Source organism: Aulonocara sp. 'chitande type north' Nkhata Bay, linkage group LG18, assembly GCF_057382095.1.
Source record: "Aulonocara sp. 'chitande type north' Nkhata Bay isolate Kocher_YH1m ecotype deep benthic linkage group LG18, A_spYH_male_GT1.1, whole genome shotgun sequence".
Classification (NCBI taxonomy): domain Eukaryota; kingdom Metazoa; phylum Chordata; class Actinopteri; order Cichliformes; family Cichlidae; genus Aulonocara; species Aulonocara sp. 'chitande type north' Nkhata Bay.
In genome coordinates, this window is record NC_141361.1 from 14926610 (window position 1) to 15069970 (window position 143361).

Below are 143361 nucleotides of genomic sequence, written 5' to 3' on the forward strand. Positions count from 1 at the left end.
CAACGGGAAGTGTTTTCAGGAGGGTATTCTTTTCCTTTTTGGATACCAACAAAGCTGAAAGGAAATAAAAAAGACAGCGATGGAGAATGACATGTCACCAAGGTCCCCAGCTGGAGTCAGACTATGAATGCTGCTGTGTATATGACCTGTGCTAACCCTCCCTGGCCTCCAGGATGCACATTTGGCTCCATAGTCAATATACAAATATTGATAAGTGCAACACCCTGACATTTGAAACTGCCATTGGTTGGCATATGTCTTCTCCCTCATGAATAAACTGACAAAATAGTGCATATTTGACCACATTAACCACATACCCTCTTCAGGCTGAGATATAGGCCACAAAACCAAATTAGTAGCAGGAGCACATTAAATATTACAAAGCATATTCTTAGACAGCACGATTCTGCCTTCACTTGTAAAGTTTTGCGACTGACGCACGTTAGGCTGTGATGCTGTAGTGCTGACAAAATCTGTCTACAGACAGACATAGAATATAAAGACCTGCCTAAACGCTCAAATCTGCCTTTGAAGAACTTCCCCTCTAGAGGAGGGATCGTTGGGATGGCGTTTAACCACGACGGCATTCACAGACACGCACGACACAGATAGGCTCACTCACAGGGTGACAACAATATCAGCCAGCTCTCGCATTAGGCAGCATATTTACCTACACAAATATAACCTCTGCCAAAACCTTTATATTAACAGATGTATAATACTATGCAAATATGTATTAAATGATTAATCACTGAAGAAGAATTGACAGGAATTACTGAAAACTGAAAAATATAAAATATTGTAAAAAAAAATATATATATATATATATTTTTTTTTTTTGGTAAATGTAGTAAATAAAAACAGTATTTTACGAATTACTTTACTTTTTTTAAAATTATATTTTTATTACATTTGCATTTGTTTCTTTAGTACCAGTACACATGCAGTGGAATATGTAAAGAATCTCTCTGTGTTTCTGTCTAACACAGACACACACACACACACACTGATACAGTACATACATACAAACACAAATAGCAAACTGGCAAACCTCTGGGGAGCGGAGCCTAGCCAGAGATGGGATGCAGAGGACCAGGGAAATGGAAAGACCGGAAGAATGGAGGAAATAATTATCTCTATACCTTTCAGTCCCTCATTTCCTTCGGGTAATGCAACACTATCATTCACAGCCTTTATTCTACATGTTCACATCACATAAGAAGGCTTTCAGCAGCGGCCTTGTTAAAAAAAAACATCTTTTTCTCCTTTCTGAAATTTAGGATTTTAAATTTTTTTAAAAACTGCACCTGAGGAAAGTTTCAGTTGTGCATCTGACTTCAGTGGCTTGCATCCTGCTTGGTGTAGTCTCCTCTGATGGTGTACTATACTCCAGTGGTTACCTTGGTAACAGGAGGTTGCGCCGGAGTGCAGAGAAAGTAAGAACTGAGTTTGTTAATGCAGTCATTGCAACATTTATTAATGAGATGCACGGTGGGTGAGTTTCCTCGTCACAGATCTTCAGCCTTGACATGTCACTGTGGCATCCAGTGCATCATATTCATATTATTCAAGTATTTTATGAATAACTTTAGTTTGGTCGTGTCATTTAATCAGTTGTTTAAATTCATCAAGCAGAATTAACATACGAAGTGGTTACATTTAGTAGCACTGTTAACTAAGGGCTTATACTCTATTTAAAGCCTCAAACCTGTAGTGTATCTCATCATGCATTTGATCTTCTTAACACCATAGGCTGCACATAAAGTAAAAGCCCACTTGTGGCTCGATTTGCCTTTCCCTCATTTGATTCATGTTTATATAGCTAGACAATGTCCTTCCATCTCTGGCACACATTTATGATCTAACTGTCACGGTCGATGCTGGCCGACCGTGGAGATGTGAGGAAGGAGGACCCAGGCGCGGAGCTCTGAATGCAAGCAGTGCGTTTATTTACAGTGAATGGAAAACATAACAATAAATCCTCCATGCGTTCCCGACTTCCGTGACATGTCCTCTTCCCAGTGCTAGTGTTCCTTGTCTCCGCTCCTCAGTGTCTGAGCACCCCATGCTCACTGCCCTCTCCTCTCCACGCTTCTCCTGGGGAAATAACAGAGAGACAGCCATAAGACACACACAATGCAGCAGACTAACCGTACTGACTGGCCGAGAGACTAATGTGAAGTCACGCAATGACCTAGCATCGGAGAGAGCTCCACCGCACCGTAGCTCCTCCGACGAGGCTTGATCAGCTGTGTGATGGTCTTCAGGTGTGGTCAACCACCTGGCAGGGCCACACCCACCAGGCCTTTGACTGTACACCTGTAACAGGTGCTTTCAGTCTTCAGTCTCATTCTTTAATGAAGAGGGTACAGCACAATGTTGGATTCTATTATGAACTTTAATTAAAAGTTACATTCTGTTTACAATTGTACTTTTAATTTTTCACCTGTATGACTGTACATCAGTTTCACATAAATCAAGAGACTTAATGGAGCAGGAAGCACACTCTTAAGGGCTTGTGACCAAATTCTCCTTGATTCTATGCCACTTAAGACCTGATTATTTTATTATTATCTTATATGATACTTATACCTGAGTGTCTTATTCTTATTGTATTCCAGTGTTCTCTAACTTTTGCTATATAACTTTGCACTGTCCACTTTCTGCTATGACAAAACAAATTTCCCACATGTGGGACTAATAAAGGTTATCTCATCTCATCTCATCTCATCTCATCTCATCTTAGTAGGGTTTGCCTCAGTCAAAGTAACATAAATTTCACTATCAAACAGTAAGTATGAAGGTTGTCCAATAGTTTTTTGAGACCGCTATGGAAAATGTTTACAATGCACCAAATACAGATGCTCCCCTGGCAGCAAACATCAAAGAAGTATAACAGGAATAACTATACTGACTGTCCATGTCTGTGTCTACAATCAGTCTAATCTGTAATTAAGTATGAACGATGGATGACAAACTGAATTAGGAGTATGGTTAACTTTCTGTGACAGACGACTGAAATATGAATGAGTTTGGGATAAAAAGACAATTAAAATGGTAATGGGATGTAGACACTGCTCATGGAATCCTTTTCTTTCTCTCCATCTCCTCATTTCCATCCTGTTTCTACTGTAAGCCATCTAGATTAAAACACAAATCCCAGCAACAAGACTTGATATACAAATCAATAACTAAGGTGGCGTTCAAATTGTTGCCTAAAACACTAAAAAAAAAACACCAGCAGTGGTTAAAGTGTAGCAGCACATCCTTTTTTTCTACTGTTATTTTGTTTCTGGGGTCTCCAGTCACCCCAGCCAATAGCCTTTGTACATTTAATACCTGAGTGGGATGACGGTTAAACGTAGATCACTCATGGATTGATCTTTGCTTTTATCTGAGAAGACCACAGCTGCTTTTAATGAGCATTTTAAAGAACTTTCTTCCTTTTAGTACAATTTTCAAAGTGGACTGATACTGCCTCCACAGCGTGTTTTACATGGTTTAGACCTCAGGAGGATAGAGTGCCCATTTACTTCCAAAAAAAGCCAACTTGCAAACGTGACAAAAATTCGCACGAATCCCTCCATCCCACCGACGCTGTAATATGGAAACTTTTTCAGTCCTCCGTGTGAATCATACAGTTTGAAGAGCTGCCATCGCTCAGTAAAACAAAGCAACTTTTTGAATAAGGAATAACTTATTTCACACGTGTCTCACTGAATTAAAGGATTGTGGCTTACAATGCTGCTATGAACTCCAGAAAGATTACAGCTCCAAGAAAGCATAAGTGAAGTTCTGCACTGTGTGTTGTTGACGAGCCATTTCCTGTAAACAGAGGTAAAGTCATGACATGGTCTTATTTACTTGGGAAAGATTTGCTCATGTTAACCTTTCCCACATTTCATTTTAACAGCAACTTAGAGGAAGCAACATAATATACATGAAATTCACCACAAAACTATTTCTAAAGATCTGGGTTTAACTTTTACACTAAAACTGTCTGAATCAAGGGATTTCATCAGTGTTGTTACTCTGCCTGGGAGTGAGCTAACTGCAAAGATCTTACCAAGAACTTTCAAAGTGGTGTAAAGGAACCCAAGAGAAACACCTGAAGCAGTCAAATCCATTACCTATTGTTCCAAAAACTCCAACGTGTCCAGAATAAGAGAAACACTGAGTTAAAATACCATTTGTGGAAGTTCCACTTCATTACTTGATTTGTCTTTTGAGGCAGTTGTTTTTTGCTGCAGTGGGATGCTGAGACATGAAAATCATAAAGATTACAAAAGGAAAAGAAATACAAAAGTTTAGATGAAAAAATAGAAACCAATTAGCATCCTTAAAAATATAGAAAACAGATTAGTTAAATTTTAAAACTTAACAACTATTTATTTAGGAAAGAAATGCCATGAAACTAGGAAGAAATGACTGAACATATTGGTTTTAGTTAGTGGAACTCTTTGGAGGGTAGCAGTTGTAAAGAATAGGAACAATCTGGATGGATATTGCTTTCTTATATAACTGTTTGTTGTAAAGATCCTGCAGGGATTCTTCTGTTGAACCAATTGTTTTGCTGCAGATATCGACCGCTTCATCGAGTACATTTGTGTTTGACCTTGAGATACTAATGCCAGCAGATAAAGGTGAAAGTGAGAACAGACTCAATAAAAGATTGATAAAACATTGTCCGGAGGGTCTGATCAAACAGGAACTTGGAGAGTTTTCTGAGACAAACTGTAAGAGACACCGCTGACTTTTTTTGAAAACCTTATCAATATTACAGTCAGATCTCAGGTTATTATCCAGCATGATTCCCACATACCATTATTTCTATATTTTGGCCATCTATCACTGTCAGGATAGGCGTGAGAAAATTTAATCTTGGTGTGCACGGCCTTAGTCTTTGACACATTCAGTACTAAAAATTACTTTTGACACTATCTGAAAAAAAGAAAGCACCCCATAACAAAAACTACTGCTCTCTTAAAGAAAATCATGACGCCACATCTTTTGATAGCAAAAGAACGACTGCATAAACTTCAGGATACAATACTTGGGTATTTTAAGCAAAAATACTATATGATATTCACTGGGAACAATTATACTATTCTTCAGGATCCAACCCCACTCTGCTCTCCAATGACTGGGTGCGTTTGAGACCCCGGGACTTCCAGGTTATACTCAGCACAGATGTTTCTGTATACTATGCCGGCCACTTGGTTATGGTTAAGATCCTAGCAGGCCGGGCATACATGGAACGTATGCCCTGCCTGCTAGGATCTTGCACCCTGCTGTTATGTGCTGGATTGTTTCAGGGGCATCTTTACACAGCCTGCATCTGGTGTGATAGACCCCAGCCTCTATGGATCTTGTGTCAGAACTTGTTCCTGTGCTGCGATAATTATTGAATCTGTGCTGTCTTTCAGTCCAGTCCAGATAGATAGATAGATAGACAGACAGATAGGCAGCAGGAGGTATGATTGATGTTTAAGTACAGACAATATGTAAGTATCCCAAGTGTTTATCAGAATCACTGGAAATAAAATTAAATGTAAACAATGCTCACTTTATACTATGGGACCCAAAGTGTATCCCCAACATTACACTACCAAATTCTGATCCATCTGAATTTTGCAGTTGAAATTGACTCATAAATCCAAGCAACATTTTTCCAATCTTTTGCTGTCCAATTTTGCTGTTCCCATTTTAACTGTAGCCTTAGTTTTCTGTCCTTAGCTAACAGAAGTTGAACCCAGTGTACTATTCTGCTGCTGTAGCCCATCTGCTTCCAAATTAAACGTGTTGTGCACTCAGAGATGCTCCGCTGCATACGTTGGTTGTATCTGGTGGTTCTTCCATGCAGACACTGAATTTGACTTTTGTGTATATTGGAGTAATGCATTAACACAGCCATTATTCAGGGTGAGCTGCATCTTCTAATGCATCTATGCCTGGAGGGGGGAAAGAGTCTATACATCACAAAATTTGTAATTACAAAATCTGGAAGATTTTTCAGATGGTTTGGATAAATCTAATTACGCTTATAATGAATTTGTGGTAAAGCATCCTTGGTTAAATTCTAAAGTTGAGATAGGAGTGAAAATTATTGCTCTAATGCTTAAAATTAATATTTAAAATGCAGAATTTGAATAGTTAAAAATCTGTTATCATTTGCACATTCACACATAACTGTATTTGATGAATTCCCGCTCAATCTGGATGCACCTGGGGTTAAATACATCATAACAGTAAACATATCCGATTTCATCTTGTGTGTTATTGCTGTTTGTTTTACTAAGAATTATAGATCTGTTCGAAAAATGCTAAGATTATAGGACTAATTGTCATTTTTCCCCAGTTTCCAATGACACTTTCTTTACAAGTAGCAATATTTTGGGTTTATATTGAGTATTGAAGTTCTTGGTAATAGCAGGTCACAACACATCTATCAGCATGCAGGTGATTGTTTTTTTAGTTTTTTTACCATTTTTACCCTTTTCACTGTAAAAATTAATAAATAAATGTTAGCTCAGGAAAGCAATTTCCCACTCAAGTGTTTGATCACAAGCTAAACAGCCAATTCAATAACAGATTTTGCCACAGCTGGAGTCTTGCCAGACTTTTATATTAAAATACAATCCCTCTCAGTCAGAGGTATTGTTGTCATAGTTGCTCCAATACTTTGCCATTCACATCTTTACAGTCTATACAGTTAAACCAAGTCTGTCGGAAGATATGAAACTATTGTTGGCAGCAAGGCAAAAAGACATCACTGATCACTAAGAGAAGTCAGCAGAAAATCTATTCTACATTAACATTTACCAGCCTTATTGAATAGATCGTCACTCATCAGAAGGAAGGCAAACACAAAAGTAATTGGCTAGGTTGCTTTAATAAAGTTTCTAAAAGTACAGCTTGGATCTGCTTTCACACTCTGGGGAAATATTCTCTCATTACGCTGGGTGTGGGGGAGGAGGGAGGCAGCAATAAGGTAGATTTCATTCGCGGCTCAGGAGAAAATGAAACCTTCCGATGACAGTAGAGCATGTAATGTTTTCATCTTGTTCCACCCATGGAGGAAAATTAAATGAAAGTTACCATTGCATGGTTTTTTTTTATCCTTTATCCTATTCTTTTTTACTCACACTGTAACTGATTGTTTGCTTCACAGTACTGAAAATGGAGTATGATTTCTGCCTTAATAGTTTTTAACGGTACGACCACTGACGTGCTTTGAAATAACTGCTGCCTTTTGTGCTGAATGTATGAGAATAATCATTTAGCTTATTTCAGTAATCATCGTCCACAAAACTGAATGAGTGGTTCATGCATATATTAATAATCTATGATTTTTGGATTCACAACTGACAGGCTATCAGCTAGGTATTAGCTAAATAATTATATATTTTTTAAAAACAACTGTGGCATTTGAATCAACTAATGGACTAATATATTCATTGCTGTTTATTGTCTTTATTTATTAATTTATAAATAAATTTGTCTGTAAAATATCTGGCATCAAGCAGACTATCAAAGCTACATTTTCAGAAAAGCTTAGGAAAACAAGGAAAACTCTGAAGAGTTTTTCTGCTTTGTGAGGAGGAAAAAGCTGCATCTTTGCCTCGTGTTGTAGTTTCATCTGATGATGTCTACACAGACATAAAATGTGAACTGATCAAGGTAGTACTACAGAGCTTTTGGCTGCTGTTTTCAAAAACTGCCTCACTGGGGCAAAGTCCTGAGGGCAAAACATTTGAACTTTTAACAAGAAACACCTAACACATTTAGGGGAAAAGAGATTTGGGTTTAACAAGCCAAGATGGTACATCGACTGCTGGAACAAAAACATTTTAAGACATTTTTAACACAAACTATTTACGCTTTAAGATGCAGAAATAAAACACAGTGTGCGCTAATTATTGATCAAGCGGTTTTCTGTCTTTTATTCTAGTGCAGGGGATATACCTGCAGTTGTTTATTAAGAATCCTGCAGGGTAATCCTGATCAGCCAGATCTGACTATAAAAAATTGTTCTAAAATAGAATTTTTAGAAAATTCATTTAAATTTTCTGTTAATTTTCTGAATTTTGGATTGGATTGGTGAACTGCACTAGTAAACCGGTCTGCTATTTTTTTCTTTCTACTCAAGCTGAACACCCAACATACTTTTTACAACAAGCTACATTCATCCATTCACACAGAGACAGACAGATAAATAAAAATGCAATACACTCACTGCAATAGATGCATCATGGCCAATTTAGAGTCCAGCGTCTAACACAAGGACTCTTTGACTACAGGGAGGCAGGGATCAAACCCCTAAACTTTTGACTATGTTTTTGTACAATAACAATATCTCAGTCAAGATCCAAGTTTGATGAGATTTATTATCATTCCAAGAAAGGAGGTAGTATGAGATAGAATTAAAGTAAGCAATATTATCCAAGCTTAACTACTAAGAACTATTTTAACAGGTACAAACCTCCAGCAAACCCATGCTCAGGGAGGGGCAGTAATCTGCCACGACTGGCTGGGGGTGAGGGGAATTTGTACCTTTCTAAAATACAATTTAGAAAGGTACAAATGAATAAATGACATACAAAAATTATCTAATTCTATATTTCAAATTTGATGTTATCCATCTATCTATCTATACAAGTGAGCCGGTGAGGAACAATACAACAACATCAACTGAGTAGAAGTTGAGAAGCAAAAAAATCTTTGGCAGAATTGATAGTGTCAAACTTCATGTACTTTTGGAGAGTTCTTAGGTCAGCCCTTTCAAACTCTTTCTTTACCCAGTCTGACAATGCGATACGCATAACGTGTTCCTTTTATATTTGTTGATATGAAAACCTGTGTTAATACATAATAAAAACATTTAGAAAAATCTCATCTCAGTTGAATCACAGTTGCAAAATAGCCCTTATACCAAGAGATTTCTTCTTCTAACACCTCTTTACCCTAAACAGGTTTATGGAGCTGAAGCTGCACTGGGGCTTTTTATGCACCAATATTTGGACACATATATAACCAGTTTTGAAACACACTTGGGGAGTGAAATCTATTTCATACATGTTTTCAATACACCTGAATGTCAGATTAATGTTTTTTCTCATTTTCAAGAGTTCCTCTCTAAGTCCATACCCATTAGCATAATGTTATTCTGCTAAACACTGAACAAACCAATCCTGCGCATCTTCACATGGCTTCCATTGGCTCCTCATGTATCTAACTCATCTAACTCAAAGGCTTTTTTAACATATTTAGCATATCAATATAAGCGTCCTCGAATTGAAACCCCTTTCTATTTTAGGAGATTGCTTTCTGATGGATTCTCATTACAGGAATGTTGCCTGTGGGTCAAAGGAAAATGTCATCATGGGCTAAGCAGAGGCCCTTCAGGAGGAGTCCTCTTGGATACAAATGTCTCTTTGCAGTTAAGCCACCTTCCTGTGGGAGATGAATCATGGTAGGCAGCACAGAGGGCACATGGTGAAGGGAGGGTGACAAGAGGGTGAACGAGCATTTGACAAGGTGCCACTCAGCCAGTTTGTGACAACCTGACATGCTTCCTATGGTGTTACTCACAAGCCGTAATCACTTTAGGTTTAAGAGTGTTATGTTCAGACTGTGTCAGATTTGCTTCTTGACAAGTTGTCACTAATACAAAAAAAAGAAAAAGAAACCAGAAATACCAACATGCCAAATTTCTAACTTGAAAACCCATCACATCTAAAATATGCAATCTCCTAAAAACATATTCAGCTGTGGTGGCCAGGGTTGAAGAAAAGGAAAGACTTGCCAAAACTTTGAAATGTTCGAGGATTCTCTAAAAAATCAAAAAGGAAAGGAAAGGAAAAAAGTAAAGTATTAACCCTCTCAGGCTCAAATTAAACTTTTTGTTGCTAATGCACAACCAAGTCCTGCAGTGGTACTTCTGAGTAAAAAAAACTCATAAAATATGTATGTGGGGTAATCAGGTTGGAGCCAATCCCAGCTGTCATAGGGCCAGAGGTGGGGTATACACTGGAGGTGTCGCCAGTCTATGGCAGGGCTAACACGTTTGTGTTTTTGCTTGTTAACCTAACATGCAAAAAACCAAATCCAGTTATTTCTCATTAACTCTTTTTCTGTTACTCGGTCTCTATTTGCAAATCTTTAATTAGAGTTGTTTTTTTTCTTTTTTTCTTTTTATTTTTGCATTTGGTAGCATTACACTATTCCTTTCTGTGTTAACATTGTCCTTGCATTTTTTGGCTATTTTTCTCATTATAACCAAACTAAATGCTGTCATGCTTCCATAAATAATGATAATGTCACTTATGTCCCATTATATGACTCAGACGTGTGTGCTTTCAAGCACAAAACCAATATATGACCTTTAAAAAAAAATCACGATTTACTTAAATTAACCATTATTTTTCAGTATACACAGGAAAAAAGGAAAGCTAGCTTTAAAGGCAGGTCTTTCTAGCTGACAACAACTGGTGCACTACCAAACTGTTTTAGCAAAATGTTACAAAATTATATAACATATATATATGGTGTAACAGAGGAGGTTTCATATAGATCCAAATGTCCTGTACCAACTAGAAATGAGTTTCCAGGTATATCTAATGTGGGGCTAACGTTTAAAATGATGAATGGGACACCAACAGTGTTGCATTGTTAAAAACTGAAATTGACTGACCTAGATGGTTCATTAATCTTCTAACTGATGGACGGAGAATAAATGACTAACTACACTAAAGTGTTTAAGCAAAGGAAATTCAATCTATGTACTAGGTTCTAAATATTGGTCAAACAAATTGATTGGCCCAACACACTCACTCTGATCAATATTGATGGACAGTTTTTGCCACTGACTGCCAGAATACATGATCAATCAACTGGAAGGATTATGAACAGCCTAGCTGCTAATGAAAACAATGATCTCCTGACATTTTTGCTTTAAATAGCTTCAGCAATGAGCTTTAATAATATTATAAAGAATGTAGTGAGAGAGAAATATAAAAGCCACTTTTTTTCAACAATTAAGATAATAAGAGTGATTAAATCACTGATCGCATATATAAGCTACGCTGTTTGGTTCAGTTCAATTCATGTTTATATCAAGCAATCCACCTAGGAGAAAATGAAAACTTGTGCCAGTATTTAACATAAACAACAGCTGCTACAGAGTAAAGATTTGCACCTGTTTTCAGTTTTGTAAAATTAAAGGTTATAGTTAAAGTTTTGGACTTTCAGTCAGGCTGCAAAACTTTGGGCTTCAGGTAAAAGTGATGGCCATGTTGCACTTAATGAAAAAAAATTGTAGCTGCTCAACAATAAAGCAGCTTAAACCTTTATGATGTAGTACCTTTCTCTTTGTTCTATATTATATACTATATTATAGCTCAGGTCTTTTAAACTCCCTCCCCTCTTGGTGGCATTGAGCATTTGAATAGCGTGAACTCACCGAATCATCTTTTTATGCCTCTTGAGCTGCACATTAGCGTTATCAGAGTCAAGGTTAGGAGCCAAAACATTTCAGTAACTTCACCTGAGTCTCCGTGGCAACGCTTTTACTGTTAACGCAACATACAGAGCTGCTGCCTCCAGACCTTTCACATTCCACAGCCGAATGCTGGCTTCAGGTATGCAAAATATGAGAAATAAAATGTATATCTGCTTGAATAGCCATTGCTCTGTCATATATCTGGCATGATGAGGAGTTATGATAAAAGGGGGGAGCCAACTGCCGATGGAGGGGTTCAAGCCGCAAAGAGAAAGTCAAGCAATAACGAGCTACCTGTCGCGTCGTGCCGCACGAGTCTGCTTCTGGAGTGTCAATTCAGTAATGAGCTTTTATTGTGGCAGAAACCGTTTCAGGACATCAGCCCCTTGTGTGTGTACCAGTGTCTTTGTTTGGAACTATGAACTCTGTGTATTTGTGTTTGCGGCCTAATGATGAGCAGTGCTAGAAATGAGACAGAGAAGTGGGGGCGTAATGAAAAGGGAGAGAGGTGGGGGCAGCAGTACCGCACACAGTTGTTCCAATCACTCATTAATTAGATCATTATTCTCTCATAGCTGTAATGTTCATCTTTGTGCGTGCGTGCGTGCGTGCGTGCGTGCGTGTGTGTGTGTGTGTGTGTGTGAGGGGGGGTCATCTAGTGTTTCTGGAGCTGAGGTCAGATGGCCGATGTGGAGCTAGCGTGCTAATGCAGAGAGACATTAACCCCAATCCCTCTGAACGAGAGACCGCTTGGCGAGCATCCGTCCCCAGAGACTGGTGGCATGCTTCTGTCTGTCTGCCAATCTTATTTCCCGGATAGCTTGCACACTTATTTCATTTTGGCCTGTTTCACAGCCCCATATTGATTTTTGAAACATCATGTCAGTGTGAGAAGGGAGGGCAATCTTTCAAACGCAAGATTCTCTAATACGTTTGTTGTGTCTGGTGTTTCTGTGGTGTTTCCTACTCTGCTGCTGATAAAAAAACAAGTATTTTCCATAATGTTACTTGATAAACTGCGGAAAATTAATTTAAATATAGCCGTTTAAATTTCTTTTCCACTTTTATTTTGCTGCACTCCTACAGCAGCTTTCTCTGCACTTTAAAGCTCTTTTATATCTATTTGTCTAACCTTTCTCTTTCCCAGATTTTATTTCCCCTGCTGATTTTCATACCTCGTGTGCTTGCTTTGGCTGTGTCGAAAACCAGCGGATATGAGACAGCGGGCTGGGTATCAGACACGTCACTGTCTGTTAGTCCCTGTGGTACATTAGCCATCCCTTACCATGTATTATTGATTCCTTCTCTCTAATCACTGTCTCCAGTGTTGAAGATTAGCCTTTACTGCCAACAGCGTCTGCACTCTATAGAGTTTATGGCAACCCGGCTGAGGCGCGTCTCTGCAAAATAACAACAACAACAACAATAATAGGTGAGGGATTCTGAATTCATGACAACACCTAACAGTTAAGCAAAATTCAAGCATTTTCTGCCTGGACTTACTCATAACTCTGGCGCTTTGATTTATGAGTTCATGCTCATTTGCACTTGCCACCTCTGATATAGAGAACTCTGGAAAAACACTGTGTGTGGTGCCAACCAGAGTGAGCTTCCTAGAGGTTTCAAAACAATAATAATTTCAACAAAACTCTTTTCAAATGCTGGCCCGAGTCAGGCAAAATGAAAAGCACAAAAATCAGGTTCATGGGGAAGTTACTCTACCTAAAGCATACAGATCAACTCTAAGGGTAACATACAGGTTAACCAGTTTTTCCTTCCTTTTGTCTCCAAATGCTTACTCATGGCAGGTGGTCTGATTGTTAGTGTTTTCTTTTATATTATTGTAGGGTCTTTGCCTTACGACATAAAGCACCTTGAGCTGACTGTTGTTGTGATTTGGTGCCACATAAACAAAACTGAACTTGTTGGTTTGTTTTTGGCTAGGTTCCCATCTCCCTTATTAGTGTTTTATCTTCATAAGTAATTGTTTAAAGCTTTAATAAGATGCAGCAATGCAGCCCATGTTTTGGTCTCCTTTAAGCATTGGGTTTAGGAACCTTAACGCATAGGCGCCATGGCATGATTTATTGATTAAATCACTTCTTCACCAGATTGGCTAAGCTGCTTAAAATATGATGGGTAGTTCCAAGGATTGAAATAACAGTTTATCTTTTCTCAGAGCTAAACCTTAAAATATTTCTTTCTTGCAGATCTCCAAACATTTTTCTGAAAACAGTGATTTTCGTTCTGACAAGCATCACGATCAACTGTGAGATCTTATATAAACTAATATCTTACCTGGGCCTGGGTCGTGGGGGGTGACAGTCTAAGTGAGGGGAACCAGAGACTCTTTCAAGCTCTAGGACATAACCGAAACACCTAATTTAGGAGCCACCCAGGAGACATCCTGGTCAGATGTCCAAAAAACATCAGCTAGCTCCATCAGGGTTACCGGGACTCCGACCATGAACCCAGGCTTTAGGGAGGGTGCCTGGTTGCCAGGGCTTAGTCCACGAAGCTGGCCAGATACAGACCAACAAGTGGTCTGTATCTTGTTGGTCTGTATCTGGCCAGAGAGTCCACAGGAGGTGGTCGAGAGTCCACCTCCTGTGGAGTCCACAGGAGAGTCCACAGGAGGTGTGTAGGAGTTTAGTGCCTTGTGAACTGAGCGGTGGTCAGAGCAAAGCGAAGACTCTGGCTTTCCAATCTATGATTGCTGATGAGTGTCTGCCTTTTTAATTATTTCTGGTTAGTTTGAGTATTTCCTGCAGACTTGCTTGAAGCAAACATAACCCATTTCTAAATTAGTCTGAAAAATAAAGTATGGAAAACATGAAAGGGTCTCAGGGTTTGCAAAATATACTGCAAACCTTAAGTAAACACACAAGGCAAACCAGCACATCCTGCATCTTAACTTTGACTTCTGTGAGCTTGTAATACTGTTTAAGAATGCTATGTTTGAATTGCTCTGGTTGTTACTTCGGTAATATAGAAATGCACAGTAGGTGGGAGATGAGATTTGTTGTCAGTGTAAGATTCAAAGTGTGAGGCTGTCACAATTTCCTGAAAACAAGGAGAAACGGTGCAAATGCAGAACGTCTCTGATTTGTTTTTCTTATTCAGTATTTTTATTGTAGCAGTGTTTTTATTGCTCCATGCATCTTTTCCTACTGAGCTCTATATTTTTATATATATTTTTAAGACCCATCTGTTCCTATAAAAATAGACCTTAAATAAGCATAATTTGCATACAGCTTTATCAGAGAGCGATGTAATGACGCTAAGATGTCTACCCAAAGGCCATGTGTGATATACTTTGCTTGAGAGTTTGACAAGGATATGCAAACAGAGCTTTGCGATAAAGCCCAGATTTTCTCTGCCCTTTCAACTATTCAGCCAGCGTTTGTTCTGTGATTCTGACAGATTCCTCACAGCGGGAAATCAATTACATTCACACCAATATGGATCAGAGACCACTGGTTATCTGCATTTTCTTTTTGAAAAAGATGACTACTTTTGTGTAAATCTCTGCTGGGTGCTTTGGCACAGAGTGAGACACTGCACACAACGGGGGATGTGCTGCAGGGGAGGAAGAGTGGGGACACTGATGGAATATGTACGGTAAAAGGAGTGGTGATACGCAAAGTGGGTCATAGCATTACGGGACCATTCTGACATCATCACTTCCATCTCTCCTATTTACAGAACAAACATTTACTTTGAGTCATCGCGCAGCATAAGATCAATACTCTACTTAAGTCATTAGAAAGACTGACAAGCATAATTTTTAACTCTCTCAGTCTACCTCAAACTTCATGTCCAAACAGGGGTGTCTGCACCAAAAAGAGTCACGCTCTGCTTCAAGTCTGAGGTGCAACCAAACTTAAGAGAATGTGTCAGATTTTTTGGAAGCCTGTATGCCTTTTTCAAGAAATGCTGCGGCATTCAAGCCAAAGCTCAGGGTTACTTCTTTTCTCACACGTTTGCACAAAGCACAGATGGAGAAGTGTTTGTTCCCTCTGAATAACAAAAGGACAAACTCTCAAATAGGGTTGCATCACTTAGATCTGATTCAGTCCAGTCCTTGAATACGTGACATTAAGATGGAGCGTGTGTCTGCCTGACAAAGCAGTGAATAGAAAAATAAAGAATTTAAAACATGAAATGAAAACATTTAAAAGGATGAAAGGTAAAAAACAGAGATGGACTTTTTGCTTTGATTAAAACTCCTTGAGAAGTTTAAGAGATGTCAGAAAGACAAATTTCTCAGTGTGAAAAGATGAACTTCATCAACTCGGATAAAGAAAACTAGTTGGCTTCGCTGGAATTGACTGCTTTTTCTTCCCTATGTGAAGTTCAGCCCTATGGTTTTTACAATCAAAGCTGCTACAGTAATCTCCTGTGCATTTGTCTAATATAGTTACTGAATCCTGGACTTCAGTACAGGTTTGTGAGTAACAGCCCAGTTAGACCACTGTAGTATTCTTTTACTATGATCAACAAAATCAAATATTACTCTTCCTTGCTCAGTCTAGTATTATATTTCTTGTTTGAAGTTTCCAAACAGGGCAAAAGGAGTGTAAAAAAAGAAAACCCTGTATAAATTTATTTCATCTACTAATATATTTTAATGTATGAAATGCAAAGAAAACATCTAAATGGATGAAAGGTAAAAGGTCGAGATAGACTTCTCTCATTGATTAAAACTCCTTGACAAGTTTGAGAGATGTCAAAAAGACAAGTCGCTCTATGTCGTATTTGTTCTAAACATAAAACACACAATACATGAGGAAGCTTTACAAGAAAGGGCCCCCAAAGTTACTTAATGGAAAACAGAGTACAGCGCAATCCTGTGAAAATGAACTACATTCTTATTGCTGTGTGGGAATTAAGAGGGTAATCACCACCATCGAGTGCATGTGATGATGATGCTAATCAGTTGCACTTCATTAATTGATCATCAGCAAGTGTGAGCACCACTGTAAAAGCAGAGGCTTTGGCAGTTGGTGGTTTGCAGCATTGTGTGAAAAGTAATTGTTGCTGTCCATCAATCAGTGAAGAGCCATGTTGAAACAATCCGAGCTCCATTATTCTACACTGTGAAACATTATTCACAAGTCATAAACATTCACAACAGTTGCCAATCTTCCTAGGAGTGGATATCCAAGTAAATTCCCTATGACATGATGCTGTTCTCCTGGGCTTTTTTCAGTTTCTCTGAGCATTGCATGATCTGACTGCCAAACTGCCAAACATAGTGATGAAGGGGTGATTTGGGTTTGAATCTAGGCTTGCCCTGCAACAGTCGACTTCAAACTCCTCTGTATTATCAAAATATTTGAGACTCAAATGTGGGGCCATCTGTCTGACAGCTAAAGCCAAGCCAAAATTGGGTCATACAACAAATAAGCAACAAATCAATACAACAGAATGGCTAAAAAAAGAAAAAATAATAAAGGTGTTGTTTAACAATGACCATCTTAAAGCGAGGCAATATTAAAGTCTGAATATATTGTTCTGGTATTCATTATACAATGTCTATGTGTATAGCACTCCTGCGTGATATGGTCCAAATCAATTACAAGCACAGACAGTAATATTATGGCAGAATTATTCATTATTCACTTTACATCCCTCAGGGAGAAGTTGTCAGTCAAATTCATTCGGCAGTATAAGACAGCAGCCCCACAAATAGAGTCAGGAGGAGTCCTACAGCAAATGGTGTGAGACCCAGAGATGCCTGATCACAGCATCATTGAGTCAGTCTGCAATTACATGAAAAGACTTGAGCAAATGAGACAGCCTGTACCCACATATGGGTACAGGCTGTGGTTACCAAGTTACCTCCCTACCTTGAAAAAACTGCATGGGAGTATATCAGGAGGAAGTGGAAGTGATTTATTTATTTTTCTCTCGGTATTGTATGACCTTAGCTGAAAGAAAACTGATTTAAACTGTTAAATGAAAACAGTTAGTCTTGAAAGGCCAAAATGTACTTTGATCACAAAACCAAATAAAAAGACTTGTGAAAAGAAACAGACTCCGAGCTGGTGTTTCACCTCCAGGCTCTCAACTCATCCCTCCACCACGAGCTCTGTGCAGTTCACTAAAGATTACCAACCCTACCCAAAGTCACATTATAGTCAAAGCTTAATGCCAGCCAGTGTGTGGAATTCACCTTGTCCTAGTTTAACACAGGAGTGTGGGGGACACTACTGCGCATCTCAGACCACAGTGTGACTAGTATTTAATGAACACTTTCTATGAGTGGGCAGAAGCCAAACAGACCGTACAGAATAAACAACCAAGGAACTTTTACATGTGCTGGAACAAAAGAAATAAATATTTTAAAAAGACAAATTACAACAGCAAGAATTTTCCTTTATAGATAGATTTGCATAGCCCTCCCAGAGGACTGAACAGAGGAGTGAACAAGAGGCTTGGAGGTTTAGATGTAACTGGGACACAAAGCAGCAAGCAGCCACCGTAATCCCATTATTGAGTGGAAAAAAGTTCCTTCATTGTCAAACTAAATGTCAAGTGTATGCAAAAAAAATGTGATTGTCATAGTTCATCTTGAAAATGACAAAGCTTGGTATAACCATATACTCACAATACACTTACAGATGAAGAAAGCAAAAGAGACTAAAAACACCCTAAAAACAACAACAGCTAATTTTTCATGAAGCATATTCACACGAGTGTCTGCATTAATCTGCCAGCTAGCTGTAACTAACATCCATTACAGCAGTTAAGCCAATTTCATATCCTAAAACTGTCTTAGAGAGATGTTGTAGAGTATTACAGCTTCTAATATTTGTCAACCATTTAAATAAGGAGATGTGTGGACTCTGAAATGTCTTTGTGAAGCCATCACTTATGCAAAACTGCTGAATACGACTGCTCTTATTTGAACAAGTCATGCTTAATAAACTGGCAACTGAGTCTGGATTTCACCACAGGAATAAACCTTGTCAGAGTCAAGCAACAACTGAAAGAAAGATGACCTCAGACAATCCAAATTAGGTTTTCAGAATAAGCCAATAGTTGAAAGGCAATAATTAGCCACTAACACATATTAAAACCTTTAGGATGAGCTAAAGACCATGGCTCATGTCTCTATTCACTAACTTGTTGTATAAACAGCAAAAACTTGGATCAGCAACACAGGAAATCTCTGCTCTGATATTATTCCACATGCTCGCTCTTCCACAGAGCCCTCCCTAAGCATCATGAATGAACTTTTAACAGGTTACCTTAGGCAAACCAGAGGTGAGTGTTCATAAATGATAGGCCTGAGTTGGCTAACAGGAGCAGACAGACAGTGTGTTTAAGAAATACACTCACCTGCCACTTTATTAGGTACACTTTTTTGTCATTCGAGTACAAAAATGGATTAGGGATTTAATATTTTATTGCTTTGCTTTCTTTTTCTAAGAAGAACCATGATTTTTTTTTTCTTTCTTCTAATCCTAAATCCAAAAACAAAAACAAGCGTATTGTAAATATTAATCGGCTATACTGTAGGCTATACACGTAGCTATATTATGAGACTGGCCCCATGGCGCAGACATGAAAGCACACCCCCAAACTCATACAGAAAGACTCAAAGAGACAGAAAGTCGTTCTGTGTCTCTGTGTAGTGGAGCTGGTATCTGTTTTTATTCAGTCTTTGATATTCCGTGTAGCTGTTTGATCTACCTTTGCAACAAAACAAGCTGACTGTCACTCTTCACTGTACAAAGACTCTGGCCAAGGAGGCCTCCTGTGACTTTTGTCCCCTGAGAGTCTGTCCATTGCAGGCCCAATTAGTAATCAATCCATGTGTATACAATTAGCGTTTATTTAATTCAGAGGCAGACCAAGTCTCATTTGCAGTGGGACTCAAGTAGTGTCTAAACAAGCTTGCAAGTTTATTTCTGCTTGTTATAGCAGAGCGGAGCAAAAGATTTAGTCAAGAACTGCTTTAACCGTGTTGTGTTTTGTTTTTAAAAGCGCAACTGAAATTTGACAGGACTCTGTCAGTAAGGCTTGTTGTTGGATTTCACGTTTCACTTTGACACAACAGATTTTTATGACAAGCTGATTTTTAAATATCATTGATTAACCCGGCCTCTCCTATAGCTGGCATTTCAACTAATCAAACACAGATGCAGTGAATTAATAATTAACTGATTGGCTCACCGCTGCCCCATTCTCAGCCTTGGTGTTGGTGTTTGACATCAAATTTTAAAGTTGAACTCAAAGTGGATTAATCAGGATGGAGCCTGTTTAAGGTACTGCTGAAGGCGCTGGAATTGCCTTACAACAGTGACATATAGCAGTTGCCTTCATTCCGGACTATTTTAGAGTAGAGTGAAACTGTTTTATCACTCACTATTATCACAGATCATCTCATTTTTACATTCTCCTAAGTAGTAAATAAACACTAAATACTCCTTCCAGTCAGTCAACTAGTACAGGTCACTGTATATACAGGCTGGTGGTGGATAAAAATAGATCATATTTATCATTTTCTCTCACTATTGCAGCATTTAATTCTCACATTACTATTCATTAATTTAATTACTCTATAACCAAATGGGCACGACCCATCTCAGGTGCTGTCGGCCTTTCCTATTATAGTGTGCGTGGAGGGAGGATGGTGGCTGATGGTGGCGGTGGGGGTGCTCGTGAATTCGGCTCATCTGTTGTCTTTGCTCAGTAGCTCACAGAGACCTCTTGGCCCTGACGCAATCTCACCTCATTAACATTTTAGGTGACGAGCATGTCAAGGCCTTAATTAACAATTCATGAGCACGGCTGATGGCTATATTAACATTTTACAACCAATAAATCAGCTTTTCTAATCTGCTGTGTGTGTTTGCGTGCACGGGCCCATGTCTGTGTGCATGTGTGTGAGAGATTGCCTTGGGGGGGGATTCTGCGTGTGTGTGTGTGTGTGTGTGTGTGTGTGTGTGTGTGTGTGTGTGTGTTTGTGTTTCTGTGTAGGGGAGGCCAGTGAGTGGGTGGGTGGTTGCATTATTTGTGTACATCCACAACAGGCAGCTTTGTCTCTCTCCCTTTGTCTCCGCGCCTGTCTCCCCGTCTGTCTCAGACCATGACATTTGTTTGAACTTTCTCTTAATCTTATGTTCTCATCATGGCTCTGTAGTGAATCATTATGCTTTTCCTCAAAACAAGAAAAATCCAACAACCTCCAACCTGATCCGGAGGAGGTCATTCACAGTGTTATGCCAATTAATAACCTAAAAAGATCAATCGGGCTAAGCGCCCACAAATGTAAGTGTCACACATAATGGAAAGGTTGACTAATTAGGGTGCTATTTTCGTTTAGTCAACCATTACAAAGTGACAGTGATACAAGTTGGTTTCTGTCAAGTCTCCCTGTCTCTCTCTGTTTCTCTCTCTCTCTCTCTCTCTCTAGGAGGTGGAATGGAAGAGAAGGAAACGGAGAGATGAGGAGACTGGAGGGGTAATTCTGAAACAATGGGGGAGGAAGATCAGCCAGAGCTGAATCGCCAAGGTTTCATAACTTCTATGTTCCTTACAACGAATCCACATTGAAAAAGCCTTGGAGAGTGGGAGAGAGTAATCATCTGCTTCACTGTGCCAAAAAATACATTTATGTGTGTTCACGTGCCTTCTAAAGGGACAACTCCCGAAGCATCTCTTCTTTTTCAAATTCTCTTCAGCACAAAACCACCCAGGAGTGAGAGAATCTAGTAAACTGTGTGATCTGAAACACTGCATGTCTTTCTCTCTGTTTCACTGTGTGGAGCGCAAGGGAGAAAAAGGAAATTTGAAGCAGCAATCCCACTACAGCACCTTTGGGCAGCCCCTTGACCCCACTTTGAAAAACACCTGCGTAGGCAGTGTTTGCAGGCCTCGGCTCTCCCACTGAGTCACCCACTGGTGTAATACGCGTGGTACATAGCTGCTGCTTGCTAAATGAAAGTGATCTCTGCACCACTGCTCACTCTCCCTTGGTGACACAAAAAGCCAATGTTGTTGTTTTTATTTATTCTTTATTACTTATTTTTACAAAGATATTTTAGTGTAAAGACAAAAAAAAAAGAAATCCACAGGGTGCCTACATGAACAATAGCGCTGTCTGAATTTAATCTGACCCACGTGCTTTGAAGCAGAGTGTTTCAGGACACGAGTCTGCAGTGGAGCACGCATCTGATCCTTCCAGTGAGAGATCTGCTTTGTGTTGCCTCTGCAGCGGCAGCCCCGCCCACAGGTGCACCGCCGCATTTATTATAGGTAAAGGAAAAGATCAAGGTCGCATCTTCGGTGAATTTAGGAGGATTCAAAAGGGGTCACGTGATGGGTTGGGCCTGCAAAATGCATGTCTCCGTGACAAATGCATCGGCTGTAAATGATCCTCCCCGGATTCAGTGGCGGCTGTTCCATTTCCAATCAGTCCTCCAACTTCGACAAAGTCAAAAAATAAGAAATTGATCCCGAAGAGGTGCAACGAGGAAATATCCCAGGATTTATGGGTCTTCTTCTTCTTCTTTTTCTTCTTTCTAATGAAAAATGTGGCTTGGTATTCTCCATCAGTCATGACCCTTCATACTTCCTGTTCTGTATGAATGTCAGGGCGTATATGAAGTTAATGACTATGAAGTTGTAAGCCTTGATAATGTCATCATGGAAAATGACAATAAGCACATGCTCTAATCCGCATACAATTAAAGCAGTGAAAACAGATTGGGCGATGTTCTGAACTCGTGAAACTGAAACCTGTTGGCAGCACGCTGTAAATGTCAGTCGTTATTAGTTATAAATAAAGAGAAAGAGTATGATGGCGGTAAAGCTGCTCACGGTAAAGAGTTGATGGTTAATTCAGAGCCCATGACGAGGATGACTGACATGAAGGCAACCCGGCAAGGTGATGAAACTGGACATTTTACACTCATGCTGCCTCAGTAATGAAATGTCCTTTTCTCACTCTCGACACTTTCGGATAAGAATTGCCATGACTACAAGGAGCGCCTGCTGTTTTTATCGCTGCTGTGCTGCCCTCTTCTGGACACTAAAGAAACAACAGTGCCTCTTCACAGCATCTTTTTTTCCTCCCCTCTATCTGAGAAGCCCTAACGTTGAAGTTTGCTGACTTTATAGTGTAAGTTATTTTATTTTTTATTTGTGAAGTGCAAAGATGTTAGCACAGGAAAAGGAGGAAACTCTCAGTAACCCCATTAAAGGGATCTTTCCCGTGAGGGTGGTTGTTAATGTCAGGCTTACCTGACATTTGTTGTTTATTAAACCATTTGAAAATCAAATCCTCAAGAGACTTTTTTTTCACTTATGTAACACACTCCGGCATCTTTCAGTTGGCCGACCTGGTGCAGGCTGTCTGATGAAACACTGCAGTCTTTATTTTTAGGAAATGGCTATCTGTGGTCTGAGAGACCAGACGGAGAAGGGTTAGATCTGTGCGTGTAGATCCATTTGCGTTGTTATTCGTTTCCCGTTCCCACGATGCTTTAAAGAATCCCTCTGTATCCTCACAGGCGACCACATATTGCTTTGTATTCTCACCCTGTCTTTATTTAAGTCTCAGTCTTCCCTGGTCGCTGCCACCACCACCACCACCCTCCCCACCCCATTAATCAGTATTGCGTTAAATGACAGCATCTGTCTGATCAGGGAGAAGAAGTTATACAGTATTCCCTGCACCACGGCAACATGGGCAACAGGGTATCTGCAAGCCATTTCACACAAAGAATCATTTTCACAGCAGCACCATGTTGAGCACGGAAACTCTCGCACTTTTCGCACAGTGCAAAAGCACCGACAATGAATTTCTGCCTCGAGTGCTGTGAATTGAAGCTCTAGTGCAGGCCTATTTAGTGCTGTACATTTTGTCTCTATTCACGTTAATAAATCAGCAAATTGCTCAGTTGGGCTTTAAAAATACAATTTGCCCAACAAGCTGATGCAGAAAGGAACAGACTGCACACCAGAATATATATCCTCCCCTTATTCCCATTATCCAACGGAATGTAAATTACTACTGTTATCCCAAGTCATGAATATCATCAACTCCACCACTTCACACGCGTCTTTCAACTCTGGTGGTTGCATTCAAATGACATTACCCTATTATCAGTGAGGTGTGACTTATTGGCTGTTGACTGACTTGACTTGATGCCCGCGTCCCCCCTCGTCCCTCGCATTAATTAATCATCGAGTCTTAACCACCAAAACTTAAAAGAATAATTTAATTAAAACTAACCTCTGGGGCTACAGACTGTTTTTTGAATAATAGACTTTGCCCCCCTGGTGTTTTTGGGGGGTGGAGGAGGAGGGGGTGGGCCTTCAACGTCATTCCAAGGGAGTTGCAGTGATTGCGGACTTCCCTCAAAGTTCAGTTGCCGGAGTCAAATCAGCCACAGGGGGAATGTAACTTTGGAGTTCGGGAAATTTGCGGATGGTAATAACAGGGTAGTTTTTTTTTTCTGTGGTAGAAATATTTATTTTAATGCGTTTGTTAAGTATGAAGCACAGGCGTGGAGAGATGGACCGGCGGTGGGCAGTTTTCACACTGATTTTAAACTTTCAGCTCACTTACGGGACCCCCTCCTCTTACGGCTTGTTCCACGGGTCTGCAAACACTGGACCGGTACACAGACACAGGACTGGGTAAGCAATGACTTTTGTACAGTTTAGACGAGCTCTTTAAAACTGTCTGTCTTTCAGAAACTAATAAGTGCTTCATGACGGGTGTTTCTGCTTAAAGGTAACGCTGCGCTTTTTTTCTGCCAAACAAAAAAAAAAAAAAATCAATCCAGGCTTCTCAGTTACCTGAATGACCTGAGGATTTAGCCTCTTATGGTCATATGTAGTTTGATAGCATTCCCCGTTGTTCTATCAGCCTGTGACTAAATTTGGCTCGAGTTCGCCAGTGTTGCCAAAAGTTGGCGATAAGGTGCAGATAAACCCTGGAACGTCGCTGATTACCTCCAGTCTCTTATGTACAGCAGACCACTGCATTTCCACGTTTTCTGATAAATGAAAATAGACTGGGAATGGACGCCTGACAAAGATCACTGCAACGACGCCTTTAGGGAAAGCTCATAAACCATATGGAGCTTGTTATGAAACTTTTATAGTCCAGCTGCGTTCTTTGGTATATTGCTCTAAATTAATTGCCACTTCTTGCTATACATGCTTAAGTCTTTGTTTATCTCCCTCCTCAGGAACTGGTGCGCCTATATGGTGCAAAAGAACGTGAGCTGCGCCGTGCAGGGGAGTGTGGAGAGCTTCGAGGAGCCCGTGGTGGCCCCCTGCCCAGCCTACCAACCCGACTGCCAGCAACAAGTGGCGTGAGCATCCGGGGAGAAGGGGTTGAGGGTTCATGTTTAGATGCATGTGGCAGAATAGATACAAAATGTTTATTTGGGAGAGAGCTGGAGGCAGAAATGTTCACAGTGGCTGCAAAGCTTCATGGGAAGAAGCAGAAAAAGTACAGCTTTTACAGCAAGTTAAAAAGCCCACTGAAAATAGGCAAAGGGAGGAATCTGTGGGTAAAGCTAGTAAAGAGGAGAACATTACCCATAGTTTACTCATTTCTGTCTGTTGTTGGACTAAATGACAAGCCAGGCTGAAGCAAGTGTTACCAGAAAATCCCCAAAAAGTTCAAAACGTGATGCAACCATTAAATGAGACAACAAAGCTGCGCTTCTTCCAACAAAAAAACTTATGGTGACATATACTACGTAGAAATTTATGTTATGTTGCCATTTTCCATAAGAAGCTATTGTTCAGGTTCACAATAGTGCACACATGGGCAAAATAGGGCTTTACGGCCACAACTGGACTGCAGAGCATCTAAATCCAGCCTGCAAATTGGCAACCTGTCCAGGGTGTACCCAGCCTCTCGGTCTCACCCAGTCCCCTGAATTCAATAACTGAAAGAAAATGGATACATGGATGGATGGATGGATATTTTCCTTGTAATGTGTAACCATGCTATTTGCAATTATAGGCCCTTCTCTTGTCTTAAAAACTCAAACTCAGTATCGGCCTGAAAAAAAAAAGTTGTCCAGCTCTGCTACAGTAGCTGGACACTGCCATCAGGTCTGCACACACCCTGGTTAGTTTGTCAGTATAAGTACTGAAACTAGGCCCAGAGGTTTTCCCAAGCACAGGTGTATAAATGGGATTAACTGTAACTGCCAGCTGTCCAAAATAAAGACTAATATGATGAGAATAAGTAAAATAAAAAAAAGGCTTATAACAGGCAAGTGCTAATATTAATATATATTTGAGCCAGTTCACATTTACTTTTTGATCTATTCCTTTTTTAATTTTCTGCATGTTAAGGTTTGACTTTGTGTTTAACATTTCACCTATAGAGGACATCTTTATGTATCTGCATGTTTGTCCATCTAGTCCTTTGTTCAAATGAGTTATGAGACTCTAACAGATGGTTCACAGTTGCTAATTTGTTAGCATTAGAAAGAATTTAGCCCTGATTAAAACATAACTCAATGAGTTGCTGTAGCTTTCATAACTATTATGGACAAAATAGACTTTGCTATGAGTTTATCTGACAGGCAATTAATCTGGAATCGCATTAGGGTGGCATATATAGGTTATATATATGTATAGGTTATACATTTATATATAAGTGTATAACCGAAATACCCATGAACCTTTGACAATATGAACATATCACAATAAAAATAAAACTTTTCCCTAACCCATTTAAAGTTAAAAGACTTTGATTACCACATCCAATCCCCAAACTTCTGCACTAAACAAATCATTAACTGATCATTGTAAATGGGAATGTCGGCACCAGTGACTGGAATACTTTTAATTTTGTACTGGAAGATGCTGTGTTGCAATTTAATTCATTTTTCTTAGTGAATCATTGTTAGTCCTTAAACACATGCTATCTGTGGTTCTGCTTTGTGATCCTCTTGCACAAACACATGGATGAGAGCCCCTGCTCTGTGGAAAAGATTCCTGGAAGCTGATCATACTTAGGTCACCAGATTTCCAGGCAAGAAGAGCTGGTCATGAGAGGAGACGCCTCACCTTATGATACACAGCACTGACTTCATGTTGCCACATGTTAGGATTAGATTTACTTTGTAGATCACAAGCAGACCTTAAAGTGTTGTTGTCACTTGCTTTCTTCTTTTGTTCCTGCTTATTGAGAGTGAACAGTTTTACCAGTGACAGTTGGGAAATGTGTAAAGATGATTGTTTCAGATAGTAACTTTCCAGATGTTTTGCATGACATGACCCCTGGCTTCAGGGAAGTGATATCATCCATTGTTTCTTGGGGAAATGCTTTCTTTGGCTGGAAAGTTGGAATTTTGACGTAGTGAAGATTGAAGGAGAAGCTCTAAAATATCTATGTTAAAAAAAATCCCCCAAAACAGATGTTTTGGTGATTGCAAGAGTGAACCAATTAACAGGTTCTTTTTTTTTTTTTAAGTAGTGGAGCAGTTTAGCACGGAACATAATAACACTGATAACACTTTCCAAAAGGTCTGGATGTGATTTTGAGAAAGTCTAGTGTTTCCCATTTATATTTATATATGCTCAAGACTTTGAGACTACATCCATATGTGTTTGAACAACAAAACTCATTTATTTCTCTGCTTTTTGTTTACAGGTACAAAACTCGATTTCGACCCACATACAAGATTGCTTATAAGACGGTCACAGAGTTAGAGTGGAGATGCTGTCCTAATTACCAAGGTCCAAACTGTAAAGACTCAAAACCAACCCCTAACTGGCAAACAGTTCAGGGAACGCAGCCTTACCGCCCACCAAATCCTGGACATACAACCAGACACATACAGAGTGAGAAATCAACTTTATACTAACAGTATTTTACTAAACATTAGTATGTGCCACTAACAAAGTAACTCTTACTTATTTATGTTATAATTCATAAGTTATTTCATTACTCCAGGGCCGGAGCGAAGAGAGACCCCGCAGCATGTGACAAGGCCTGGTGGGACAGATAAAGTGCATCTTCTGGAAGGTGAAGTTCAGCGTCTGTCTCAGACAGTCCTGGATCTCCAGTCTGCTTTGACAGGGTTAACTGCAAACCTGCAAGAGGACACAAAGAAGATGCTCATGACACTTCTAAACAACATGCGCCCACCAGACAGTCCCACAGATGCAGCTACGGAGGAGAACCCGGCCGTTTTGGATGGTCATCAGGCCACCAGAGGTGGGATGCCAGGACAGAAGGACATAGAAAAAATAGTCGCTCGTTTGGATGATATCAATAACGCGCTGCAAAGCAAGGATGAAGCTTTGGAAGACCTAAGAGGAATCACAACAAGTCATGAGGGCCAGATACGTGTCCTCATGGATGCCTCTCAGTCTCAAGCTTCACCCATACCGGATTTTGATGTTATACAGACTTACATTGATGGAAAATTTGAAAGCCTAAAGAAAGAGATTGACCAGAATTTGGAGGAGCAAATGGCCAAAGCTCAGAGCTCATGTAATGACAAGCTCCAGAAGCTGCAGAAGACCTGTGAAGATAGCCATGATGAAGTTTTGGACAGGTTTACCAAGTTGATCAATTCCAAGGAGGCTGATCTGCGAAAGGAGATCCGATCGCTGCGTCTAGACTTGGCTGCTGCAGATGGACCTGTGCGAACCCAAAGGCAGACGGATCCATCCAAAGAGGAAAAAGAACACGGTGACCATAAAGACCTGTGGCGTGAGATTGATCGCATTGCAGAGGCTCACCGCATCCTGAATGTCCGCATTGACAATGAGCTGGAAAATCTGTCTGCTCCACAAGAAAGCATCAGCGATTTTTCTTTATTGATTGAGGAGCTGGAGGCACGTATAAATATCACAGAACTAAATGCAGAGACTCACTGCTTCTACATCGAGGAAAAGCTAACCCGTACAATCACAGAGGAAGTGGCAGCTCTTCGGACGCTTCTGGATGGACGTCTGAACGGCATGGAGGACCAGTTTACGAACATGCTGGTGGAAATGAGCCAAAACAATTTCCCTGGGGAGTTTAGTGACTCTATTAATGCCATCCAGTCAGAAGTTAACAACAACAAGCTCCTCCTCCAAGGTTTGGATGACAAGGTTAACACTGTTGGAGAGTTGTGCTCTGCAGGATGTTCAGGCTCACAAAATACCGCAGGACAGGTAACTTCTGCACCTAAACTTAATGGTCTAGAAAACATTTTGAAGGACCTGTATCGGTACAGAAATGACCTGGACGTCCTTCACACAGATGTGAGTTCCAACACAGCCAAGCTCAGCCAACTTGAGAATTTTGTTCAGAGGTACTCAGGAGCAGCAGAGAGAAGTGTGCAGACAATGGATGACTTCAAGAAGGGACTGAATAATCTTGAAAACAACGTACTCGGTCTGTCTGGCGCTGTTACTGGTTTAAGTGATTCCTTAGGCAAATACAACCAAGATATGCAGAAAATAAACTCAACATGCTGCTATGCTGAGCAGAGAGGCGAAGGCAGTACAGCACAGGACAGCTGGAGTACATCTGAATCCACTCAACGTAAGGTGGGGGAGCTGGAGGACAGACTCGATACGCTTAGCAGACAGGTGTCATCTGAACTGGGTGAATGTAAACAGAACACACAGGGTGTTTCTGATGGCATCTCCGCTGTGGATGGACGTGTAACCCGACTCGAAAAGGTGTGTGGAAAGTTAGACGGAGTTTCTGCTAACATCAAAGACCTGAAAGATGGGTTAGAGAGACATGTTGCCGGCCTGCGGGACTGCGTCGACAGAATGAACATCACATGTGGAAATCACGGAGCAGAAATCAATGCTCTGCAAAAATCCTTGCAGAAGTTTCAGGGACAGCTATCCGCCATGGCCAAAAGTGTTTTGAAGGACGGCGGTGACAAAGAGCCAGGTGAGTTGATAGCAATAAAACAGTTCAGTCTTTATTTTTTTAAAAATCGCAAACAAACCTTTAATGGACAGCTGTGACATTCCTGTCCACACATTAATATGGTCACACCCAAAATGAAGCTTAAAAGAGCATAGTAACAAGCACTCTGCTCATCGCATCAACCAAACACAACAAAAGATGAAAGTGTTCACAGCTTTTTAAAGCGTAAACACGCAAAGGCTTTAAAAAAAAATGGCCTGACAGAGTCAATCACTTAAACATGAATCCAGATGCATTCTTCTGGAAGTCTTTCCTGGAAGACATTCAGTGTTGCACTCATTTTCCCAAAAATAATGGAAATAGCTGTCTAAAGAATGCAAAGTCAAAAAAAGATGAAGTTCAGACACTGATTACTTTAATCTCTGCACACCAGTAGAGTGCTGCTAACATGGACTAAATGTCAAAATATGAGTTCCAAAAGTTGCCTGAATCATCCCCCCCAATTCTGACTTGGAAAGAGACGGAGAAGGAGATCTTACAGACGCCCTGTGAACATCTGACGCGCACTTTGATAGAAGCACAGTGACACTTTCAGAGCCTAAAGGTGAATACGGGCATGTAGGTGGTGCTTGTGAAATGAAACAACAGCAGCTGTGGCAGCAAATGGCTTTCGTGTGATCTGTATGGCAGCAAAGGAGTGATACTATCAGATTAATGAGGCACAGTAATGAAAAGGGTGTGCTGGAAGTACAATATGAAGCAACGAGAAGAGTACGCCATGTGCCTTTTGTAGCATTTACAAGTCGACTGTCTCAACTAGCTAGCAGGCTTTGCTTCATTAGCGGGCAGAGTTATCACGATAGGGAATCATGACAGTAATTGGAGTCAGATTATGGCACAGTTTAGCCACTTAAGGGTCCATTAGTTCAGGGGATTCCCACATTAGTGCAGTCAAGCACTGAAATTAGCCAGAAGAACCCAAGTAAAAAAGTAGTGGCTACATGCACATAATCTTTTTTGTCAGCGTCCTGCCTAGTTTTCACTATCTGAGTTTATCAAGTATGATTAACATCTGTGTAAACACAAACTTTTCCTGTGGATAATCTCCACATAATGCTGGCTTGGTTTACGTGAAGGCTTGAACAGCTACAGGGTATTTCTCAAAATGGGAGGGCACAAGTTCACTGAGCCTCCCGTGCTTGCCTCCAGCATGTCATTCAATATGTCCCAGCACTGAGAAGCAGAGGCCCACATTAGAGACTTCCTGTGGCTTAGATTTGTGTTGTCCCAGGAATCCCCCTTTTTTGTACAGGCAATGAAACATGCAAATTAAATCTGAAAAATTTTACAGCCATTCCAGTGCCTATGATGATTTACTCACAGTGTTACATGCCTTGTTACTCCGTGACGTAAATATCACTTAAACACTCAACAGACTGCTCCTTCTCCCCCAGTCCTTTCATGAGTTGTGAGGTCTTCTTTCTTTCACCATAATTCCCCTTTATTTGCAATACCACAGAACTGCGGACCTCAACCTCAGCTCCCAGTCCCTCAGTACACATACCTCTACCCCTCCCTCGTTTCTTTCTCTTTACACATGTACACATACCAGCCTCGAGAGATTCCCGCAGGGTGACCTAAGCCCGATGTGTGGAGTCTGGTCCTCATTAAGGGCCCTGACTCACCGCTGGAGTCAGTCTTGATGGAGAGGGGAGAAGAAGGGCTCCACACCCAGGACCAGATGCTTCAGCTACCCTCAGCTGTGATGTCATGACTGGGGCCCCATTACCAGTCCCTCCCACATTATTCTCCAAAACAATAGAGCGATAGGGAGCTGCGGAGAAAAGAGGGCCGATGAATTGTACCCATTTCAGCATTTGCCAAATATGGCCTGTTATTTCCAAACAAGGATGTTTGATTTCATTATCTTACCAGGAACATTAAGCTTGGTTTATAATCAGAACCCCCACTTCCCACCTTTCCAACTTCAGATAGAGGGTGGCTGTGTCAGCTATTCTTTGCAACTTTCTGAGACAGGCAAGCTGGCATTCACAATCACTTCTTACTGTGATTGGCCTCTTGAGGTGAGAGAGGAGCAGGGAATTTTAAGCTACCCAGCATTTTCTTTAATCACTCAAGTTTGTCTGCTATTTGTGGCATTTTTCATATGTCCGTTTTAGCAAAGAGACATTTATCGCTTGTGTGCACCATTATTTCAGTCTATACTGTAGCAACCTGCTAACCTAACTCAAAGAGGGAGAAAACGGCTAGCTTGGTTCCAAGACAAATTAACTGCAACTTCCTGGAGTGTCAACTTGTTGCCTGGTAACTGGTAACTGGTTTCCCCCCATAACATGCTAAAGTGTCACCGAGTTGCCATTTTTCTACTGATTTAACAAAGATACAGCTTGTTAAATAGAACATTTCTGAGAAGCTGGTCGGCAGGACACCAGGCAACCTGTTTCAAATTTTTCTTCCAGCCTACATTAGCAAACTGCTCGAGGCAACTCACCTAAATCTCAGCATGAGCAGAGTAAATAAGCTTACTGTATTTCTAAAAGTGTCAGAATTTTTCCCTTCAAAGAGTAATCTCATTTTCTTTTAGTCCTAAATCCCACAAGAGAGGGAGTTGGACTTTGTGGCTCGAGATTTAATGGTTACTTCAAGTTTGGAAAGGAGAGAAATTGTCTAAATAGAGATGAAATATCCACAAAAAATCCCTGCTCTGTGGGTGTGGTGGTGGCTGAGAGCCTACTGAAATGTTTCCTCTCTGTGTTTGAGCTCATATTCTCCACACAGTCATATGAGGACCCAGAGGAGGCTGCAAACAGATGATGTGTTGTAATAACATAACTGAAAGATTGACTGGAATAGCTTTGCCCTTACACAGCGTGACTGTTGAATTGGAATTGTGTGACTTTAGTTTTAAAGTGTTGGCACTGCTTAGCCCTCAGCAGCTGCTCCTGCTGCAGAGGTCTGCCACTACTGCTTTTGTTTTTTATATCTAGTTGCTTTCCCTCTGAGAGGGAGTTGTGGTTAAGAAGAAATTACTCTGTGGAAACATTCAAAAGTCTGTGATCTACCAACGAAATCTGAAATTACGCAAGAGATTTCAATCTCTCAAGAATTGGCAAACTAGTTTCATACAGTCATGGTTAAAAAAAAAAGGAAAAAGGAAAGTACAGCCTTTGTTAAGTATAAAGTTTTACATATCAAGATATTTAAAAAAAAAACTCAAGTACTTATCAGGTCTTAAAATAAGGTAAATACATTCTGCATTCTGGCTAATGACATGGTGTCGTTAGCCAGAACTTGTTAAGTCACCTTTAGCAGCAATACCTCAAATGAAAGATTTCTACGTGACTTTATCAGACTCTCACATTGTTGTGGAGGAATTCTGGTGCATTGTTCTTTTCATTGAGGTTTTCATTCATGCACAGCTCTCTTAATGCAAGCCACATCATTACAATCTGAACTTTGACTGGGTCACTGGAAAACCTTGATCCTTGTCTTTTTCAGCAATTCACCGTCCTGTTGCATGACCCGGTTTCAGCTAAGCTTTTATCTGTCTGACAGATGGTCTCACATATAACCAGTGTTGGTCAAGTTACTTGAAAAAAGTAATCAGTAACTAATTACTGATTACTTCCCCCAAAAGTAATCCCGTTACTTTACTGATTACTTATTTTCAAAAGTAATTAATTATTTACTTACTTCGTTACTTCGTTACTTTTTAAAAACACGATTTACAACCTGAATAGGTGATAAAGCGATAGATCTTTCAGCCCAATTCTACTTTTTCTGCATAATCCATCATACAAAATGTAATCAAATGGACAAGTCCCTTTTTTTAACTTGTTTTATTAGTTTTAATCTTTTAACTTTATGCATCAAGCAAACATTAAATGATATGCACCATTCTCTGACTTGAAGAAATTAGTTTAACATTTAAACCTATTTTCTGCACATCCCAGCACATAAAATAAAATATTTTTTGTGTTTACACTCAGTCTTTCAAATAGATGCAAGTAAAACACAGCAGAAAATAAATAAAGTCAAAGACTAGCGGTCCTGTTGCTCTATTTTCACCTGTAAAGCAGGAGTAGGGTAGGCGGAGGTGTGCCCTGGTGCAGGTGAGCCGCAGCGGTCAGTTGAAGAATCCGCGAGTTTCTCTGTGAATTTCCCATTACGTCATTGCGCACTCGATGCTTGTTTAGGGGGGGTTTTCGCTGTAAAAAGAAGTTTTCTTCCCACGCACAACGAACACTAATGTTTTTGTCACTTTTTATGGAATCAAACTCAGAATAAGGTCAGTACACGCTTTAAACGCTGCACGCTCATACTGTCTCCCGTACTTGATATATTATCCATTGTTGATCTGCACACAGCTGTTGTCTCAAACGTCGCACTCGCTTACGTCATTGTCATGAGACATTCTCGCAAAAAAATCACGGTTTTAGTAACGCAATAATGCAGCGTTCCTACAGGAAAGTAACGTTTTTTTGCAGTCACTGCATGGTCTGACTTGGGGGAAATTTACTGGACATACACTCCTAGGAAGATTGGCAACTGTCTTGAATGTTTTCCACTTCAGACTGAAGAATAATGGACTTCAAATTATTTGGAAATAGCCTTATAGATCTTCCCAAATCATCGGGTAGCAACAGTCACTTTTCTGAGATCACTGCTGATGTCTTTCCCCTCTTGGCATTGTGTTAATACACCCACGAATACTCCAGACCAACAAACTGCCAAAACCTCTACTTTTATAGAGGCGCTTACACATGATCAGTTAATCAAGTGCATTTGATTACCAGCACTTTTGTGCTACTTATCCTCTTAATTCCTGTGGAAGCAGAAAGGGTGTACATAGCTCTCTGCGCATTCATAATGATCCTTTCATCTGAGGTTTTATTTACCTCATTTAAAAGACTGGGTTATTGAAATGATGTCCTAATATGGAAAACCTTAGAAATGAATGGGTGTTTTTTAAACCATGACTGCATATGTTATTAGGAAATTTTAAAATATGAAAAAAATACTTCTGTTTCAAATGTATTTAGTGACTAGCCAGAATTTTCATGCTGAATTTTACAATTTAATGTGCAATATGTTTTTTTCCTATTCCTTTTTTTGGAGATAATCCCAGCCCAGCTCAAATCACATCCCTGTTATTTCTCTCTGTTTTCTCTGAGTTGCTCACTTTACTCCCTTGTCGCGCTGCTTCTTTCCAGCTTTTACTTTCAATTTGTCCTTCCAAGAAAGCCAGAGGACTTTCCACCTCTCTCTCCACCCTGTCCTGTGAGTGTCTAGCAATGGACAAAGGCAACAGAAAATGAAAAAGGAAAAAAATATCACTGTTGTTTTAAAGCAGGAATAAATTAAGGGCTTTGATTTCATGGATCAATGCTTTGCAATTGATCATTTAGGCTTTATATTGAAGAGACAGGCAGGAGGATTAACTGTCTGCGGTGATGAGGAAATACACACACACAAAAAAGACATAAAAGGCCTTTTGAAGTCTCAGGTTGTCTGATGGGAAAGAATGGAAAATTGTAATTGACACCAAGGCGCACACTCACACATACGCACTGTATAATTTTAGTCATCACCAGAATTTTGAGGTGGTGCCACAATTTCCCCCGATGAGATATCTGAGTATGTGAGGTGAGGTGTTTCCAACTCTGACCCAGGAGCCCATCTGGAAGTCTTCAGAGGAGACTCTCATACACAAGAGGAATCCCAGAGGTCTGCCATGCAGCGCACAATTTGAGCCTCCCATCATAAATATTACAGTAGGAAAATGGGGTGGAGAATGAAATTGTGTCCATGTGCATAGCAAGAAAGATTAGACTCTGAGTGATGCATTATTGTAAGTGTGTAACAGCCACTCCCTGCATCATGACCCTTGGCACCATTGCACGATCAGACTGTCTGCCACAATATCCCATGACGATTTCAGTCACTTGTGAACACTCACGAGATGTCACCCAGTTCTGCAGAGGCGCAAGTGACTAAAGCATTACCCTTTGGTGTCTCAGTCTGCCTGTAAGCAATAACATCTGGTTTTGGTGACGCCTTTGGTTGTACCAGCATGCATATGAATGTGTGCGCTTTTCTCTGTGCTTTTCGAATTCGCGGTTTCCCCCTCAGTGAGACACAGGCTGAGAGCTCATGGGAAATATGCACTCAGGCAACCGGCACCCTGGAGAAGGCATGGGGAGGAAATGAATGAGAGATTTCTGATTATCTCAGTACAACATGATTGCTGGGTTTAATTTGTTTTTGATTATACAGTACATGTGGTTTCTGAGTAGCTTGGAGTAAGAAGGACGAATTTTGTTGACAGGTAGATGATGTTTTATTTGATAAAACCAGAATGCCTGATTACTTTTATAATCCAGAGTAACAGCCAGGCTCTAATGTAATATAGTTGCTTTCAGGTAGGATTGATCACTGGCTGAATGTGCAGTTGAATTAACAGTTGACTTTTGATTTATTATATTTGGCTGCAAGAGAACTTACAACTGTTATAAATGATTTTTTTAAAGCTATGGTACAGTACTGTACAAAAGTATTATCTTTACACATTGCTAGGAAAAGATAGCTGCAGAGATTTATTGAAATAGGTGCAAACATGGAGATATAGTACATAAGGCAAAAGTATCTTCAGGAATACTTCTCCAGGCTTCTTGAAGGACATCCAAATTTTAAAACATGAAAATCCGATGTTCTGAAGGAGGCATTGAATGTTGAAATGTGTTGGTATTTTTTCTGCATTCATAATTTGAACAATTTGACAGGATCCACAACACCACTGGCTAAAATTCAGCTCCAAATCATGACAGCGTCTCCATCATGTTTTACTGATGGCTCTCAAACTTAGAACCCAAATTTGAAATTTGGATTCATCACTCCAAATGTCACTACTGATTTTCAGTCCAGTTCTTGTGTAGTTTGACAAACCTCAGCCCCTTGCTTAAGATGGATGGATCAACTGAAGTGTCATCTCTGAGATTCTTGGTCAGGTATTTGCTCTATTTATTTTCCTGTTTCAATTTTTCATAGCTTCCACTAAAGAAATGCAGCCGACTGCAGTAACAAGGTACCTAAAGATAAACTGAATATCAGTTATTTGCTGGTTATAAACACTGGTTCTTCCCTTGAATTAGATTCATTTTTCATCCTTGTATGATTCATAGGTCAGTATTAAGTGGTTCAGCAAACAAAAACAAACAAAAGTTCCTCGGAAAATGTCAGGTACCAGGACTGGACTGTTAATGAGTGCGAAAAGGAGATTTATATGTCTATATGTCTGAAATGTTTTATACTGTGATGGTCAACATGGGGGCATGTTGCTAAATTGGTATTTAGCTCAAATCCTTACAGTGGATAAATTCACCCATGAAGCTGCCAGCATGGCTGACAATGCCAGGAGGAGCACGACAGCTGATCTGACCATTAATCATGATCTCTGTCTCTTTTTTGTTTCATTTTCCAAGGAATGACCGTAAGACCAGGACCAGAGATGCCTGCGTCTTTGCCAGACAGAAACAGAATCCAACAAATCCACATTCCTATCATCATCGACCCTGTGCAGACCAACCCCAGAACACCATACAGCCCAGGCCAACCAGTGCAGCCAAACACACACAGAAAAAACATCAGCCCGCCAAGACAGCCTTTCAGTCCTCGGCAACCAGGTGTGCCGACTGTGCCTGAGATTTCTGTTGTGGAGATGGGAGAGGCAGGACCTCCAGGATACAGCCGCAGGGTGACTGTGCGAAGAGGGTCTGAGGACTCTTCCAGAGACCGTGTTAAAGGGTTTGCAGGAGCACCAGGCGAGTAGTCTTAAGGTCCATGATGACCTCTGGTATCGTCTTAAGCATACAGCTGAAAATCCACTATGAAGGTGCAGGCCTTATTTTATGATGTGTATGAAAATCTGCAATCTAATTAAGTCTAACTCAAGGCCTCTCGAATTTACAGCACAAAACTAATTCAGTTGTATATGAAATACAAATCCAACTCTAAAATTCTAAGGGCAAAAAATCATGCTGTTTTTGTTGCTTCTGCTACATGCAAGGTAACAGACCCAACAAAGGTGCATCACTCCCACATCACTATTTGAAACATGAAGGATTACTGCAGTCAAGGGACCTTTTTTAATCAAAAACACAATATTTTCCTAACCCTGGCCAAGGGTGTTGTAATGCTGGGCCAGGGTTAGGAAGTCAAAAAAATGCAGCAACAGCAAGTAGAAAAAAGCAAAGCCAAGTGAAAAACACAAAGTAAACTCAAGTCTAAGTTGGAAACTTAGATGGATCTGTCCTGCTTTGTATCAATAGTTGAGGCTGCTGGTGGTGTATTGACACACTTTGGACCCCTTACGACTTAATGAATATTATTTAAACACCACAACCTATCTGAATATTGTTGGCTCAAATCATCTCAAACGGGTTTCCTGAACCTGACAGTGACGTCACTGTACTCAGATCTCAATCCAATAAACCACCTTTGGGATGTAGTGGAATGGTAGCCAGCATATCTGCAGCAACTGTGTGATGCTGTCATGTATATATGAATCAAAATCTCTCAGGAATGTTTCCAGCACCTTGCTGAATCTGTGCCATGAAGAATTAATAATGCGTGGACAGTTGTTTGTCATCTATGTGAAGGTTTTCATTGGGTGCCAAACCAAATCAGAAGGAAGAGGACGCCGAACATAGATTTAGGCAGTTTGGGGTTTAATTATTTAAGCTGTATGTAGAAAGATTAAATAAAATATCAAACAAAACAAAGGCTTTGTTCTAGCCTCAATGCTTTTTGGCAGTAAAGGAATAGAGAACAGCCTACGTTAGTCATATTGTTACTGTTTACTGGTAGTGTGGGAGAATTAGCCAGGGAAATGCCAATTAGTCTTACCCCCCTTACTTGTAAAACAAAAAAACTTAAAATTCACCCACATCTTTGGGCTTTTGGATGGGATGTGAGATTTGTTTCAGCTTTTCAGTTCTTTATTGTTGCACATTTTTTCTTTACTGCCATCTGAATGCTTGTCATAGGTTGGTTTTTAATTCAGTCTGTTTTTGGTTAATAATAAATACATTTAAATGTCAGTCTTTGTGGAAACTACGGATGCTTAAATCTGATTTTAGATGGCATTATCTTGAAACAGCTGGGAAAAACAATCTGCTTCCAAAAATCCACAATTACAAAGTCTAGAGTTCTTGAAGTTTTGTTTGATTTATACCTTCTCTTGGAATCTCTCACACAGTGTGCCATAAGATCCAGATGGAAAACCAAAGAACTGTATTTGGCAATACTACAGATCGACCCCGTCTCTTCAGATGACAATAAAACATAATATTTTTGTCATCTGTTTCTCTTGCAGGCTATCCTCCTCTGAAGCCTGTTTCTTTCATGCCTCAATCAGCCAGACGCCAAGGTATTTTACCAGTTCATTATCAAGTTACATCACATGCATCTGCAGGCTTCTTCTACTGTATCAATGTAAAAGAAGAAGCATTGGAAAAACTGTGAATAATTTCTAGTCGGGGAGTGCGAGGGAGTGGGAACTGGATGTGTTTCTTTAAGGGTGTGTGGGCAGATTGTGCAAGGATTTTAGTGCGTCTGCAAGCATTCACCAGAAAGTTTTGTATTTTCTTTATATATATGTACACACACACCAATGACAGATTTATAAGTATAAAGATATAATAATAATAATACATTATGTATTACGTATTATGTAATAATACATAATGAGTTAACATGTACTGTGTGTGCCTTGTAGCTCTTACAGCAGTAAAGGTGCCCTGGAACCCGGTTTATCGAGCTCCAGCTGATTCACCAGGTAAACCTGTCCATGTTTCAGCAAGGATTAAAGGCATTACAAAAAGAATTGAATTTATGATAGATACATATTACATACATATTGATTCTGATCAATTTAAATGCAGCAATCATGTATTCATTTATCCATCAGTTGAAACACTGATTGACGACATTCCTGTCTGTTTGCATCCAGTTTCAGTCGATAATAGCGCTTTGGCAGACACCTTCTCCTTCTCTGCCGGCCTCACTCAGCAACGTTTCTCTGGAGATTTTGGAATCATTCGCTTTAACAGAGTCCTAGTAAATGACGGAGGACATTACAATCCCAGCACAGGTAGATCCACACATAAAAAAACAGATTCAGTATTAAAAGGATTGTAACATTTGCTGGTATCATTGTGATACGTTGATAATACGCAGATATGTCGTCTTTTTGCATAAAAATGTGCTGTTATTATGAGCCTGGGCACTTAGTTGTGCTTTGTACAAACAAACAAATAAATAAAACATTAGTTAGGGATTATTTTCAGTTGTGGATTAATACGAAATGTGTTCTCTCATGAGTATTTGAAGCAGGACTGTGAATATAAAGATGATTCAAAATAAACTGCAGGACCCGTGTTTGTTATAACTGAGGAATGACTCACCCAGCACAGCAGAGTGGCTAATTGATGTGTTTTTAATTCTTAATTGGGTAACAATGAAGTCCTGTGACACAGAGGAATTGGATAATTCAGGCTTTGGCTACAGAGCCAAAACTCATTAGGATCAATTCATTGCAGGTCCATGAATAGGGAAGAGACTTAGAAACCAAGAGTACTAATCAGTAACATTATTGATTGAACCCAGGCTGAATCATTCCTGTCCTCACCCTCAGGGATCTTTACTGTACCGCTGGATGGCCGATACCTGATTTCAGGTGTGCTGACCGCAAAGCAGGGCGATCGTGTAGAGGCCGTGCTGTCTGTGTCTAACCGCAGCGTACAGAGGCTACAGAGCTCAGGCCTGACTGGTGGTAATTGTGGCTGCGGGGGTACAGCATCCTTTAATGTAATCCTACCGCTGAGGAAAGGAGACCAAGTGGCTATGGTAAGAACCGAAGGTCAGCTGGCCACAACCGAAGCCAGGGAGATCCTGTCCACCTACAGCGGCACCTTTCTGTACCAGCCACAAGCCAAAAGATAGCTGGAGCTCAGGTGGAAAGTAACGACGAGGACTACTTTGTTCCCAGACATGTGGACTGGAGGAAATGTTGAAGTGTTGAAACCACATTTTTAAAACAAAAAAATTATTTGCTGTGATGCAGCTGTTTTACCTGTGTGAAGATCTTTAGTTATAAATTCAGTTAAAAAAGCTGTTATATGGAATTTGTAAGCAATTTTCCAAAGACACCTGATAACAAGAAGCAGGATTTGTATCTAATATATTTATCAAGATGAATGTTTGTACCACCTATTGTAAATGTCTTGTGTAAAAGTATAAATTAACACTTTTGTAAATTTTGTTTTAGCAGCAGCATTCAGAGACTTGGCATACAGCATGGTCAACAATCATTGGAGCATATTTGTAGGTTAGCTGTAAATATGGACTCACGTCATCTTAAAAGTGCTCTGGGTGATTAGGAAATCTGCACAGAGAGATTAATGAGGAAAGGAAAGACTTAGCAACACAAGATTTTATTAATAGTACAAACTTGGCTGGCTTCTACTGAAGAATACATGGTTAGTGAGCCCCCTCCTTTTTTCTTTTTTTTTTTTGGTGATTATGTAAAGTGGGTGGGGATGATAAATAAATTCCCCCTTTCTCACTCCTGAGACTGACTAAAATTTTCCAGCATCAAACTGTAAGAAGTATTTAGCTTTCAGTTCAGCCTTTGTTAACCCTTAAAAAGGAAAAACTGATATTTTAATTAAAAGCTGAATAAATAAACACTCTGGATTACCATTTTGTATGATTCTTCTTATCTTTATATTATTTAATAAAACCAAGCAAAACCTCTAAAATGACATGAGGGACTTAACCTGCAGTACCCTCATTAGCGTACTGTTACTTCAAAGTACGCAATAGGGCAGGAGTTACTCCACTTGCCTCTGGTTACTGTTGAACTTTTGGACTCAGACTGCAGAAAAGAAAAATCACAGCACGCACATAACTGCATTCATTTAGAAATTTTATTTCATACAAACAAGACCATAAGCCACATGTTAGCTTCATTAGGCCTGATTTTTTATTTTTTTTTTTACTTCTTCTTACAGTTGATTTTGTTCTTCAAACCACATTTCTATTCAAATGAAACACAGCATACATTTAATGCATTTTCTGCTGGTCGGACACAAATACCAAGCATTACATCCAAACAAAAACGGAACAAAACTTAAGTCACACAACAGCTCATACACGTTATAAGAAAAAAACAAAAAGGCATCAAAGAAGAATGTGATGGTCAGCATATATACTCATTCAAACGTTTATTTACCACATATCCCAGGATCAGAGAAGATGAAGTGTGATTCTTTCACACAAGATGCTTTACTTTCATAGAAAGAATGGAATTTCTTGTTGATTTTAAGATAGATCTATTTGACTTCACCACTTTGCAGAGAACAAGCAAACAAATCAAAGCGGGGCACACTGTATTCATCAAAACAAAAAAAAAGAAAAAAAAGAAATCAGCAGTGCACGTAGCTGTCACCATAAATTGTGCTTATTTTTATGAAATGATCTTGGCTGCTCCTGCTTTTTTAGTCCACACTGGCATACACAGTCAGTTACACTTGCATTGGAGATATGATCCATCTGACCAAAACTCCTTTCCTAAAATCATACATAGATAATGCCGGGGAAGTGCCTTAAACACTTCCTGTACAGTCAAGTATTTCCTGTTTATCTCCAAAAAACAGTTTATCCTCCTCTGGTCACCAGAGGCACGGGAATCAGGCTTTTCTGTCTCTCACGCTCTCAAGCACACACATTAAGGGGTAGCTCTGATATTACCTTGCTGCCTGTTACCCCAAATTATCATCATTTTCCTCTGCCTTAAAAACATACACACAAAAAAAGCTACTTGAAACAAACTAAGCTTCTCAAAACTCACTAATAGACAAATTTCAGATTAACTGAATAGTCAAGAAGGTAAAACTCAAACTCTTTATGCTCAAACGCTGCAGTAATTGCATACTCTGGTCTACTGTCTACTTAGACTGTCGGTGAAGTGCATGTGGGTGGGAGATGTGCTGAGTTGTAAGTCTTGAGTTTCTGGGTGCAACTTTGACAAAGTGTGCTGGATAAAGCCACCGAGGGAACCTAAGCAAAGGGTGCAGGATGCTGCCACCCCAACAGCAGCAGCACTCTGTGATTAGGTACACACACACACTACCATCATCCTGAAGTCCATCCTACGGAGGACCTCACAAAGCAATATCCTTCATTTTAAGCTCTTCTCAAATTTGCTTATATCCACTGTTCCATCTCAAGCATCCTCTCTCACATTTACACACATCTGGTAATACTACAGACTCTGAGGTTTTGCTCAGGAATGTCTACGTGCCTTACATGTTGAAAAATTCACTGTTAATAAAAGAAATACAGGCTTGTTGCTGGAGACATGACCAAAGAAAGCTTGTACAAGGCCTAGCAGTTACTGTTAAGTGCATGTTAGTCTGTGATCAGCCTCACAAAAATACTAATCTGAAATATTGCATTGGTGATCAATTATCTTTTCAGACAAGCAAAGGCCTCACAATAGAAATCAATAACTTAAATACATTGATCATCATAAATAATGACTCCATTGTTAACTAAACACACGTGATTTGCCAGAGCTTGCATAACAGAACAAACATATTAAAACAACAGCAAGACAATACACCATGAAGCTGCTTCATTTTTTTAAGTCACAGCAAACTGTGCATCCTCACATACTTGGTGAAAGCATATCCGAGGTACGACCTTGGATATTAACAGTACCAAACATGGCTCGCTGTGTAGCGGCCATATGAAATCTGTTGCACAGTCAGGCAAGAGTCAGGAACGAGAGGACAACTGAACACTTACTGTGGCGAGTTCCTGAAATCTAACGGCTGTGGACGGTTCTGTGTTTGTGTTATTCTGTTATTTGCCAACCTCTATCACGACTGTATTTTTAGAACAGAATAAAGCCTCCAATTAAAGGCTGGTTACTTGCTTCTGGGCAAACACAGCACCTACAGTAAAATATGACTGCCGCATAACAACTGCCCAGTGTTAATTGCCTGTCCTGTTTTAATTAAATGTGTGCCTTTTCCATTTAAAACATTACGTTTCACTTCTTCGGGGCGTTTCTTAAATTACTTCTGCTCAGCTCGGAATCTAGCTCCTCGTGAGGGACTTCTGCCTGCGTCGTTTATGGCTTTCTACAAGTTTACAAGTTTACCGAGATACTAGCTGGATCTTCAACTGCCAAGTCTGTACAAGAACATGGACTAGAAAGTTATCACTGGGCAGGATGCCTTCACACAGAGGCATACGTGGAGTGTCTCTGTGAAATAAACGCTAAGTTATCACTCATCAGGATTTACTGTTCCGATAATCTCCACTCATCTCTCAAGTAAATACAGTTTACCAACTTTTCTGAGTTCATGGTTACTGTGTCTGTGTGTTGTGTAAGTCTAATTAGCAGAGCAGGAACAGTTCTGGTTCCACTTCACATGTATTTAGGAGGTGCATTCAGGTGCACAGTTCATTTGAATGTTAATGTATAGCTGGGTATCAATACACACCGACTCAGAGCAGTTCATCTGGATTGATTTCTGGTATTGGCTGTCTCCAGTAACAGAAAGAGCTGTACTCTGGCATTACAAAGGCCTCGTTCTGCTCTTTGCTCAGCAAAGGGAACACGTGCTCCACCAGCTCACTCAGTCTGCCATAGCTGCGAAGGGGGAAAAAAACGAAACCAGAGAAACAGAGTGAGCAAGAGAACGGATACAATATATAAATCTTAAAAAATATATACACTCTAGGTATTTAGTGATGAACAAAAAATAAAGAAAAACAAATATTTAAAAAATGGATTTTAGATTTGAAATACGTTAAAATGTATTGATCAATCTAAATACAGAAAGAACAAAAAACACAGGCCACCTGAGGAAAACATTGCAGACTAGAATCAATTTTAAGGTGTGTTTCTGGCCAGCTCTCTTTTTATTTCTGTTTTGTTCTCCATCAGATCCTGTGGGAAATATCTGTCGCTTGAGCTGCTAAAAGCACCACTATGTTCCCTAGTTTTTCTCTAATTTTGTCTGTTTTGCTTGCTGCAGGGTACAAAAGACTCTGTGACTGTAGGCTTTTATTCTTTTTACAGTAATGTGAGAGTGAAGGAAACAGTAATGGCTGGAAAAGCAAAACAAGAAAATAAAGAAAACAGAAAAACGTTCAATGATAGCAACGTCCTATACTTCCTGCTGGGGATTTTTGCTACGAAAGACAAACACAGACCATTAATGTACTTACGAGGACTTGTTGCCCTTGGTCTGCTCCTGGATCAGCTCTCCCTTTGGGTTAACTGTGAAAATTCTGCACACTGGAACGCCGACTTCCTTATAGGCAAACACATCCTGTATGAAGACATAAAGATTAAAGGCTCAATCTTCCCTCTAAAATACGACTGCTTCAAAGTTTAAGTTACGTTTTTTAAATGTTTCCGTTTATAAGCACAGCACAAGCTTTTATTTTGAGTTGGGATTAATTACAAACACATAAACCCCATTTTGCTTCCTCTAAGACAAAGCATGCGAATGAACCTGTCATTTACAGGCTGAAAAATTACTGACAGAGCTGTTAACAGCCATCTGAGAACACTCTTGATTATGTAATGTTCGGAAAGTAGCCTCTCATACATAATACATAATAAACTGAAATGACCACGTTAATAACATTAACCACAGATTTCCTGTTTGTGTTCCACCTAATGCATGTAATGGCAGTAAATTTCTGGAGTAAATGTTTTTGGTTGGCCAGAGGAAGAGTGAGTGTGTGGCTGTGTCTTATTTTTTTGTTTAGGGGAGAGACCGAGGCAGACTGGGCTTTGATAGCTGACCCTTCATGTGACTGTTAGTGTTTATGCAGCTGAAGACGGGATGCTGTGCCCGACTTGAGCTCTCGTCCACAGATGAAGTCACTCGCGATCACACTCTGACAATGACCTCAGCTCAGGTTCAGCCCAGTACTTATTTCACACATTCATGTCTGCTAACTCAAAGTGTCTGCCAAAGTGTCATGTTGCTCTTGCAATGAATTACAACTGCATCAACCTCTGAAAAGCGCACTTTTAAAAAAACAAAACAAACCAAAAAAACCCCCAAAAAAACAAGCACTCTAATGTCGGGAAGTCTGACATCTTCAAACATGCATTAACTCACATTAGCTCTATTCCCAAAGGCGGCATAAAATGGCTGCTTGTTATGCTGGAACAGGTTCTTGATGTCTGTAAGGCATTCAATCTTGAAGATCTCTGGTTTCTTCTCGATGACCTCTCTGAAGCAAACAGACAGTTTTATTAGAGGGCATACACATCCTTCCCGTGTGTCCAGTTTGAGTTAGAGGTAATTTGATCAAACATATTTCGTTTATCTCAAACCCGTTTCTCCGACTGTTTTTAGATAAGAATTTGTTTATAAATGACTTTTGTCCTCTTTACAAATCGTGTAATAGCACGGCCTAAATCCAAATGCATTTCAGCAATTTCTGTTTAAAATTATGACTCAAAACAAATACACAGATGGTAGGGGTGTTTCTAATTTAAGCAAATTAAAACAAGAGGGACACATAAATAATGCAAATATCTACAAGTGTTTGCACCACACAACTATCAGCAATGCTGCAGGTTGCTATGCTGAGACACTAGCCATTCTGAACAGGTTTCAAGGTCACACAAAAACCCTGCTATGTGATTAACACACTGAATAAAAGAAATCAACATTTTCAAGGGAACCATTAACAACACAGGAAAGTTTTACTTGTTCTGTGAAAGTGAGAAAAGGATACTTGCTTTAGCTGTATTAACATTTGGATAATATCTGACATACAAGGCATAACAAGCAAGTATCACAAGAGTATTTAATTGTTTAATTAACATTATATTAACACAGTCATAATTCACTGAAACCAGTGTTGCTGGGAAACATGTTTGATGGGAGAAATACCGAAAGGGGTCATTTTAAAATCATGTAACTGTTAAAATAAAATCACATCAGTTAGTTTGGAACTTTTTCTAAAGTCATTTTATTCATCATACAGTGAATTTTGGGGTGTGTGGGATTAAATTATTGATTGATTTCCCCCCCCAAATGTAAAACAACAATTGCAGCATGCCTGGTTGCTTAGCAGCACATCTTACATACTCAAACTTTAACATGAAGGTTACTGTATCATGAGTTAGCTAGAGGAGGCTGACAGATGAACATGTGTGGGAGACAGTAGGTGGATCTAATAGGTCATTCTGATGATGCTCTTCTACAATAATTAAAATATTATGATGTGTCAGCAATTGTATTTTTGTTGTAGTCTTGTTTATTAGTAGACTCTGAAATATATTTTACCTTTACAACCAGGAAGGAAATAATTTCAATAATTTGTGAAACTCCTCTAAAACTGAACCTTAAATATTTATTTTGTCAAATATATTTAAATTTAGAAAAATGAGTCAAAAATAGACGTTCTGCTGCAAGATGTCTCAAATGATCCCACATTATCAAAAAAATATAGAAAGCTAGCAGCCTCCTTCTGGATCTCCTCACCACTTCAACAAAAGAATCATTCACACAAATCATGTCTCTAAAATGCAAATGAGACTGTGACAGCAACGGGGAAATAAAGAGAATAGAATAATCCAAAACAGAGAAAATGCTGGCCATGAGCGTACTTTAGAGAAGTGACGGCACTAATACCAACACAGTTAATGCCTTTTAGATAGGAATTCATGAACTTGAGTTTGCTGTAGACTTAATAACCATGGCATATGAAAGACTTATTATAAAGAACGAGGCTCGGGAGAGTGGGGACGATTTTGAGACTGAGAATAGGGTTTTTAAAGTGAAACTAACTTTGTAGAGAAAAAAAAAAGATTTAAGGGTGAAAAATATGGGGTGGTTTGAAAACAACATTAATATCTGGGGATAAGGAGGATTTAAATTAAATCATTTAATGTATATAATGAGCTTCATGATACCGAGACTGGTAACCATTTAGAGCTTATATTACCTGTGGAAAGCAGAGAAGAGGCTGCTGGGAGAGAGCATGAGAGGTCCTCGGGGTAGGATGGTGCCTCCATCATTGACCCACTGTAAGTAACCTCTTGTCATGTCCGCCATGCCGATTGCCCGGGCTGAGCAGTACAAGAACTTGTAGCCATTTCTGCGAATGGGAAGAGCAGTGCTCATTAATAATTGTTCATTATCATGACCTTAATGGCAACTACTAAGATTAGCACTTAAATTGGATGAGTTATTTTGATTGCGCTCATAATGTGGAGAAGTCACAACAATTCAATTAAAAAAAAAAAAAAGAAAATCTTGCAGAGGAAACTTTTTATTTACTACCAAAACCAATACCCAGACTCACTACAGCTGACTTCATTCATGCAATACATTTTCTATTTTTTCAGATTTAAGTATAAAAATAAAACCAGAAAACGAAAGGGCTGGTTTAATGGTGTTTTTACTTTCTGCAATAATTCTGCCTAAACTACAGTTAAACTTACTGAGTCATCCACCTCAGAGCTCCCCACGCAAACACTGGGAGGAAATATCAACTCCACAAAGAGCCGATTGGGAATCAACCCCAGACAGTCCTAACCACTGACCAACCATTCATGCGTCTTCCATAATTAATCAGTGTTGCTGTGCACTTACTCAGCTACAGAGTGGTAGAGCTTGGCAATCCCCTGGTGGGTCCAGTCCTTCCCCAACTGTGGAAGTATCTGTCCAAATACATCTGACCTAAAACATTTAAACACATACAAAAATATCAATATCACTGACTATAAGATAGAAATAAATCAAACAGCCACATCAAGTAGAGAAAGAGAAAGCAGAGTACTGACTGTTCAAAAGAGGTCACATAAAGCACGATAACACCGTTTTATCATAAATATAGAACATTATGGGCTGTTCTCCACTAACGAGCATTACTGGCCTATAGGGGAGAAACAGTCTCACCCTCAGCTGGCTGTGTGTCCTTACAGACTGAAATGTAAATGTCCTCATTATAGTCCCTGTGCTCTTTACCCTGTTAGCCAAAGAAAGCAGCATGTCAGGGGTTGGCCTAAAGGGTCACAGAGATAATAAGCTGCAGTCAATTTGGAGCCGTTTGATGTCGACCACCAATGAACTTCAGGGTGGGCGTCAGGAAGGCAGCAGGCATCAGTTTTGTTTCAGAAGAGATATGACTAGCTTTAAAGTAATTGACAGAGCGTGAAACAAATAGAACTGGATTACAGGCTTCATATATGCCATTTGTGAATGACTTAAATGTGTCCATGGTAGTGAAGCTACTCTGAGCTGGAATCTTATTTTAAGCTTTTGTTCCTTTTTAAATTAACCGAACAATATTATGCAACAATTTAATCTTGTGTTCATTTACCTGCTCCCCACCTTATTTGGTGGATAATAAATAAGGAGCTGTATTTAAAGTATGCAGGCAGTTTATAGAAACACTTGAACACTGCACTATAGATTCCATCTTGGTAGCATAATAATTAGTTTTAGTGCAAAAATGGAGGTTTCCATGGCGAGTTTGCAACAGATGGCTTTAAGTGTTTTAACTATAAAATTAGATCCACATTTTATTACAAGAACTGAAACAGGATGCAACAAAAGATCTATCTAAATGTCGCTTCACTGATTGCTTCCCACCTATATGTTAAAATCAATATTTGTACACATTATTTTTAATTGTCGTTAAAGGATGCAACTAAGGTAGAGCACCCAAGGGAAATTCCTTCTAATAAGGTTTTCTTATTACTGTATATGTACAGGAAAATGTAATTGGATGCTACAATAACTGACTGATTTACTGCCCTGTCTATTACTGTCCATAATTAACATAGCAGCTAGCTTGCTATTACAACTGTGTTCTGTAATATGATTTTCTGAGTGACTGGAAGGCCATACTTTGTGATGGTGCCATCAATGTCAGAGATAATGACTTTGTCGTCCCAGTTCCACAGGTAGATTGTACCCTCACAGCGGCATGTGCCTTGGTATTGAGTGGTGATGCTAAATGTCACATCATTTGGCCCCTGCTTGAGTTTCAGACTAGCCTGGAAAAACAAACAAAAAAATGAGATATATATATATTTTTTTTTTTTCAACAGCACACGCATTACTCTCTGGCATCATTTTCTTGCCACAGTACAATGACCATCTACAGATCTTTAGAGCCCCCTACAGACTACAAATGGAGCAAACACTAGTTGCAGTTCATAGTTAGCCAGCAGAGGGAGCACAAAACAGCCAAATAAAAACACTTGAGACACAAATCTCATTAAGAACTCAGCAAAAAAATAAGCTGATCTTCTGACAATCAGACACTTTTATATTTGAAATTAAATAATATTTTATGACATTTATAACAAATCCAGAGAAAGCTTTGTCAATGTGAGAAAGGAAAAGGTGTAAAATGAACTTACAATCTGATCAGAGGAAAGCCGTAGTGACTTTCTGTATGTGTGTGGGCTGGGATGGTGCTGACCATCCACTGGCTGCAGTCTCTCTTGACAGGATGCTGCGCTCACCTCCTTGGACTCTTCATCACTGGATGAGTCTCTTGCTTTAGGCCTACAGTGCAGTAACCATAGATATGGTAGTCAATTATCACAGACAAGTGGAAAAACATGTTTCAGAAAGATTCGACCTGAAGATCCTTAGATGTATAAATAAATTCAATGTTATCTTAGTTACATTATTAATATTCTTCCTCATTAAACCAAAATATAAGCTCCTCCCTATGTATAATAATAATATAGTTTTTGATTTTCTGGTATCACATACGTTAAGGCCAGCTTCTCCTGAGATGTGGAGGGTCCTTCCTCTCCCGAATGTGGTTCCTCCTTAGTTTCGAGCTTAGTCTCCGACTGGACGAAGTAGGCAGAAAAATAAAATTCCCAATTAGCCAAGTTTAAAAAATATCTATATGAAAACAGGACACTGCCCATGAAGAGGGAACAGAAACTAACTGCAGATACCACCTCAAATTTTGTTTTGTTCACTTGTACTAACAACATGCACACCTGCTTGATTGTGCTATCCGCCCTCTTACGCCAGAACCACCAGCGGCCTGACTTCTTTGGCATTTTCTCCTTCACCCAGGCCTCCTCTGTAGCCTGCCATAAAAAGGAAAACAAATACATTTAATGATGAGATAGCTGCCAGCTGACAATGAGTGAATGAACAATACAAAGAGTAAAGAATTAAACACACGTTACCTTTGGTAAATTCTTCTGAAATGCTTGAAGGCTTAGAATCAAAGGTGCAGCTAGGGTCCAGTTATAATATCTGAAGACAAAGACAATTACCAATGTGTAATCCTGACCATACGTTTGAAATGTTTCTCTAGTGCATTTCCAATGTGAAGTAAAAACAGTTACATACCTATTTCCTATCCTTACTACCAGGTTGGGGTTGTCTATAATTGCTGGATTTTCAGCAAATTCATGATAGGTAATGATATGCTCCATAAACCTTTCTGGAAATGAACAGGGGAGAAGAAGACTAATTAAAGACAGCTGATGAAAAGGTCAGTGGTGGTGAGAAATAACATCTTAGTAGACATAAAGGTCAGGAAACTTTTTCTTCTGATAACCCCAGAGAGCTTCTAAAGCCTAAATCCCAAAGGATTAATATAACCTAGAGACCTCTAACAGTTTGTAATGACTGCGGAAGTAGTCTGTGATCATCGTTTGTAATGCAATAAATGCAGGGCAAATTAACAACAACATTTAACCAAATATGGACATCCTGTTATGATATTAGTCCAGAGGAAATGAGCATGTTCTTGCTTTTTTGTTCTTCTTTCCCCTTAAAGAATTATGTTGTTATCTTTAAAATGAATGAGAGAAATGGCAGGACTCTCATATTTAAAAAAAAAAAAAAAAAAAATGTGCATAAAAATAGCATAAGATAGAAGCATGTTGACTCGGATGACCAACGTTTTTTCTGCTGTTTAACAAGGTTATGACATCATATTCAGAGATGAAGACACATTTCCTGAAGAGTTAAAGTACATGTTAATTTGATGAGAGGGAAAGTACTTCTGGGTACGACATTTACACATCTGAACAAATATGTATCTGAGAACAGCTTCCTCTAACAGTAGCTGGACACTTTATGTGGCTAATCCAGAAGGTGCAACAAAGTTAGCTGAATGTTTACTGGCTTAAGACAAAAATGTTCACTTTATGATACATTTTGTTGTGAGTGTCATGCTCGTGTACCTTTGGATATTTCAGCATTTTCTGTCAGGCCTCCACACAGAGAAAGAGTAACATCAGGGAGGTCACTAGTTGAGTCAGAGAGACACTCTGTCCCGCTGTCAGCTGCAGCACTACCCACCGACTGTGGGGACTGTGAACCAGAGTGCATCTCAGAGTCAATCCAGTGCTTAGCAGCTGCCTCAGTCTCACTGGAGAAAAGAGAAGGAGAAGAAAAGGGTTACAACATGTCATGATACTGGTCTTTCAGGCTGTCAGTGACACTTCAGAGGAGAAATCGCTTTGGCTTTTATTTTATAATTACAAAGGTTAAGTAATTAGGCAGATCTTTAACCATCATACCTCTTAGGAAAATATCGTGCAGCAACATCAGGTTCAAGTACATTCAAGTCATCTAAGTAGATATCCTCAGGACCCTGATGCTGGCTCCTCTTCGGAACACCTACATACAATATATTTACAAATTACAAACTCATAACCAAGACAAGCCTTAAAAAAGCACCAATCTGCAGCCACCTAACATACCTTTCTTCTTTGATGGTGAATCTGTCTGCTGGTTACTGGAAGAGGTGGAGGTTGCTATGCTTGATTGCAGGATATCAAGGGGTTCTGTAGGGGCTTCCGGACTAACAGATGATATGGTGCTAACAGACGATATTGGAATCACAGGTGTTACAGTGGTGACAGGGGTGCGTGGCTCGGGCTTGACAATGTTACACACTGAAGAGTAGGTGGCATCGCCTTTTTCAACCTCGGTCTCATTCTCCATGGCCTCCGAGCTGAGGATGACACGGAAATGGGTGCTTTCTGATGGGGTGATGGTCACTTTTTTCAGTGGTTCTGATTTCTCCTTCTTGGTGACCTAAAAAAATTGGACGTAATGTTATTGTGATGATGAGTCAACTGGCAATGGTTTGAACTCCACTGGGAAGAAGTGCTCACCCTTGTGGTTTCTGGAAATTCTCCCCATGTCCACTGCATGTGAGACTCAGCTCTGAGCAAACTCTCTGAAGGCCTCATCACCAGTTCTGAGTCACTCTTTGGGGTAAAGGCCTGAGACAAGCTATGGCTGCAGGGGTGTAAAAAGAAATGCCAAGTATTAGTAAAACAGGTGCTACTTACACGTCTGTGCTATCTTTGCTAACGACTTTCGGTTCATGTCAGCACATACCCATCACCAGCTGGCCAGTCCCCATCAGACATTGGATAACCATCAAGGCTGTGTCTGGCTGCGGGTAATTTAGGGTCAATGTCACGCACTGTAGTCACTGAAGGTGATCTAAATTCAGAGTGCAGAAGAAGCATAATAATTAACTGATCTCTTCACACAAATCTGGCTAGAAGCGTTGAATAAACATACCTTGATACATGAACTGTAGTTTCCTCGTCAGAGCTGAGATCCATTTCAAAGATCTCCTCATTTTGCCCAGTACTAGACATAGCAGCAGTGGTAGCAGCGGGTGCATTAGCAGCAACAGCATTACCAGTAGTGACTGACGGCGGGGTCAGTTCCTCTCTACGGGGGTCTCCTTTGTGCTTCTTTCTCCGTCTTTTCTTCTTTTTTGTGGCCACAGTGCTTGGAGCAGGAGGTTCAGGAGGGTCCTCTGGGTCGGCGGGGTCATCTTCCAGATCTTTTGGTGCCCTGTGCTCCACCTCTGAGATCCAGAACAGGTGACTCTCGGTGGGGATTGGGGAGGTGGCCAAATGGGCAGGAACAATCTGCTGAAATAGGAAAGCAGGACATGAGGATTAAGATATGTTTAAACAAGGATAATCGTAGTTTGAAACACAATATTGACTCAGGTCCTGCAGAATAAGGTAGAAGTCACTGCTGAGATGTCACAATAGCAGCCTGAGCAAAGGTTAACTATGCAATATGGTGGAGTAATCACTTCTTCCTACAAACACTGCCCTACATTTCTACTTCAAGAATGCTGTTAAGCAAAGGCAAGACTGTTGTTGTGTTGGGTCAACGAAAGCAAAGTGAAAGATGTTTTGAAAACATGTCTGAAGTTTCATTTCTTTTTTTCAACATGAAATATTTCATGACTTTGCTACATTAAAACTCAAAACAAGACTGCACAAAAAGGAGAATGAACAAATTATATATCTGGAAAAATGTCTCAATGAAACTTTGTGTCATTAGCCTTTAGCAGTTTTGTTACTTTATTTATTTATTTTAATTATGCTTATGGCTTACATTTTGTTGCTCAGCTTCCTGCACAAAAAAGGCCTCTCCATTGTCACCAAGCTTCATATGCAGGTCTACAGGCTCTCCATTCACTTCGATGTCGATCTGGAAAGAAGACACATAATTCCCTTTCGAACATGTGCTCCTCTCTTATTAGTCTGACATCTTCTGAACAATTTGTCACTTTTATCTGAATGAGCTTCCTGCTCACTTTCCTATAAAAGTCACGAGTAACAATTGTGCTTTACTTTTAACATGGCAAAAGCTTCAACAGCATGAAGGCACATTAACTGACAGACATGTACAGGACCATGGCTTACTGACTTAAGACACTCTCTCGTGCTTTTGACATTGTCATCTCACTATCTCAGTGTGGCTTTTGAATATGCCCACAGATTGATTAACTCGCTCTCTCTGTTACAGTCTTCATGAAGATTATGTGATAAACATTAACATAAAGTGACCGGTGTCTAAATGCCAACACTTTAACAGACTGAAGAAGCCAGCAATGTTAAGTATGCAATTTTTGAAGAGGGCTGTATTGGCACTGCTGTTCAAATGTAAAAACTGCCAATGCAATAGTACAGAACAGAAAATAAAATAGGACACTGACACTGAAAACAGTTATTCATTGACGTCAATCACCCTGTGTATCAACCAATAAAAATCTTACATTACCCTTTTTAGTTGACTTTTAAAAAAAAATTTAAAAAACCCCATCACACTGGTTGTTTTATTATACTTCCATTATTTTGCAAGATCACATACATGGTCTGTATGCACTCAGAGACCCATCTTCCTCCAGAGCCTTTAAAAAACCTAATAAGCGTATGGGTCTTCTGGGCTTGCTTTCTGTGGAGCCTGCCAACAGAACAAGGCCATTCATGTTTGCCAGATAAACCCCAGTGGACCAGGGGGCCATTCAGAAATTTGACACCGAAAACAAAAAACAAAACAAAAAAGAAAAAACAGGTCACGTCTGGCAGAGACTACAGGAGGAGACAGACTCTGACTCACAAGTGCTCTGCAACTTGAAACCAAATCATCAATATTAATTTACAACCAATGGCTGTAGAAATAATCAGTTTTTCTCCCTCTTGTGCTATCCGTCTGGTTGTACATTTGATGCTGTCCTTTACTGTTGCTGTGGGTTCTCTACAGCCTCAAGATTTAATTTCACCCCTTCAGGGGTGCTGGAGGAAATTTATGTGTGGTAGTGGCTGGTAATTTCAATGCCCAATTAATAATGAGCTAGAATAAATGAGGGTCCTCTTCAGCTGTTCACAGTGTGTGACAGGTTACATGCACTTGAATAGCTGAGATGTGGATTTGCCAACACTGTGCTCCATCACTGGAATGATTGCGAGGCACGCCCACTTACAAATGCTTGAATTAAGGCAGGATATTAAGATGTTTTGGGGTTTGGTTTTTTTTGCTTTGTTAAACACAAGTCTATTTCACTCTTGACGTTCACTTTTCAGATTAGAAGAACAGGAAAATAATATGTGTAAGTGCACTTAATTAACATCTCTAATGTTTTTAGAAACCACATAGTACTTGAAAAACTTTTCTGGTTGCCAACCAAAGTGACTGATGTACGGGAACAGACACACTATCAGCAGCCAAATTTTAATTAGTATTTGGCAAACAGTTATAGCTGAATTCCCACTCATAATTCTCTAAAATATCTGCATGTCAGTACCAAATACCACACAATTTATTGCATTTATCGCAAAAGCACAAGGCGCTAATAACTGATCTCAGGGACAGACATAACTGTTTGTTACACAACAGCCCCTGTTCAGGCCTCCTTCACGTTTCCTCCCTCTCCCACACATAGAAGTTGTAAAGCTGCTGTTGCCATAGAAACCACTCATTCATTCCTCCCCTTTAAGCCCATCGGGATTCTGGGTAGGTGGTGAGACAGTGTCAGTTCCCCCCGCAAATCATTATCCACTCCGGTTCACCAGCAAGTAAATAAGCTCTCTAAGCTAGTGCATAACATAACCATACTAAGAAGTACAGCTGCAGCTATCGATTATTTTAGTAATCGAGTCATCTATCAATTATTCCATCGAGTAACTGATTAGAAATACCTTTGTCTTATTATCGAGATATATTCAAAAGTGAAAAATAAATAAGAGAAAAAAATCTAATTGGTTTCCAGTTTGTTTGTTTTTTGTTTCATCTGCCATCTGCTTCACTTGTCAAAAAAAACAAAAACAAAATTTAATATGACACCTAAATACAAAGAATTTGTTTTTGGTTTTTCAAATAATACATTTTCTTAAATGCAAAAAAATTTAAATACTCAAATAAGAGGCATAAAACTAAGGATTTAAAAAAAATATATATCTTTAGTCTGTCTTCTTGGAATGCTTTATGAGTTTTTATACATGTTTCTGCGTGTTTTGAGTCTGCAAGTTAATGAGTAAGTTTGTGTCTGCAAGCCTTTAAAGGAGAATGTGGTGGCTGTAATGAAGAGAAGCGAGTATATCAGCATTCTGAAGTTTGACCAGTGTGTTGATGCAAAGTTTTTGTGTTGCTGAAAATAAGATGATGGTGATGGTGCAGACATTAATGATATTAAAGATGATTCACCGTTTTTAAATATTACTGCAATTCATTGAGACACTATTTTATATGTATTCACTTGTGAATAAATGTTATAAAAATCTTGAAATAAACGTGGTGTAGTACACACCATGCCCCCCCTTTATACTCTCTCCTGTTCGCTTCCATGTAAAAACATGGAAGCGAACATGTAAAACATGGAAGCCCTTAGTCTTCAGCAAGATATATAATTGAACTATTCTGGAATCAGACTACGTTAACAGTTCCTCTGCATTTTTTTAATGTAGCCTTACTTCTGGAAACCTACTGCAGATTTTTCATTGCGTGAAACAAACGACGGTCGATGGAGTTGCTACAAAGTTTGCTTTTCTTCACATCAAGAGTTTGTTGATCAGATGCTTTGTCAATGACCCCCCCCCCCCCTCTAGTTTTTTCCCCAGGAAAGGCATTAATGTTGATCTCAGGAATATCACTGCTGTTTATGATTTTCTTTTTCTCAACAGAGCTCACGTCTCGTTAATAGCTCCGCCTCTTTGCTCTTTGCCGTGTGTAAAAAGACTCCTAGTTTAACTATCCCAGCTTCATCATCACTAGTGTTGTGTTATCAGTGCATACCGGCTTAACTTCCTTAAACTTTTTTTATTCACACGCTGCTCATAAATACTTTTGTATTACACAAATGTTTTCAGTCGTAAATGTGGGTGGATCGCTCGGGTTTGCGTTTCCATGGTAACAATGGCGCGCTACAATCATCGAAGCAAAGAATTTGTATTGAGACTTTTTTTATAATCTGATTATTCGTAATACTCAATACCAATCCTACTAAAAATAGATGTTAAGACAAGTTCACCATTCTTACTTGTGTTATGGAACAAACACTTAAAATAAATACATCATATATTCCATCCATTACCAATTTCTTGCTGAATACCAACATTTTTTTAAACTTAATATAACCCTATAAACTGAAAAAACCTCAATAACATAGACATAACAGTGAGCCATAGCATTTGCATCTACATCTCCCTACTACAATACACTAATACACTCAACCTACTCTCCCTGCTATAAGGCCAATGTAGAGGTGCTACAAAAAGTGAGAAGTGGACTCAAGTGCTCATCATCCATGATTAATTGGATCGGGTCTCCCAGGCAAGATGATATAGTAACAAATACCATCAATGAGGGAGAACAGCCCAGAGCATCCCGTCTATGTTGAGCAAACATAAAAGATTTCCCTGAATGATTCATAGCCTGTGATTTCGATGCTCAGTATTTGTTAATTACCCACACTGGGATTGGAGAGTCATATGCTTTTTTTGATCCCAGTGTGGAGGAGCTTTGTTCAGGGGAGGACATTATGACTGTGTCCTGGGGGAGATGTCCTTAACGCCATTTTGCGCATGATGGAATTGATATGAAACGCATTCCATCGATTAAATAGGTTGGCATCTTTTCATCCACACTTTTAATTGAATTAAATATAGTTACATTTTTTTAAGCCTTTGCATTGAACTTCCACATTAGCAAAACCTCATTGATCAGTTTGAAAAATGAATATTATAATCAGGAGCAGAGAACATTTTTAATATCCAATGTTAATCCAATGTTAAAACTTGGTACATATATTACCCACAATGCAACTCAACCACCAACAGTTCAGTCAAGTGATTTGGGCGTGTTGTGGGGAAACAAAACACAAAAACTTGGTGATATAGAAACATGCTTTCAGACCAATTTTTGATATTTGATGTTTGACACGTCTTTATATGAATCTATCTATATAAATATATGAGCTTTGTATATGAATCGATGTAAGCTTAATGCTTTGACACATCAGTGAAAGAAAAAACAAAACAAAAAAACTCACCACTTTCTCTTTGGAGCGCAGCACGCCCAGCTTACCAAAGCGCACATGGAATGGCGAGCACTGGTAGGTGCCATCTCTCTGACGGACAACCACAACATCGATGCAGCCTGACAATGTGGCCTGGTTAATGCCCTTATACAGTTCTTTGACAGTCACCAGAACCTGACCTGCTAGCTGGCCAACGTAGTTCATGGTGTCTGCCTGTACAGAGAAAAACAAAAACAAAAAAAACTAATATTAACAGAGTAAATAGAAGCTAAAGGCATTGTTATTCAGCAAGAGTCCAGAAGACACAACCACTTATGAAATCTACAAATATTCCACTTGAAAGCTCCCTCCCTTCCTGCTTACCCTGTGGTGTCTGTTTATCTCCTGACCTCCATACAGACTGCTAGAGTTATACTGTTGTCCTATAACTGGCCATTGTCCCACGTGAACAACATTAGACAGAGGAAGGCTGCTATGGAAGCAGTTGACTTCCTGTTTACATCCATTAAACACTACTGTCAAAATCAAATCAAAAACTAAAACCACATTTCTGTGGCTTTAATATGAGCAGGATTAATGCTGTACATTTTGTCATAATGCTTTTAATCATCTGGAATAAGCAATTTGCAGGACTGTAAATTCCTTAACAAGCAAAGTGCTCAGTTTACTTGACCAAAGAAAAAGTACACAGGGCAGGGCTATCGTTGCATAATTACAAAAACTTTCCTTGGTGCACTATGGCCTCTTTACTGAACTAGATTATTTGTCCTCGATTGTCCTCTGCGACACAGAGTGTGTGTAACGATTAACTTAAACATGACTTTGGTTTGCCTGGGTCAGGGTCTAGTTTACTGGGGCCTGTAAACACATTGCCTCACTGACTTCATTGGGTTTACATAACCTGACATGTTCTGTCTTACACTAACCTTTTGTTCTGAATCTAGTCATGAGAGCAGTGATGGAGGGTGTGGAGGGGGGTAAGGGGGTAGAGAATAGGGACATTTGTGCAAGGGTGGCATCATGGAATATGGCAAACAACTGTGGTATATTCATTCGGAGTAGGATGATGAGTAGAGAGTATATGCACAGCGTATTCACTTTAAACCATAATCAGACAGGCAAACAGGACACTTTAGCAGCTATCACAGCCACCACAAAGTTCAAAGAGCAGTAGAAAGTTCAGATCATTTGATACCAGCAGGAATCCAAGAAACAAGAAGCTCCGCGTTCGCGTTTCCTCGAACTTCACCCCAAATTTGTACACAGTGACAATGTGAAAAACAGGTCAACTACACTCTGTTGGGATAATCGCATAAATATAGTAACAACCAGGGTTTACACACCTGACATATTTTCAGTACAGATTGTATGACTGAAGCGTTAGGTATGTGTTTATAATATGAAGGACCAGTGAACCTATATTTTTGTGTATGACACTTAAAAATACAATACACTTTAGCTCCAGCACCATCTTTCATATTACAGGTTAAAGGTACAAATGTGGTATGCCGATTTTTGTGTCTTTATCTACTTTCTCCATCTCTAGAAACTAAGAACTTTTACCAAAATAACACTTTAAAGAGATTTACAGTACTGTAGATATTTAACTTTCACTTTTATTTCGGTGTCAGAAAGTCAGAGTACACGTACACCGTGTCTATTGGACTGATGTAGGATTAACACTGAGCAAATTATCACGGGATCATTTGGAAAATGTGCGGCAAATGCTTCAACCTGCTTCTACACATTTATTTTTCCTTCTTTCAGGGTCAGCCCAGAAGTAGGGCAATGCAAAAGTAGACTACAGTCAGAAATTAAACAGGACGGCTCGGTATTTTAGATGACACATAATTAGCACAGGTGATGAAAGACTCATGAGCCAATCTGTACTATTTTGACTGGATCACAATGCTATATTTGTCCCCCTCACTGCCCACTTCTTTTAACGTCAAATTACAAATCAAGGCAATCATGTGTGAAACTATTAGGCTTAGTTACAGTAACAAGCCAACAAACCAAGCAACCTGACAAAACCAAACAATAGAAGATGACTAACTGCCTATTTGGCCCTCTAGTTTCAGGCCCAAGCTGTGACTAACCAGAAAACCTGCCAGTACTGACTCACCAGGAACCAAGATGACCTCTGAGAGGATGGCTCATCCTGTTCACTGTTGTCTGTGTTGTCTTCTGTGTTGCTTCCCAGGAGCTCCCTGTTCCCCCAAGATCTCGGTCTCTTCATCACCATTAACAGAGCGTCAGCTCCAGCCTTATTCACCTCAGGACTAGACTAGCACCAATGTTTTCCTCTCTCAGATTATGGTGATAATATCCCCCTGTCATCCTGAATCAAATCTCAAATAAGGTCCACCTAATCACCTTGCAATGACCCTCCCAGGAGTAAATACAGATACACTACCTGAAGCCAGCTGCGGTTGTGTAATAGTAATAAAGATTGTCATTTTTCTTTTATTCTCTGCAGAATATGAACATATGCTTGTCCAGTCAGCTGACATGGCAGTAAGGGTTTAGCCAATGGGACGGCTTCTTTGGACTTGTGGTTTATAGCTGATAAGAGAATGCTAATTTCTGTGAACAGCTATGCAATGTTTTCCCCTGATAAGAGTAGGCAAAACCAAACAGCAATCCCCAGCAAGATGTTCTTTTACAGTCAGTCACGTATACCTGTCAGGTTCATTGCTGCAGGTGTTTGTTATTGTAGATGGCTCATCGAAAGTAGGACAATAAGTACACTGGACTTCAATATGTTGATTTCTTTGTTGCCAGTTGTCACATGAGCTCAGAAAACAGATGGAATTTTTTTAAACAGCACCAATATCATAATCTTTGCACACTAAAACAAATAAATAAGTAATAAATCCGATAGAGCGGTACACTGATGAGACTATAGTTCAAGCCATGATGAACACGTTTTTATCATCAGGAGGTTCTCTCTAGTTTGGCTTCCAGCATTCGCTCCTAAAATGAGCATAAAGCATGAGGCTCTTCCAAAGAGGTCTCAGCCCCACTGTCCCATCTGCTAAGCTTTTTGTAAACATGACCAAAGAAAACACAGGCCCACTGAGTTGAGGGCTGTGGGCTCTTCCTCCCCCTGTGCTAGGATCTGTTCTGTGTTCAAGAATTTAACAACAGCCATTCGGAAAATAAATGAGTACTTTCTCTTAGTGATAAAACATGGAGAAAAATTATATGTGCCATTTAACAAATAAGAAATCTTTAAATTACAAACTCGAGCAATTAAGAATTACAAGCACAGACATGTTGTATTATGGTCTACTCCACAATTATGGCTTTCATCTGGAATGATCTAGTCAACATTTGCTTTGACTGGGTAACAAAAGGAATCAGTTCTGCTAGACCACACAAAGTTCATGTTACACACTTTCAAGTATTAAGTTACACAAAACCAGCCTGCTCATTATGTGCAACATAAACCAAACCCCACAGAGTGCCAAGCTGCACTTTTACACGAGAAAAGGAGATTTTTTTTGGTCACAATCAAAGTGTAGTTCATTATTTTCCAGTGAATTGCAAAATCCCTGTGAATTTGACAATACACAAAGCACAAGTGGTCAAAGTACCAACACTAATTCTATCCGGAAGATTGAACGCTTTCAAAATGTTTTCTTCTCTTAAGTGTAGACGATAACCAACACACACAGAAACATGTTCATTCAAAGTTATTTTGCATTTATAGTCTATGGTCCGGTAAACTTGTATTGTGTTACATATAAGGGAACTGAGAACTAGTTAGAAATTATCCAATCTACTGGAAGCAGAAGCATCTGAGCTTATTTTTCATTGCAAAGTAGTGAAGTCACACTACAGTGTGGCAGTGTGCAACAGTGGAGTAACTGCATACCTGAGTCACATGAAATACTTTATATGTCTTTTGTTTCTACAGTGTGTCCAGACTCTGATCTGAAACAGTGTTGAGATTGTAAATGAATGCAAACATACTTTTCCACCCTGAAGAAAATTGAACAGGAGTTAATAATGGAATCAATAAAGAATCTGAGTTGTGGCCAAAACTAAACTAAGCATCTGCATTAAAAGAAAAATACTTATAAAACCTGATTCTAATGTTTAGACTGTTTTAATTTAAAAGCTACAAACTATAACCTCAAATTGACCATTAATGTAACTAAGATTTTGCCCTTCAAATAGTTTCAGTAACCGAACATTTATGAAAATAAGGTTATTTGCAAGATTTATGTCAGATTGTATCTTGAATTTCTAATATTACCTGTAACTCAGAATGACTAAATAAGAGTATTGGTATGGGTTTTTCTAATATTACACATTTAAATTAAAACGTTGGGGGAGAAAAGTGTTGTCTCTAAGTTGATTGGTACCAAGATTCTGGTTACTAGTGTTTTCAAAGGCCACCCACAAGCAGGTGTTTTCTTATGTGAGGAGTCAGCTTACAAGCCAACGCTAAATACAAAACATGAGTTTATGCGATACACAAGCTTGCTCCAACGTTAGTCAGTTGAGTCATTCCGTTTTAATCTCAGCCTGAGCTGTTATAGCTATAAAAATGCTAATTTTGAAGATTAAAGCTGGTGTATGGCTTGACATACGTCCCGAGTACATACATACTTCGATGTCATTGCGGAAATAAATGAAAAGCGAAACCATAAATCTTAGTTGTTTTGTACAACCGTGCTTTAACTGGTACAAATCCAAGCTATAAACAGTGGGTGAAAATAGTACATGGGAGGAAAAAATGAATGGAGACGGAGCTCTGTCAGCTAGCTGCTTGCCAGCTTGTTAACCCTCAGCTAGCCACCGTGTTATCGCTGGGTTTACGTTACCGTAACAGCAAACGGTGAAACACGAGTCACTCACTAGGTCACCGCTTTCAAATGGAAAGTCAATATATTTCTGCATTATGTGATAAATACATTCACAGTCCGGTCTTTTTGGTGTTTTAATTAAATGAATCCACAGCAGCTTAAAACTGTTAGCAAGGTTAGGTGCTAGCTATGGTTAGCCGAAGGCAGATTCAGATAATAAGATGTTAAAAGCAGCTGCGAACCGCTTTGACAGGGCTCGAAATAATTTTATCACTAAACCCTTACCTTCTGGTTGCGGGATGCTGCCGATGAAGGACGTTATGGTTTCTTCACTCAGTCCCCATATCTGTACCCGTGAAACTCCTCAGAAGCCTTCTGACGTGTCTGGACCACCGTGACCGACTGGTGGTGGCTGCCAGCAGAGAGCTGAAGTTGATGGGACAGGGAGCCGCACAGCGGCGGTGCACTCACACAGCTGGTGGGATACTTTCGGTTTGTCTGTGCCGTACATAAATTCATTCACTATACTTGCAGCCAAAATTACAGCCCCTGCAGTGTATTTAATACTATAACTTATGTACAGTTATTATCATAATAAGGTTTGTATCTAGGTAAAAGTTAACTTTTCTCCCTCCTAACGACCTTTCAGGAACTGGGTTACACACAATGACAACAGGTTCTTTTCATTTGACCATCATCAATCTCACAAGTGCTCTGCAACTTGAAACCAAATCATCAATATTAATTTACAACCAATGGCTGTAGAAATAATCAGTTTTTCTCCCTCTTGTGCTATCCGTCTGGTTGTACATTTGATGCTGTCCTTTACTGTTGCTGTGGGTTCTCTACAGCCTCAAGATTTAATTTCACCCCTTCAGGGGTGCTGGAGGAAATTTATGTGTGGTAGTGGCTGGTAATTTCAATGCCCAATTAATAATGAGCTAGAATAAATGAGGGTCCTCTTCAGCTGTTCACAGTGTGTGACAGGTTACATGCACTTGAATAGCTGAGATGTGGATTTGCCAACACTGTGCTCCATCACTGGAATGATTGCGAGGCACGCCCACTTACAAATGCTTGAATTAAGGCAGGATATTAAGATGTTTTGGGGTTTGGTTTTTTTTGCTTTGTTAAACACAAGTCTATTTCACTCTTGACGTTCACTTTTCAGATTAGAAGAACAGGAAAATAATATGTGTAAGTGCACTTAATTAACATCTCTAATGTTTTTAGAAACCACATAGTACTTGAAAAACTTTTCTGGTTGCCAACCAAAGTGACTGATGTACGGGAACAGACACACTATCAGCAGCCAAATTTTAATTAGTATTTGGCAAACAGTTATAGCTTTCAGGAACTGGGTTACACACAATGACAACAGGTTCTTTTCATTTGACCATCATCAATCTTTCAAACCCTTTTTTTTTTTTAAATCTTTATTTATTATTAATTATACTGAGGGCATTTCTGTTAATCAATGAGCTGAAGACGGGAGATTATGGAGAACAAAGGCAACCCTCTCTACAAGCAGGTGCAGTTTTATTGCAAGAGTGCCTTGAAGAGACACAAACATAGATACTGTATTCAGCCTCAGGCCACATGGTACATGAGTGTTTATCACATGGGGGTTTTCTTTATATTTTACCTGAAAAACAACATTCCCACCCACTACCCCCACCCCAGTTCAACGGAATTTCTTCATAGTGTGTGGTGTTCAGAAGTGATTCCAAGTTTTCCAGTTCTGCCTGTACTCCTTTGCGTTCGTACAGTGTGTTAGACACATCAGATGAACCTGTTCTGATTGCTGTGTACTTGTTTACATGGCATCAGTGCTTTTCAGCTCCACCTCTCCTACAAACAGATGTGATCACTGACTTGTAGCTCGCAAGCTGTACAGACATAACATACACACACAGTTTTAGCCATCATATCACTTTATAAGTTGATTGCAATAGCTGGTATAAAGTTAATGACATAATATTTTGTTTACAGTGGGGAAAACCCAAAGTGATGTGGTCTGAAATGCCTAAAATTACTTAAATGTAAAACTTTAAATGATCAGAATAGAGTGTTTTGCTTTTGGAGGTCTTCAAGCTGTTTTCAAAATAAAATTGTCAAGTCAAATATCCCCCAAACATGACACATCAAGCACAAACTGCAAGCAAACAGTTATTCTGTTTCACATTCATAACCCTATCCTTAATAAGAAATGCCCGAAACTCTTTAACCCATGATTGTTTTTTTTAAATTCATGATTTATTTATTTATTTGCTGTGTTGCACCGGCACATGCCGGGGTAAAATACTTTGGAGACTGCCCTGTTGTTAATCTTCCTTGTGTCATTACGCTGTGTCATCCTTTAGTCTTTCTTCTCCTCCTTGCTCTCCTCTTCCTCTGGGTTGTACACGCTGACGGTGAACTCGCCGGCCTCTGTGCCATACTTGTTCTTCACCACAAGGGCGTATTTGCCAGAGTCAGCCGTGGAGACGGCGGCGATTGTGATACTGGCGAACTTGTTGTGCTCAAACTTGAGTTTGTAGTGGTCGTCAGATACCAGCACCTTTTCGTTCTTCGTCCAGGACACCTCAGGTACAGGCTCGCCCCAAACGTTGCCAGTTAGGTTCAGGGACTAACGAGTAAATATAAGTTGGCAGGGGATTGATGGGTGTCACACATATGCAACAAGAGAGCTTATCAGATTTTAGAGGTAAGACACACTCATAGAATAACACAAACTAAGAGAGAACAGAAAGAATAAGAGAGTGACACTCTTCATGAATAGAGTGAAAAATTGTTTATTTACCTTGCCCTCTTGGATTGCAACCACATCTGGCAAGCCTCCAACAACACGAGCACGGTCTAAACAGGAAATACAGGTGCAAGTGTCAAACATCAAGGAGAGCTCGTGAGCATTATACTCACCAATGCTGCATTTTTCAGTGGTGTAGTGAAGTGTGTTTTAGCTGGAAATTTCCTTTGTTCACTTTCATATTTCAGCTACAGAGGAGATCTATCCTTTAACCACGCTATATCCAAGTTAAAATTTAAGCGATATCCCAAAAGATGTTACATAATTTCATAGAGTGGTGTCCCTCGGGAGAAACCAGAGAATAAATAGGCACTTACTTCTCTCAGCGATTGCTGCAGCTCTAAGGGAGGAAGGAAGGACACAGACATTGTCAGAAGCTTTCTAAAATGGTATCGTAGTTATTTCTAAGTATGTTCACTACCGGCAAATGTATTTTGAGTGCATCCAAAACAGCCCTCATGTCTATTTTGAGTTTGTGATGGTTGCTGCTCTTTATTTCTGTAAACATCCTCTTCAGACAGAAAAGCTGAATTACACAAAAGAAGGATGGAGTCAGATGAGTTTGTTTACTTACTTGAGCCTTTGGAATTCTTCAAATGCCTCTTCCCATGCTGCACCAGGACAAATCACCAATCATAATTTAGTTACATAAGCACAAAAGATAGACAAAGTTAACAGGATGTGGTTCTTTCTGCGCCTGAAGCGTCTTGCTCCTTTTGACTTTAAAACTTTTACCCACCCTGGCCAGTCAGATCAAAGGCTCTCTTTACACCGTCCTTGCCATCAAAGATGTCCATGCTGTATTTGCCCTTGTCCTTCTCAGTAGGCTCATTGATCTTAAGCCAAAGCTGGTCTCCTGTGACTCCGGACTTAACTCTCTCTGAAGCAGCAATTTTGCCGTCTCTGGTGAAGGAATCAAGAACACAGACATCAAACAATGCCTGACTCCTAATTTATTGAAATGAAAATGTATACAATCCAGTACACCAAGGAATATGACTCAAGTACGGAGCAATACTTGCAGCAGACACTTCAATCTTGCATAATAATCCCTGTTTTGTTTTGTTATTTAAATGTCACATGTGGCAAGATTTTATCCCCATCTATACATATATAATCATGAACATCAACAAGAGAGCTGATGGTTTTAGCCATTTTTTTTACTGTTTCATTTTCAATTTGATTTTCGAATGGCACAATATTACCTCATGTTGTGTACTGCAGGTCTCAGATATGCAAAAAGTGTTGCCATAGTGCACAGACCAGCTTTGAAGGTCTTATACAAAAAACAGTACCATGACTACTATTGTGATACTTTACACAAGTAGTAATGACAACTACAGTACAAAAAAGCAGAGAAGTGTTAAAGAATTTCATGAAAGCAATTAATTTAACTGTTACAATATGTAGATGAATGCTGGAAGAGATATATATGGATGGCTAGATTCATGTTAATTCTAAAAGCAATAGGTAATACAGAGAAATTAGTTGAAATAGCTGAAATTATGAATAAATATTACGCTAAATGTAATTGGCTTAGCTAACTGTGGCATGGAGACTATGTTAACCAAACTTTACAGATTTTAATTGAAACAATATTTAAATAAAATGAACATTTCTGAAACGTGACACGGTGTCAATAAAGTGGTACTTGCAGTGCTTATTTGACTGGTCGGTGTGGTTACATTTGTTACGAAAACTCGACTTTGTTCTGGGGGAGAAATAATAGTTCACGAGTTGCAGATAAGCATACAATTAATATCAACTAACATCAAGTACAACAGGTGAACCCATTTTACAGCAGTCATCCAATTCTCAAATTCTAATCTCACAACGTTTCAGATTGTTGTAGTTACAATCGGAAAATTGTAACTACAACAATTTTCAGATGTGGAAATACATCTCCTCACTATCAGCAGCTTGGCTGTCCTTAAGCCTCTAATAAAAGAAAAAACATGCAGCTGACTGTGAGACAGCTTTATCTTTTTTCCTTTCATGCAGGATTCTCCACAGTATCTCACACAAAAGGAATTAATGAAGGAAGCCCTAGAGCACCTTTCCTAATGGATTTAGAGAATTCAGCCAGGTCTTGTTATGGCTGTCTTGCAGCTCCTTCCGCATCACTTCCCCCAGTGAGGATTATGGACAGTATAAAAGATAGATGTAGCTGCTGGGTCGGAAAAGCAAAGCCAACTGTGGAAGTGCTTTTAATATCCATTCTTTTTAATAGCCACCAGGGGGCAACCCTGGTGGCTACAAAAGGACAGTTGTACTGTACAGTTCCACTTAAGCCTGAAGGGCAGCACAGTAGTTAGTATTGGCACCTCACAGCAAGAAGGTCCTGGGTTTGAATCCAGTCTGCGCCAAGATGGTGATGGTGAGAACATTTAGCTTGAGGTTTTATATGCAAAACCACTTTTTCAGTTCTGCCCACAAAGAGACTTTACCGCACAGATCCTTCCGATACAAAAAAAATCAGTTCAAACATCTGTTGTCTGTTTCAAATTGTGTTTATGTTTTGAGGTAGTTTTGCCTATTTTTTAATGACTTATTTTGTCTTTATGTAAAAGTGATTAGCAAAAATTCTGCAGATAAAAATGTTGTTTTTTGAATTAACTTGAATGATGGATGAGAGGTGAAACGTCTTCAAGCAACTTAAAGAAGTCCAGACGCTTTTCTTTCCAAGCTCCTTAGAATGAACTTGAATCATTTACACATGCATTTATCACGCACTAAGAGGTTTACCTCATAATTTCATGTACAGACTGTATGGTTATAAGCAACATTTTACAATGCTGGTCAGATAATTTTGCACAGTGTCGATAACAGTATGACATCAATCTAATTGGACACCTCTGAGAGTCAAGGTCAAAGACTGTTATCAGCTGCATTTGATTTTAAATGTAGCTTCATGATAGTATTGCTTTGTGTATTTTATAAGTGAATGAGTCTTAAAATAAAATAAAAGATTGCAAACCAGGACAATTTCACATACTTGTGGAGCCAACCAACACGCAGGTCCTCATGGTAATATGTGACCGTGGAGTAGAGGACGATGCCATGCTCGGTACTGAGAACTTTGATTTCGCTGGAAGAGTTAGCTGTAGGGAGAAAAGAGCAAAGACAGGCACTTATTTGCATCTCTTGGAGCTAATATCGGATAATGGTATGCAGTAAAGCATGAAATATTTAGATGTTAATTGTTCGTTCTCAGGAAAAATACTTTGAATAGGCACATTCTGCTTCTTTCTGTGGGCCTCTTTAGTGCGTGGTCTATGTGTTGTGCTTCATTACTGCCTGGTAAGTGTGAATTTTAATGACTCACCAATAACCCTGAACAGCTCATTCATTACAGCTTGGTATCCTGGGGAAAAGCATGACGACAGCAATTAATGTCACATTCGCTGATATTACTTTTGCTTTTCCGCAGCACTCATTTCCACTTTTCCACTTGATTTTCAGCTCCTAAAATTTCTGAGGGAGACTACCTGCATCTGTCAGACTGAAGGTGCTCTTATCTTTGCCTCTCTCATCCCTCAGGAAGACCTCGTAAACACCCGCGTCGTGCTTGGAGATCTAAGATTCAAATTAAAAGTCACATAAGTATCCTTGAAGCAATAATGAAATCCCCTTAACCTCAAAGTGAGGGGAGTGCAATATTATTTTTGGGACAGATAAAAGACAGTCAAATAGCCAGACAGGGACCAAGTAAACCGAAAAGGCAAGCTTTTCTCCCGCCCGTGATGCTGCAGGCGTTAAAGGGAAAACATGGAAAGGACAGAGAAAAACATGGATATGGGAAGACAAGGAGGACACATGGAGAAATCAGGTATCAACTTATGGCAGAAAGATTATGTCCAGACTTTAGGTCTTGGTGGCGGGGGAACGTCCTCTGCAGGTGGTTTTTTCTTTTTTTCTTTCTGTTTCTCTTGCTTAATAACCCACTGTGAATTAGACAGATAAGCCAGTTATTGCAAATGCAGCTGACAGGAGCTCATGCAATGACACCGACCCTCTTCTAATGAGTAATGCTTACACAGTCTCAATGAAATATCAATGTAGCTTCCCTGGCACTGGGCCCTTAGCGTCAAACCAGATCAAAATTCTATCAAAAAGAGTTTTTTTCTTTTCTTTTTTGTGCATGTAAGGTTGCCAGAGAAGTTATATTGATTATTGTTAGAATGAAATGAATGAGTTAAAAGCGCATGACATGTACAATGGAATTACGTGGGTATAAATACGATCGCCGAGTCTCCAAGTATGAAAATTCAGAGAAAGCATTAATTGTAGCAGTTTCGGTACCCACTGCATCTATTCAGATCCCCACAGGGAACACGCTAATGTGCTGACTCCAGCACTCTACTACAACCTGGGAAGGTGAATATTTTCCATAGTGTTTCATCATTTATGAATGTATGTGTCAGAGAGGGCTGGTAGACAGCGCAGCAGCTGGTAAGGCTGTACAATGGAAGCAGAGCTGCATCAGCACTCCTGATAGCTCTTTACTCATAAGCTCACAACTCCTCGCAACATACGGCCTCCATCTAATGGCTGACCTTTCCGATATTAAAGGTCAGCTCGCCGTCCTGCCTCTCGATTTTCTTAGCATCCTCATCATCCTCTGCAATCTCAATGCAGTCCTTAGACCAAGTGATCTCAGTCTCTGATCTGACATTTCCAATCTATGAAACAAAGAGAGAGACAGGAAGGAGTCGCTTTACCTATATGCTCCATCTCTGAAGAAATATCAACAGCGCTGTAATTATTCACATTCGTTTCTATTACCTTGCATTTCAGCAGTACATCACATTCAGGGGTAACACTGAAGTCAAGGTACTCGACAAAGTGAGGACCTGAAAATAAATGGAATGATTACACAAAAAAAATTATTTGTTTAATTATCATTAGGCTTACTTGAAGAGGCGTGAGATTTCTTACCTTGTTTCCTGACCCATTCTGCCCTCGCAAATTCTGACTTCTTTTGAAGCTCCCTGAATTCTGGACAAAGAGAAACGTAAATGCTAAAAAACAGATTAAACCCTTATTTTTCACTTCATTCACTCAAGTGTATTAGAAAATGCGTGCCATAACAAAATGAAAAGGGACAACTGTAAGTAAACGTTGCCTTCTGCTGCCCCTCAATGGATACATAATTAAACTGCAGCACTGGCGATACACCTAGCAGACTGGGAGAAGTCTATATTTACACTGACATTTGCATTGTGTATTTTTACAGCCTTCATTTTCATGCTGTTCTCTTGACTTCGTCTTAACTGCTCAGTACTTTTATGCCATTTTGTCAGTCCTTAAAGTTATAAGTTAGGCTAATCCAAGTTATTATTATATCAAAATGGAAGTCAAAACTGTATTAGCCATTAAAGCTGCTTACCATCTCCAATTAGCACCAGACTGGTTGTACCCTTAGCTTTGCCATCCACCAGGTTAAAGGTGAACGTCCCCTCATCTGTGACTTCCAAAGAGTCCATGAACATTTCAATAATACCGCTGGACTTGTCGAAGTTCATTATGTATTTCTGAAAACAGTGAGGCAAACAGAAAACCTCTGATCCATCAGCAGTAAGGTTACGTTCAATTTAAAACTGGGGGGGGAGGTGTCGGCATTATTATTGCAGCATTATTCCTACCTTTCCCTGAGAAATGATAACATCGTTGAAGACATACTCCACTTGGCAGTCAGAAGTGCATTTCTCCACCTGAGTCCAGAATCGCACGCGACCCTTCTCGAGCAGCTCCATAGCCATTTCGTTCTTAAAGGGAATAACTAGAGAGCACCAGATTTATTAAAGCTCTTGCAGAACAACTTCTATTTTCTTTAGGATTATTGCATGTAGGTATAGATGTAGGGCATAAAGTCACAGTGGGTATCAGCAATAACAGAGTTAAAAACAGGCTTGTAGGCTGCATTTGTTTGAGAAAAGAAGTCATTTTCAAACCATATTTAAACCAACATCTACATTTATTACTAAATAAAACTGAAATTCTGGTCTTGGTAACATCTGTGCTTTGTCCCAATATTCACCAGGGAACTTGTGATCATGGCTGATGTCCAGAAGACGCTTGAGACCTGTCAATTAAGAAAAGAACAACAAAATGGATGAATGTCATGACCTCTGTAAACCGACAGAAGTACTGCACCATGTAATCTGAGACAGCCTTCAAAGGGCGTCTCACCCTCCTCAGTGAGCGTGTAGCTGGAGGAAATGCCGTCAGTGTTGGTGACTACACAGGAGAAGGTACCCAGATCCTCCAGAGAGGGACTATTGAAGATAGCTCTGGATCTGCAGATGATGACACAGCAAGGGAGGAGAGTGGGGACATTTTTTCTCTTTTTAGCTGATATCATCTGGTGACATGGATTCTAATGCTGGGGGAAAATGGTGGTAGTGAACATTTCCCCTTGTGGGACAATTAAAGGATTATTCTATTCTATTCTATTCTATTCTATTCTATTCTATTCTATTCTATTCATTAGTGGTACATAATGTGTACTTACTTTCCCCGTTCACTGATAATAGTCAGACGAGAGGTGTCTGTGATCTCTTTGTAGTTCTTGGACCAAACAAACTCAGAGCCCTCCATCATCTCAGAGCACTCAAAGACCATGGAAATCACACCGTCATCATCAACATCCACGTAAATCTCTTTGGTGCCTAAGGGAGAGATATTAAATGGTGAGAGGATCCTCGATATTAGTATTTTCAGTCCTCAAACTCAGAATTTTAGTCATTAAAAGAGTAAATCATCAAAATAAAAAGCCTGGCCATCAGTGTAGAACTGCAAAAGAATGTCAAGTCATGTGTGAGGACAAATTTTCCACATTTTTTAAGACTGGATAGGAACACTCTGTGACTGACTGCATCAGTTACATAACAGTCTCACTCACCAGGGCGAGTCTGGGCCAGGATTGGACCTAAGACTGCAGAGGGCTTTCCAACTCCAGCAAGATTTTGAGCACGCACGTGGAACACATAGGATGCGCCACCCTTCAGTCCAGTCACCTGATTTAGCACATAACAGGCAGGGGTAAGAAAGAGTCCAACCACCAACTATTAAAACCAGTATTTCACACGTCGTATTTGACATTAAGATATTAATGAACCAATTTTATTCAAACTGAATTATATGCATCTTCCTCACCTTCATGTATTTCATCTTGTTGACCTTTTCATGAACACCTTTCCAGCATTCCTCACCAGCAGAGGCCTCCTTGACGTCCAAGTAGTAGCCATTGACAGGCGAGCGACCATCAAACACCGGTGGCTCCCACAGGACCACCACAGAGGTGTCACGGACCTCCAGTACATGAAGACCAACAGGAACACCTTAAAGATAAAAGTGTTTAAATAATTAATATCAGGGGCTAAGGTCTAATTATATAGACAAAAACCTGGCTTAGCACCAAATTATAATGCTGAGAACTGAAAGCAATATAAAGTGATTTAACTGACTGTTGTCTAAGCAATTTTGCATCAGTCTCTGTCTTGTAAAACATTGGACATAGCACAACTAAAAAAAAACCTTCCAGATAACCATTTCTGCTAGATAAAGAGAATAGCACTTTTAATCAGTGTGGCTGCTCTTAAAAGTACGCTGAAGTTACCCAGAAAATATAAATATTTTGTCCTAGATATCTGGTAGCATATGATATGGATGTTTTTTCACTTAATTGTAGTGTGTGACAGTGTGTGATTATTAGTTATCATTTCCATATTATTCTTGGTCAGGTCACTGATTAAAAATGCTTTAACTTTTAGTAACCCCCTTACATAAGTTTTTCCTTTCAGTGGATAGTCAGTTATTGGTTTAACCCCTCTGTTACTAATATCTACCAGCTCAATTTTCTGTGTTTCGGTGAACATGTGGTCAGTGATACCTGGGACAGTAATGGTCCATTCTTTGCACTCCAGAGGTGCACTGGGCAGAGAGGGTTTACTCACACCAGCCATGTTCACTGCTCGGACTTGAAACTGATAAAAGAGCCTCTCCTTCAGGTTCTCCGCCTAAAAGAAACAAATGCAAATAGTTAGAGACTAAAAAGTGCCTGCCAGCTTCATTACATGCAGTGATAACATTTTATGTTTTATGAATGTGAGGCTGAAGGAACTTGAAACTTACTTTATAGGAAGTTGTAGTCAGTGCCTGGTGGTTCATTTCATGCCATTTTCCAGCAACGCCTCCCTTTACGGTTCTGTAGTCCACAAAATAGCCCCTGATGTCAGCTCCTCCGTTGTTAGCAGGCGCGTTCCAGCCCAGGACCATGTAGTCCTTGAAGGCCTCCTGCAGGGTCACACCGGTGGGCTTACCAGGTACGGCTGTGATGAGAGTAAACAGGCCGGTCAGTTTTAATTGTGAGAAAAAATGTGAGTAAGCGAGTCAAAACAGTTAACACTGAAATATTAAAACCCAAATTATTACATGGAAAATTAATAATTGCACACAATTTCATACAGACTAGCATTAGCCAAGTATCATACAGGTGTTAGTGGTAATCAGTGTTAAAATATCATGTTAGCTGCGACGGTACAGATGAACATCATACATGCAGCTGCATTACACACACAAGAAACACACATTTGTTATTTAGTATCACAATAATGGAAAAAGAAATACTTACACTAAACGCAAGCAGCTGTGAAACTTTCACACTAAGAAATTCTTCAAAGCCAGAACTCATTAAGATCATGCTCTTTAAGAACACAATAGTTTAGTCTTCATCTTGGCCAGGCACTAACAGGCACCCCTAAAGAGTTATCAAACAGCAGAACTCAAGCAAAATTAAACTTACATGCTTAAACCCTCAAACCCTTCACACGAATTAGAAACATTGTAAAACATGACCTGACTGGTTTAACCAAGCCACAAAAAAATATGTAAATACAAAAGTTAAAGGATGGGAAAGTTTCCAAATATAGTGGTAGCAATGAGACTGTCATGCAGGCACATGCAAGTTATCAACTGCACTTTTATAAACATATAATTCATAACCTTTAATAACTCATCCAAGGGACTTCTTCAGTCTCAGCTGACTGCAGGTTTCCCCCGAGAGTACAAGAGTCTCTTTGTACAGTACTCATGGCCACTGAGTAATGGTCATAGCAGATCATGAAACTGAGCTTATTGTTTTCAGGTAACAGTGCTAGTTTTGGTCATATTGCAAATGGGCAGGGATAGCTCAGTAGGTAGAGTGGTGGCCCCATGATCGGAAGGTCGGGGGTTCGACTCCACTGAACGGCTACCCTGAGGTACCCCTGAGCAAGGTACCGTCCCTACACACTGCTCCCCGGGCGCTGCACTGGTAGCTGCCCACTGCTTCACTGGGTGAATGGGTTAAATGCAGAGGAACTATTTCCCTATGAGGACTAACACGCACACTTAAACTTAAATGTACTGCTTATAATGTAGGGGAAACCTGCAATCAGCTGAGTCATTTGGATAAGTGATGAAATGTTTTTCCCACTGAAAATGTTGCGTTCCAATGGACAGAATCAACTTTCTGGGATTTTCTTATTAAACAGGCATCAAGACATAACTCATTAACACATGAGATTTACAGGCAAATATCTGGTAGATTAATTGTATGAGAATAAAATCTCAGCAAGTAAATAAAAAAACATAAAGAGGATTTTGAGTTAGGAGTGGTGAAAGACTATACGTGGATAAGGGGGGACAAAGGGGGGAAAGAACTGAATACTGCGGGCAAAGTGAACAATGAGAAAGAATTATGACACTTACAGATGGCAGCCTGTACAACTACAGCGTCAGAATTGGGGGAGCTCTGGCTGTATCCAGCAGCATTTACTGCCTTCACTTTAAACACGTAGTTTGCACCAGTAATCAGGCCATGACACACAAACCTAAACAGAAAAAAGAGATTCATTAGTATTAATCAATAGGTGGGATCTTTTGTAATATCACAAAAGGTTGATTTTGATACAAAATACTTTAAGCCATTCAAGTTACATTGCTTTTTTTTTTTTTTTTTTTTTTAAACAAAACAAAACAATAACAAACTCGAAGTCAGGACCTTCTTGCTAAATCCAGATTAAAAACCTATTTTTATTTGCTGGCCTTTGACCTCAGTGGGTAACTGACCTTTTTTTTACTATTTCTTTTATTTATATTTTATTGTTATTACTACTATGATGACGATGATGATGATAAACAGCTCTCTGAAGGTCCTGCCACATCACTTCACTCAGGTTGAGGTCTGGACTTTAACTGGGCCATTGCAACACCTTGATTCTTTGTTTACCACTGGGATCATCCTGTTGCATGACTCAATTTCAGCCAAGCTTTAACTCAGTGACTGCAAGGTGCTCAGGTCTGTGGGTACAAATCCAACCTAAATCATTAAACCTCCAACATATTAAGAGTTGGGATAATTAGTTTATTCTGGCACCATGTGCTTGGTTTTCTAGAGATGTGGAGCTCTGCATTTATGGTCAAACGTCTCCACTTAGGTTCATCAGTCCAAAGGAGATTGTTTTTGTCCAAAGGAGTCTTGTGGTTTGTTCAGATGCAATACATCTAAGCCATGCTGCCATGTTCTTTTTGGAGAGAAGAGGCTTGCAACCCTTTCAAACAAGCCATACTTGCTCATCCTTTTTCTAGTGATACTGTCATGAACTTTAACGTTTAATATGGAAACTTAGACATGTAGGGTTTGAGATGTAGCTCTGGAGTGATTGTGCTGGATATCCACTCCTGGAAAGATTGTAGCGTTGTCTTAACACACACCTGAATGCTTCAGATCAGTAAACTGGCAAAACATCTGCTTTTATAGAGGTGGTTACACTTTCTCATGTTCAGTTAATCAAGTGCATTTTATTAGCAGCACTTGACTGCTACTTATCCTCTTAATTCCTGTGGAAGTATTATAAACAAGACATAAAAAGATGACATATTTACATGGAAAAATCAGTATCCTCCATGTCTTAGAGCATGCATTAATTGCACCTTTAAACCTGCCCACCTGGTCTGCCTAACAGGCTTATTGTTGCAAGGCATCCAGACATCTGTGCCCACCACACTGCATTCAATATAGTAGCCCACCAAGTGTTGCACATCCTTGGAGGCCCCCCAGGAAACCACCACAGATGTGTCAGTGTTCCTGGTGGCAACCGGGTTGCCTGGAGCTGATGGCAGGTCTGTTAGAGGAAAAGGAAAACACAGAACATCCTATAATGCAGAAAGGCGCTGCAGCAGACTGTAAAATAAACCAGTGACATTGTGATTTTAGAGCTACTATTATTCAGTCCTGAGCAGGTCTTTTTATATGCAGCATTAGTTTTGACACACTTGGTTTGCCAGCTCACCCAGTTTATCTCCAACTATGACTTCTCCTGTGGATTCAGAGGCTTCACCCACGCCGGCAGAGTTGCAGCAGCGTACACGGAAGCTGTAAGATTTACCCTCCGCCAGGTCAAACAGGGCAAAGCGAGGAGATTTGACTGGGATACCAGTGTTCACCCTCTGCCAGGTGTCAGTGCCAGAAATACGCTGCAGTTGACAAAGAACCAGAGAAATGTTAGAGACTGAAACAGATATGAAATTTGACTATATGAAACAGGTGAGGTATGATTATTTATATAATGTCCCCATATGCTTGCTTTCACATATCACTATTCTAATAATAAGTCTGTAGGTCTTTGTCATTGTATTTGTTTAGAGACAAATTATGGGGAATTCAGGTAAAATATAAACATCATTTTGTTTTCAGTTTTCTTTTGCATTATTGTTTGTTTTGCATAATGCACTGTATGACCAAAGGAAATCAATTAGAAACGAGCATTTTTACACTGGTGTATTTACTGTGGAGCTTTCATTTTGCATTGTCTCTGCAAAATATGTTGACCCCTCACATTTACAAGTTAAATTGTTGTAGCTATCAGCAGTAAATAGTTTAAGAGCGTCAAAGGAGAAGAGTTAAGACTTAGCTAAGTGATTAGAAACTTTGTTTTATTTGCCATAATGATTTTAAATATAACAAACGATATAACTGATTCTTCTCATCAGTCCAGTAGTTTGACTCATATATATATATATATATATATATATTAGGGGTGCAACGATATTCGTATCGATATTGAACCGTTCGATACAGTGCTTTCGGTTCGGTACGCATATGTATCGAACAATACAACATTTGTAATTTCTTTTATCAACTTTCCTTCTGACAGTGCTGTCTGTGTTGAGCGCTCAGTGAATCTGCGTTCGACTACTCCGCCTAGGGTCGACAGTGCAGCCTAGGCGGAGTAGTCGAACGCAGATCCACTGAGCGCTCACAGACAGCATCGTCAGAAGGAAGAGCGCAGGGCAAGCTAGCGAGACAGAAGTTAAGCTCTCCTTACAACATGGACCTCCCCCACTCTCATTCAGATCTGGCGTTTGGAATTATTTTGGTTTTCATGTGACGTATGACCCTGAAGGTAAGCGAGTCATGGACTAAAGTAAAACAGTATGTTGGATGTGCCACGCAATGCTCAATTACATAAGATAAGATAAGATAACCTTTATTAGTCCCACACGTGGGAAATTTGTTTTGTCACAGCAGGAAGTGGACAGTGCAAAAGTTATGAGGCAAAAATTAGAATACAATAAGAATAAATACATAGGTGGGAACTAGTGTGTTAGCGCAGTTAGCTCATTAACGTGTTGGCCGTCTAGCCCCATGCACGGGGCGATCGGCGGTAGCTCGTTAACGGAGATTTGCCGTGTTGTGGCGTTAAGGTCATTTCAACGAGATTAACCTGAAAGCACTAGTGGGAACACAACGAATATGACTGCACATTTACGCCGACATCGACCTAGTGCAAAGACAAGTGGAAGCAGACAAAAAACAAGCAAGCATGCTACTAACTTTAGCCGAGTCATTTAGACAGCTGTTTAATATGCTGCTGAGAATATAGCCCAGAAGAAGCGGATAGTATAGCTTTTATTATGGAAAGAGCCATTTCTCTGTAATAAACTCTCTTTTCCAAAGATGAGTGATTCCTCAATCAGATACAGGGCTCGCAATATCGCTAGCCCAACGTCCCGGGGCTAGCAATTTTTTCAGTCGGGGTACCAAAATCTATCTCTGCCCTGCCCGTCGGGCTATTGTAGGAAGGAAAAATATATGTCAATGCTTTTGCATTCTTTCGGAAATGTAGCTGGGTAATTATGTCATTGGCATCGGTGAGCCACTGTCAATATGTGACATATTGAAATCTCGTTTGAATTTGCGCTTGTTTTTTTGCTTTCACTTTGCAATCGCGCGAACTGTGTATAGAGAGCGACAGTACTGATCTGTGAGTGATGATAATTTGCGCACCAATTCCTCTGACATCGTCTTATTAATTGTTAGCTTACTATGCAAACATGACAAGTGAAATCTCCCGCAGCTTAAACATGTGAGAGGTTGATCGCGCAGAGAATCGCTGAGCTTATGTGAGTGCATGTGTAAAAGCAGCAGGATTTATATTTGACTACAATGACCTGGATGACTGAGAACCTTCACAGACAGATATATATTTTAGTTCTGCTGAGCCAAATAAGACAGGTCAGGGTGAAGAAGTGACAGCCAAAGAAAATCTTACCACAAAACGGAAAAGTTATGACAAATCAGACTATAAGGCAAAAAGAAAGTGCAGCTTTATGGTTTCATGGACAAAATTATTTCTGTGGCTGCAATATGACGAGCTAAATAACCAGGGCTGCACATAAGTGGTCCGCAGGTGCGCATTCGCTGTCAAGATAAAAAACACGCACAAGGGTTAGGGTTAAATTTAAAAACTGTACTTTTGAGTTAAAATATATATTTATAATTTTAATAAATGACAAATTAAAAAGGCATGAACATTTTTTTTGTATCGAAAAAATATCGAACCGTGACACCAAAGTATCGAACCGAACCGTGAATTTTGTGTATCGTTGCACCCCTAATATATATATATATATATATATATATATATATATATATATACATACATACATACATACATACATACATACACACACACACACACACACACACACACACACACACACATATATTTCTATGGGACAGTTTTGAATGTTTTTCTCACCTTCTCAATGTAATACATGACTCCTTCATGACCCCTCTGGGCTGGAGGCTTCCAGGCAAGTACCACATAACTTTTAGTTGCCTCAGTAACCACAACATCAGTTGGTTCTCCTGGGACTACACCGACTGAAGAGGCAAAAAGATACTCATCATTTAGACACGACAACTGCAACTAGGTAAGTGCTGAAGTGACTGTACTGACACCAAAACGCTAATAGCAAAACCACATGATCTATGCAGACTGTTCTCTCAGTACAAACAGTATTTTACTATATAAGCTTTTCATGTATTAAACATAGTCTAAAGTTATAAGACTGACCAGATATCTGATGCTGATATTTGACTGATTGGATGTATGAGGTTGTTTATTCCTACAGTAATGAGTCTGAAATTTACAGGAATGAAGCAACTGTTTAAAAAAAATGGGGAAAAGAACTGAGACAATAATAAACCAATACCACAAATACCATATCCCAACCTAACCTATTACAAAGACTGGGGTGGTAGTTTTCATAATCAGACACATGCAAATTCCTGATTTTGACAACTCTGAATTTTTTGTGAAGTTTGAATTTCTGATTAAAAATAGCACATTCAACCCCCTTAAACATTAATGAAAAATAGCTTACAGTTCCCCTTGAGACAGGCATCACTCAGGAAGCCGTGTGATGGCTATAGCGGTTAAAATCAAAGAAAGGGAGCCCACATCTCATACGTGTTTGAGCCATATGAGAAAATGTCTAAAATCAGAGTAGGAGAGTTGCTTGACTGTTACTGTACTGTAAACCTAAGAGATGTGCAAGCAGCTGAGTGGGATGGTCAAGTCCATATATTAGACCTGTTTGGCCAAAATGAGAAAGATATTGAGGTTCAATAGCTTTTTAAAACCTTTTTGTAAAGACAACTAAAATTAAAATTCTCTGAAACTAGACAGCAAAAAGGTGCCGTACCTGTCGGATCCTCCTCTGTGAACTTGATCATTCCAGTCCAAGGAGCTGAGGGTCCAGCTGTTTGGAAAAATGAATTAAATAGATTTAAATTTAAAAAAAAGAAGGTTAATTCGTTTACATGGCTGAAGTGTGTCAGCAGGTGATGTGTCTGTGTCTCACCTCTGAGGCGTGCTCTGTCAGAGGGATCCATGGCTACCACGGCCTCAGAGACGCGGGATGGATGGCTGACTCCGGCCTTGTTTACGGCACGCACCCTAAACATGTAAGACCGCCCCTCCACCAGTCCTGTGACAGGGAAGCGAGCGTACTTGACTGGGACTTCATTACACCGAGCCCAGTGATGGGTGCCCACCTCACACCTGGAAACATTTAGATTAGTGAATGCTGTAAACCAGGTGTTAACTTGGATTTCCAACACAGAAACATCCAAAATTAAACCAGTTTCACTGCATATGCTGTACACAGTATCATATGCCCCCCATGAAAGCGGACTATTCTTGTTTTTTACAATTTCATATAAAATGGTAGCAAAATGATGTAAACCATAAGAGAGGAGGCTGACTCACCTGTCGATGTAGTACCCCAGGATGGAGCTGCTGCCTTCCACCGCTGGCTGCTTCCAGGTTACCACAACATAGTCCTTGTTGGCATCATGACAGCGCACATCCAGGGGGGCTACGGGTACCCCCTCAACCTCTACATCGGCATCTGGCATAGTGAGACACACACACACACAGTTACTTGTGTTACTTGAGTTACTTGTGAGTGGTGCTGTTTTTAAAACAAGCTGATCTCTATTACATATCCAGTTTCCATTTTCTGACCTACTTGTTTACAGTATGAGTGGCAGGACTGCAACTAAGATACATTTATATCACTAAATCCCTATATTTTTAATCTTTATGCTGGATTTCCAGAAAACAGTCTCTGGAGCTGGTTTTCTCACACAGATATAAATATATATAGATATAAAAATTCTCAGAGGGAACCAAACACCTCACTTAAAGACACAGCAGAACTTAGCACCTCCCCACTGCATCTATGACATGATGCAGCAGTTTGAACATAACACTTGCAACAGTTTGGTTTAAAACAAAACTAAAAGTAACTTCTTTTGCAAAAAAGTAACCTTTAGATGAGGATTTTAAGCCCTTTACCTCTGACAAACACGTAGGCAGCATAGGTATCATAGCCAGATTTGGTGTTGACGCGCAGGGTGTACATGCCCTCATCTTCTTTGTTAAGGTGGACAAGAGTGAGTACGGCACGTTCCCCAGACCAGTGAGTGTGCACCCACTTAGAGGGCTTTAATGGGACAGCTGATGAGACAGGAGATTACCAAAAGAAGTGGGGTTTGATACCTTAATACTCAGAAAGACAATAACACACAATTTCCATTTTATTCTTTCACTTACAGTTTCTGTACCACACGACTTCAGGCTGGTATTTTTTCACAGTGGGATAAATGATGACAGTGCAGCCGAGGCTCAACGTCTCCCCTTCAGAGCCAAAAGCCACTTCAAATTTGTCAATAATGGTGGTTTCAAAGGTAACACCATGCTCAGGGCTAAAACCATCTACAGACACAGAAAAGGATCTCAGCATTAAAGGGTCACACCCAGCAGACATTTTTATTCAATAGTCCAATATTCAACCTCCTCGCAATTTTCTTTTTGAACTCCACTAACGCTTATTTGAAAATATACTGATGTTGACTTTAATCCAAAATAGCTAAATTTACCATCTCTAATAAAAACAATTCTTAAAAAAGCTCAAATAAAACTGATAGTGAACAGAAATGTGTGGTTAGAGCTACTTTACTTTATATAATTTAAAAAAGAATGTTTGTTTATAATATATAAAGTGATCTCACGTGGTTTAGGATCGAGTGGGCCTGGTTCAACACCCTCTTGGAACCCTATGGGGAAATATTATACAACAAAGTTATTAAAACCTATAAAAGGGATGTTGACCTCTGACCTCTGGAACTATAGAATCAGATAGATATAATTTATATTATATGTGAAAAGTATTTGTTTCAGATCATCAAATACATTTTAACATTAGACATAGATAACCTGACATATATATATACACATATATATATATATATATATATATATATATATATGTATATATATATATATGTATGTGTATATATATATATATATGTATATATATGTATGTATATATATATGTATATATATATATATATGTATATATATATATATGTATGTGTATATATGTATATATATATATATATATATATGTATGTGTATATATATGTATGTATATATATATATATATATGTATATATATATATATATATGTATGTATATATATGTATATATATATATATATATATATGTATATATATATATATATATATATATATATGTGTATATGTATATGTATATGTATATATGTATATATGTATATATATATATATATATATATATATATGTATATGTATATATATGTATATATGTATATATATATATATATATATATATATATATATATATATATACATATATATATATATATATATATATATATATATATATGTATATGTATATATATATATATATATATATATATATATATATATATATATATATATATATATGTATATATATATATATCTGCTCAACAAAAGAGGTGTGCGGCTAATTAACATTACATCTCAGATGAAGAGGGACAACATTTATGTTTCCTCTCATGGGTAAATGTGCACTTCATTTTTCAGTGACACGGTTGGCATGTGTAGTTTGGTAAAAAGAAAATAGCGGCCGTTTAAAACTTCCCCTAACGAGGTTTGTAGATTTTGAGCAGCAGACTACTGGGAAACAAAACTGCTGCTGAATTCAAATGTAATTTTTGGCTCTTCCAAAAGTGTTGGCTACTATCTTTACACTCAGGAGAAGGCAGACATCTTTTTGGCGGAAAGCTACCAAAACTGGCAACTCAACACAAGAGTACAGATGAAAAAATAGACCTACAGGCCAGAGGGGTGAAATGCCCCTTTGACGCTCGTGAATGAGCTTTAAGACCTTCCTGTGGTCCGCGAGTTGGAGGGATTTGTCTCCTGAAACATACTCAGGGCACAACTGTAGGACACTGCTGAGTTTTAAACCTCTACTTTGAACTTTGACCGCTAACTGAAATCGACTAGAGCTGCTGCAGAGAGGGACATGTGGAAAAGAACATTAAACGAGTTACCTACTTTTCACAACCACAGAGGCCACAGCAGAAGCTTCCCCTTTCACATTGAGGGCAGAGATATGATACTTAGCAGTGTCGAAGAAATCACAGCTGGAAACAAAATGGTTATCACGATTAACTATTAACGGCATGAATAGATTCAGCGCTGCAAAAAACAAACACTAATACCGTTTATCTTGGGTGTGTGCTGTTAATTCAGAGGCCAGCTGAATGATTACCTACTTCTTGATCTCCAGAGAGTGCATGTTGTAATTGCTCTCAGCTGTGTACTTCTCGGAGTGGGCTTTGGCATCGATGAGGACGTTGTTTTTATACCTTAAAAGCAGCAGAAAACCAATGTTTATTTTTACTCTTGTCTTCAGAGTTTTTAATTGCCATGGTGCATGTAGGTGTTTATGTGGCAACTGTGGAAAATAAACTCGACTGACGTGTTGGATGGAAACTTCTCTATGACACACGCATGACAGACTGTTTTCATCAGCCTCTTTTTTTGTGACTCAGAGAAGAAGGGAACTTATAAACCTGGAACGTACCAGGCAATCCTGGGTTTGGGCCATCCAGCCACGGTGCAGTGCAACTTGACATCCTTGCCCTCCCAAACAGTCTGTCCACGGGGCTTGACAATGAACTCTGGGCGGTGTGTCAGGCTGTCTGGGTTCATTTTCTTACGGAACTCCGACCATTCCTCCATCTGTAGCGGGAGTGTGTGATATGAAGCCCATCAACGCCTGTATGGGTCATGTGAAAATGGTTAAACCTTTGCATTCACAAAACTATGGAAAGGATTTACCATCCTGCTCATTTCCAGGCGTTCAGCAGATTCCCTGACATGCTTTGACCTGGTTTTCTTCTCCACTTTCACCTCCATGGCCTCCCTGGCCTCCCTGACAAACAGGTTCCTCATGGCCACATAGTTGATGCCCTCCTCTGTGACCTCCTCCTCCTGGGCCTCCATTAAGCCCCGAACTACATCATGACTAGAACGATACAAACCAACCAAGATGTGAGAACAGAGAGGACACTATGAATCTCAGAAATTATACTGATTACTTGCTAAGAAATATCCACAAACTCAGATTGCATACTCACTTGGCTCTAAACACCGGAATAACATAGCCGATAACTTCTTTGTCCTTGTCCATTGCCAGGTAGGTGCGTTTGGCTCTCTTGGGTAGTGGGCTCAGTTTAACCACCTCCTGCCCCTTCTCTGTCTTCACAGAGATCTTCTTGCTAAGAGGTAAAAGGCATAATTGATCTTACTAAAGCAACAGTGTAGCTCCAAATAAATTGCATGATTATTTTTTTTTATTATTATTATTTTATTAAATAATGATGTGCTGAGTGATTGTGGAAGATTCCTTGGCTTTTTTCAAAGAAAAATTTTTTTTTTTCATCTTCAGAAGAAATAAAATGCCAGTTAGCTGAGTGCCAGAGAAACAACCTGAGCCAGAATCAGACTTCTGCATCCGTTTGTTTTCTTGGAACAAACAAACAATAATAGTAAATGTGGTTCTCAGTCTTTTCTTCCAATCACACAAACTTTTATAAAGTTTTCTTTACCCAGTTACAACCAATGCAAAAATATTCTTGGTGGAAAATATTAAGAATCACATTACAATAGAAACACACCAGGATTTTGACAAAGACAGAAGGGCGATATTGTGCTTGTTTTTGATGTTTCTGATGTTTCACTCAAAACTAAACATTTAAATAAATATGGTGGTTACATAAAGACATATTCAGCTGGTGCTATAGTCCAGTTACTCAGAGAGGAAGATGTATTCCGGTCCGCTCCCTAAGATCCTGACCCATTTACAGTCTGTTTCATTAGCCTCTTAGTCCTCACTATTGTCAGAAGGCTTTGTTTTTAATGGAACTGGGACTGCTGTACATAAGACTTGTTTTAAAGCCTCACTCTCACTCATGATCTCTGCCAAGTCAGCGCTAGTCTATCCATTTGGCATGAAAAGGAAGCAGGAACGCGTGGCTTTGATGAAGTCTGTTATGTACTGGTGAAGCAGGACACAATCTGTGGAAGGTACTCAATGCACAGCAGAGACAGACAGATGGAGTCTCACAAAAGATGCTGTAATGTCAGGACGTTATTTCTATTGCTGACTCACCAGGTGAGCTGAGAGGATGCCTGCTTCAGTGTGAAACAAAGTCAAAGGTAATAAAGTTTGATGGCTGAAAAAGAGCACTTCTTTTCCGACTGACAAGCTACAGAATGTCAGTCTGAAAATCAGAATCAGTAAAGTACAAATTGATTTATTTTTTTTAGTAAATAAACAAGACACAGATGCTTAAAATCAACAACAGCTATTCTGTACTACTGGCCCACGAGTTAATACCTATCAGACTACTGTGAAAGCCAGCCTGCAACCAGCTACAATATCATCACTTCTTTACAATGTCTTTACAGTTGGCTTATAGGCAACAAGCTCATGTCGCATCTTCAAAAATAGCTTGGCTGTCCAGGAATATAACTGGCAGCCCTTCACTACAGCTGAAATTCTTTCCTTGACCTCATTTAGAAAGTTATCCCAGCTCCAGCATGTACACTGAGCACCACAGCTTAAATGACAAAGAAATGCAAACCATACTGCATGTTGGTACGGGAAGGTGCATGTTCATAAATTTCAGAGACAAAAGATAAACAAAAACAAGCCCAAGAAAAATCACTGGCTTAAAAATAGAACCTGACTGATATTTCTAATTAGGAGGAATACCGATACATTGGCTAATTCTTTTTTTTCAGACACATGAAACATATGCAGATTTTCCAGTATTTGATAGGTGTAGTTATTTACGTAGGCTGGTTGTGTTTAAGGGATTTGAAAGACTTGCCTTAACAGAAGTTACAGAGTGCCCTCTGGTGGAGAAACACTGCAACATCAACACTCAAATATGGCTGAAGAGTGTTTCTCCGATCTTCTTTCCCTTTTTTAAATGTTTATTTGTCAGTCATTATAAATGGTGATGCTGACAGAGCAGCAGACAGTTATCATTGTCCAATAGTATCGACCTGTCAATAAATCAGTCAGGCTTTATTTAAATTCCTTACAATATTCACTAATGTGTAGTTTTAAAGATGTCAAGGTAAGGCTGTAAACCTTTTGCCATTATTAACCTTTTTGATCAAATTGAAATCCTTAAATTGCATATTTTATTCAGCTTGTGGCCTAATAACAATAATGTGCAATTTAACAGAACAGAAAACAAATGAACAGAAGAAAAGAAATTATTTCATTGAAGAAATAAATGTCTTAGCAATGTTGTTGTATTCTAATGCTGTTGTTGTATTGTTGCATTCACTGTTTTTCTGTATTACTTCAGTGGGTTAATAGATAAAAGTATGTCAATATATCAGCTCTAACACAGTGGAAATTATTTTATTTAAACATTACAGTCTGATCCAACATTGCAAACATTCTCCCACAATGTTTAACTTGCAAAAGTACATTTATTTGCTGGCAAAATGCCTCATGAAAGTCTAGCGCCAAAGCATCACAAATAAATAGTTTGTCCAAGTTAGATAGTGTGTGGGAGTCTGTGTCAAACATTGGATCAGTTTGTCCCTCTCCTATGCACCTGCCTCCTTAAATAGATGTTATAGCAACAAAACTCATGTATAAACACAAACACATGAGAAAAAGCCTTTGGATATGAACTTAGAAACATTACTTTAAGATATAGACTTTATAAGTGGATTACTCTCATATAACTGGACAATTTAGGAGGTTCGATATTGACATGTCTGCTTTGACACTTAGAGATGAGATTTAAAATAAAAGTCAGTTCACAAATCTGAGCTATAAAAAAACAAGGGAGAGTGGCTGTTGTTTTACATCTATCCTTCTGTTTACCTGGCAGCCATGTGTAATGGTCCCCATGCTATTACGCCAAGACTCCAGGCCCTGAACCCTATTGCTTTCTTGTACTTGTACTTACACACTTCTTCAGCTTTTTCCTATTTGAACAACTATTACAAAACATTTTTTCCTTCAGATTAAATGTCTAATTCCTGATTAAACCTACCGTATGTAGAGAAAGAGCTGGAAGGAAAATACGTTGTCACCCTCATGATTTACCATTTAATACACTTTAAAACTTTAAAGGCCATGCTACAACAGTATGTTAACATTAAAAAGTGCTATATTTTCTTTTTTAAAAATCTATTACCGTAAAAAAGAAAATCAATTAATAAATTATAGCATAAAAAAGCACCTGCTCTCAATGAAAACCCTTTTTGGTATGCACGCACTCTCCTTCCTGCTGCTAAACCCACTTCAGACCACAAGCACAATGCTGAATATTTGAAGGGGAACATTCATCATTTCTGAAGTACTAGGAGTGGCAGGTTACAACCTTGGACTCTGCAACCCCTTCACTCTAATCCTCTTACCGATGCCTGGTGGTCTTGAAAGTTGAGAATGACTGCTTGCTAACAGACGACTTGCTGCTCAGGTAATAGCTGCTCTCATAGAGATGCTGCTGCTGCTTCTCCTCATGTTGATGTTGATGCTGATGCTGCAGCTTCTGCGTCACTTGTAATGATGCTGACATCCTGACGGCCACTCCGCCAACTTATAATGACTGTCCTTTACTTTACCCGCTCTGTGAATCAATCTGACTGTTATTATTAAAGACTGGTTTCTCTACTGGAGGTTAGTCTAGTGCAGAGGCCGGTAATAAGGTAGTAGGAGCAGGGATTAAGGGATAAGAGAATTGGTTGCTTGTTAAAAATATGTTTTTAAACTTGTTATTGTGATTTTTTGTTTGTTTGTTTTGGGCAAGCAGCTTATGTGTTAGCTCTGGTTAAGATCTACTTTTGTGTTAAATGAAGCAGCAGGTGATAAACTGGTGGTTTTGATGATTTTTCAATTCAATTTAATTCAACTTTATTCACGTACTGTGAAATCACAGCAACAGTTGCTTCAAGGCAAAGTGAAGACCCTACAACAAAGAAAACCCCAACAATCATATTACCCCTTTGACCAAGTGCTTTGGCGACAGTGGGAAAGGAAAACTCCCTTTTAACAGGAAGAAACCTGTTAAAAGCCATCTGTCGTGACCGCTTAGGGTGGAGGGAGGAAGAAGACGGAAGGAAGTCTTGAACAATAATATGTAAATTTACAGTCAGATCATTTCCTGCAGTGGGCTTTTTAAATGTTTTGTGATGAACTGGACACCAAGCGTGGACAGATGGCAAGAACAAGTTAAAATATACTTACTGATTTTGCAGGTTTTGTGTAATTAAGCTACCAAATATCTATGTTCAGTACTTGCTTAATTGAGGGTTATTTAGTTATTCATATATCCGAGTTATAAAATGTCAGAATATTGTGACAATGGCAAATTCCTAAAGCCTAGATGGTTGTTTCTTCAAAATAAAAGTCCAACTTCAAAGGTTTTATGTTTATTGTAAGACAACATAAAGCAGATTGGAATGAATGAAATATTGATATTTTGTCTAATAATAATAATAATAATAATAATAATAATAATAATAATAATAATATCATCCAGCTGACCTTTCCCCATGTGAGGCCACTTAAGTTATTTTAGATATGGCTCAGGTTAAAAAGAAGAGCAGCTCCAGCTGGGAGGCAGGCAACAGTAACTATATGATCTGCAGTTTCTCCCAAATTACACAAAACTATTTTCTCCTTTTTATGTGCTTGAGCAACATCTACTACAAGCAGACTAAGCCATCCAGAGTTACACACTGAACTGGACTGTAAGCCATGAAGGCACAGAATGCATTAAAAACATTTTAACAAGGCCAGGTCATAAAAACGTAAAGTTTTGTAAGGTAAGGCTGGTGTTAATTGGAAGATTAGGATGACACTTCACTACAATGACACATGCAGGCTAATATACCAGAGCACTAGTTCTCAAAATGAACAAAACCCTGTTAGTAGGCTATGTAATAAAACTGATTAATTAAAACACATTTATAAACAAACTAAGTAAAAAATAAATAATCATAATCATACAGTGGAAGCCGGCCTAGGGCCTTATGGAGTCATGGTTTTAAATGATAACCAGAGCACATAAGTACTTCAGCTTATTTAAGAAAATATGCACACTCACTCACCACAAATTAAAAATCCACAATCGCTGAAAATAAGAGAAAATGTGTGTTAATCCAGAAGTAGCTAAAGCAAGTTGAGATCCAGGCAAAGCAGCAGGGTGAGGGGCAGTGGACAGGGCGGCAGTCCACAGAACAAAAATAATGCTGCCACTCGGCAGAATGCGCAAGACACCGTCAGGACCTTTTAAGGCTGGGGCAGCTTTAAATTTAGACCATGAGACCATGAGACAGGCCAGCTGAGCTGAGGAGCTTCTTTTTGGCCTGGCCCTCCGCTGTGTACTGTACTTCAGGGGCATATGCAGGACTCCAGTGGTTTCACCCGGTTCACTGTAATAAAAGGCATATGAACTGCACCACAAACCGAAAAAAGAAGAAGAAAAAATGCCACTAATAAAAGAAAATACAATAGAGGACGGGTTCTCAGTCTTAAAAAACAAAAACCTGCTAACCTAGTACAACCTAGTAACAAATTTCCCACGTGTGGGACTAATAAAGGTTATCTTATCTTATCTTATCTTATCTTATCTTATCTTATCATATCATCCACCGACCAAATTTAACACCAATGCTGTTAAGTTTTAAACTTCACTTTCCGTTAGATTATAGTTTCGCTTATTTGTTTGAAATCGATCCGTTATTATTCCGCTGCGCAAAAAAATATTTAGTGGTTCAACTTCCTTATTAAATATTGAAAACAAAGACTCATTAACCATTTTGGCTAATTCAAACAAACGTCTTGGACATGCAAGTAATTGCTGCCACCTAGTGGTGACATATGTTGACTACATTATTAGTCGTCCGGACAAATAAAAAACATGATTCAATTAAGGCTGTACTTATAATCGTATCAGTGTATAAATCATGGATTTATTATTACCACAAGCAGTACGTAGGTCATTTCATCCAAAACAAGAAGAGGAGAGGGACGTAAACAAACCCAAGGCGTGGAATATTCCAGACTGTTGGTTTCTTCCAACTTCACTCTCATTGGTCAGTTTAGGCAAGAGGAAATAAAACATTGATGTTCCTCTTCATCAGCTTGTGGATGCTGTGGTAGCTGTGTGTGCAGCTTTTTGGGCCTAGAAATTATACGTTTTTTCTAAGGTAGGCGATTTATTTTATGTTTATGAAGCTGCAGAGTTTGAGGACTAAGGACTCGTTTTTTTCTTGTGAATAAATCTCTGCTAGCTCGCTAAGGCTAGCCTGGTCAGTCAGTTATTTAGGTCAGCAAGGGGCTAGCTGGCAAAGCTGGCAAATAATTAAGGGGTTTTCTTCGCATTTTGTGTGATTCCTGCATTGCGCTATGTAGTGCGTGTGTGCTACAGCTCAAATATGAGTGATGTAAACAACATGTCAATACCTATATTTGCGTTATTGTTATGTTATTGCGTGACAGGTGAGCATAATTTGAAATTATATTGATCTAATAACATAAATATCCAGTAAACAAATGACAACTTAAGTGCTTTCGTATCACAAAACAAGTACCGAGTGCATATATCCGTTGTAAGTGATCATAGACTGAGCTAAACTCGTCAGACTCTTTAGTTAGGTTCACCCATTACTGGATTGGACCCCCTTTTGTCATAATTCGTTTAAATCTTCAAGGCATAAATTGAATAAGGAACTATATTTGACATTCCTAACCAAGTCTGCTTTGTTAAGAGACTGCACTGAGTTGGTGGCACATGATGTTCTTGTTGACTACGTACTTGTGTTAATGTAAAGTTGTACCTAACAAAGTGGCCACTGAGTGTATAATATTTAGCTGCTTTTTAAAAAAAGGCAAATTAGGAGGCTATATGACAATGTGATAGTAGTGTCAACCAAATTGACTTTAAATTGAATTACCAACATCTTGTAACCATGTTAATAAGTTTTCATTAGTATTAAATGCATTGCCTGAACTCACCTACATTAACCTTCCAGTTCATAGCTTGCACAGTAAATAATCTAAAGACACTTAATAGCCAGTGTAACCAAGGAACTTTCACCAGATGGAGAGCGTCAGTAATGAAGTCAAGATAAGAAAAAAATGTGAATGAATCTTTCATTTGAACGTGTTGCTTGATCCAAGCTGACAACTTTCATGCTCCTGTATTACAGGAGAGGGACTAACAACCTGCCAACATGTCAAGCAAAAGGGCCAAGGGAAAGAACACCAAAAAGCGTCCTCAGCGTGCCACCTCCAATGTGTTTGCCATGTTTGATCAGTCTCAAATCCAGGAGTTCAAAGAGGCTTTCAACATGATCGATCAAAACAGGGACGGCTTCATCGACAAAGAAGACCTTCATGACATGCTGGCCTCATTAGGTAAACTTGATTTATTTACACATATTTAGTTAGTGATAACGTCTTATGGAGTTAAAACTGCATTATTTGGGGCTCGTATTCAGAAGTTAAAAGATTTCAATCTTTTTCTAAAAACAAACCATTAAATGTGGTTAGCAGGTTAGTCACTCTGACCTTGAGCTTTTTCCCAGGTAAGAACCCCACAGATGAGTACCTGGAGGCCATGATGAATGAAGCACCTGGCCCAATCAACTTCACCATGTTCCTGACGATGTTCGGAGAGAAGCTGAACGGCACAGATCCAGAGGAAGTGATCCGTAACGCTTTCGCCTGTTTCGACGAGGAGGGCACAGGTGAGCTGATGTGTTCAACTGTTTAAGTTTCGCATCTTTTTATGTGAATTTGTCTCAGACTCTGGCATGTAGAGACATTGTTTTGTAGTAAGTGCTTAATTTGAAGATATCTGCTCAGTGCTAACATCAGGAAGCACCTGCAAGAGTGAAACTGTTTCTTCACACAGGTGTGATTCAGGAGGAGTGCCTGCGGGAGCTGCTCACCACTATGGGTGACAGGTTTACAGATGAAGAAGTGGACGAGCTCTTCCGCGAGGCGCCCATTGATAAAAAAGGAAATTTCAACTATGTAGCATTCACACGTATTCTGAAACACGGTGCAAAGGATAAGGATGACTAGTGGGTTCATTCTTTACTCCATGTCTATGTTTAATGAGTTTCCATTCAAGTTAGGAAAGCTATGTTCTGTAATTTGGCTCATGACAAAGCTTTACTGTGGTCTACTTTACTGAAGCTCATTTGTTTAAGCTGCTTTATGGACCTCTGGGTCCCTCCAACCAATCCTACTTTGAAAGCTTGTTTGCACATCTGTCATAACACTACTAGGGGGTCTCTATAAGCTAGTGGAGATGTATAAAAAGACCCCCACGGATAAAGCTGGAAATAAACTGACACCAGATGTCTGTTATTGCAAATGAATCAGCTGTATTTTATAGAATAAGCGTGGAGATTAAAATGTATTCTGAGAAGAATCACCAGTGCTCTTTATTTTTTTTAAAGTTTTATTTTAAAACCAAAGAATTCGATGTGATGCATCAGTCTTAGCACAAGATTCAAAGATACATGAACACTCAGGATCAGCCACTGGATTTAGGTGCTTGATTTCTTAGGATTCTTGATGTTGAATATAGTACATGCGATTGCGATATATGGACACTCCTGCAGTACTAACCTTTTCTTTTTTTACTTGTAATTTTGCTGTTATTGCTCTGGGCCAATCAGTTTAAAACCCAAATAAATTTTGCTTATCACATATGATGAAGAAAATTTGCCAGTCTCACAAGTGCCAGACTCATATTGGAAAATCCACTCATCAGTTTTCTTAACCACTTTTCACAATTCATGGTCATGGGGGGTGGGAGGCAGGGTACGCCTTGTACAAGGTCGCTAGTTGATTGCTTGTTCTCAAAAGACAGCATGGCAGGTAAAAGCCAGGGAACAGTGACCCATTCAGACCCATAAGGGCAATAAATGTTTATCCCACAACATAATAAGCCTCTTGTGGCCCAATGGGAACAATCCACTATCCTGAGTGGATATTGCTTTTTGGAACTTCCCCAATTAAACAGTGTCTATATATTTCTGATCATAAATCATTCACTGCAGCTTGTGCACAATGAGGAACAAAACTCATTATGTTTTAGACATACAGGGCAACAAACGGGACATTTTAAGATATTTGGCATTGACAGCTCTTTTAGCTAATTAAAATGGCATGTGATCCATTTCCTGCAAGTTCATGGTCAAAGTTTCTCAGTCGGCACTTTGCATCTGTCTTGAACCAAGAGGATTTGCTTGTGTTACGTATCCAACATCGTTCCTGATAACCAGCATCCTTCTTTCCACTTGATCATTTGCTTCACACCAGCAATAAATAAACCAGGATCTGCTTCACACGTGAAGCTTTCTGCACACTTTGCCATTGCTCACAGAGCAATGTATAGAATAAGTGACTAAAGAGACTGCACTATTCTGCCAAAGCCAGGTTTTTTGACTGGATCTTTGATAGATGGTCTGATATACAAGCCTCGATTTTGTCGCACTGGGCGAGGAAATCCTGTGGACATATGGTAAAGATCAGACTTATTTTGATTCTCAATAGTTTTCAAATAAAGCATGATTGTTTTGTCAGAGGGAAAAACAAACACTAACCTGCACTGTTTTTATTAGTCCTTTTTTCTTCATTCTGCAGTCATTGAAATTTTCTGGAACACTCTGTTAAAAGAGGAGCAATTTGATGGTTTGCTATACATGACACACACGATTAAAGCAGACACTCAAAACAGATGCTTACGCTTAAAATAGCATTACCATAGCATCTATCTCCTCCAAGATCTTCATGAACTGCTCAGCTGCTATTTTTACTCTGTGGTCTAGTTTACCCAAGGCCTCTGCCTGGAGATCTTTGGCGAGAAAGCCCTGTGATAGGATAGGATAGGGGTGACAATAATACATTAGAAGATGGGACAAAAGAGAGCTGTGTAATATTTATTTATTTTCCTATATATTATAAAAACAAAAAGACCTATGATTGCTTACATTTTTCAGTCCAGTCAACTCCCCGTCTACCTTCTCCAGCTTCTTGGCCATCTGCTCCACACATTTCTCAATGTCTTTGAGTTTCCTCAGTTCAGCTTCTTCCTCTGGGCTGTTCTGTTTAGAGATTATCATCAGTGTTTTGCAAATGCACATATTCAGGCACCAGAGATGTAGCACATGTATAAATGTGCTTTACCCTCTTTCCAATCATCATGAGTTTGCAGCCTTCTTTTATTCCATAGCTGGAAAGGCTCTCTTCCATGTCTTTCAGTGACTTCCCTAAAATTAAAAAAGACAACTTTAAAACCTGATATTTTACATTAGGCCTCATTTGAGTGTGTAAAAAAAGGAAGACTAAAAGTCTACCTTTAAAGATAAGTTTCTGAGAGGCAGGTGGGACTCCGGTGGCTTGAGCGAGAGCATCTGACAGGTCTTTAACAGTGGGTCCTTTTCCATCCTCATGTCCTGTTAGCGTGATGCTGTGCTTAGAGGATCCTGAAATAGGAAAATAAATAAATATTACACAGCTCTCAAGCTATTAAGGATTGGGAGTTATCATTGTCACCCTTTTGTCTTCTATCGGTGTTATTCAGAAAGTAAATGTCACCTACCAGGATTAAAAAAACAATAATAAAAAAAGTCTTTAAAAGTATTTGCACCCATCCAATTACAGAACATGCGGCATATCTCGGAAACTATCGCGCACGTTTGGTTCAGTTTTTAACGATGGGTTGCAAAATTTTGTTTCACTATCGTGTGAGGAAAAATAATTACAAAACATTTAACAAGCGATTGGCAACAATACAATTTCTCTCAGCAGCCCTCCTGTTTCCCAAATGTGCTGTAAAGTGTCTTCAAACGAAACTAATTACAACAGCTACACAATTCTTCATAAACGTGTTTAATAAATGCTGATATTTACAGTAGTTTATATATTTAATTTGTTATTGAAGAACAACACATAACCAGCGGGATTCAAGTAACATAACCACACAGTCTGTGGAGAAGAGCTACAGAAGCTGAGCCGTTTCTAGCTAGCTTTAGCCACAACGAAACCCAATTTTTACTTATATTTTGTGGTGATTAAGGTGTAGTTTAAAGCCGAAATCTTATTACCGTATGCGACTGTCATAGTTATCGTTTGCTCCGACATTTTGCTTTCCGGCGACCTTTAATCACAACATCAAACGCAAAGCTAACTGTTGCTTATTGCTAACTACTTCCGGTGTTACAGTTTAACTGGTGATCGCGTTAAGTGGTGTTATTCCATATGTTCCTCTCGCAGAGAATCCACGAAAAATAGCCCAGGGCTACCAGTGTGTGTAATGTTTGACTGGATTAAAAATGTGGCTTACCAAAAAAAATTTATATGTAATAAGTTAATTAACAACAAATAAATAAAATCACCAGTTCATGCAGATACACACGCACATTGCTGTTCTAAATACATCTTTGGGGATCTGCCCGGGGTCATCAGGGATTTGGGGTCTTTCAATATCCTACACCCTCTCTCAGGTGACCAAGGCAAGATTATCTGCTAAAAAATGATTTCTGATATTTAAATTGTTGGCCTATAATCCATTCATGAGAGACATATCTCAAACACGTCTCTCATCAATGGTATCAAGTAATTTTGAGCCTGAAAGAACATTCCTGTCACAACAAAGAAGCTGTAAGTCACTTTTACATATTATTATTTATGCTGGAATAAAGTGTAATTGAGACTCCTAAATGTCTTTTTCAAGAGAAATATGGCCAAGAGTGCATCAGAAATTAATTGGATTAATTATATTTTACCACACAGAGTAGATACAACAATGAGAATATCTTGATGCATGCTCAGTCATCCAGGTAGGTAAATCCCCAAAAGCTTTTCAGTAGGAGAGCCGTTTCGTCACTCATCCAAGTGACTACTTTAGTCTCAGCTGACTTTAGGTTGATCAATGGTCATGAGAATTTACATATTAATGATCAATTAACTGACCTCCTAGCCCATTGTTCCTTCAGTGGTGCTAGTTTCAGTCATTATGCAAATGTACTGTTTATAAGATTGGGGAAACCTAAAGTCAGTTGGGACTGAAGAAGTCACTTGGATGAGCGACCTTACAAAACTTTGGTCATTCAAACCTTTTACAACAAGAGGTGTCAATGTATGTGACGAATCTACGACTAGACATATCTGGACCTACTACTTTTGTGGTTCTTCACCGATCAGCACGACCACCAGTTAAGCTTGAACACCGGAAGTACCCCCTTTTTTTCTTTTCTTTCACTTTTTTAAATGCAATTTTACTTATTTAATATTGAATTTATTATTTAAATTATTTGACTTTTTATTTATTTACTTGTTTAAAAAAGCGGAACAGCAAATACAAACACAACAGCTGCACACAAAAGTGATAAAACGCGAGCCGAAGTCTACAGCACAACTTGAAACTCTTCGATGAAACTCTGCTGACAGAGGTAAATACATTTAGCTTAAGTGTGTAGAGTTTTCCTACAGTAAAGCTTTTTAAAGTCTGTATAATTGATGTCTGTATGTATAACGTGTCAGGTCATGTTGCGCCAAGGGGGCTCTCCCAACCGGCTCTGTGGCGCAATGGATAGCGCATTGGACTTCTAGTCAAGCTCTTGAGAGGTGATTCAAAGGTTGTGGGTTCGAGTCCCACCAGAGTCGCATTTTTAACCTGACCATCTGTCCTCCGAATCCTCTCAATACCGTTACTAGTCTAAGTCACGGTTACTCGTTAATTGCTGATATCATGCTTACATGATGTTCCTGAATATGTCTTTGGTTATGTGCCCGAGCTCATCGGTGCTTTCGTGTCTTTCACATTATCTCATTCCAGTCTACCACATCTGAGGATCAAGGGCTAAAAACAAAAGTGTCATTGAGATTAAAAAACGTGATGACAGACGTGGCCAGTGGGGGAGCAGATATTGCAACAATTATAACATTACAAGTCTATAATGATTTTTTACATGGCCAAAATAGGTCTGAATTCATGATGTTAAACAACACAAAACAGATAAAATAACGCAGAGTCGTGATATGTTTAGCTGTTTCGCAAATGTAGTTTCTGTATCAGCGCTAACAAAGGTTGTAGGTTCGTGTCCCACAGAGCACATGTGTAACTCGATTGCTGGTAATACCAGGCTGTTTCCAAATCACTTCAATGATGTCCTTATAAGTGAAGAACAGTTACTTGTTAACTGTGATTATTTGTACCAGGGTGAAAATCCTTTGTAAGGCACTTTTAGGGATTTGCTTGAAGTGCTGAGGTTTAAAGTAACTATATAAGATATTTACAATTCAAGTCGATTTAGTTTTATTTACGCATCACTAAACCCAAACAACAGTCGCCTCAAGGCGCTTTATATTGTAAGATAGACCCAATAATACAAACATCCACTGGTCACTTATGTGGTATATATTAGGTATATTAGGCCATTGTTTGTGAATGCAAATATGTAGTCAGCCAATCAAATGGCAGTAATGCGAAAAATGGCCTCAATCTAAAAAAAAAGACTTCAATCTGAAACACAATTGGAAACATAAATACATTTTGGACCTTTAACTGTAATTTCTATTTACATGACAGTTTGGGCAGAACATTTCCCATAATTAGATTTTTTTTTTTCTTTTTACAATTTAAGCCCAAAGAGTTGTGCTGACACATTTGCTTCATTATGTACAGCAGATTTTCTTTATCATGGAGAGAAAAACAAGATGCATTGTTTAAACTGCACTTCTTATACTGAGATATCTCAGAGAAGTTTAAGTAGTGCACTTAAACTACTTTATACCGAGAGAAAGGGGCGTTTCACTGGTATGGCCCTACTTAAGTAAATTTGAATGTGGTATGTTGTTGCTGCCAGACGGGCTAGTATGAGTATTTCAGAAACTGTTGATTCACTGGGATTTCTCCACACAACCATCAGGGTTTATAGAGAATGGTTCAAAAAAGAGAAAACATCCAGTGAGCGACAATTCTCCAGGTGGAAATTACTCAGTGATGCCAGAGGTCAGAGGAGAATGGCTACACTGATCATAGCATGGCAACAGAAAAAATGAAAGGTCCACTTCTTGCCATCCAGGTATGGCCAAGAGCTCTCAAGCCTGAAGCAGATGGGTTACAGTAACAGAACACCACACCTGGTACCATTCCATGTCACCTAAGAACAGGATAACAAGATATTTTCTTGACACACTTATCGTTTAAACACCTCAGCCTACCTGAGTATTGTTGCTGACCAAATCCATCCCTTTATGACCACACCCACAGAAAAGCATCCATCCTTTGATAGCTGTTTCTCACAAATCATCTCAAACTAGTTTCCTGAACATGACAGCAAGTTCGCTGTACTCAAATGGACTCCAGATGTGGTGGAGCAGGAGACTCACATCATGGATGAACCACATCTTTGAGGAATGTTTCCAGCACCTTGTTGAATCTATGCCATGGAGAATTAAAACAGGCTGACGGCAACGTGGTACTAGCAATGTCTACTTAAGAGCTAAAAACAAGATAGAGGAGGATGAACAAATACGCCATAAATTAAGAACTCACAGCTGATTTAAAACAAACATTTTTATTTTGCATGTTTCAAATAACCCTGCAGATATTTTAAACAGCCCAAGTGTGAATAACCTCCACTTTTGAGAATGCAGACATGATCTTAGTGACTAAAAATCACACAAAATTAATAACAAACAGAAATAAATAAACACTAAGGAACACTAATGAACGACACAGACAAGCTGTTGATGATGAAAGAAAGAGAAGATGAAGGGAATTATGTTAAAAAAAAAAGGTTTAGTATGTTACAAGGCCACATGCCAGCACGGTAGAAGTAACAATACACAACCTGAAACCAGAACAGCCTCCAAATTGTAGTGTTCTCACATCAAATGGTTTTGCATGTATAAATGTTACTCTACATATAAAAGTGTTTTCAGTTCGAGTGCAGCTGTTTTTATTTGCTTCTTGTTTATGTGGCAGGAATCTGAGGGAGGCCGAACTCATCCACGAGCACACCATCCTGAACACAAAAGAAGAAAAAAACATCAGCCACGAGCAAAACACTTACATTTCAAGTGTTACTCACTTAGCAGGTTTGTGTTTAAACAATAGAGTGGACTGGAAAAAACTTAGTTTTGCACATTATAGTTAATCTACCAAACACATACACAGGATTAGAAACTGGCACCAGAATTCGTGGCAGGTTTAATAGTTTGCTTACATACACAGTCACACCCCAAAGGTCCATTTTGAAGTAGGAAAAATTCTTTATGATTACTTTTTATTTTACTTTCATGTATTTTCCACAACCCTGCCCTTCATGTCATGAAAACTGAGCTCTGTAGACTGTCACCTTATTTGTCTTGCTGTCACTGGGGATTCCCTCAGGGATAGACGGGGCAGCTGAGGCCTCATCCAGGTAAGAGGTGTCATCATCCAGCAGCAGCTCATCACCCAGTGCATCCAGCTCTGAAACCACAGTGGTACTGTCACTGTAATACTCCAGATCATTGCTCAAATTACACACTAGCAAAGAGGTCTTAGCTTCAATAAAAAGAGATCCAAGCTGTCCTGGAAGCTCCACATCGTGGATGCTGAAATCTGAGAAAGAGCCCCAGGAGGCAAAGAAGGCAGAGAATGAGTGTGATATAAAACAGAATTCAAACAACAGTGCCAGTGTATCTCCTGAAAAAGAGATTTTATGTGCCTAAATACAGGATCATAAAATATTGCCTTCCCAGAATGTAACTAAAAGGCATTTTAGATAGGTTCTAGCAACCCTCAAGTGGAAGGAGTTGAATGAATGGGACAATAGAGGAACCCATGGATCCAGAAAGTCCAGACTTTGTTTCCTCTTTTTTCCTTTATATAAGGGAAACTCAGTCCACATAAGCTCCTCGGATTCACAGAGGAGTCAGATTTCACAACAAGTGACACAGGACAACCATTCACATGTGGCACAATGGCTCGCACATTGGCCTTCTAAGAATACACTTAAGGAGTGATTCAAAGGTTGTGGGTTCAAGTCCCACCAGAGTTGAATCTTTAACTTTCCCTCACTATAGAAGTTAGATGCATCTAACGAAAAGGCATTTTAGTTACTGGGTTAAGCCTCAAATAACAAGTCGGCATAGACAAGGCATGTCTATGCAATAGCTAGCACTTTTAGTAGATTTTTAAATTACTTTAGTCACTATTTACCACATTTTTAATGGACGGATCACAATTGACAAAAAATGGCACAGGGCATCTTCTCGCACCTGGCAATGGGCAGTGCATTGAACTTCTAAGCATACACTTCAGGAGTGATTCAAAGGTTGTGGGTGTGAGTCCCACCAAAGTCAACACTTTTAACCTCTTCTTAATGTAAAAGTTATGTAATTCTTAAGAACGGAACTACAAGGCAACTTCTAACTCAAATAAGAAGTCCTCATCACTATACATGGAAGCTAATAACTTAGCATTGAGCTCTGGGATTTTAGCATACAAGAAGGGATTTCCACTCTCCAGTTGCTTAAAAACCAAATAAGAGATAAGACAGTTTACATGTACATGTTTACATGGGTGCTTGTATGTGGTTGACTGTATCTCTGTGATAAACTGGTGACAGATCCGAGGTGTACCCTGTGTCTTCCCCTATCACAGCTGGGCTAGGTTCTAGCAACAATCCAGAAAGTCTAAAATATATTCCCTCTTTTTTTTATAAGGGAAAATTATGGAGGAGCTGCTTCAAATTGACAGAGGAATTAGATTTATGAACATATGACACAGTACAACCTTTCACATCTGGACCGTGCATTGGACTTCGAAACAAGCACTTCAGGAGTGATTCAAAGGTTGTGGGTTTGAGTCCCACCAGAGTTGAACGTTTAAATTCTTAATGTAGAAGTTACATGCATCATCAGAAAGTAGTATTGGCTTTTTAGGCCCAATATAAGGAGTCTGAATATATAAGGTGTGTCATTGACAAGCCAACACTTTTAGTAGATATTTACATTACATTAGTTACTATTTCATTTAGAGATGGCACGATACCACTTTTTTATGTCCGATACCGATACCGATATCATAAATTTGGATATCTGCCGATACCGATATGAATCCGATATAGTGTTTTTTAATCAACAAAACTGTTTTTTTAAATATCTTGCTGCATTTTGTATAAGTTCATACTCAAGTTTAAAACAACAACTACACTAAAGCTATTCTGTTATACCTGTATGCAAAAAAAAATATTTCATAGTTCAGCAATACTGATCAATCTAATAAACTTAAACCTACACCATCCTCCCTATTCTGGTATTTTAAAGAGTACTTAGCGTAAATATTAAGCAACCTAACTAATAGGGTTCCAACTCCCAGCAACAACAAAAATAAATAAATAAAAAATAGGGAACCACCCCTCACGCTCCACCTCATGATGCTTAATCGACGTAATCAACCTTAATTTGATGCAGTGTGAAAAAAAATGCACAGAAATCAATTATTTTTCAAGAAATATTAAATAGATTCAACATCTTTCTTCAACAGAACTGCAGACTGCACAGATGGTACCTTCCCAAAGGAAAAAGTACTATAGCTTACTAGGGTATATATATTAGACTTAATAGTCACTATATACAGTAATTGACTTCTATTCATTTTACATCAAATTAAAACTTTGGGTGTCAGATAATTATTTATTAAAAGCTAGACATTTTAAATGAGAATAAGAAAGAAAAGTATGTCTTTGTGCCCCCTTTTCCCTGTTAATGCCCTATCGGCCCCCCTGGCTAAACTTTGCTAGATCCGCCCCTGCACAGTTACCAGCGTCAGCTACGTAGAAAAAGATCCTCGAGTAGAAAGTAATATTAAATAAATTCTAACAGCAGCTGATCAAGCTTAAACGTGCTGCTGTTGTTCAACCGCTGGTTTGCTCTTTCTGGCGCAAAGTGGGCCAAAAACAAACAAGAGACACGGACTCGCGACAGAAAAGCCGATCAGCTGATCATTAAGCAGTTTCATGATTGAAGTAGCAGCAAGAGGAGGAAGTCGCTCCATATATCGCTTGTTAAGCTTAACGCAGGAATGCTTTACAAACATTCAGAGATGGACTTACACACTTGCTTTACTTCTCTCGGGATAACTTTGTCGGAGATGAAATGCCGGGTTGCTAGCGAAGCTCCAAATGCTATCCAGACCACCGACAGGTCTCGCACGCCACAGCCGCTCTATCACGTGATGCATACTGCTCCGACGTGCTAACGTTCTGAGGCGAGTTACGGCGTGTTGCAAGTTTTGTGAGGTGCTTTCGTGATATTTAATGGATCGGATTACATTTTTTATTTTTCTCCGATATCCGATCCAGTAATTTAGGTCAGTATCGGACCAATACCGATACGTAATATCGGATCGGTCCATCTCTAATTTCATTAGCGTATTAGAAGCACTGAAGCATCAAAACGAACCAAATAGTTTGTTGATACAAACTTGGGTAGATAGATCATGATGTGCATAAACATCAAATGTTTGAAATGGCGTGCACCAAATTGTCTAACTTCCTAGAAATAGTAGAAGAAGAAACTGTTTTGTTTGATGGAAATAAATGCCACTGTCTGGATTTCTCAGAATCTTCCAACTGGTGTGTTTACATGAAGCATTTTTCTTGAGGTTGGGCTTTTAAATCGGTTACTGTAGTTCATGTTAAGATTGCTATTGTTATCTCATAGTAAAAAGGCTCTGAATTCCACTCCAGCCTGTGGCCTTTCTGTGAGGAGCACTCCCTGTGTCAGCGTGGGTTCTACCACAGTCCCAAGTCGCACATGGGGTGACAGATTGGTGACCTGTTGCTGACCAGGGGTAGAACCTGCCTCTCACCCCATGACAGCTGGGATAGGCACCAGTGCCCCCAGCGACCCTGAATCAGATAAATAGAAGAAGTTGGATGGATGGCTGACAACTATGGAGGAATCAATGGATCTTCAAAGTCCAGATTTTCCTTTATTCAAGGGAAACTCAGTCCATAGGAGCCACTTCAACATACATTTTAACATACCACTTTTTTTAAATGGTCAGATCACATCTGACAAAAAGTAAAACAGGTGAAACCATATCTGGCTCTGTGGCGCAATGGATAGCGCATTGGACTTCTAAGCAAGCACTTCAGCAGTGATTCAAAGGTTGTGGGTTCGAGTCCCACCAGAGTCAAACCTTTAACTTCTTAATGTAGAAGCTACATGTTTGTTCGTAACTTTAAAGTCATGTACATCTTAGTACTGAAGCTACTACACAGGACAAGGGCACACATCTGGCTCTGTAGCGCAATGGACTTCTAAGCAAGCACTTCAGCAGTGATTCAAAAGTTGTGGATTTGAGTCCCACCAGAGTCTAACCCTTGACTTCTTAATGTAGAAGTTACATGTGTTTTCTTAATGTTAAAGTCATGTACATCTTAATACTGAAACTACAAGAAAATTTTCTGTCTCAAATAACAAATCTGTATAGACACCACTATCCATGGAAGCTAATCACTCAGATGTGATGTCATCACATAATCTGAGACTTTAGCATCCAAGAGGGAATTTCCACTCTCCAGAACCAAAAATAAGAGATGACTGTGGGATTACCTGGAGCATCCAGGTATTCTGCAAGTTAGGTTAATTAGTGTGAAAGGTTAATTGCATTTCTGTGATAGACTGGTGAGAGAGAAGTGGAAGAACCTGAATGGACGTGTGAAAACAGGAGGCAATTATGGATCCAGAAAGTCCAGACTTTGTTCCGTCATTATTCCTTTATTCAAGGGAAACTCTGAACACAGAAGCTGCTTCAAAGTCATAGAGGAATCTAATTTGTCAACAAGTGACACAGGACAAGGTCACACATCTGGCTCTGTGGCGCAATGGATAGCGCATTGGACTTCTAAGCATACACTTAAGGAGTGATTCAAAGGTTGTGGGTTCGAGTCCCACTAGAGTCAAAAGTTTAACTTTTCCTCACTATGGAAGTCAGATGCATCTAAAGAGTTGACATCTCTGTGGTGTAGTGCAGTGGCAGGGTGGTTAGCATCATTGTCTTATACCACAAATGTCCTGTGATAAACTGGTAACATATCCAGGATAGATCCTGCCTCTTGCCCTATAACAGCTGGGCTGGGCTTACCGTGTCTTGGTGGTTAACATCATTGCCTCACAGCAAGAGGGTCCTGGGTTTGAATCAGCTGGCCTTCCTGTGTGGAGTTTGCATGGTCTCTGGATGGATGCTGATACCATAGGGAACGGCTATATTTTCATTACATGGCTATATTTGAAGTTCGTCGCTCTAGCTATAGGTAATACATCAGTCTGTTCCACAAAAACCAAACAAAAAAATGTCTGGTCACAATGGCTCCACCCACAAAATATGTCACTGGACATATTTATGTGTCACAACCAGAGATGGGCAGTAAGGCGTTACAAGTAACGCGTTACTGTAATCCGATTACTTTTTTCAAGTAACGAGTAAAGTAAGGGATTACTATTGCAAAAAAGGTAATTAGATTACTGTTACTTTCCCGTAAGCACGCTGCGTTACTAAAACCATGATTTTAGTAACACAGAGAGTATGAGTGTGCAGCGTTTAAAGCGTGGAAGTACTGACCTTACTTTGAGTTTGATTCCGTAAAAAGTCACAAAAACATTAGCGTTCACTGCGTGGGAAGAAAACGTCTTTTTACAGCGAAAAAACCCATAAACTTCCGAGCAAGCACCGAGTACGCTGCAACGGAATGGAAAATTCACAGACAAACTCGCGGATTCTTCCACTAACTGCTGTGGCACACCTGCACCAGGGCAAACATCCACCTGCTATACAGGTGAAAATAGAGCAACAGGACTGCTGAGTCTTTGATTTTATTTATTTTCTGCTGTTTCACTTGGATTTATTTGAAAGAGTGAGTGTAAACACAAAAAATATTTTATTTTATGTGCTGGAATATGCAGAAAATAGGTTTAAATGTTAAACAAATTTCTTCCAGTCAGAGAATGGTGCGTATAATTTAATTTTTGCTTGATGCATAAAGTTAAAAGATTAAAACTAATAAAACGAGTTTTAAAAAGATACTTTTCCATTTGATTACGTTTTATATAATGTATTATGCAGAAAAAGTAGAATTGGGCTGAAAGATCTATTGCTTTATTACCTATTCAGGTTGTAAATTGTGTTTTTAAAAAGTAACTAATTAATTACTTTTGAAAATAAGTAATCAGTAATGTAACAGGATTACTTTTTGGGGAAGTAATCAGTAATTAGTTACTGCTTACTTTTTTCAAGTAACTTGACCAACACTGGTCACTGCGACTGTTCACTTTAATGCACCCTAAATGAAAAACTGCCAACAAAATGTACATTTACCTGCTTCAAGATCCTCCTCATCGATGTCTGGAGTGCCATAGCTGCGGCTCAGGGCTTCTTGTACCTCATTGGCTTCATCCATCATGTCCTCCAGCTGGTCCTGTAAATCCTGGAAGTCCAAATACTTGTGTTCACTTTTAATGCCTCAACTGTGAGATTTTAACTTTTATCTTGCATGTAAAATCATAATTTTAATTTCATCAGTTTTTAATCGACTGCTGCACAAATAGGAAGAGAGAATCACATAACAGCAGGGGGCACTGAAAATAAATGAGACCTATTAAGTGTGTTGATTAGAACTCATTTAAACAAAACTATTAACTCATTTTGTTACTGCAGGGTTCAGAAATCAGAGCAAGTTTAATTATACAGTAAGAGCTGATAAATTGCTGAATCTGGCTGCTGCTAAGAGTACAGTGTAAGTGTTGCAGAAATGTGATGTAATGTGAGGTGATTTTTCTTACAATTGATGCTTCGCATGCAGTAAGCAATTCTCCTGGCCTCAAGTATCTCCCCATTTTTGGCTAATGACTGCATTCATAGTTTAGACCAGTGGTTCCCAAACCTTTTTTGCTAGGCCCCCCTTTGTTTTACAAGAAAAATGTTCACCCCCCCCCCCCACGCGCACGCACACATCCTCCAACCACACACGCCCATATTTTGCTCCATTGTGGTTTATTTCACACCTCAAACATTTAGTAAACAATTAAGCAAATACAAGTAATCTGGAATAAATGACAGGTAGTAATAAAATAACGCTACGTCCACGCCTACACAGGCATTTTTGAAAGCGCAGCTGTTTCGTCCACACGTAAAAGGCGTTTCGAATCACCGAAAACTGAGATTTTTTAAAACTCCTTTTTTGCGTTTATGTGTGGACGAGGAATGCAGAGTTCGTCACGCAACGTCAAAGGTGTGTGCCTTTTTCTGACTATCTGCAGGTTTTACACGCTTACATACACACACACAGTTACTGTCCCTCCATTTAGAAAGGCAGAGGCGTCACGGTGTGATTATTTTACGTGTAGTTGTTTTTTTCCTGTGTAATAATATTCAAATCAAGAACGTAGGATCCTGTTTGTCCGTGATTTGAACAGCCCAGCGCTGCTCCCGACGAAGGGAAAACCAATTCTGCAGGGAGACCTACCTCGGCACTTGTGCAGGTAAAACCAAAGGGAAGATATGCTTCACCATATTTTTTAGTCATTGGCTTAGAATGAAGTTGGTTTGGAAACATATTCAGCTATGCTTCATCTCTTGCTTTGCGTTTGTGTGGGCGCCCCGTGCTAGCAGTGTCCAAGCGTTTTGTTTTTTTCCCCCTTTTCATACCGCACCCCCCCTGCAATGGCTCTGCAGGGTCCCACACTTTGGGAAGCTCTGGTTTAGACAAACATACATCAATCTGATCAAGTCTGACGTCCTTGTAAGCCTTTTTCATATCCTTGGCACCAATCTTCATGGCCTCCACCTGGGGACAAAAAATACATGTGGATTTAGTCGCTGACAACATTTTCTCATCAGGTACAGACAATCTGAACACATCCACTACCACAACCAGGGAACTTTCTAATGAGATTTGTTTAATGAATGGACAAAATCAAAAGCTTAGCGATACAATATAGTATGTCATAAATCTAGATGTTTGGTACGTATGAAAGCTGTGATTTGGAAAAAAGTGCTTAACAGCAACTAAAAAGTTGGAGTCTTGGAGTCATGCTGTGTGACTCTTACTGTTGTTTTGGTGTCCTTTAATGTCTGGATCGTGTAGTTTGCCTGCTCCATGTTAAAGGATTGTTGAGCCAGCTGCTCCCTTTGACCTTCATACCTATGTAAAAACAATACAGATGCTTTAATACATTTGAGTCTTTACATACATTATTACACTCCTATGTTACCGTAAAATCAAGAGCTTTTCACACCCCAGCCGTCTGCAAAGGGTTGGTGCGACAGAGTAGGGTGAGATAGTCGGCTGCAAACTGCCCCAGTGCGAACTGGAGGTCATCGCTTGACAAAGACAACAGAACCACATCATCTGCAAAAAGGATAGATTGCATCTGCAGATGGACCTAATGCCCTTGACTTCTTAGCTGCACCAAGAAATTTTGTTTGTGAAAGTTATGAACAAAACTGGTGACAAAGGACAAAACTGGCCAAGTGAAACACCACTGGGAACAAGTCTGCCTTAATGGAAGCAATGTGACCAAGCTGCCACTAAATGAGATAATTTGGTTCTGTTAGTTTCATCGAATGACGATCTTCAACTTGCTTACACTCTTTGTTGCATTCAGTGTTAGCAAGCTTGTTTGCTCTGAGGTACTGTGGCGGTGAGCCTGATTGTTTAATATGACATGTGAGCTGTTATGAAATTTTACAGCTCCAATTAGAGAGCCAAAAATATTTAGCCCTAGGTTTGACATCTATGATGTTAATAATCAACAGTTACAGCCCTAAACAAAGCAGTTTTTATTATTACGATAGATATATGACACAATAATTCGTGTGTGAGACATTTAAATAGTTGACTTCATTTGTCTCTCCACATTTGCCTGATTTAGTTCACTTGCTCACTCCTTATATAAGAACTCACTTTTACTACCTCCTCACGATGCTTTGGGTTGGCAGATCTGGTAGGAGGAGAGTCGTGTTTTGTTTTCTTTCAGACTCAACACTTCATGCATTGATGTTTTCGTCTTTACCTGTAACGGCTTCTTCTTCTTTCAGATGCTCCCTTTAGCGGATCATCTGCCTCTATCTCACCCTACTCTGTCACACCAACCCTTTGCAGGTTCTCTTTCATTAAATCTATAAACCTCCTCTGTGGTCGTCCTGTTTAACTCCTTCCTGGAAGCTCCATATTCAACATCCTTTGTCCAATATATTCAACTGGACCTCCTTTGGACATCACTCAACTATTGCAACCTTGACGCTTTAATTTCACCTCCAAACTGCTCAACCTGAGCTGTCCCTGTGGTTACTTCCAATACAAACCCTCAAAATCTTTAACTCTGCCACCTCCAGCTTGACCTCTTGTGCCACGATCTCCAAACCACACATCATAGCGGGTCTTACAACCATCTTATAAACATTCCCTTTCACTATTGCTGTTATCTTTCTGTCACAAATCAGTACCTGCAATTCACTTAAATCGTATGGTGAAATAAACCTTTGTTTAGATGATTTTAGTTTACAGGCTTAATTTTTTGTTCAACCTAATCTCCAAAATATTAACATATTAAAACTTTCCTCTTATTTGCCAACATCCACACTATATCTATCTATCTATCTATCTATCTATCTATCTATCTATGTGTGTGTATGTATCAGAGAGGCTATCGTGCTCACATCTTTGAGATAAAGCATACAGATGTTTGCACAGTGAAGGACTCACATTCTCTTCTGCTTCAGGACTCTCATTGCCTTCTGCTTCACCATGTTCTGCAATTGAAAGCAAAAATAAATAAATAACATCGATGTATTTGTCTTCTAGCCTTTTAAACACCCAAAGTTAACATCATGTGTCCTACCTTCGAGGGCCCATCTCTCATCTTTTTCAGCTGATCCTTGTACTTCAAGAGTTCCGCATCTAGCCTGCCAATTTTCTTTTCAATGGACTCAGCCCTCGCATCCACCTGGAGCGAGGAAGAGATCAATTAGAGGTAATGATTTCCAGCGTCCTGGCAAACAAAACACTGTGCTAAAACGCCATGCCTGTATGTGGGTGCATTAGAAGAAAAAAATTAGAGAGGTAAAAGCTTGGAACATAATTGAGAGCTGTGGTTAACAAACACATCCCTACTTCACAGTCCAACCGAGGCTGAATGTCTTTTATTCCAGCCCAAAGTGCTGACTAACTGTAGCCTCTGAGCTAGTTGGCACGGATGCTGTTTTGACAAGCCTTTTGTAACCATGCTAGCTATGCACCGCTACCGTTAGGTCGCACAATATGGACATAAACAACAAAAGCTCACAGGCTGACAGTACTCACAGTGCCGATACAGTCCGACAGGTTCGCAGGAGGCGCTTTGGGTTTTCCTCGTCCGAATATTCGGTTCATTTTCTAAACGTCAGCCTTTAGCTTACCTTAGAAAACACAAAAAGCATCAAATGCAAAGAGATTTTTTCATTGAAGACACCCGGAAGCAACGGTTCAGACGCAAAATATTTCCATTGGTTGGTGCAAACGCTTGTGACCAATGAGATTTTAGACGCGCTATTGCCACTTAGCGGTGAGCAGAGGCACTGCAGCTTCCAGGGAGAACCTTTTGTCCCCACAGATTGCATCCACCATCAGGCTTTGTTACTCCCCCACTGCAAATAAAATGGCAACAAATGTAGGTTTTACTTAGATTTTAGATTTTATCTTTTAATCTGGTTCTTTCAAGAGCATGTTATTATTTATTGATTTTAATGTATAATCCCCAAAGACTAAAAACTGCTCTCTACGGAGTAAAATTCCATTGAAATGAGTAGTTATAGAAAGGTTGGTACTGCGTTATAATATGGCATCTTTTATTCAGGATTTGTAAGTTGTAAATTTCATTGCTAATGCTTTGCATATCTATTCTCAGAGGTAGAAGTATTTAGGTCCTGCATTCCAGTCCATGTAGAGAAAAGGTGGAAGTCATGCAAATTAATTCCTCCTGGTTCCTGTAATAGTTTTTAGACTTTTACATGTTTAAAAATTCTTTCAAAGAATGGGCCATATGTAACTTTTTATAGAGTCATTACTCCAGACAGAGCAGCATGCTGGTGCACTTATTAGCAATGCCTACCCAGAGCAAGAATTTGAACCTGCTAGTCAGCTGTAGTCACTGCATGTTTACATTTTCTCCATGTGCCTGAGTGGGTTTTCCTGGGGTGCTCTGGTTTCCCCATACAATACACAGACATGCATGTCAGGTTAACTGGCTGTATAGCTGTGATGGACAATCCAATCTGTTCCCAGTGTCATCTGAGGAGGATTAGGGCTTAAAAAGATGAATGGATGAATGGTGACTCCAATGGACAAGGCAAATCTGAGGGATTCTGAGATGTCTTTTCTTTTTTGATTAATTTAATGATTTAACTCTGGGGTGTCAAACACAATGTGACGGAGGCTAAATGCTGTTTTGGGTCGGCAGGTTTTGAAAAATGTCTCTAGTTATATTTATCATGGATCAGCACGCATGACACTTGCTTTGACATTTTGGCTCCTTCCTTCCTCAAAAACTCCTCCCCAGCACTCCATTTACCTTTCATAACATCCCAAAACCAGTCTTCATGTAGTAAGATATCTATATCTATGTCCTCACTGGGTTCTATTTTAAACAGTTGTTAATAGCCTGTTAATATGACATAATTACATATAATCTAATACACATAATTCTGTTTTCCCAGCACTTTCATTTTTAGTATATGGCTTATGAGGCAAACAATGAGTAGGCACCTGTTCAATCCTTATTAGAAGGCAGAGCTTATTACTGAACCTGGCTAAATGTAATGGCTTGCAAATGCACTTGCACCTTGGGAGACAGTGAGTAGAAAAATGCAGTAATCTTTGTAATTATAGCTGTCAGCTTCAACAATCCACGTAAGGACCGACTGATTTAATTTGCCTCTAAAATCCTTCAGAATCCCTTTTATCTGTGCACCATTATATTTGTCAGCTGCTGTAAGGAGGGGCACCTCATCTGGAAGCCTTTCACAAATGGCAACTGTAGAAATAATGAAAAAACAAACAAACAGTCCTTTTGTAATAAAAAGTAAATAAAAACCTGCACAGCCGATGATAGTGTTTGAAAAATAAAGTGGCTCATTCTTGGCTGTGTGGTGGCTGCAGTTGGGGAGCTGCCTTTGTCGCTCCAAGCTCATTCTCAGTGTATTTAAGTTTTCCTTTTTAGCTACGAGACAATTTTCTTATCTCTCATCAGCAGGATAACATTTTTCATTTGTGTCTATCCAGTGTTCCAAATATTCTTTATTTTTTTCTCATCTGTTGCAATTATTGATTATGATTTGCATTACAAAGCATTACAAAGTTATATATTGTTGAATCAACAACATCCATCCCAACCTCTTAACTGTCACAGAATATCTGACTTTATAAGAGCAACATAAACAGTTTTCACATTAGGCAACATTTTATTTCAACTACCATAAATAAACAGCGAGTGGATAGTTAAATTGTAGTAGAAATGGCTTTAAGCCAACTTTTAACAACTTAGTATAATTAAATAGAATATTGTTAACAATTTAAAAACAAATTAAAAAACCCCAAATATTGGTTTGTTCTTTTCCCCACACCTTCAGATAGTAATAACCCCGTCTTAATCACAAGCTCAAACACAAATCAAGACAAATCAACAAGATAAATAAAAAGATAGGAAGGTCACAGCAGTGCCAACATATCATTAAAGTCCTCACACAGGGGCTGAACTTACAGTCAGTGCAGATTCTTCCACGAGGCCGACTACACAAAGTGCCATACAATTAGCACAACAAGCATGGACCTCTGCCTCTCCCTCAGTGTGTTCACCATGGAAACATTAACATTGTATCTGAATTGAATTTACTTAATAATACCTTGAAAAATAGAAGCACTGAGGAGGTGGGCTATACAGTCTTCCTACCACTTTTTTGACAAATAAGCTTTAAAAAAAAAAAAACTTCCTTGTGCCCACGCTGATATAACTGAAGACTGAACTGAAGCTCTCCTTTGTATTCACCTTGAATCTCACATTTCTCAGCTTTATTGTGACTTAGTTGTGCATGTGTGAAACATGTTTTTGACATCCAAAGCTCAAAGATACATCAAAATATGTCCAAACATCCACAGCAGCAGCAGCATTAGACATTAATGAGCTGATATTGTGCTGCATCAAATAATGTAATAGCATTAGAGGAATAATTAAGAGAAACATATCATAACAACACATATCCTCTGTAAGATGTTAATCCTCTTACATAATGCTACAGCTACTAAGCTCATATGGGATAAACTGTACTTTAAGAATAACAAGTCTTAAACTGTAAGTGCTAAAATCTACCTGCTATTTTATTTTAAACAAGCATAACAGCTGAACTCTGGTGCAGAAGATAAGGCACACAAACAAGGCACAAAACACAACTTCTGCTATAACACTATATCTTTATCAGATTTAAACAGGTAAATATATTACATTACATTTAAGAGTTTATTTGATTAAATCTGGGTGACCTGATGGCTACTAGAACAGCTACAATAATAAGTTCAGCAAACAAGGACGAGTCAGTAAATCGTTTTACAAAGATGAAAGAAAGACTTATCATAGACCATTACGAAGCACTTTGAACCATCTAAAATGGAAGGAATTTAACACACCATAAAAAAAAACTTTCAGTATTTGTGTGCAGTGAAAGAGCGATGGCCATAATAACAAACTGTTTCATACAGAATGTCTGCGGCTGATGAAAAATGTATGTAAAGCTGAAAGAGCCGATGTGTTGCCATTAGAATATAATGCTCCGTGTCACATTTCAGCACATAAACTCACAAACACACATTTACCAAGCCCAGACTATGGTGACAGGTTGAGAGGAAATTTACAGTATAGACATTAAATTGCACTAAATGCTGAAAGCACTGTTGTGTAGATACAATACACTGTTGTCCTGATGGCGGTTGCCTTAAAGCCCTCTGCCCATTTTTTTCCTTTTACATGCGGTTCTAGTTTCAGAGTAGATGAGAAAAGGCGGACACTGTGTCCTGTTATCTCAAAGAGACTGCAGCATCACAGCTCTAAATGTTCAAAGATGCAGTTAATACAGTTCAGCTTCAAACTGAGCCTACAACCGAAGAACAATACCTACTGATGTTTTGACAACGAAGCCGTCGTCAAAGTCAAGCAGCGGGTCAAGGAGAAAATACTTTGATTCGCTCTCTTCAGCGTTTTAAGTCGTGAATATCAGAGGATTACTCCCTGAGAGGCTATTAAATATTCTACATTAGTTAACTGTCAGAGTGAAAGGACTATTCACACACTTTTAACACCAAAGCACCAAACTGCAATGCACATCTATAAAACAATGACACACAGTAATGCACATTGTTCCCAACATCATCAGGGATAGTCCCTTTTTTTTTTAATCCAGTTTCTTAAAGAGCTTTGATCTTATTCATGTTAATATGAAAGCCCAGACAGTTTACAGGTCTAGTTAAAAAACGTGTTTATCTTCTTTAAACATCTGGCTTCATCTTTGCAGTGTTGCCATCAACAATGTGAAAAGGTGCAAAAATTGCATTTCCTCAATTGGCCACTCGAGGCAGTCTCCAAAAGCGAGTAGTTCTCCACAGACTGCGGTGTCAAAATACCTGACTTTAATGTCTTGATGCATGCATCAAGTTACTAAATCCCAACAGGTTGATTCACTGGGCTAGTTTCAGTCATTGTGCAAATGTACTGTTTATTAGGTTGGGGAAACCTAAAGTCAGCTGAGACTGAAGAAGTCTCTTGGATGAGTGACGAAATGTTTCTCCCACTGAAAACGCTGCGTCCAGATGAACAGAATCAACCTTTTGGGACTCGACTTTAATGTTTGCAGTAAAAATAATGATTTCAATTTCTGTAGCTAATTTCCACATTCACAGCAACTAGACAGGGATGGGTTTTTGTCTTAGTTGTTATCCTGTTTGTAACTAACTCATTTTATTTTTGCATTAAGGCTTAAGGATACAAGGAGTACTGCAAATCCACTTCACAGACCTGGACTTCTTGAGTGTGTTTGTGGGGTCAGTGTTATATTTTTGATGCAATTTTCTGGCAAATAATATGGCTTTCTGAAAAGACTTCTGATTAATGTAGTATTTTGCCTGTATACGTCTTATCACTATTTAGCATGGGCATAATGATGATGCATCCCACTATCCTTTGAATATGATTTCTTTTTAAAAAGAAGATTAAAAAAAACACAATAAAAAAGTAACATCACGCTTATAATGATAAACTTGCGAGTGGGACTTTAAACTCTTTTATACTTAAATATCAAAACCACCAACAGGTTCATCTTTCTGTCAAGAATTTTTTTTACATAACTTGAACTGAAGCCTATTTATGTCTGTGCATCTTTTAAAAATTTAAGTCGTCTCTGTGTACTATTACATACAGTTCATTCTTTTAAGGCTTAATTATCTGTGTTCTGTGGTCTCCAACACGACTGAAGTCTATTCCTTGGTGACTATTTTTAGTGAGGAATTAATACTTTTTAGCGACTTTAGTGACTCATTCATTGCAGCAGAGTAGCGTACAGAAAATTAGAAGCTCCAATCTTTGTTGGTTGTGGCCTTTTCATGGGATTTGTGTAGTAAGAATAAAACATAGATTAGCACCAGGCTAATCTTTTAAGTGAACATGTTTTTGGCTTATTTGACCAACGTGCTGGATACAGAGCTAAAAATCTGGCCCTGACTCTGGCTTTTATCTCAGATAGCTGTAGTGATTTGAGTTAAGCCCAGCTCATTGGAGTCCTCCCAGCTCTGATAGGGCATAGAGGACATGTCCATGGCTAGTCATACGGGCCTGGCTTGCTTTACGCCTCCCCGAGCTTCTGCAGGGCAAGAATGATCCCGCAGAGTGCTTCTCACACGGCTCACTCCATGACAGTCACCTTGTCCTTGTGTTCTGGGACAGCAAAAGTCTCTGAAGCATCTCTTGAAGTTCTCATCCAGGAAAGCATAGAGGATGGGGTTAAGGCTGCTGTTGGTGTAGCCCAGCGCCACGCAGAAGAAGTAGGCGGCCATAACAGCCGTGGTCTCGGGGACATTTGTTGACAGCGTCTTGACCAAGATGAAGATGTGAATGGGTGTCCAGCACACCACAAAGACGGCGACCACCACCAGCACCAGACGGGTGATGCGACGCAGGTTGCGGTCCTTCTCGCGTGAGCCTGACAGCAGCCGCACGCTCTTCAGCCTCATGACCATCAGAGTGTAGCAGACAGTTATAATGATGACCGGTGCCACAAATGCAAAGATGAAGACACAGATCTTCATCAGCGTGTCCCAGTAGATGTAGGGATCAGGGAACTGTAAAGCACACTCTGTAGTCCCTGTTAGTTACAGAAGAATGCAGTTATAGGAACACACAGCAGGAAATGCTCAAAATGACACGCTAATGTCAGATTGACATGTTCAAAGTTACATGTCAAATTGACATCTTTAAAATTGCATAGAGATGTTTAGTGAATGGTTTTCTTGTGTTTATTAGCATGAAGGTGATGGATATGAAGGAAGTGTTACTCTCAGGGCATTAATAGCAGTAAAAAAAACATATGACTTAACCCTGTAACTCCAAATGCATTATATCTGACACATGAGTTATTGTGAGTTTTTGAGACCTCCATCGTCAGTGCGATTTCTTTTCCCCCCTGAACACCTAATGCATTTCACAAAAATGCTGGATGTAGTGAATATGATTAAAAGTCATATATGCAAATAGGTATGTAAAGTCTTTTTTTTTTCTTTTTAATTGTCAGAAGGCTCTAAACACTCCAGTTTAAAAAACAAATTGAATTTTTCTGGAAATTATTTCCCAGTTCTGGCTTTACTGGGTTAAAATTTAACCGACCCGATTTAGGTCAGTTAAACTGTTTGTAAACATTAAAGTCTGGCTATAAAACACTAAAATACATTCATAAACACCATGAAAAACTGTTTAGTTTCTCAGACATTTTACATTCACAAGCCACTTGTTTGGATAGAGCTGTTTATCTCTTTGTTAATGTAAATATATAATCAGCTGATCACCATTTAGACATGCAGACAAGTGACTTTAAACATGCTGTTTCATTGAGAATTTCAAGGACAACCATGGCTTGTTTTATGAGAAAATATCTCATAAATATTTTTGCAACACATTGGAGAAAATATCCAATGTGTTGCAATTCTCTGGGTGAAAATGCTTTTTGATGTCAGAGGTCAGAGGACAAAGAAAAGACTGCTTTGATCTGATGAGACAGTAATTCAAATAACCACCGATGCAACCACTCCTGCAAGCTAAGACCAGGTAACTGAGGTGACAATATGCAGGAAACTAGCAGACTGAAAAAACTGGTGAGTCTGGTGGGTCAGAGTTTGGTATAAATGACATGAAAGCATAATCCTGCCTTGTATCAACGTTTCAGGCTACTGGTGGGGTATTGAGGTGAGAGATATATTCTTGGCACACTTTGGGCTCCTTAGCACAAACTGAGCATTGTTTAAACACCTCAGTCTACCTTATTATTGTTCCTGAACAACTGTCCCTTTATAACCAACGGTGTAGTCATTAACAAATTTCCCACATGTGGGACTAATAATGGTTATCTTATCTTATCTTATCTTATCTTATCTTATCTTATCTTATCTTATCTTATCTTATCTTATCTTATCTTATCTTCTGATGGTTGCCTCCAGGAGGATAACACACAATACCATCATCCCAAACTGATTTCTTGTGTTCGCTGTGCTCAAATGGCCAGCAGCAACTGCCTAGTGCTATCATGTCAAGATGGACCAAAATCTCTGAATGTTTCCAGCGTATTTTTGAATCTGTGCCACTAAGAATTCAGGCAACTATGAAGGCAAACAGAGGTCCAGCTCAGCAGGTGTACCTAATAAAGTGGTGTGTATTATGTTCTCAGTAGACATAGTTTGAAAAAAAATTTCATGCTATTTTATCCTTCGTTCTGTATTTGATTATGATTATGATCCTTTTGGGCTCCTTTAAATTCCTGTCCTGCCACCAGCATGGCTTAGAAATGACAATGTGAGAGAGATCCTGTGATGCATAAAAGTTGTCAATTGAGGAAACTAAAGTCCAGAATTAGATTCATGAGCAAGTCTTTGGATAAAGTGTCTTGTACTCAATAGAATTTCATTGTAAAGATGAATTTCAGACATTTGCTGAAAGAAAATATGTTCTTCTATTATAACCTTTCTAAAGGAAGACCCATTTTCTCTGTCATAGCTTCAGCAAATCAAGTAGCTAATAGGCTGTCATCAGACCTATAGAACACCCTGTTCATTGAATGTGAAGTAGCCAATTGAGATAATTCTCAGCTGTAAATTATATAGAGCTTTTAGCATGAAATCGCATATTAGTCTCCTTAGTACAGAACAAGGTAATTTGTCTCTACAGCAGACAGACTATAAATAAACTGAAATATAACCAAAAAAAAAAAAAACATATAAAAATTAGATAAAGAACAGAGGTAGGGTCATACCAGTGCATGAAATGGTCATACCGTTATTAGTATTGGTGCTGCCCAGTATCATGGCAGGGATCCCAGCAGCCGACGACAGCACCCAGATGATAACATTGATGATCTTGGCCTTGACGGGGGTCCGGAAATCCAAGGCCTTAACAGGGTGACACACAGCTACGTATCGGTCCACGCTCATCATGGTCAAGGTGAAGATGCTGGTGAACATGTTGTAGTAATCGATGGAGATGAAAACTTTGCACGCTATCTCGCCAAACGGCCAGGAGCTGAGCAGGTAGTCGGTGCTCTGGAAGGGCATGGTGGTGGTGACCAGGGCGTCAGCCACGGCCAGGTTAAAGATGTAGATGTTGGTGGCTGTTTTCATTTTTGTGTATCTGGGGGGGAGGAGTGGGGAGAGTAGAAGTAAACACGATTCTCTTTGATTTTCTTTCATCTGGGGGGAAGCGAGAGTGATTAAATCATGTGTTCAGTATAATAAAGGGAAGCAACATGGGGGAAAACCCTATCTATCTATCTATCTATCTATCTATCTATCTATCTATCTATCTATCTATCTATCTATCTATCTATCTATCTATCTATCTATCTATCTATCTATCTATCTATCTATCTATCGATCTCTCTGTGTGTGTGTGTGTGTGTGTATGTGTGTGTGTGTTTGAAACAAGAAAACACACTATATGCATGCACTATACAGTTGCAGAAACGACAAAAATCCAACATTTGCTTCATTTTAAACCTCATTTCTGTTGATGTATGTCCCAGACCCGAGTAGAGGTGATACCAAACTTAATGCTTTTCTGAAAACACATGAGCAAACACACTGCAAAGGACTTGATCAGTGCGCACCGAATTCCCATTTTATGAGCTACTCCTGCAGATACGCACTCGGTTTCAAGCTGATGATCATGCTCTTTCACACAACAGATAACACGCTTTCAAAGCTGATAGCTCACCTTATGATGACATACATCACCAAACAATTGCCGACTAAGCCCACCACGAACACTATGGAGTAAACGGCGACTATGATGGGGATGATGGGCGACATTGGCTCGGGTTCAGCATCCCAGGTGGCGTTGGCAGTGTAGTTGAAAATATCCGAAGGTTGCCAGGTAAAGTTTGGGATGCACTCCCCCGGCTGGCCCGAGGGACACCGGTCCTCTTTGAAGATGTGCACCACGTTGCTCTCCATGGTGCTGAAAGCTGCCGCCGCCGCTGCTGTTGCTGCTGCTGCTGCTGCTGTTGGGCGTAAACTGACCGTTCAACTTAATTTGGTGCAGACCAAGACAGCAGAATATCTGGCGACTGTTTAAAAAAAACAGGGCAGTTTTTTCCATTAGCACATACTGTGGGATCTGTGTGAGAGAACAAGAGCCAACACAACGCGCTCAAGGACATAATTACACAAGTGTGACACCACCTTACCTGCTTTCCCGCTTCCAAAAAAGTTCATTGGAATAAACCCAGGCGGATGAGCAGAAGTGCAAACACGGACTGAAATCCGGATGCGAGGAAAAACGTGAGAAACAAAAGGTTTCCGGGTAGTTGGCGAACGCACAGCACAATCCACTGGCTGTGCCACTGCTGCGTCCCCGAAGGTGCGCACTGGAAGCCCGCACTGCTCATTCAGTGACATCAGAGGTAGCGCCAACAGATATGACAGAGTATCCAGCCAGAATAAGGACTCTTACCACAGGAATAACAGCTAGATAGAAACACAGTCCGTTTATCACTCTTTTATCTAAATTTGGACCATTTTTGTTTTATTTCTGGTACTTGCATTACTAGTGACTAACGCACTTTGACCGTTAAACCACCCTTTAAGCTACACAAAATAACGAAAATAATCTTTAAAATGTATTTTTTTCCTCTGTGTGTTCAAACATAATGTTATGAATTCCTGTTTTTGCGGCCAACTGACGTGAGAGCTACCACCGCAGTGCAAAAAATACAGAGTCCTGGTTGCTGAAGGTTATAAGACATTTTAACGCAGACGTCAGGCGATCTAGCCAAAAAATTATATATATGAATGCAATGCATATGAAACAGCCTGAGCGGAAACGAGCGATAACAAAGGACGCTACTTTGCGCGGCTTCACGGGAAAAAAGAGGGGGGAAAGTGATCGTCACCTCATCAACATTCTTGTTTCCAATTTTAACCGGAATTAGTTTTGCTGCAACAGTAGAGAAGTCTCATTTTTCAGCTTTGCCTTTAATCTCCGTAAAAACATTTTCCTTGCGCATTGTCTCTTTTATTGATTTAACTTTACCCGAAAACATGGATCTACTCGTCCACCCCACAATAACACAAAATGTAAAAACACTGAGATGTCAAACTAACGAATCACTACCATCGCAAATAAAGAAAGCACCAGTCCCGATATTACAGGCTATTCCCATGTAACCTGTCTCCCCCTTTCTCCCCCAACAGTCAGCAGACAGATTCCAACCAGCATGTAATTAAGCGTGTGCTGTTTCCTTTCCTTCGTTTCATGCATTGACAGTTGTTGCTTAGAGACCCATCATGGCCAGGTGTAACTTGAGTGACAAGGCCTTTTTGTAGGTGTGTTTCTATTGTCAAGGACGGACTTGACTTTGTGAGATGTCCTGTGTTGTTGTTGTTGGTTTTTTTGTACAAATATTTGATGCAAATCCCACTTGAACCTTGAGAATCGCATCGTTTTCCTCTGCGAGTGAAGGAAGGAGGCAGTTACAGTGTTTACCCTCAGTCTTATAAGTGCAGTGCCAAAGGTCTGTTTGCACATAGATGCAATCTGCTACTGTTCCTCTGGCACTTGAAACAGTTTTATATATATATATATATATATGCATTTGCGTTCCAGAGGAAGAGAGGAAATGTTTGTTATGTAACTTCCTGTAGATGAGGTCAAGAGGGAATTCCTTTTCGCATTTTCCTCCACTTTGCATAGTGAGCCCAAGACCCTATCTCTTCAGTAAGATGCTTCACTTTAACGATGAAACAACTTTCAGTGAAACAACCTAATTTCACTTTTTGTTGGGGATTTCCCAAATGATCTATTTAAAAAAAATAATTCTTTCAAGAGCTCTTCACCTGCTGATTAGTGTCGCATTTTGAAATTTTCCATTTATTTAGCTCCATTTGAAAACTGTCCTTCCATATGCAGTATTAGTTTCCACTTTAGCATTCACTGAAAGATTGCACCAACAGAAAAAAGATAGCTACGGTTTGCGTGCAGCTTTTGGAGATTAAAAAAAAAAGCACAATGTGCTTCCCAGACACAACCTCTTCCCAACAACAAAGTAATACTTCTTTAATCCTACAACTATATTATTGATTAATCTTCAAAATATCTGCCTTCCCACCCACTCTCGGTTACACAGAGGAAAAACTGCCGCTTGCAGAGCACATATTCACCTGGTTTAAAGCCTTAAGGTTACTGTGTTGTTTCAGCAGTTCAGCAAAACAGTTAAGAGTAAGTAAGAGGTCAGTTTAAAAGGTTTCTTCTGTAATCCAACATGACGTATTTTTGTTAAACACATCTGTCTGCCTGAAGCTGATGAGTGAAGCTACTGTATTTAAAAAAAATATGGTGAAAGATGCTAAAATTTTCCACAGAGCTGCGGGATATTGTAGAGCCAGGTGATAAATCTCTGTGGGTAAATAAATCTTACACAATACACCAAGTGACATCACCATCATTATATTATACAAAATGGTCTTATGAAATGTGAAATCCTGTGAATTCAGTTTAATTTGATTTTATTTATTTATTTATTTTTAACACTCTTTAACAGTATTCAGTACCTTGCATGTGACTAGAAGAACTTTAAATTTAACTGTTGATTTAACAGGGAGCTAGTTAAGAGAAGCTAATAGGCACAATAGGGTCTCTCGTTTTTGTCCCTGTTAGTAGTCGCACTGCATCATCATGGATCGATTGAAGGCTTTCAGGGAACTTATTTTTTAAACAACTTGATAGCAATGAATTAAATTCAGCCTCAGAGTAACACATGCACAAACTAGTTTTTCACTGTCACTGTCACAGAGATGAAAGAAATAAATTCTACATATTTGTTTATTGTGCACACTGAAGGACATATCCTGGCCAAAAGTAACTCCCAGGTTCCTCAGTGTTATGGAGGGAAAGATAATGCCAGACAGAAAAATGGTCTTTCAACCCATTTCCAGCATTTTGCACAATTTTGTGAATAATAATTTAATGTTAAAAAATATTCTACATGCTCTATTTTGCACCACTATATACTCCTCTGAAATTGTCACTAGTTGTTTTTTGCAATGTGGAGTTTCTTTAGTAGTGTGTAGTCAAATATGAGACTTTTTTTTGTATTTTAAAGAGCCAGTACTCAAACATTTTTTGATGCATCTGTCCCAAATTACAGCTCCTGATTCAATTTAATGGTAGGAAAGGCAGGTGAAAATATCATGCTTTTATCTTTAATAGTTTTTCATGTTCATCATTGCCTCAGATTTCAAAGTGAAAGAAAAAAGGCTTGGAAGTGGGAGAACAGTGCTTTTTAAAAGTATCAATATCTAGAAAAGTATTTGATATAAACTAAAAAATCACAGGAATCATTATACATGTCTGGACTTTAGAGCATAATGTTTTTAGGCAAATCAGAGACGGTCAAGTAATGAATGTTTTAAAAATGTCCTGTTTCAAGATGGAATGTACCACTCGTTCATAGTTTAAGTGATTTGTGTTATTTGGCTTAATAACGGTCTGTGGCCAGGTATCCGCTATATAGCAAAGAAAAAAAAAATACAGTATTTTCAAATAATGTTGGCTACGGGAAATAAAAAGATAATGGTCCCTGTACAGAACCCTGTGGAACTCCATGACTAATGTAGTAAAATGATTAGTAGTATGGAATGCTGCAACTCTTAAAATAAACAGTTCCTTTGCACATGATTACCAAGCTGTTTTATAACTACCGTATTTTTCAGACTATAAGGCACACTTAAAATCCTTTAATTTTCTTAAAAATCAACAGTGTGCCTTATAATCCGGTGCGCCTTATGTATGAATTCTGGTTGTGCTTACTGATCTTGAACCGATTTTATGTGGTACACGGCATTCAAAAATCTGTCAAAAAATGTTTTAGTACGACTTTAGTAAGATACGAAGCCATACTGCTTGATGGATTGTCGGAGCATTATGACTACTGTGTAAAGTCTTTCATCTTTAATAAAATGATCAGCATTGCTGCTTTATCAGGTGTAACAATTAAGTTTAACATCCAGGCATCCATGAAAACAGAACATATACAATTTAACGGAGTTAGAAGTTAGCTCGCTAGTTTCCACCTAAACATGATAATAATAATAATGGATACTTTATTGATCCCCATGGGGAAATTACTTGTTTTTCTCTGCATTTGACCCATTCACTCAGTGAAGCAGTGGGTAGCCCACTAAGCAGGCGCCCGGGGAGCAGTGTGTAGGGACGGTACCTTGCTCAGGGGTACCTCAGGGTAGCCGTTAAGTGGATTCGAACCGCCGACCTTCCGATCATGGGGCGACCACTTTACCTACTGAGCTATCCCTGCCCATGTTCTGACTGAGAGATTTCTGAAAAATTAAAACAGACAGCTCTGCTATCACTTCCAACATTACCACAGCTAAAATCACAAAGCAGCATCCACATGTCCATGATAATACAGCACTGGCAGGGGTGGAGGTGTGGAGTTAACTGTTTTCTTTTTAATTTGCAAAGTACAGATGCTTAGCTTAATATTAACTGCTGACTCATTGAAGATAAGACTTATAATTTAGACTGTCAGGATTTAGTATTTTCGCAGCAGCTTTCTTTAAAAAAAGAAACGGTCACAGTTTAAATATCCAAATGCAGCATTATTACCTTGCTAAATAAATGCAATGTGCATAAAAAAGAGCAAAAGTTTGAAATACTTTTTAAGCCTTTATATTCTAGATGATTCTAATCTGTTGTTTTGCTATTTGTCTCACAATCATTATTCCACTTTAGGCACAGTAGATAGAAACAGGTTACATGTTAAGCAGCAGAAGACCCATTAGGACAGCTGTTTTCTTCAGAGCCATTCAATAAAAGCCAGATGTTAAAACGTATTTTGGTTTACAAAATATATTTTAAATACGGAATACTAGAGACCATTTAAATTGTGAGATGACAAGGATACATATGCTGTACATTCCCACATGAAGAGAGATATTTGGTTACCACAACCAACTAAAAAAGCACGTTTCTAGAACTTTTTAGGTATTAATAATAACTAATGATTAAACACGGAGTAGTATATAAACACATTTGGAATTCAATTTTGGATTTAACAGGCAGCCAATACAGAGATAATAATGATAATAATAATAATAATGGATTGGATTTATATAGCGCTTTTCAAGGCACCCAAAGCGCTTTACAATGCCACTATTCATTCACTCTCGCATTCACACACTGGTGGAGGCAAGCTACGGTTGTAGCCACAGCTGCCCTGGGGCAGACTGACAGAAGCGAGGCTGCCATATCGCGCCATCGGCCCCTCTGGTCGATGGCGCGATCAGATGCAAATAGTGAAGAAATATCTCTCCTTCTATTCCCTGTCAGTACTCTTGCTGCAGTATTTTGGATCAACTGAAGGCATTTCAGGGAGTTTTTAGGACATGCTGATAATTATCACTTACAAGTCTAGCCTAGAAGTATCTAATGCATGAACTAGTTTTGGACTTTTACCCAAAGAGCTCAGTTTTTATTTAATAAATCCTGAATATGTTTTCCCTTGTACTTTTAGAGTCCATTAACTGCTGTTTGACAAACTTCAGGCAGGATGTCATGTGTATTTTACTCAGAGTGCCTTCTGTCTAACCACTCTACTACAAGTGCCTAATGGAAGAATTGCTGCTGATAATCTTCTAGCAGGTCAACCAGCCCCTTGCAAAAGACTTATGAAGCTCTGTTTGTGTGACTGTTGGGTTCGCCTTGTAATCGGAAGGTTGCCGGTTCGAGCCCCGGCTTGGACAGTCTCGGTTGTTGTGTCCTTGGGCAAGACACTTCACCCGTTGCCTACTGGTGGTGGTCAGAGGGCCCGGTGGCGCCAGTGTCCGGCAGCCTCGCCTCTGTCAGTGCTCCCCAGGGTGGCTGTGGCTACAATGTAGCTTGCCATCACCAGTGTGTGTGAATGGGTGGATGACTGGATATGTAAAGCGCTTTGGGGTCCTTAGGGACTAGTAAAGCGCTATATAAATACAGGCCATTTACCATTTACCATTCTCTGTTACAGGGCCAACATGCTTTCTTACACACAGTGGGCTCTAGCAGGAGTGTTGTGGATTTGTTTATATATATATATATATATATATATATATATATAGATATATATATATATATATATATATATATATATATATATATACATACATACACACTGGAGTGTTTATTTAATGGAATCACTGTGATAAGCATTTAACCTATATGTGTAACATCACAAGACCCACATATGTTGGTCAAATATTATCCACAATTATATATAAGTTTGTGCCACTTGTTGTATATGAGCATATGTGATCAATACTGTCTGAAATAAGTAATAGTAATTAGGATCAATAACTTACCTTTGATTGTGTTATGGCCAACGGTGACGTCCAAACAAAGGGTTAAATACACTTGGCCCTGCTAAGATGCACCTGGGACACCTTTTGCCCATCTCTGTTGCCCAAAGTTGGGAAACCCCCTTTTTGAACGGATATAGTAGCATACCCCTGGCAGCAAACTCGACAAAGTTCTCGGGAGGATTAATTGTTTTCTCTCTGCAGTCTGTTTAATATCTGTAGTTTTGCAGACTTTTGGACTCACTCTGGTCAAAGGGACCCAATTAAAAATGGTGGACGCTGGGAACAGTGCTTGGAAAGCTATGGAGTAGTGCCAGAAAGTTATGTAACACTAGTGTCGGAGATTAAAGAAGGAAAAAAGTGCAAATTGACAAGTGATTGGGGGAAAGTATTGACAAAAAAATTACATTTATAATTGGGGGTGAGACAATAATTATTAGTTTAAATTTAACACTGATCAAGCAAAAAAGAAGGAATGGAAAAATACCCAACAGCAGGATGAGGAGGGCTGATATGGCCCAGGATGCTTTTTTCCTGTCTGTCATTTCGTGTGTCTGTGCTGTTTGTGCTTAAACCCCGGGGTTCACATTGCTTTGCTTTTTTGCTATTATTTTGCTGTAAAATGTACTGTTTTTCTGTTCTGTGTATTAAACTCTGTTCCAAGAATTCTACTCTTTTGCACAGGATCTTTTTGAGTGATTTGATTTTGATTGGATCTGAAAAGCTGGACCTCCACATCGTTGGCATAATAAGGTTATCATATTGGCTTCAGAATTTGCGACTCAACAAGAGCCTTGTTAATTTTAACAATTTCACAATTACAGAAACCACTGTGCCTTTAAGAACACTCTAGGCTATTTGCTGTCCATCACCTTACCATAGGTGGGCTCCACTAAAGTTTAAAACACACTTCAGTGAATATTAAATCAAACGGGATACATCTGACCACAGTATGAAGCATCACAGCAAAGGTTTACGACTTTTGCAAGAGAGAAATTTCCAAGAGAATTATTTTTAATAAATGAAGGTAAAATTGTATTAATTATTGAGTGTTTTGAGATGCCAAAAAAGTCTGTTTCTTTTCTTTGATATTAAACACAATAAAGTGTGCAAGCACCGAAGGGGTCTTAACACCTAAAGTTACTGTTCATGCTCAAGATCCTACTCTGATAGTGAATAATCTCAATTTATAGAAGTACTTTATGGGTTTTTAGCACTCTCCTCTCTTTTCCACTCTGGCCCTGGGGCTCAGCAGTCTCTTCCTATTGATGAAATGGGGTGTCATTTCCAAAACTACAGATTACTGCCATCAAGATCAATTTGCAATCACAGAGGAACTCATAATAATGTGTCATCACCCCAGGATTTATTCTCATTACAGCACATTGAAATCTCCTGAGAAAAACAAAGAAAAGCAAGCTGAAATGGCTTTTTGTTCACTGCTGTCCAGTCAATGTTGAATTTCTGCCAAATGTCCTTCTTTTTAACAGCATTCAATTTGATTTTGAAAACTTTAGATGAAAACAATTTAGAGATACAGGAAGATACAGATAGCCTGTTAATGATCTTGAACCTGAATGTGGTTTCTTGCCATCGCCAGCTCTTTTTTCTGCAACAATCACGTAATCATTGATTACATAGCAAACCTGCTGCTGGCTTTCTCATTTGCCAGTGTGTCAGTTCCAAACTATCCAGCCAATTATGAAGACCATTGTATGAAGGCGACAGTCAGAACTTTATATGCAGACCATGTCTCGCAAAGATCATCACCTGCATATCCAGATATCCAGATGGTGTGGTCCCTTCAGGTCTGCTCTGGATGAAAGTGACTTACTTTGTAATGATGTGATTGACGTGCACTGTGTTTGAGCATTTACCTGCAGTTTGAGGTGTTCTGGTTGTACTTTCGAAATGTAAATGTGTGGTTATTGGACAAAAAGTAGTTGCAGTGTCATCAGAAAAATGTTAAAAGAACATCACACAATTTCCTCAGATTGAATCAATCTTACATGCCTGTTTGACTCTTTCTCTGACTTGCCACCGTGATCTTAAATCTTGTCATGTAATGCTGTGAAAATGCAGTGTTATGGCTGAAATATGTTTTGGGAACATTTTGTCCGTAAAGATGAAAGAATCTGGAGGGACTTTTATTCGATGAATAGAAGGAAGAAGCTACCAAAGGGCCTTGATAACTCAGTGACATGAGGAGACCTGTTCCTACTTCAAAGGGAATGGGTGCTCACACCAAATATTGTGGCTTTTCTGTAAACTGCACCCTAAAGTGAAGAAAACTCACCCACAGTATGGAAAATATGCAGTCAACACATTGTTTGGAGATGTAGCTGAGATATTTGAAACTTGTTCGATCAGTGTTACTGACTTTGATATTTTCAGAGATGAACACTGAACAATTTTGGGATATTTTCTACAGTTTCTAGTGCTTCAGATGTGCCCACACTTGTGGAAAAGAGCATACAGGAGGCAGCCCATCTAAGCTGGCAGGTTAAAGACCTTTAATGTCCAGTCATCGCCTCAGATATTTGAGGTCCTGCACACATGTCTGCTGGGTAAATCATAGAAATGGTCCATAGTGCATGTTTACAATAAATAAATAAATAAGTCTTGAGACTGTGCTGTAAAACACTGCAAATCTTCCGGAAATGGCACGTATTGCTGTGCCATTGTGGAGAAGTTGGATGACATGTGCAACCTTTAAGTAGTCTAGGTATCATCTCATGTTACGAGCAGTGACAATGGCCCAAGCTAAATGCAAAAACAGTTAGAAAAGTTGAGGAGAGAAAAAATATCAGCAAATGTGTCTTATCATTAAAACCAAATTGGGTTTGTTGTCTGTTTGGGAAAGGTGTGTATTTCTATGTGTGTGGGGGGTTCTTGCTAGGGTTCAGGGGGTTAAAGGTCTACACAATCCATTCTTCAATAATAAAGATTGATTCGGGAATGCGAAAGGTTAATAGGTTTTGGTAAATAATGTAGGTTCATACTTCACACTGTGCAATAACAGCATACACCATGCTGCCATCAATCAGCATTAAGTATGGCCTAAGTGCTATATAACTACTGTTAGGTAGTTATTTACCAAAATGATTCGGAAAATAGCGTGACTTCACGCAGCTCACGTAGCTCACACAGCGCAGCAGGAAAATGATTACAGTGCACCTGCACTCAGTCAATGATATGAAGTTCGGAAAACGTCAGGAATGGGTAATTGCAGTGTCCATACAACAGCATGAGATAGCAGACGCACGCAGCTTAACACAGCACACGTTATCGTCAGGCTTTAAGGGTGAGCTCACATAAGCATAAGCCTACTCTTGTATTTGTGATTCTCCTTCGATGGAGCCTTAAATTGAGCTTCACGCTGCATGCCTGTCGGCAGAGTCTTGTTTTGATTGTCACTATGGGAACGGACAGTCTCTGACCCATGGTTACAAGAGCAAAGGGATTTGATCGATGAAGCAAAGCAACAGTACCCTCCTCTGTGCGAGCTGATCTAACAATCTGACAGGCTGAGCAGATAAAGATGTCAAACACAAACTATTTAGAAGCACAAATTGGAAAACTTGTCCTTATTTTCCCTTCTTGTGTGTTAAACACACAAATATTCTGGAAATATTCAAACACTTTCCAGATAGAGTGGAAATAAAACTAATTGAGAGGTCAAGACAAGACATTGCCTCAGGGGACTTTCATGAATAAACCGAGGCTCAGCGGATGGCAGTGAATGCAGAGAGCCAGTTTTGCACTTTGCTTCGACCCTGTACAGCAAATGTGGGTAGCATAATAATACAAATAAAAGCCAGGGGAAAGAAACTCTCTCTTTTTAGGGTCCAGAGTTCACTCAGTTGTTGCAGGTGAGCCTGCATAGGGACCACAGTGTGCCAGCTGCTGTAAATAGTGCTTGGGGAGCATAACGGGGTCAGACAACTGCAGCCAGAGGCAGTGAGCCTCTACATAAATATTGACTCTGCATACATCCCAGCTCACCACACCTTTTAGAGGCTAAAACACAAAGGATCAGTGCATCAAGCTGGAGCGAGAGAATGAGACAGAGAAACCTGATTTGAATGCTTCCTAACAAAAAAATTAAGGGATGTTTACATGCTCAAGAGGCTGTAGGTGTTGCTGTTGAATGCTGCTCATTATTTACTAAAGTTAAATCCCACCACACAGGAGACTCACAAGTAGTCTAAGACTTTAGTTCTGATTAGACTACCAATCTGAGCCCGATAGCTTGATTTCTGCAGAGGATTCAGAGCTGAAGAACATCCATATTTTCCTCGTGGAGTTTAACTGCAGCACTGAAGCGAACTGGAAGCAGATTTCCCATGAGCACTATGCTCCATAAAAGCACCAGACAGTGACGGTTGTAAATATTACTTAAGTTGTACAAAAGTGTTCATGTACCCCCAGGCAAGTGTCACATTTTGTAGATTTCTTGAAGCGGAAAACAACAAGATTGAAAATGATCACCACTTCACGTGTCAAGGCACCACTACCTTTATATTTCTTGAAATGAATGAAGTGAGAGAAATAATAATAATAACAACAATAATTTTAAGCTGAAAAGGTTTTTACTTGTAAAATTTCAGAACTTTATCACATGTCTCGGCCATCTGTAATATGTATACGTTATCGGTCATAAATGAGCAAACGCGTTGTCCAGTTTTGCGCGCAGTTCATCCAAGTGTCGCTGTACATCAGCAGAAGCCATTTCTTAATCTCTATCACTGTCAGCAATCCGTGAAAGAAACACGAAACACTCGAATACTAAATAAAGCACAGTTATATTCTGATTCTCTTTGTGCAAAGTTAATGAGGGATGATCCCTCAGTGCAGCTGACTGCCTCTGCATTAGTGGTGATGTTAAATGTAACTCCTAATGTCCAACCACACATTTAATTTGTATTTTATTCAGTATACTGGGATCTTCATAATAACTCATATAGTCTTCACCCAGGTAACAGATTAGCTAGAGGAGTCGCCCCCTGCTGGCTATTAAAATGAATGCAGGTTTAGGGCACTTCTTTCTGTCAAAAACCATCCCTCACACTCACCTCCACCCACTCCACCCTGCCTGCACTGTCTTCTTCACCTCTCTTGTGCACTGTCCGTTGCTTTGGACGATATTTAAACTCATTTACCTTCACTACCTTGAGCCCGTCTGTCGCCCCTACTCCACACCTCACCAGTATCTCGATGTCCACGTACACGTCCCACAGCAGTCTTACGTACTTCTTTCCCACTCACTTAGTTCCTGAATTAGTACCACAGTTCCTCTCTTGGCACCCTATCACACGCTTTCTCTGGACCCACAAAGACAAGACCTTCCTTAAACCTCTCCATCAACACGCCACAAGCTCTTACTCAACATTAATAACCACAATGCGGCTCACTGATCTTCACTTCTCTTCTTAATCTAGTTTCAACAGTTCTTTCCCATATCTTCATGGCATGGCTCATCAATTTTATCTCTCTGTTGTTAATATAGCTCTGCACATGACATTTGCTCTTGAAAACTGACACTCCTACATTCCTCTCACTCTCTAGGATTGTGTTAAAAAGTCCAATATCTTCTTGTAGACATCTCCATACAGGTATGTCATTTAGACCAACTGCCTTTCCATTCTTCGTTCTCCTCATAGCTTCATAGCTGCCCTCACTTCATCCATATTGTCTCTGCACTCCCTGATGGAGATCTGGAGGCAGGAGTAGATGAAGGTATAAAATTGAGCATTTAACAACAAAACATCTTAAAGGAAACTAAATACAACAAATAAAAGAAAACTACATGAGAGGAAATGAATCAAACTCCAGTCTCACAGCAAGCTGCCACCTCTCCTCTCCTCTACTACTCATACATATGTTTTCCCAGCATCACCTGCATGGACTGCACACATATCCATGACCCCGCCTGTTCATTTATGTCCTCTATAATGGACATTTGTTTTTGGTTCATATCTTTTGACTTATTTGAGGGACCCAACTAAGTTCTGATGTGCTCAATAGAAAACACGTCGCCCTTCTAGTGATATCTAATGTGTTTGTGTGGCCAATCTTAGCTCCGAAGAGGCAGCAAATCGCAGAAAAAGTTGAACTGAAAGACACTTTTTTCCTCGGTTCTCATGACGATATGTCCGGGTAAGGCATCCACATACATAAACACAAGGTTTCTAATATTACTGCTAACAAAACCTTTGCATATGGTTGCCTATTATTTATGTAGGTGTTGAAAGAATGTCAAATAACCATAGAGAGTCTCCTGCTCTCCCCTACAGGTGTCCCACAAAAGCCATCAGGAAGACAATCAAAACACTGAAATCAATCTGGTGGGCAAGCCAGTTTCAAAAATATACACTAAAGACTCACAATGACATACCACACTAATGATATCAGTGAAGTGGGCAAACAAAGACACATTTTTTTCATCAGATTTTTGTATATTGCACTTGTTTTTAACTTTTTACGCCAATCGTTTTTTGATTTTGGCAGTTTTCAGTCCTCCATGGAAATTTATGTAGCGAGTGCTTCCGTCTATTTTACATTCATATAGTGCAGTGGAACGCTTCTTGCTTATGATGGACGGCATTATTAGTGTTTGAGTAAAGTGTAAACATTTATTAAATTCAGCTTTGAATCAGTGATCGTCATTGGAAGTGAGAGGGAAGGCGACAGTGGCATTCATTAGGTTTCTGAGCAGCCATAGAGAAGACGGAAGGTAAGCAGCCAGTAGACATAAATATGAATTCATCATACTTCAGATTGACCTTTATAGTATATGATTATATCCAAGTGTCTGATCGTATGTCTTAGTGGTTTACAATAGAGACCAGAGTTTTGTCAAGAAACCAAGTGTTTGAGAAAATGAATGCAGCCTAATGATAATTACATCCATAAAAACACGACATTGATAGAAGTGTGCTGTCCTTCGGGGATTTATCAAAGAGAAAACGAAACACGGTGCTTGATGTGGCTGATGTAAAAAGCAGTCTTGGTTACTGTTTCTTAGTTACTTATGTAAAAAAAGAGAGAAAAAATCAACACTTCGTATTATGGAAGACCTTCAAGCAGTGGTCTCTTTGAATCTGTTGCTATGTAAACTTGAAAGCTGATGCTTGCAGTTACTGTGTGTGAGCTAAATGAACAGAAAATAACAAAGGAAGAGATGTGAAGAGCACATGTACAGTGAAGGTCAGATTAAAACAGGTCAGCCAGCTCAGATTTCATTTCAATTCTACGGGGGGCACTCCACCAACTCAAAGTAGCATTTGAAACCTATGTTACAGGTAGAAAATTGTTTTCCCCCCCTAAGAGCCACTCATCCACGACAAATAGGCTATGGTAATTTAAAGGGGGAGATTGTGGACAGAAGCAATGAGCGTACACAACAGGAAGCAGAGTCCAACCTTAATAAAGTCCACAAGACAACGTTCAACTGTGGATTTGGATTCGCTGTCATGCTGTTAGCAGCACAGTGTGATGTTTGTAGTGAGCGTGACTGGAAGGCTAGGTTGGATTATCCAATGGGCATTCTGGGCACGCGCCTGGGGACCTACGCGCTGTTGGAGGCCCACAAAACAAGCAAATAAAACTAAAAAAACTAAAAACTTTACATTTTGCAACCATACATTATCAAAACTTGGATGGATATTTTATTAGAACAAAATGATTTTGTGGCTCGTCTGTCTCTTTCACCCACATAATACTGAGGTTTGTAGTCTCTGAGAGAAGCAGAGAAGTGGCACTGGAAAGAGGTGCTGAAAGGAAGAAAGGGATGAGATCGCCAACTATCACATTATGATAGCTGGCTTTCATTTTCTTTGTCAGGTAGTCTCCATTTAGATCTATTCTGTGTACATGTACGCACACATTCCCGTATGTTTAGTCACCGAAGACAGAAAAAGCTGATTATCGAAACAAAGTTCTGTAACTCGATGATCCAGGAATACTGGAAAGTGTCATCGGTTGGTGAAGGATCGGCCAAAGATAATGACTAGAAAAAGCTCAAGGTGAATATTCACGTTACAATTGCAGATATTTACATAAAGGAGCAAAAATGGCCAATCACAATTTCAGGAGTTTTTTTTTTTCATTCTGGTAATCAATCGAGAAAAAATGTAGAACATGAAAGAAAACAGATTAAACATGGCACAAAGATTTATTTTATTTCTTTTAATTCTTGTGAGGATGAGTTAGAAATACGCTCACACTTGATGGCCGCTTTATAAGGTACACCTTGCTTGTACTATGATGGACTGTTTTTTTTAAACAGTTTTTTAAAAATTTATTTTGCATTCATTCCTTAACATCTCTCAGAGACTGTGGTCCATACTGGGATACTGATCACAGCAGAAACTGACTCAGTTTCACACCAGGCAATGTTTTTCCAGTCTTGGTAAGCCCATGTGAATTGTAGTCTAAGTTTCCTGTTCCTTGACTGGGAGGAGCTCTCAGTGTGGTCTTCTGTTACTGAAGCCCATTAAAGTTGGACATTTTTAATGTTTAGTGATGCCTTTCTACATACCTTACTTGTAACAAGTGTGTATTTCCTCTGACATCATCAATTCATTTTCACCACATAACCACCGCTCACTGGATATTTTGCTCTTTGAACCATTCGCTGTAAATCATACAGATAGTTGTGTGAAAAATCCCACATCAGTAGTTTGTGAAATACTCCCGTATTTCCTGTCTTTGATCAACAACCATCAGTACTGTCTTGATCACGTCTACGCGCCTGAATGCACTGACAGCTCCCATGCAGTTGGCTAATCAGATACAATGAGTTGTTGTATCTAATAAAGTGGCCGGTGAGTGTTTTCACTAAAGAGCACTCTAATTATTACAATTAATTCCACAAGCCACTTTAACTTCCTAACACATCTGTTTCCCTTCAAAGGCAGGAGCTAGTGAAGATGACCTCAAATAAATAAATAAATATTTCATTAGCCACCCTGCTGCCACTGCTGGGGAGCCAATTGCATATGGGCTGATAAGAAAGCTCAATAATGCTGTCACGTCTGAAAATCTCTTTGTTATTCAGCTTTCGTTTCTCATCAACCTCTCAGTAAAAGGATGTGCAGGACAGGAATGTCACAGATAAGTATTTTTATTGGTATTCATATGTTTTACAGACTTAAGACTTAAATAACTTGCAGTTTTGTACATCATCACAGACACACAAAGTGCGGCTTTAATCAAGCATTACTTATCTTGGAGTCACAACACGAAGCACGACAGAACATCAAGGAAATCGAGGAACATCGAGGATCATTTGGGGTGCGTGTAGAAGTGGAAATCGCACCGTTTGATTTTTCAAGTCATTACACAAAAACAAAGAGCTGATCATTACAATTGCCAATCTGCGTACAGTTCACACTCGTCCACAAAATGAGACACAAACACACATGACCATTCAGTGTTCAGCTTCGAGCAGCCACCGCTGGAGCCTGCTGCTGATCAGTGGACTGCAGTTGTCTTCCAAGGTACTCCCTGTGAAAGAGAAACAGTTTGTTTGTTTGTTTTTACAGACTGAAAAAGCAAGAAACACTAAACATGCTGTCAAATAAGGCCATACCTCCTGTTACAAGGAACAAAGAAATATTTTGGAAGGCATGCTTATTGTATATTTTCCTTATTTGTTTGGTGACAGTAAGACGAGAAAATCAAGAATACTTCAATTTTAAATACTTCAAGAAAAAAAACACTTCATGTTTTTCAATAACAGTACATATTTTTCCTTAAATCAAAACATAACCGGTAAGCATTTGAAGTTCTGATAAATGGAGGATAATATCCACCCCGATCACCACCTGCCTGAATGTTTTCACTTCAATCTATTCTCTGATTGGGTGGATTCTGGATCTTTTATATCCTTTAATGTGAAAACAGGTTTTTAATGAAGCTTCTCATTTTAACAATATGAGCTTCTCCCAGGTATCCTGACCCTGACATGATGTAATGCTGAAATATAGACCCATTATATATTACTTTGAAAGGTCACAGTTCGGCTTCATGTTTCTTCTTGGCAGTAACATTTTTAGATATGCTTCATGACACTCAAATTATCAGCAGCAGAAATATCAAATGCCTCTCAATAGTCTAAAAATGGGAATGGTGAATACTCATAACGACAGAGAATATTTTCTCCTTAAAAATATGCACGCTTAGACTCATCACTATTCTCCTTTTCTACAAAGCAACAGCGCCGTAAGGATGTCTTTATGAAACCACTGTACACTTCTATTTTTGAAGGAGGTTATTTTTTTTTTTTTATTTGCCCTATTATGAGAATGAATCACAGCAGTGAGATAAAACAGTACAATATGCATCCAACGCAGAAGCAGCAAAAAGCTTTTTCCAAACAACAGCACAGTACTTTCATGTGTTCGTCTCATACCTCTCTTACTGAAAATACCAAATACCTCTTTGTTAAATATTGACCAAACAACCAGGCTGGTAAAACCACAAGCTGCTATAGATCAACTCAAATATATCCAAGACATATAAGAGCTTTTAAGCCTTTGATCTTTAGCTAACCCTCCTCTAACCCCCATCCACAGGCTTGTACAGAACTTCACATACACTCATCATGGGTGACATGGATGACTTTAAAAAACAGACCTGGGTGCATGAGCTTGACTTTATTTTGGATTTTCTCTAATTCATGCAGGGTCAAAGCACGGCACACCAACTGCTGGAGCTGTCAGAGATAACCTTCAGTCCATTCTCAAAAATCAGTTACAGTACGCTGATTTAGAGCACTGCCAGTGAGATTACAAAAAAAAAGGCAAATAGCAATAATTGGTAGGATGACTGATGAAGTTAGTGTCCCGCAGCCAAGGCACCTTTTCATATGTCTCTGTTGTAAGACACAGCGAAATGAGTCTTGGACATGAAACACTGCATGATATTAAAAAGTATTAGCCACAGTAAAATCAGCGGACACTCAAAGTTAGTTTTTACTGTCAAGATGTTATCTAATATTTCATTTTGCAGACAGCTGTCCAAAGTGAACTACAATAAATCTAATGTGCCACCTTTTGTTTATTCTATAAATTCTTGTTTAAACTTGTCTCTCCTTTTATTTTATTTTTTATATTTTTGCTTTTAAAATTGGCTATACAACCACACGTGCCATGCCTCTACTTAAGAAATGACAAATGAAATGGCAGTAAGTGCTTGCCCGTGGTGCTGAGGTGAAAGACACATACAGCTGATCAAAAATAGATTTTCTTTTCACACAGTTTCTGCTACACGACCGTTTCACAAGAACGGCAGCTTGTTCGACTGTTTACAAAAATCCTGCACCCACCGTGCAGCTGTGTTACAATTTTCATTAATGCAGTAATGTAACACGCCACAGTAATTATATTACAGTTACAATTATTTTGTTACTTTTGTTACAAAAGTTCTTCAGTAATCTTTTCACTGCCGAAAAAATTCAAACAAACAAACATACATGTTTTTTCTTCCTGTGCACTTGCACAACAATCAGCTCAAGTCAAAGTTGTAGATCAAAAAGAGATCTACGACTTTTTAGGAGTGTAGATATGGACATACTTTTATAGCACAAAAGGAAGAGAACGTGATGCTAAAGTGGACAAAACCAGTAACAATCTGAGTGAATGCTGACCCCAGCACAGCAGCCAGGTCCTGATCTTTAATGGGTAACAAACTGACGGGCAGTCAGACTTGCAGCCTACGTTTCTACCTGTTCATACTTCTATAGTAGAATCGCTATGGCGATCACTCTGAAGTCTCTTTGTGCTGGTTTTCATATGTAAAAAAAGATTGCATGTGTGTAACGAGTATGTGTGTAACGTGTGTAATGACTTTCTCCAGCAGGAAATGTACTGAATTACTTTAAAGAAAAATACAGAATAATGTGTAATACATTACTTTTTTGAGTAATAACCCTAGGACTAAATACAGCATTGTGGTTTTCAGGAAAGTAAACACTGGTGCTAAGACTTATTCAACATAAGCTGATTCTTTTGTAGTATTGTTTTAAATTTGCACTGCATTATAAAACAAACAGCATCTCTCTTTGCTCCGAGCGGCCTTTGGGGAGTGACTATACATGTAAACACCATCTGTGTACATTCAGTAAAGGTAGCGTGTCTGTATTTGTTACAGTATTTGACAGAAACACCTGAATCTATAATAATGTTAGAATACAAACAAGAATATGGGAAATCATCAATCAAATTTAAAAAAGGAGACAGTTCACAGTGACTCGGAGCACAGATTTGAGTTTGTTTGGCAAAAAAAGCCAGGCTACTGTATGAAAGGCAAACCAATACTATATCATGAACATGTCAAATGTCAGTAGAGAGGACTGACTGTAACTGAGACAAGCACAGCATAAAGGTGGCTGGACCAGCGATAGCTTAAGACTTAAACGACAACCGTGGAGTTATGGAGCTTATTGGCAAAAACACCATTCAGTCAAAGCTTGCTGGAGATTTAGAAACACGTCAAAAACAATGACCAGATAACAGTTTGCGCACATTCAAGCATGCTGTTGTCATGACATCAGGGGCCTCAGAAAGGTAGGAACAAGAAAATGTTATATTAGAAACAACAAGTCAACCCACTCAAGGTGACAGCGGGTAAGGGAAGCGGCTTTGAAAAACTCTTCATTGTAATTAAAAAAAAAAAGAAAAAAAAAAGTTCTCATCTCATTCACACACCTCTGTTTTCACGCAGGCAATGAGTGTAGGCAGCAGATTCTTCAGTATGACGAAAAAACCTTGAGAAATAGCTCACCCCCTCACATTAGGAGGTCGTGTTATGAGGACTGAAACTAGTAACAAAGTGTTCATCTTAATGGAGAAATATGGCATGAGCAACATTCCTTTCTTTAATTATTATGTTTTATTTTACAAAAAAACCACCAACGTTGCTCAACATGCCCTACACAAGAGGTAGGTGTGGATGGAGGGTGTCTTATAAGAACTACCTGCATAAATGAGGACAGGTGAATGTCTTTAAATGTGATTTATGTGCTGGGCATTAAAATTATGAGCTGCTGCTTTCAAAAGCTACAAGGGAAGAATAAAAAAAAAAAAAGCTGTCAAACAAAATGTCAATTTCCATATAAAATTTAATTTACTTAGTCTTGTATTCAGGCGTGTGCAGAAGTTTTGCATCCATTTTAAACCAGACTTCATACACAGTTGTAATCCCTGCTTTTCATTTTTCGAAGTAAAACATTCGTATGCAGCCTTCAGGTTTTTTCTCCTCCTGTTTTAATACTCAATTCTTCCACCTTCATTTGAACTTAACATTCTTTAACTTCACTCTGACTCTTTCATTTTTATTCCCCACGTAAAAACAGGAGAATCTCAAACAAGATACGGAAGCTAATTTATGGCATGCAGTTAATGCAGAGGTGATGCTTATATACGATTCTACGTTCTACTTCATTTCATTTATATTTTGCTTCTACGTAGCCACACATTCATGCATTTTTCATACATTTTCATGCTTAATCCTTGTACTTGATCATATTCAGAAAAAAATATTTTTTGTTGATTTTTAGTTTGTCTTATTTGTTTCTTGCTTGTTGAACAACTTAGCACTGACTTTTGAATAATTAAAGCATAAGAAAGTTTTCTTTAGTTGAATGAAAATACCAAAGATACAACAATTTTACAGGCATAAAAAAGTATTTTTGTACCAACAAGGTGGTTTTCAAAGAGTTACTCAAAGCATGGCACATTTTAGCATGGTGTTCAGTGTGTCCTCAAAAAGAAACAAGAAAACTGGAAAGTAGAGGAGAACAGAAGAAATAGCAGGCATTAAAAAAAACTATGTGCAGGATATGAACAGTATCTGAAAGTCCTGCCCCTAAGAAAGAAAGAAAAATCCATCAAAGACCTGATAGAAGACCTGAGAGATGCATTTGACCTTTCAGCTGAATTGTGTACTGTTTGCAAAAGTCTCATCAGAAATGGTCTCAGTGCAAGTGTGGCTGTCAACAAACCATTTTTAAGGAAGGGAAACGGGGAGATAAGGCTGAGGTATGCCAAATTATACAAGAATTGGAGTGATAATCACCGGCAACAGGTCTTATAGAGTGATGATGCCAGATTTGACATTATTGGTTCAATTTTTCATCAGTACAGATAATTACAGAGGATGTCAGGAGAGAGTTACAACAGTGAGCGTCTAAAGCCATCTGTAAAACACAGTGGACACTCTCTAAAAGCTTTGGGCTACATGTCAGTGAGTTTTGTTGGTGATCTTGTCAAAATTGATGGAATTATTAACACAAATTGGAACCTTCAGATTTTGATCCACCATGCAATACCATCAGAAAAGCTTCTGATTGGCAACGCTATTTTTCAGCCTGATAGTGATCCTAAAGACACTGCCAAGGCAGTAAAAGAATACCTGGATAAATAAGTGCATACTATCAGTCATGGATTGGCCTCCCCAGAGCCCAGACATCAGTAGTACTAAAGCTTTGCAGGACAATCGTAAAAGAGAACGGAACAAAAAGGAAACCAGCATCCAAAGAACAGATCTGAATGTCCTGCAAGAAGCCAGGAGAATTATTCCTGAAGATGTTCCGGCTTTGTAAAAGAAAAACGTGGTCGCACCAAATATTGACTTTCAAGCTCGTTAGAATTGTACAAACTTTATTTTTGCCATATATTTTGAAATTCCATTTATAGTTGCTGTACCTGTTACATATTTTCCTACCAAAATATAAAGAAATAAGGAGTGTCTCAACACGTTTCCACAGTACTGTAAACAGTGTTGGGCAAGTTACTTTGAAAAAGTAATTAATTATAGTTATTAGTTACTTCTTCAAAAAAGTAACTGAGTTAGTAACTGAGTTACAATAGTCTAAAAGTAATTAATTACTTGAAAAGTAACTATTGCGTTACTTTAAAAAAAAGAAAAGAAAAAAGTTTAACCCTCTGGGGTCCAGGGTATAATTGGCCATTTTTAACTACTTTTGATTTTCCCTCCACATTTCACCTTTAAAAACTATTTACTTTGCCTTGTTTGGTATCATCCTTTTCAGCCCAACCTCACATGTCTGAATTTACAGTTATGTTTTCATTTTTACATACTGTATTAACACAATTGATCTAAAATCAGACAAAAAACATAAAATCAGAGTAGAAAAAGTTATATTTTTTACTGTAACAACCACAAACATGTTTAACGAATCATATTTCATAACTTTAAATGCAAATATAAATTGTCAATTTTAAAATCCTATGTACAAGTTTTGCAAACAAAGTTATTTGCATCCATTTACCTTTTATCTTGATTTTTTAAATAACCATTTCAAACTATTTACAGAACAATCAGCTGTTCTGCATTCAATAAGATGCCACACAAATTATTTGTGCCACAAAAATTTTTTTTCTGTCCACTATGAAGGAGAACATCACAGCCTGATACCTGCAGGTGTGACAGCAGCAGGAGTATCACTCCTGTTTCTACCTGGAGACAGCAGTCACCTCATTGTTCTGACACACAACACAAAACTATCCACAACACTACACACTGACTACACAAGACAACACATTAACTACACACTCCAAACAAGCTAAACGTCACAAATCTCTCACATCTCAAAACTCGCTCTCTCTCCTTTTCTGCTGTCTTTCTCTCTCTCTCGCTCTCTCCCTCTCACACTCCTAAAACTTCCCCTTGGGGGGGTCATAAGCAGAGAGTGCTTGCTAGCGCTGTCCTTACGTGACGAAACTATTGAGGAAAAAACGCCGCGTATATATATTGGCCTATCAACACAATTTAAAAACTGGTATCTATCACCTTGTTGCTTTGTCTTTAAGTGGCCATGTGATTGGCTTACCACGGATACTTTATTCTTCCTCAGTCAAACAGCAGGACTCATGCGATCGTTTTGCCCTCTTAGCTCCAGGTGTTGTGCTAGACAGTGATCGTGATTATCGTCCGCGGGAGCGCGCGCAGCTGCTTAAAGCTGTAGCGTCCAGATTACTTACGTAGGCAGCTACTTCCGTGCAACTGATATAAGATGCCGTAAGCTGAACACAGCTTCAACCGTCTGTTTGTTGAAAAATAGTAACGGACCGCATTTTCTTGTTAGTAACTGTAACGGCGTTGTAATGATAGGAATAGTAATTAGTTAGATTACTCGTTACTGAAAAAAGTAACGGCGTTAGTAACGGCGTTACTTGCAACGCCGTTATTCCCATCACTGACTGTAAATGATCTTTGAGCTTTCTGGAAATTTCAAGTCACTGAACCCAATGTTCTTCCTCCCTTTCTGTAACTCTTAGTGGTATTTCAAACAAATAAACTTCTGTCCACGCATGACTGATCACATTGCCCACTTGGAACATCACTGTAATATTAATCATAATACCTCCATCCAGAGTTGCTCAGGAAACTGAAAGTGTGTGTTTTAGATAGTGGCAGCAAAAACAAACATATTCCCACTTAATGCTAGTTGGCTTTCATTTTTATTGTTTCCAAGAAATCCAGTACACAGAAGACACACACAAAGACGGGGAGGTGAAGTGGATGTCCGGAAAATGTTGCTAGTGGTGACTTAACCTAAGTAAAATCAAGCATGACGAGTTTATAATGGTGCTTGCAATGGGTCTAAAGAGCCTAAGAATAAAAAATAAAAAAAAAGACAAAAGTTAGCCATACAGTTTGCAAATTTTGGCTATGAAGATAAATATGCATCACAAAGTGTGAGAACTCCAAAGGTGGGCATGAACCCCAGCAGATGGAAGTGTCAAACAAAATATTTGGAATTTCAACAGAGAAGCAGCAGAAGCTTGTTTGCATAATATTTTAATCCAGCTGTTAGTGGTAATTATAACTGTGCAACTGATAATGAGATATGGAAGAAAAGAGCAGAGTAATTGCAGCAAAATGCTGTAGCCAACAATTCAGTGGGTGTTATCATCTTACAGTCTGTATCAGACACAAGTGTATTCA

The 143361-nt window shown here is 39.2% G+C and overlaps 8 protein-coding genes and 3 non-coding genes across 17 annotated transcripts in view; 5 read left to right on the forward strand and 6 right to left on the reverse strand.

The window, feature by feature from the left end:
• The first annotated feature begins 23864 nt into the window (after positions 1-23864).
• On the forward strand, positions 23865-41159 carry emilin2a (elastin microfibril interfacer 2a). Its single transcript, XM_086270539.1, has 9 exons — positions 23865-24157; positions 24715-24840; positions 27147-27337; positions 27450-29399; positions 36881-37219; positions 38773-38826; positions 39175-39234; positions 39409-39549; positions 40093-41159. The coding sequence occupies exons 1-9, from the start codon at positions 23997-23999 to the stop codon at positions 40398-40400; spliced, it is 3330 nt and encodes a 1109-aa protein (XP_086126665.1). The 5' UTR covers positions 23865-23996; the 3' UTR covers positions 40401-41159.
• A 209-nt stretch (positions 41160-41368) lies between these two features.
• lpin2 (lipin 2) lies at positions 41369-63884 on the reverse strand. Of its 3 annotated transcripts, none has more exons than XM_086270542.1 (20): positions 63404-63884; positions 58314-58514; positions 53879-53974; positions 53039-53400; positions 52850-52957; positions 52621-52747; positions 52204-52540; positions 52021-52120; positions 51682-51869; positions 50840-50933; positions 50674-50743; positions 50479-50571; positions 50240-50322; positions 49879-50026; positions 49361-49509; positions 48101-48187; positions 47451-47603; positions 45611-45725; positions 44703-44806; positions 41369-44121 (listed from the first exon to the last, which is right to left on the reverse strand). In XM_086270542.1, the coding sequence occupies exons 2-20, from the start codon at positions 58503-58505 to the stop codon at positions 43977-43979; spliced, it is 2751 nt and encodes a 916-aa protein (XP_086126668.1). In that variant the 5' UTR covers positions 58506-58514; positions 63404-63884; the 3' UTR covers positions 41369-43976. The 3 variants fall into 3 exon arrangements, with proteins under 3 accessions (XP_086126668.1, XP_086126667.1, XP_086126666.1); XM_086270541.1 differs by lacking the exon at positions 63404-63884 and adding an exon at positions 60427-60747 and having other exon boundaries at positions 53039-53397; XM_086270540.1 differs by lacking the exon at positions 63404-63884 and adding an exon at positions 60427-60747.
• A 756-nt stretch (positions 63885-64640) lies between these two features.
• Positions 64641-90668, reverse strand: myom1a (myomesin 1a (skelemin)). Of its 3 annotated transcripts, XM_086273266.1 has the most exons (38): positions 90289-90430; positions 88594-88805; positions 85278-85418; positions 84979-85165; positions 84722-84879; positions 84411-84503; positions 84190-84278; positions 82837-82881; positions 82379-82540; positions 82121-82282; positions 81530-81671; positions 81123-81322; positions 80964-81020; positions 80015-80139; positions 77264-77447; positions 76921-77095; positions 75681-75802; positions 74064-74260; positions 73822-73948; positions 73086-73270; positions 72832-72946; positions 72442-72598; positions 72120-72226; positions 71968-72012; positions 71573-71709; positions 71317-71461; positions 70866-70925; positions 70713-70780; positions 70484-70609; positions 69791-69871; positions 69416-69503; positions 69253-69291; positions 68923-69028; positions 66667-66830; positions 66502-66538; positions 66245-66267; positions 65922-65977; positions 64641-65747 (listed from the first exon to the last, which is right to left on the reverse strand). In XM_086273266.1, exons 2-38 carry the CDS (start codon positions 88752-88754, stop codon positions 65478-65480), a joined length of 4536 nt encoding a protein of 1511 aa, XP_086129392.1. In that variant the 5' UTR covers positions 88755-88805; positions 90289-90430; the 3' UTR covers positions 64641-65477. The 3 variants fall into 3 exon arrangements, with proteins under 3 accessions (XP_086129392.1, XP_086129390.1, XP_086129391.1); XM_086273264.1 differs by lacking the exon at positions 88594-88805 and having other exon boundaries at positions 90289-90596; XM_086273265.1 differs by lacking the exons at positions 69791-69871; positions 88594-88805 and having other exon boundaries at positions 90289-90668.
• Positions 90669-91231: 563 nt separating this feature from the next.
• Positions 91232-93623, forward strand: myl12.2 (myosin, light chain 12, genome duplicate 2). The gene is made up of 4 exons (XM_086273268.1): positions 91232-91389; positions 92392-92599; positions 92770-92931; positions 93099-93623. Exons 2-4 carry the CDS (start codon positions 92416-92418, stop codon positions 93269-93271), a joined length of 519 nt encoding a protein of 172 aa, XP_086129394.1. The 5' UTR covers positions 91232-91389; positions 92392-92415; the 3' UTR covers positions 93272-93623.
• Positions 93624-93645: 22 nt separating this feature from the next.
• On the reverse strand, positions 93646-96460 carry bag1 (BCL2 associated athanogene 1). Its single transcript, XM_086273267.1, has 7 exons — positions 96307-96460; positions 95557-95685; positions 95387-95469; positions 95191-95304; positions 94963-95070; positions 94804-94866; positions 93646-94708 (listed from the first exon to the last, which is right to left on the reverse strand). Exons 1-7 carry the CDS (start codon positions 96341-96343, stop codon positions 94619-94621), a joined length of 624 nt encoding a protein of 207 aa, XP_086129393.1. The 5' UTR covers positions 96344-96460; the 3' UTR covers positions 93646-94618.
• Positions 96461-97775: 1315 nt separating this feature from the next.
• trnar-ucu (transfer RNA arginine (anticodon UCU)) lies at positions 97776-97867 on the forward strand. The gene is given in 2 exon segments: positions 97776-97812; positions 97832-97867. It is a non-coding gene; the product is annotated as a tRNA-Arg (tRNA).
• Positions 97868-99764: 1897 nt separating this feature from the next.
• chmp5a (charged multivesicular body protein 5a) lies at positions 99765-110750 on the reverse strand. The gene is made up of 8 exons (XM_086272305.1): positions 110566-110750; positions 110105-110209; positions 109969-110015; positions 108312-108405; positions 107977-108048; positions 106581-106689; positions 100567-100682; positions 99765-100233 (listed from the first exon to the last, which is right to left on the reverse strand). Exons 1-8 carry the CDS (start codon positions 110632-110634, stop codon positions 100183-100185), a joined length of 663 nt encoding a protein of 220 aa, XP_086128431.1. The 5' UTR covers positions 110635-110750; the 3' UTR covers positions 99765-100182.
• Positions 104308-104399, forward strand: trnar-ucu (transfer RNA arginine (anticodon UCU)). The gene is given in 2 exon segments: positions 104308-104344; positions 104364-104399. It is a non-coding gene; the product is annotated as a tRNA-Arg (tRNA).
• Positions 105077-105168, forward strand: trnar-ucu (transfer RNA arginine (anticodon UCU)). Its single transcript is given in 2 exon segments — positions 105077-105113; positions 105133-105168. It is a non-coding gene; the product is annotated as a tRNA-Arg (tRNA).
• A 1813-nt stretch (positions 110751-112563) lies between the features above and the next one.
• On the reverse strand, positions 112564-121562 carry oprk1 (opioid receptor, kappa 1). Of its 2 annotated transcripts, XM_086272283.1 has the most exons (4): positions 120225-121562; positions 119753-120032; positions 118818-119170; positions 112564-116642 (listed from the first exon to the last, which is right to left on the reverse strand). In XM_086272283.1, the coding sequence occupies exons 1-4, from the start codon at positions 120433-120435 to the stop codon at positions 116104-116106; spliced, it is 1383 nt and encodes a 460-aa protein (XP_086128409.1). In that variant the 5' UTR covers positions 120436-121562; the 3' UTR covers positions 112564-116103. The 2 variants fall into 2 exon arrangements, with proteins under 2 accessions (XP_086128409.1, XP_086128408.1); XM_086272282.1 differs by lacking the exon at positions 120225-121562 and having other exon boundaries at positions 119753-120139.
• A 13933-nt stretch (positions 121563-135495) lies between these two features.
• atp6v1h (ATPase H+ transporting V1 subunit H) overlaps positions 135496-143361 on the reverse strand; it is a 36193-nt gene continuing 28327 nt past the window's right edge. For both annotated transcript variants that reach the window (XM_086271168.1, XM_086271169.1), the window contains one exon: positions 135496-135894. In XM_086271168.1, coding sequence (XP_086127294.1) covers positions 135825-135894 — 70 coding nt within the window. In that variant the 3' untranslated portion in view covers positions 135496-135824. The remainder of the gene's footprint in view (positions 135895-143361) is intronic.

Coding starts and splice junctions, on each gene's coding strand:
- chmp5a (XM_086272305.1), bottom strand. CDS start 110,634: ATGAACCGAATATTCGGACGAGGAAAACCCAAAGCGCCTCCTGCGAAC. Junction 108,049..108,311: donor TAAAGGACACCAAAACAACA/GTAAGAGTCACA, acceptor TTTTGTCCCCAG/GTGGAGGCCATGAAGATTGG. Junction 106,690..107,976: donor TCAGACTTGATCAGATTGAT/GTATGTTTGTCT, acceptor TTGGACTTCCAG/GATTTACAGGACCAGCTGGA.
- myl12.2 (XM_086273268.1), top strand. CDS start 92,416: ATGTCAAGCAAAAGGGCCAAGGGAAAGAACACCAAAAAGCGTCCTCAG. Junction 92,600..92,769: donor TGACATGCTGGCCTCATTAG/GTAAACTTGATT, acceptor GCTTTTTCCCAG/GTAAGAACCCCACAGATGAG. Junction 92,932..93,098: donor TTTCGACGAGGAGGGCACAG/GTGAGCTGATGT, acceptor TTCTTCACACAG/GTGTGATTCAGGAGGAGTGC.
- emilin2a (XM_086270539.1), top strand. CDS start 23,997: ATGCGTTTGTTAAGTATGAAGCACAGGCGTGGAGAGATGGACCGGCGG. Junction 37,220..38,772: donor AGGGTTTGCAGGAGCACCAG/GCGAGTAGTCTT, acceptor TTTCTCTTGCAG/GCTATCCTCCTCTGAAGCCT. Junction 39,550..40,092: donor ACATTACAATCCCAGCACAG/GTAGATCCACAC, acceptor CCTCACCCTCAG/GGATCTTTACTGTACCGCTG.
- oprk1 (XM_086272283.1), bottom strand. CDS start 120,435: ATGTCACTGAATGAGCAGTGCGGGCTTCCAGTGCGCACCTTCGGGGAC. Junction 120,033..120,224: donor TTTTGGAAGCGGGAAAGCAG/GTAAGGTGGTGT, acceptor CAACAGCAGCAG/CAGCAGCAGCAACAGCAGCG. Junction 119,171..119,752: donor GTGATGTATGTCATCATAAG/GTGAGCTATCAG, acceptor CCTCCCCCCCAG/ATACACAAAAATGAAAACAG.
- bag1 (XM_086273267.1), bottom strand. CDS start 96,343: ATGTCGGAGCAAACGATAACTATGACAGTCGCATACG. Junction 95,071..95,190: donor AGTTGACTGGACTGAAAAAT/GTAAGCAATCAT, acceptor ATCCTATCACAG/GGCTTTCTCGCCAAAGATCT. Junction 94,867..94,962: donor TGGAGGAGATAGATGCTATG/GTAATGCTATTT, acceptor CTCTTTTAACAG/AGTGTTCCAGAAAATTTCAA.
- myom1a (XM_086273264.1), bottom strand. CDS start 90,581: ATGCCCCTGAAGTACAGTACACAGCGGAGGGCCAGGCCAAAAAGAAGC. Junction 73,271..73,821: donor ATGGACCATTACTGTCCCAG/GTATCACTGACC, acceptor TTTATCTTTAAG/GTGTTCCTGTTGGTCTTCAT. Junction 72,599..72,831: donor CCTGGCCCAGACTCGCCCTG/GTGAGTGAGACT, acceptor TCTCTCCCTTAG/GCACCAAAGAGATTTACGTG.
- lpin2 (XM_086270540.1), bottom strand. CDS start 60,546: ATGGTGATGAAGAGACCGAGATCTTGGGGGAACAGGGAGCTCCTGGGA. Junction 51,870..52,020: donor GCACGATATTTTCCTAAGAG/GTATGATGGTTA, acceptor TCTTTTCTCCAG/TGAGACTGAGGCAGCTGCTA. Junction 44,122..44,702: donor ACCAAGGGCAACAAGTCCTC/GTAAGTACATTA, acceptor CCCCCTTCGCAG/CTATGGCAGACTGAGTGAGC.